Below are 144,179 nucleotides of genomic sequence, written 5' to 3'. Positions count from 1 at the left end.
ACTCCTATTCTTGCAAGCCATTCTTTTCAATTCTCGTTACAATTTCATTTTAGTTTATGAGTGAGTATCTTTTTACACTCAACATGAAATAGGAAGTACTTTTATGCTGTTAATATGTTTGTATGTGGGGATTTTTTTTCCTTGTAATATTGTATGTGGGTCTTAATCCCACTAAACCAATCTACCAACAACAACTATTAAACTCTTACTAAAAAAAATTATTAAACTCAAATTTTTTGTAAAAAAAAACTATTAAACTCAAATGTATAATAAACTCCATTAAATGATAAATTATTCAGAAGAATTTGAGTGTGATTTCATAATTAAATAACTTTTTTATCATATTTTTTATCGGTTGTTGAACTCTAAATTACTAAAAGGAAAAAGCTAAATCGTTCGACAATAAACCAGCAACGAAAACCCACGAAATGCAATTGTTAAAGCACATTTACCACTTTACCCTTATGAGCTGTTACTTATTACACCATGCCCCCTGAATTGTAAGCCATTTCTACTATTGATAGAAATTTGTTGAAAATTTTTCGCACGATAAAGCAAACCTCTTAGACCATGTCCAATGAGGCTATTGAAAGCAACATTCAACATATTGAACCATTGGAATGAGCTTGTTGAAGATGATGTGGAGGAAAGAGGTGATGAATGGTTTCAACATGTTGAAAGCTACAGGCAAAGGACGACGTGGCGCGTTTCGATTTGCTGAAACAGGCGCGTATGCCGACAATGGGAAGTGAAGCAGCAGGCGCGGAGAGAGAAGGTTGGTGAGAGGATAAGTGGTGACACTTGGTAGTTCGTGATTGGCTGTATGAAATAAATGATGGTGGGGTAGAGTGTTGAATAAAAAAACTATTGGAGAGGGTAAAAATTGAATGAGTGTTGAATTAAGAGAGAGAAAATGATGTGGAGTGTTGGGAATTGAAAAAATGGGTGTTGAGGGTTGTTGAATGGTTTTCACCATTGTAAATGGTCTTACTAAAATTCATTCATTCCCATAAAAACCAAGAAAAATGCTTTTTTGACATAAAAAACTTCACATTGACACAAGTAAAATACCTAAATGCCTCCAGCAGTAGTTAACTACCATTGAAAACCCAGTAGCAGTTAACTACCGCTGGCCCCAGCGGTAGTTAACTACCGCTGAAATCTTTTCTTTAGTTCACACTCACACTACACAGCACTTCTTCTTCTCCATCTTCGTTGCTTTTCTTCACTACCCAAATAAAAGTCTTATAGTGTTAGATAGAAATGAAACATATGTTTTCCATTTTCATATTCAAGAAGCCACTACTTTATGAAGATTTTGATGATTATTTGATTCATTCTTGAACCATAGTTTTTTAGTATTATAGTGTCTGAATGGTTTTAGTTGTGATTAAGCTAACCTGACTTTCAATTCCTATCAACTTGCATTTGATACTTGATTCCAAATCTGAAAAACTGGACAAGTTTTTTGTGGTTGATATTTATGTTTTGTTATGGAATTTGGATAGATAGAGGTTATTACTTCAATTGTTTTGAAGTTGAACAATTTGACGAATTTCCTCTCTTTGAATTGTCACAGATGCAGATTTCTCAATTTCTCAAAAATGTTTTTCATCTTTGTTTTGTTGAAAAACAATCATAAATTGATTACTCAAAAACTTATGTTATTTACTTGTCAAAACTTGGAGGATATAAATTGCTGCAACATACAAATGAAAAGAGGAACTCAAAACAAAAGTCCAATGTTTTTGTTATTTATGGATATGAAGGAAAAAAAACAAAAGCTTGGCCATGGAGAAAGAGGCAATTCTTCAACAGATTGATGAGGAAAAAAATTGGTGAAGCTGTATAATTGGTGAAACAAGAGTATTGTAGTGAAAATATGATGTATAATTGATGCCAACAGTAGGTAGTGTGAATTGAAGAAAAGCAACAAAGATGGAGAAGAAGAAAAGAAGACAGAGAAAGTGGAATGGCACTGGCAAACGTAGAGACATAAATTGAAGAAATGAACTCAGTGGTAGTTAACTACAGCTGGGTCCTCAACGGTAGTTAACTGCCGCCGGGTCTTCAACGGTAATTAACTACCATTAGAAGCATTTTAGTATTTTACTTGTGTCTTTAGGAAACTTTTGATGTCAGAAAAGCAACTTAGAAAAAAAACCTACCCAGCAACAAGCAGCCCCCACCGATTAATTTCCTTAATTAATAAGGGCCCAGCAATAGGTGAAGATTTTGTTTGGGACATGATTTCTATTGTTAGATTTTTTTTTCCACAAAAATTTCTATTATTAGATAAGATAGGTAACAATTGATATCTGAATGAAGAAAAAAAACATCAAGGACCATATTGTCAGTGTGTTGAATCTCCATTGCACATGCTTCATATCTCAATTTATTATTGGGTTAATTATGTTTCTAGTCCCTATAAAATAGCGACCTTGTAAGTTTAGTCCCTACTTAATTTTAATAGCATTTTTAGTCCCTAATTTTGTTTTTCTGCACTGAGTATTAGTCCCTACTCAATTCAAATTTGTTTAATTTATGCTTAAACTCTTAAATTTTTGAACAATTTTTTGCAGACATGTTTAGAACATTACTAAAAGTTCGTCCGCAAAAAATTATTCCAAAATTTGATTTCTACATCCAGATTTTATTACTTTTTATCTTTAACTTTTGTCGTTTTAAAAAATTCATATTTAATTCATATCATGTCAGAAAATTCTAAATTTTAATAAACGAACCTTTCATAGTGTTCTAATCTTGTCACAAAAAAATCGTTCAAAAATTTAAGAGTTTAAGGATAATTAATCAAACTTTGTTTTAGCAGGGACTAAAATTATAAGTAAATTTTTTTTTATAGGGACTAAAAATGCTATTAAAATTAAGTAGGGACTAAACTTACAAGGTCGCTATTTTATAGGGACTAGAAACATAATTAACCCTTTATTATTCGCAACGAGTACCACGAGGTATAATCCAATAATGCCATGTACTTGCCTTCCTGACATACATGTGATGGCATGGCATCATACTCAATTGTCCATGCTTTATCTTTATTGAATTGACAATGCAAGGGTCTTCATTTTTTTAAGGGTTAAATATGTTTTTGGTCCCTATAAAATTGCGACCTTCTAAGTTTAGTTCTTACTTAATTTTAATAGTTTTTTTAATCCCCACAAAAAAAATTTACTTATAATTTTAGTCTCTGCTAAAATAAATTTTGTTTAATTATCCTTAAACTCTTCAATTTTTTAACGATTCTTTTTATACAAGTTTAGAACACTATGAAAGGTTCATTTACTAAAATCTATAATTTTTTAACATGAAATAAATTAAATATGAATTTTTTAAAACGGCAAAAGTTTAAGATATAAGTAACAAAAATATGGACGTAGAAATCAAATTTTTGCGATATTTTTTTCGGAGGACCTTTTAATAACGTTCTTGACACGCCTGTAAAAAATTGTTGAAAAACTTAAGAGTTTAAGCATAAATTAAACAAATTTGGATTGAGTAAGGACTAATATTGATTGCAGAAATTTTTTGTAGGGACTAAAAATGCTATTAAAATTAAGTAAGGACTAAACTTACAAGGTCGCAATTTTGTAAGGACCAAAAACATAATTAACCCTTTTTTTAAAATTGCTTTTCTCACATAAGTTATTTTCTAAAAACACAAGGAAAATATTGAAATATCGTCGGTGGTAGTTAACTACCGTTCACACCAGTAAATACAGATAATACAGTCTACATTTAGTTTTCCAACCATTTTCGGCATGTTTTCACCAATTCCAGATGAATTTCAACCAATATAACACCAACCACCAAGCATTGAAAATCAATATTATATAATTTATCAATGATTCATTAAAGTTACCCAAATACGACAATACGTTAACGTTACACAAATGTTTGAAATTTGACAAAAGTGAAGCATTATGCAACACATTACACTAAATGACATCAAATCTCTCGTGAACATTCTACGCACCTGCAGTTGGAATGAACACAAAGATGTAACATGTTATTTTCAACCATCCTCCTAAACATAAATCCTACGTCATTATCGTCCTCAATAAGCTTAGGATAATCAACTGTTTTGCACATGTCTTCGTCTTTGTCCGCCTCAAGATCATAATGCAATTATTGTACAAATACATGAGATGTACTATAATCTTCACCACGAAACACAGTATTTATTCAGTTGTGTCTTCAAGTCATCCAAAGTGTCCGTCGGAGTTAAGAAAACCTTAATCGTCTTCTTGAAAGCAAAATATGTCACATGACCTTCAATTTTTGCATTTTAAGACATGTTTCATATAAGTTAAAAAAAAAAAAGAAGCAAATATCATAATAAAACAAAATGAACGACAAAGTACATTAATGTCGAAACTTAAACATATATTTATAATAAATGTGGAACATTAATAACTGAGTAAAGTGTGAGTGTCTTGTACACAACATAAAAGTCATATATATATATATATATATATATATATATATATATATATATATATATATATATATATATATATATATATATATATATATATATATAGGGCATATCACATGAAAATGGTAATCTTATGTGAGAATGATGAGAATACATATCAACCATTAGATTAAAATAAATGGTGTAGATTAAAAGCTTTTTTTTTTGAAGAAGCTAAAATGAAATATATTAACACAACAAAGGCCTTCCTAGCACAAGGTGTGCCAAGGAATAATAACCTCAAAGGCGATACAATGTAAAAAATTTACAAACAAGAGCCTGCACCTTAGTACATCCAGGAAATAGAAACAACAATTAGCCTATGCCTAGTACAGTAAACGGACTAAGCCACCAACCATGATAATTAAAGGAAAGAGTGACAAACTTCACCTTCAACCACTTGAAAGTTAAAAGCTTAATCATGTCCACCACTTGCATAATAGAGCTTTCCTTTGCATTAAAAATTCTATTGTTCCTTTCCTTCCAAATTTCCCACATTGTCGCAAACCAAATCACCTGAAGAATAGATTGCCTAGACTTAGAGGCACCGCATAACAAACTAAACTGATTAAAATTCCCTTTAACATCATTAGGCAAGACCGAAACTACACCTAACCATTGAAAAATTACATTCCAAACCGAACCAAAAAGATTACAATGTAAAAAAAGATGATTGGATGTTTCAATAAGACCACACCCACCAACACAAATTTGAGCATCAAAAGCTAAAACATGACGCCGATGGAGATTATCCTTTGTAGAAAGCCGATTACGAAACAACCGCCACACAAAAAGCGCCACCTTCAACGGAACATCCTTATGCCAAATGGGATGCGTTGGCAGCACATTATCAACTTGAACCTGGGCAATGAGAGTATTGTATGCACTTTGAAATGTGTAACAAGAAGAAGGATCCGCATTCCACTTCCACATATCCCTTTGAGAAACCTGTAAAGAAACATTGTGAAGTAAAAGCCTAAGCTCCCCTACCGACTCCTCCTCCCACGCAAACAGTCTACGCCTCCATCTCCATGCCTCACCCTCTTCTCCCCACCCTAAAGCTCTCATCGAAGCTACTGACTCCCCCTTTAATAATGACAATTCATACAACCTAATAAATCTATCACATAACGACAACTCTCCCACCCAAACATCCGACCAAAACAAAATATTAGTACCATCACCCAAAGACCGGCTAACATTATTAAGAAACCAACCCTCCGAACGCAATGCCGCTATATTCCGCCACCACGCGGAACACTCGCTCCCTCCTACTCTCAAATGACCATCCTCCAACCCATTCCGCGCCACCAACACCCTAAACCATAAACTATCCCTATCCACCAACACCCGCCAACACCACTTACCTAATAACGCTAAATTAAATTCTTTCAATCTCCTTACCCCCAAACCTCCAACCTCCTAAAAGCTTTATTTTAAATGACACATGTGCCTTTTCACATCTCATCCAATCTCTTGAAGTGTTCACCTCCTTTCTCGATGAGTTTCTAATCTCTGATTCTTCTCCAATCTACGGGATGCTCCTTCAATTATCTGACTTACAAAAAACATGATTGAGGTGGTTTCAAATATTAAATTCTCCATCAGACTCCATAGCTAATTGATCCACCATGTAGTTTCTCTATATTCTATAATTTCAAGTCACGGTTCTCTTCTCTCAAATTGCAATCAACACATTTTTTTTAAAGAAATCAACAAAATTGCTACGTGATTAAGGAAATCAACATAGATGCCCCTTTTATTTTTATTTCTTCAATGTTGATGGTGTGAAAGAAATTAAGTTTTTAAATTAATTAAACTCATTGAAATCGCCTTCAACGTTAATGGTGTGAAAGAAATTAGCGGTGGCTAGGTGATTGTATTTTCCTTAAAGATTATGGCAAGTGATTTTGCAGACTTTGTTCTTGTTTGGCGTTAACAAATTTTACAGATGTTTGTGGATTTGAGAAGGGAAGAAGATGAAGGGTTCAAGAGATTAGATGAGATGTGGAAAGGCACATGTGTCATTTAAAATAAAGCTTTTAATCTAGACCATCTATTTTAATCTAATGGTTGATATTTATTCTCATCATTCTCACATAAGATTATCATTCTCATGTGATATGCCCTATATATATATATATATATATATATATATATATATATATATATATATATATATATATATATAAAATTCATAAAAGGTTAGTTACATATTGACCACAAAAAATGCCGTTATATTATATATCCAAAAAAATACGTCGGTGTATGTCAACAAAAAAAGGATGAATACCGACAAAAAAGTGACATATTTCTAATGGAATTAAATTATCTTCATGTTCCGCAAGAACTTCAAATTATTCATTTTCTTTTTTAGGAGTGTCACGCAAAATTGGATTATCTCGGTTGGACTATTTTTTGGATAATGACGGTCTCTATTCTCTTTCATTTTTCATGAGTGTACGGAAGCGATCCTGTTGATCCAAAAATTCAAATTCCCATGATGCCGCCTCTTCGCTCTTGTGTATCTTCCACTCCGTAGATGATGGAGGTAGTGGGCAATCATCTTTCAAAAAAAGAAGAACAAAATGACTTGGGATTTAACTAAGACACATGATGTGCCTTTTTGGGTTAATCAGAAGCCTACCTCTAATTGGGAAAAAAGTCTCTGAAATTCCAATTTCAAGGCTAGTTATCTCCACCATAGGCCTATTGTAATAAGTTGCAACGATGAGACACATATCCGACAATGTCAACTATTTATCTGGATGTGCAAAACCACTACTATTTTCGGGAGGATGCAATACATTTAAGATATAGTTATAATGGTCCTCGCCTCCATATATCCGCATGTAGTGGTTCCTATGCTCTTTCATCTCTTGAATAAGTGATCCTTGCATCATAACATGACTTTCTTCCGTCAAACCCGTGGACTCAGCTATAGCTCTAAAACCACAATTTTCATCGCCTCTAACATCCACAATTTTCTCAATAAATGATCTCATGAATTTTGGCATGTAATAAATAGGACTCGATGGATCATAAGTAGTTGGAACCAATATAGGCTTTGGAATCCGAGTTGGCGTTGGAATTGAGTAACGTGGAGAAATGCCAATGAGAGCACCATTTCTTTTAGGTTGTGAAGACTTTTTTGGTGAAGATTAATTATCTGGAAATTGAGAATCAATAGTCTCCCAAGAAGATAGGATCTAACTAGTTGATGTTATTTTTGGTTTATATTTGAATTTTTTCTTGGCTCCTTTGGTTGGTACCTTTCTTGGAGGTGGTGACATCATTGTCGCCTCCGCAAACGCTAACTGACGCAAACCCTCTTTGATTTGTAGTTTCATTTGGTAAGGGACTCTTTGGAGACATTCTTGAATACCATTCCACTCCTCCGCGACAGGAAAAAATTCTTCTTTACCTTCTTCTTCACCTGTATATAACTTTTGTTGATGATGGTCTATCTCATCCAATCATATAGGCTAGTTGTGATGGGTTTTCATAGCAATGATGCATGCACAAGGTAGCCCATACGATGTCCTTTGAACACAACTACAAGTTTTCTTTTCCATGCACAAGGTTTTCCTAGCACGCTCTTGTTCCACGAAAATATTGTTCATGGCTTGTCTAGACATATTACCCCTCAACCCAGAGTACAAAATGACATCTTTGTATCATTTTTCCAAGACATTAACGCTCCTACCAAATGATGATTGTATCTCCCCTAACTAGATTACCAACATCTCGTCTATTTTTCCCAACAAGTACTCAAATCACACACACTAGTGGTCAAATATGTCTTCACTCTACCATGTGCCCCTTCAACTCTCTTGGTGGTCCTTCACCCAAGATATAATACAAGGTATGTCCATGCCCTCGCTATTTTTTCCTTAACGTGTCCAAAATGGTACTTTGAACATAGTCAAGAAACTATGGAAATATTTTACAAGCATCTCGGTATTGCATTACATTATTTGCATATGACTTTTGAGTAGGAGATTCAACCACTTTTTCTCATGCACTAAATATGGTATCAACTATCTCACTAGGCTTCACCTAATTGACAAGCTTCTCTTTCCCATCCACTTTGACAACCTTTGATTTCACTCTACAATCAGTGATGCATTTTGTTCTAACATTTTTCCCAACATGGAAATAACAAAGTATTGCACTACTTTCAGGGAGACAGTTGCTAAAACATTCATATAAGTTGTGTCCCTGTCAGTCACAACCACCTTAGGCATATCACTATTTGGTTTAAGAAGTTTAAGCAACATTTGTAAAGCCCAAGTAAATTTATCCTCCTTCTCCGCCATCATAAATGCAAAACCAACTGAACATGTCATATTGGTTGAGGTGACTCCAACTACCTCAAACAATGGCATCTTGTACAAGTTGGTTTTATACATGGAATCCATTATCAAAACAGTCGGGAAATGGTTAAACAACTTAACCGATTGTGGATGAGTCTAAAATATGTCTTGAATAGTATCACTGTCACGTTTTTCTCTTATGAAATAAACATATTTACTCTCTTCCAACTTTGAGATTAGATACTGCATCTCCGTCAAGTTTTCTCTTTGAGCCTTTTTGAATTTATGACGTTCATTGTAGACTTGATTTATATTTGTCATGGATTCTTTTCTTTTTTCCTTCAAATTTGTCAAAATATTTTTTGGTTTTACCGTACTCTAGGTCAAGTCACGTACAATTTTCTTATCGTCCTCCATTAATCTTCCCGCAAGAAGATGCCCTGCTAAATATGGCAACATCTCATGGTTGTGAACATCATTAAGATTAGCCAACTTCCAAGCGTTTTCTTCCTTAACAACATATGCGTGCAACTTGAACAAACACCCACATTTTCTTGATCTCGTTGCTTCATGCTTCAATTTTTTCTTTGGTACTTTGTGCTCGCCACTCCTTTTACAAACCAACTCCAACATTGGGTTCCTTATTGCACAAGATCTTTTTATGACAATTGTAAATTTTGTCCTATTTACTTGTCGACATACCCAACTGAGCAATTCATCTTTATCTTTCCATGTTTCTCGGCTTGAAAAGAAATGAGTTGCGTCCACTTCGTTGTCACGAAGATTAGACACACTGGAATTGACGCTTAAAGCCTTAACTTTCACGAGAGCATCAAATTTCACTAAAGCTTCAACCTAAAGTAAAAACATTAAAGTAAAAACTCTCATTAAAGTAAACACACTGGAATTGACGCTTAAAGCCTTAACTTTCACGGGAACATATAATTGCAAAAATATTTAATTAACATCTATCTAACATAAAGTAAAAACATTAAAAAAAAAAAACAAAATTTAGGTAGTAGCACTGCCTTCATAATTTTTTGAAAAAAATGCTAAGTCCCCAGCGATAGTTAATTGCTATGCTGCATGTCAGCAGAAAAAAAAATGGCAGAAATATGAATCAATGAAAACGAGTTTAAAGATCCAATACTTGATCGGGACGTCTAATGTGTGTAGAAACCTTCTAGCAATCCTTCTACTATGATTTGGAACCAAGATTTGGGGGGAAAAAATTTGAAATTGAGGATTTTTGTAAGGTGATGTAAGGTGATGAATGAATAGGAGGTAGAGTGGTGTGGGTTGTACTGGTTTTAAGGGGGAAAGGCGCAGTGGTAGTTAATTACCGCTTTACTACTGCTAGGGTTATTTAGGTAAATTCCATGTGTTTTTAATAAGTACCGGTTGTGAGAAAAACAATTTTTTTTTTATAACAATAATGGCAAAGCCCAAAAGAACGAAAGAAAAATTACAAGACTATGCTAACCCTTCTAGATACACAATATGCCATCAAATGAGATTATGAAGCTCTATGAGTAGTTTCCTAAGTTCTAACATCATACAAACTTTGATTGAAACTAAATTTAATTAGCCAATCAATTGATTTATTTCCATAACGTCATGTGAGATTAAAAACAATGTGCTATTGTAATTTTTAGAGATTTTCGATACGATGAACCAAAATAGGAGTGTTTTCATTTAGCTTACGACTATCTATAATCATATCATTTGGAAGCTTAGAGTCACTTCCACTATGAAATCTATATACCCTTGTCTTCTCTCCATTTGTATTCTCATATACATTTCCCATATTTTAACATGCACCCTTGTGCATAGAGATAGTAGTGAATCACTTGGTTTTTAAATTAAATTCTTTTAATTGAATCTAAGTATGAATTTAGGGTTATAACTCATCTTAAGGGAACGCCGCAATTAAAAATGGTTGACTTGCAGCAATATTAAAATAAACTTCCACCGATTCATCACAGGGGTATGTTCTACTTTCTTAAGTACAAAGAGACAAGTCATCGATGTGCGGATTAGGCAAGTGTACCAAATCGTTTACCAAGTAATAAAGTGATAAGTAAAGTATCGTATCCACATGGATTTTCGTTTCATCAAAACAATTCACGTTACTTATTTTTAGTTTGACAATAAAATAAAAGAGTTAAGGGTTAGAGATTTGCAATTTTTATCTGTTTGCAACATAGCAGTTTACCTGTTTTGGTTGCAGAAAAGTAAGCAGCGGTTAGGATTCTTCGAATCCCCTTATTTATATTGTTGGATATTAAATAACAATAATGTCACATTTATTTATCTTAGGTAGACTATAAAAGTGATGATGTCGTTGTGACGTTACTAACCTAATCGGCCGTCAAGCTGCACCTTCTGATCACATTTTGATCCTTACGTGTGGGGTCTATTGATAACATGCAAAATACATTGCCTAAATAATTTGTTTACCATTGATGTTTTGATGTGTTTCAGGAACCTAGGGTGTGAAAAGCAAAAATGAAGAAAAAGGAAAAGAAAGAAGAAAAAGAAAGAAGTAATGACAAGCATGACAATCCCAACAACCTTTGGCAATTTTTTTTTGCTCAATTAGACTATAAAATACATAGAGACACTCACTTGTGATATCTTTGAACAAACGCAATTCTTAGAACCTAGTTTTTCAGTTTTATTTTGTTATTTTTTTTTTTTACCTTTAGCTGCCGCAATTGACAATAGGACAATAGGGTTCTGAAGCATGTTTTCTTCTCAATTAAATTGCAAGTTTCTAGTTTTCTTTATCATTCGGTCGATTCCAATGTTATTTTCATTGCCGTGGCAATTCAATCCCAATCCTTATTAATCTATATTCCTGTTATGTATCGATTCCAATTGCTTACTAGGCTTTTGCGTTTTAATTCTGCTCAAAGAATCTGCACATGTGATTCTAATTGCTTGAATTTTCAATTGCCGTAGCTACTCATTTTTTAAAAGTTTTCATCTTCTCACAGGTTCGGTCCCTTCCATTTACTTTTTAATGAGTTCATCAATTATATATTTGGAGTATTATTTCAACATGTGTGAGTAGTTTAAATTGAGTCCAGTGTAACTGCGCGCCCTTTTTAATTGTAGCCAGAATTTGAATATTTGTTTTGAGAAATTCTGTTGCAATTGAAAAAATCTACCACGCAAGTAGAGACACCGAGATATCGTTTACGCATCGAAAAAGTGAAAACGACATCCGACTTAGAAAAATTCAGATTTTTAATTCAAAAGGTTTTTTTTTTAAGAAGCTAAATTAGCTCACCTAAATTGGCACAGAAGAGAATCGAACCTGAGACCTTGGGGAGGAGCACACTCTCGGATCCCAAGTCAATACCAGTCTGTATTTATACACTAAGAAAGTAGAGAGTTACGCGCCTAAAAATTCTGACAACGTATTGCGAAAGCAAACGAAGTCTCTTGTTCAATATTTTCTACAAAAGTTTTATTTCACTCGTTACTATTTAATTAGCGCAAAAATTACTTGAGTGACGAAGGTCGACTGAAATTGTCGTTTTGGTCTCTACACGTCAACTAATTAATTAAAATCTATTTTTATTTTCCGCGCAATAGCAAGTTATTTTGAATTTTGCCTTAGATAAACATAGAAACAACAAGAAGTGGTACTTGTCAAATTGGTCTTTGTGGATACAATATTTTTTATACTAAAACTGACATAGACGTATACTTGTGGCCTTGTCATCTATACTATATCAGTTAACTAGGTCTATCCCTCCAATGTTTAGTTGCATCTGTTGGTCACACGGTGATCCTTATGTGTGGGGTCATACCACCTCAAAGGCAATTGAAAGCATAGACTTAAATTGACTTTCCAAGATTTCCAAAGGCAATGAAGGCCAATGTTCCTGTAGGTCTATCCATCTATGAATCTTAAGACGCTCATAGCTCACTCTCTCTCGCTCTTAGTAGTTCTACAAACAGGAAACCTTATCCTCGTCTACCTTACCAAGGGTGTAAGAGAATGGTTCTTCTAGGCTACAACTTATTTCCTTCAAGCAGACACTTGTTTCCTTAATTATTAACTAGCTACCTCATAAATTCAGCAGATTTTAGTCAATATCAGTAATGTCACCTCTTAAGTACTTGCTACTAGGGTCAACTTGCTTTCGCTATCTTTTGATATTACTTCCTAAATAGATAGATATTAAAAGCAAGATATAAATATCAAGATATAAGCATCAGGATAGTAATATCAATATTAAGCTCTGTCACAACCTAACTATCTAATTATGGTTGTGCTACTACAGAAATAAACTAAATTCCTAATAAAACTTAATAGCGAACAGAAAATAAATAAAATATAAACGACATTAAATTAAATAAAAATCCAACAAAAATAAATGGAGGTTCATCTTAGAACTCTAACCTAAAGATTTAGGTATGTCATACCCCAAATTTTGACCACTTTGCTCTGTTTTTACCCATTTTTGTCTATATTTCAAAACGGCTTAATTTCTTTTTTTATTCGCTTTAACCGGTTAAAATTTCTTCAGTCGTTGTTTAGTAATTTAAAGTCTTTTTATCTTGCAAGTAAAATTTTGTTCGCGCTTTATCTAGTTGAAATCGCTTTATTTGTTTTTTAGATATTTTAAATTTTTACGCGTGCTTTTAAAGTCTTTTATTCATTTCTTTGATAAATAGACCTTTTAAGGTAAATTCCTTTTGTCCGTATGATTAAACTGTTTAAAAAGTTTTGTTCGTGTTTTAAAACCACCGCGAGTTTTAGTCGTCTCAGTCGAAGTTTCGACAGCTTTAAATTGTATTACATTTTTTTTATCACTTTTATATTATTTTACAATTCTATTTTATTTTATTTCATTTTTACCATTTATTCTTTTTGCTTTTAATGTCATTTTTATTTTGTTTTTATCAACAATTTGTTTTGTCTTAAGTCCACTTGTTACATTGGTAGTGGTTCAAAGAGCATCCCAAACATTTTCTTTCTCTCCAAGTTTCATTAAGGGTAGTTTAGTATTTAGTCCATTCATCCTTTTTAACCTAGTTAGTCACTATATATAGTATCATTCCAATCATTGGCAGGGGGCTGCACAGAATTTTTTTTAGGCACTGAATTTCACACAAACACAGCCCAATGTCGGCAGCTCCCAAATGAAAATCAAACCCCCTCTTCTTCTCATTTTTTATCAAGAACACTCAAAAATTCCAGCAACTTCCCTCGCATTTCCTTTCCTCAAATTCCAATATATCACTTAACAGTAACAATCGATCAAAACACACACAACCAACTCAACCAATTTCATCACCACCATTCAAATCACACATTCCACTTTTCAATCACAGCAAGAAACCCATTGTGCAGTATCATTATCACATGCTTCAACACATACCAAGTCATTGGCATAACACAAGACACAAATCGTTTACACAAACGTCAAATCCAAATCGTCCAACAACAAACAAAAATAACAATCGGCTCAAACGCTTCAAAGTATCAAAGCAAGTTTCAACCGAATTCAATTTGATAACAACAACGCAGCAAGCCAAGCTTACACACACTGGATCGAGCGAAGAAGGAGTAGAACGGAGAAGCCGAATCGAGAAGAAACGCGGAAGCAAGGCAGGAGGAATTGCACTTTGAACCTTCAAACACATTCGCGAAGCAGATCCAGAAAAGAAGTGAACCGGTCCGAATGAAAGTAAGTTCCAACACATCAAACCGAACCAGAATCACGCGAGGAGGAAAGGAGGGAACAAAAACGGAACCGGCACAACAGTAGCTAAAGTAAGTCGATCCAGAACAGAGGTAATAGCCTTCTTCCTTTCCTTTATTCTCTGTTTCTCTTCTTGATTTCTCTTTAGACTGTTGTCGTAGATCTAGGCCCTTTGATACAACGTTGTTAAAAAATAACTTCGGATCTGTGTAGAGGATAGGGAGACGAGTGTGTCGAAGTAAAGATTTTGAAAAAAAAGGCTCCGACGCGGCGGCTCTCCGGCCGACCACCGCGTCGGAGCAACTTCGACCACCGTCACTCTTCTTCTCCGTTCAACCTGTTTTTTTCAGAGAGAGGGAAGGGTTTAAATGTTAGAGAGATAATGGAGGGTTTAAATTGAAGGAAAAACCAGTAAGCTCCTTTTATATCACAACCCTAACTGAACTGGGTTTTTTGACCCATAACCCATGAGTGAACCAATCCAGATCCGGCCCTTTACCCAGCTGAGGGCCCAACAATTCTCTTGTTTGTTGCTTTGTTTACTGGTTTGTTGTTCGTACCCCATATTACTTACTGTGCCTCTGTCTCTTTACATATTAACCGATAGTTAGGCTAGCATGCATTTTAATTCTTTCTTTAAAAATAAATCTAGCAATTTTAGTTACACTTCACATACATTTTAATCCAAATTTTTTTCCATATCATACATTGTCTTATCGTATAAGCTTGTTCAAATTTTAGCTATGTCCTTCGTGCGTTTTAATTCAAATCTTTTCTTGTATTATGCATTGTTTTACTTTGTAGTTGGTGTAGATTTTAAGCCATGCTTCCATGCGTGTTTGTTCAAATCATTTTCTATATCATGCTTTATTTTACTATATAATTTTGCCTAATTTTTTTTCAATTATACTTTCATGCATCGTAAATCAAATTATCTTTTCATATCATGCATAGATTTGTTATATGGTTGGTTGTTTAAATTTTCATCATATGCATTATAGCCTATATAGGCTTCTAAACACAAAAATTATCTCATGCATTTTTAAACTCATTTTGTGGTTTTCTTTCATGCATCTTTTAAAATACCTTAAACTCCATGGCTTTTTCCATTTTGCTTTAATGTTTTAAAAAGCTTTATTTCATGCATTTTAAGTGTTTTTATTCCATAATACCCTTTGTTAATTTGGCTTTAATATTTCAATTTCTACTTCACGCTTTACTTTAATACTTTGACATCATGCTTTCTTTTGATAATTCATGCAATGCTTTTAAATTTCTTATCATGATTGCTTTAATTTTAGTATAATCTCATGCATTCTTTATCATTCTTGCAATTTATTTATTTTCCCATATCTTAGTGTGTATTTTAGGCGTTGATGTAATTTATCTTTGAGCTTTTATTTCTTGCTTTAGAATGCCCCTAGGATGGTATGTAATAGCTTAGTAATTGCACACACCGACACAAGCACGGACACTACACCATTTTATTCATGCTTGCTTTACTTTTCGCACCGTTACGCTAATTTACCGTTAGTTTAGTAAAACCTTTTTACCCCAAAAATCAAATAAGCAAAAGTCAAATTATTTTCTTAATAAACCTTGGATCCAAATCCAAGTGATTTTCCCTTTATTTTCTTAATCAAATTCCTAATTGAACCTTAACTAAACTTAGACTAAATTTCTCAAATAAAATGAAACAACCTCACTCTAATTTTATCCTTCTATACCTTGAGGTCTCGCAATCCTTCTCAAAAATCATTTTCAAAATAATTAAAATCAACCCAACCCACAAAAAATATATTTTTAAGAGTGAACTACGACGGTTTTGATCCCTTTTAAGGGTACGTAGGCAGAGGCTTTAATCCTTTCAAATCGATCAAATAAAAATAACAAAAACTCCCACTTCTTCTCCCTCCATTCTTTCACTTCAACTTTAAACAACAAATTTTCAAATAAAAAATAAAGTTAGAAAGAGGTTCTCACGGAGTACCGTGAACGACGCGGGTGCCTAACACCTTCCCGAATCGTAACCAACCCCCGGATCCAAAAAGGGTTTTTCAATCTCATTTTTCCCTTCCCAAGAATAAAATCGAGCAAGTCCGGTAGATTGAAGGTTCAAGTCCAATCAATGGCTTGACACCCGAAAATCTTGGTCTACAAAAATGGCGACTTCACTGGGGATCCTACGCGGGTTTAGCCCACCTTTCTTTCTTTATTGCTTTTGCTTTATCATTTGTATATACTTTGTAAATATTTTTACGTGAGTGGTGAGACAAAGTCCTATACCCGGACTTGAGTGAAACATAGGATATAGGACGGGGTAAAATCATAGTGACATACCAAGAGCATTCTTGGACCATGTTTACAAGTGATAACCCTACTCGGCGGAGGCCTCACGGAAGGTAGTAGTCTTGTTAACATGAGCATTCGTGTTGACGTTATTACTTTCAATGTGAGTGTCCGGTGAAGCCGTGGACCTTAGTAACCCTTAACCCCACTTGGCCTTTTTAGGACGTAGTGCGGAAACTGAACCAAGAGCATTCTTGACTTTAGTTGTCACGCGATACTACACTCAAACTAGACTTCCTTGTGGATGATATTGGACTAGGAGCATTCCTACGCACCGATAAATTTCATAAGGGTAGTTGTAATTTGGGAACTTGGTAGAACCCTTGTTACATGTGCAGTTGAAACCATAGTCCTTACCAAATGGCGTTACCTTCAGCTCCAACATTGTGAATCTAGCCCCCCATGTATTCAATGTTCTTAGCATCATCACGCATTCATGCATTCATCCATAAACATTTTTCCCATTCATAAAACTATCAAAGGATTTAGCCAAGTTTTTTGTAAACATCGAAGGAATGGACCTTTGTAAGAATGAATACCAAGCAATACAACTTCAATAATCTTACCGAAGCTTTTGCTTTTGTTAAGAACTTCTTCCTTGGGTTCGTTCTTACCTTTTGAAAAGGAAACCTATTGCAATATCTTTACAAATCTTCAAAATGAAACCATGTTCACCTGCAATGTTTACAATCTACCTTGATAAATCCTTCGATAACAAAAAAATTGTACATTTTTTGCATAAACATATCATGCATCATGTTGCATTCATAGTTTCTAATCCGTATCTCATACTTTATCTCTATGTACAAAAGGTTTATCCATCAGTAAAGTGGTCCGATGTCTTCATCCAAGTTCGGCTCGCATATGCAAACACTCGCGCAAACACAGAAGATTGATCAGCTTGAGCAAGAAGTCCACGAGCTTCGTGGAGAGGTAACAACACTTCGGACGGAGGTAGAGAAGTTAACTAGCCTAGTGTCTTCATTGATGGCAGCAAAGGATCCACCGCTTGTTCAGCAAAGGCCTCAGCCATTAAGTCAGCCAATGTGCATGAAACAGTTTCAGAATCAGGCTCCTCAGTCGTTTACTTCTCAGAATCAGGCTCCTCAGCCATTTACTACCCAGAATCAGGCTCCTCAGCAGCTTATTCTTCAAAATCAAGCTCGGAAAGCATCGCAGTTTGACCTGATTCCTGTGAAATATGTGGATTTGCTTCCTATATTGCTTAAGAAAAGACTTGTTCAAACCAGGCCACCTCCTCGGGTGCAGAATCCGCTGCCATCTTGGTATCGCCCTGACCTCAAATGTGATTTCCATCAAGGGGCACCTGGTCATGACACTGAGCAGTGTTACGCTTTGAAGGAAGAAGTTCAGAAGTTGATTGGAAATAACACCGACTTCTTCGAAGACCCGGATATAAAGGTGCTACTTCAGCAACAACATCTGGCTTCTCACTCTGTTGCCGCTATCAAGCCCATCAATGCTGTTCAAAATCCGGGTTATCAGCCCCAATTTCAACAAAGTCAACAACAGTATTTGATTTCTCACTCTGTTGCTGCTATTAAGCCCATCACCAATACTGTTCAAAATCCGGTTTATCATCCTCAGTTTCAGCAAAATCAACAACAGCCTCGACAACGGACTTCAAGGAAACAGATTGATCCTATTCCCATGACATATGCAGAGCTGCTTCCAAAGTTGCTTGAAAGGAATTTGGTCTATACCAAGGCACCTCTGCCAATGCCAGCAAAATTGTCAGCCCGTTACAGACCCGACCTCTTTTGTGCTTTCCATCAAGGGGCACCAGGTCATGATATTGAGCACTGTTGTGCATTGCAGAAGATAGTTCAGAAGTTGATCCAGAAAAATCTTATACATTTTGAAGAGCTTTGAATTTGAAGGTGCAAGTTAATCTGTTATCGGATCGTGGAACCTGATGTTGGTACATGGAATGTTTAGCTGCATTTGGGTCTTTGTTGATGTTTATTTCTACTACTCATCTGTTTAATTAATATGTTTGTTTGTTGCTTTATGTTTTTCAAAAAAAAAAAATCCTTTCGTCCCACCCGAGACGGAAGTGAACTTATTTAGGGCTTTTTGCTTTATGTATTTTCATCATTAATTAAAAGGTCGCTTTGATCCCGACTTTGTTTTTATTTTGTGCTTTTTCTGGAAAAATGGTAATACAAAAAACCAAAAAAATTCTTTTTCTTTAATCATTTCCACATACTTGCATAATCATAATGTTTATATCAATAATCAAATCATGCATTAATAAACCCGTTGAACACTTAAACCCTGTACTCTCTCTCAACTTTGAGTTCCATGTATCCGAGACTGAAGAGGAGTATGAAGAAGTTTCCAATGTGATTTCTCGCCTACTGGGGCATCTTGGCCATCGAAGCTATGAATATCAAGAAAGATTGTCCAGAAGAGGACTTTCATGTACAAAGACTGGCACGAGATGCTACCATCTACCTTGCAGGGATGTTATGCTTCAAGTGCACACTTCAACAGGGGCAACCCCCCCACCATCCCTCAATATACAATATAAAAGCAGTGCCCTACATGGAGGTCAAAGTTCTGTCAACGGGAATGCCAATGAAAGCTAAGCTGGATTGAATTTAAAAGTGTTATTGCAATGTGCCCTGTACAGTTATGTCAAAAGGATAAAGCAAGTATTTGACAAAGAAGGCTCGTCCCCGTGAAAGTCAAGAAAGTGGCTTTGTGCTAAAAATGTGTTACCTGATTCCAGGGGCAATGTATGCCTAATTACCAAGGATAGTGATGAACTTGTGTGTCCTATGAATGCCAGTGCAGTCAAGAAATACTTTGTTAAAATGAAAAGCTCGATAAGTCGCGAACTGGAAAAAGCGGCTTAGGCAAAAAAGAGCGTCTCGATGGATTGAAAACCTGAAAGGGCGGTCCATGCAAAAATTAGAGACATAAAAAAAAAGAAATCAAAAATCAGCTCGATAAGTCGCAAACATTAAAAAAGCGGCTTAGGCAAAAAAGAGCGTCTCGATGGACTGAAAACCCGAAAGGGCGGTCCATGCAAAAGTTATAGACATGAAAAAATGATGAAAATGTGTTTATCCTGATAGGTTGAAACCCGCAAGGGCGATCTATGCAAAAGTTAAGGATTATGACAAAGTAACTGCATCTGGTCGGACATGGCTCACTTGGGGCATTTCAGCCGTCAAAAGATTTCCGATTTATGGCAAAGTAACTGCACCAAATCAGTATGATTCATCTGGGGCATCTTAACTGTCAAAGGACTTCCGATATGAAGCATCTGCAGATCAAAGACTCGGAACAGTGAAATTCAAAGTTGTTAGAGATTATAGCGGTTATTGTGTTCAATGTACCTTTTCCAATATAATTACCATTTTCCAAACTTTTAAAATCTGTGGAGCCACGCCTTTGGCAGGTCACCACTCTTTTACGTCTAATTTGAGCTTGTGCCCATTTATTTGAAATTCTCAGTTATTCTGTTTGCATAATTTTCTTCTATTTTTGATGTGAATACTCAAAGCAAAAATTTAAAACATTTTTTAATTGTCTTTTGAAAAGCATAAACAACAGGCACATCTTCTTTGAATTTATGAGTAGTAGAAACATACATCAACATTCGTCTCAAGGACAGTTAAACTCTGCAAGGTAAGCATGACCAAAAGCTGTGAGATGACCTCTGTCAAAAAAAAAGGGAAAAAGAGAACAAAAAAAAAAGAAGAGAAAAGCTCGCTAAGTCGAAAACCTGAAAAGGCGGAGTAGGCAAAAATGAGCGTCCCGGTGGATTGAAAACCCGAAAGGGCGATCCAGGCAAAATTAGGGGCATACAAAAAAAAAAGTATATTCCCGATGGATTGAAAACCCGAAAGGGCGGTCCAGGCAAAAATTAGGGATTCAAAAAAAACAATACAAAAAATGAACAAAAAAAACAACAAAGACAGAGGCATCACAATTTCAAATGGGGTCAATGGAAGAATGCACTTTGTGCTAGCTTACAAATGGCGACTTCTGTCAGACTTTGATTGATGGGTTTTATCCCGAGAAATGGCAACTTCTGTCTGTGGTTTGAGAAATGGCGTCATCTGGCAGTGCTTTGATTGATAGTGACTGCTGCCTGTGGTTTGATCAATGACATCTTTTTCCTGTGGTTTGATTGATTGGTTCTTATCTCAAGGAAAGGCGACTTCTGTCAGGTTTCTGATTGGCGGGCTTTACCCCAAGGAAGGATTGCTTCACCATCAACTGAGACGTCATATTGGGTCATATTCCCATCAGCAGTTTTGTTTGTTGGGTTGTATCCCATCAGCAGTATAATTAATGTGTCATTACCCCCTTTTGCGGTATGATCAATGGGTTGTTATCCCTTCAAGCGGTTTGATTATGGGGCATTCTCTTTTCAGTAATTGGTTATTGGACCCTTCCCCCCTTTAGTAGGTGATTATGGGTCTTGACCCCATCAGTTGGCTTGAATATGGGCTTTACCCCATCAGTTTGGTTTGAATATAAGCTTTACCCCGTCAATGGTTAAGAATGCGGGCTTTACCCCATCAGTGGTTTGAAAGGCTTTACCCCGGCGGTGTTTTGATTCATCCCCAGTAATGTTATCCCCAATGAAGGGTGCTGAACGCTTGTAATGTGATGTCGGGCCACTTTCTTTGGACCTGCCCAATCTTGTCTCAACAGTCTCACCGTTATACTGTCAAATAAGCCTCATATGTATTCATTCATCCATGCATACATAGCACGCATACAAATATCATTCATGCATAGCTGCATTATTTTCCCGCGTCTTACTCAAATACACAAGATGTCAATCTCAAAGTGTCTAATCCATAAATGTCACCAATCAGTATGTGTTCAAGTGACAGGTCCCATCAAGTAATCACTTTACCGATACCAATCAGTATATTCGTCTTTACCACGGCAGTTGGTAATAGACAAGTTTTATCTTCTGTTCTTTCGTCTTTACCACGGGCAGTTGGTAATAGACAAGCTTTATCTTCTGTTTAATCGTCGTTACCACGAGCAGTTGGTAATAGACAAGTTTTATCTTCTGTATTTTCGTCGTTACCACGGGCAGTTGGTAATAGACAAGCTTTAATCACTATTTTCGTCTTTACCACGGCAGTTGGTAGTAGACAAGCTTTATCTTCCGCATTTTCATCATTTACCACGGGCTGTTGGTAATTGATAAGCTTTACTTTCCACCTCAAGCTTTACTTTTGTCTCAAGCTTTATGTTCAGTCTCAAGCTTTATCTCCCGTCTGAGCTTTATTTTCAGTCCAAGCTTTATCTTCCGCATTGTCATCGTTTACCACGGGCTGTTGGTAATTGATAAGCTTTACTTTCCATCTCAAGCTTTACTCTCCGTCATAAGCTTTATTTTCCGTCTTAAGCTTTATTTTCCGTCTCAAGCTTTACTTCCCGTCTTAAGCTTTATTTGCTGTCTGAGCTTTATCTTCCAAGCTTTACCGTCTGTTCAAGCTTTATATTCCGACAAGCTTTATCATCTGTATTTTCGTCTTTACCGCGTCAGTTGGTAATAGACAAGCTTTATCTTCTGTATCTCCGTCTTTACCACGGGCTCTTGGTAATAGACAAGCTTTACTTCCCGTCTCAAGCTTTATTTTCCGTCTTAAGCTTTATTGCCCGTTCCAAGCTTTATCTTCTGTATTTTCGTCTTTACCACAGCAGTTGGTAAAATTCAAGCTTTATTTTCCGTATGTTCGTCTTTATCATGGCAGTTGGTAATAGGCAGGCTTTATCTCCCCAGTGATACCTATCAGTTTGTTCCCCAGTCAGTTTATTTCCGTCGTCTTTGCATTCATACTCGCATCGCATGCATTCATATTATTGTATTCATCGCATTCTCAGCTTTTCAATTGGTCAAAATTCGGTGTACTTAGTATTTAAGTCTCTTCGACCCATCGATTTAAAAGTTCTCTTTCAAATCTTCGTGACGAAGAAACTTAAATAGGGGCATCTGTCATACCCCAAATTTTGACCACTTTGCTCTGTTTTTACCCATTTTTGTCTATATTTCAAAACGGCTTAATTTCTTTTTTTATTCGCTTTAACCGGTTAAAATTTCTTCAGTCGTTGTTTAGTAATTTAAAGTCTTTTTATCTTGCAAGTAAAATTTTGTTCGCGCTTTATCTAGTTGAAATCGCTTTATTTGTTTTTTAGATATTTTAAATTTTTACGCGTGCTTTTAAAGTCTTTTATTCATTTCTTTGATAAATAGACCTTTTAAGGTAAATTCCTTTTGTCCGTATGATTAAACTGTTTAAAAAGTTTTGTTCGTGTTTTAAAACCACCGCGAGTTTTAGTCGTCTCAGTCGAAGTTTCGACAGCTTTAAATTGTATTACATTTTTTTTATCACTTTTATATTATTTTACAATTCTATTTTATTTTATTTCATTTTTACCATTTATTCTTTTTGCTTTTAATGTCATTTTTATTTTGTTTTTATCAACAATTTGTTTTGTCTTAAGTCCACTTGTTACATTGGTAGTGGTTCAAAGAGCATCCCAAACATTTTCTTTCTCTCCAAGTTTCATTAAGGGTAGTTTAGTATTTAGTCCATTCATCCTTTTTAACCTAGTTAGTCACTATATATAGTATCATTCCAATCATTGGCAGGGGGCTGCACAGAATTTTTTTTAGGCACTGAATTTCACACAAACACAGCCCAATGTCGGCAGCTCCCAAATGAAAATCAAACCCCCTCTTCTTCTCATTTTTTATCAAGAACACTCAAAAATTCCAGCAACTTCCCTTGCATTTCCTTTCCTCAAATTCCAATATATCACTTAACAGTAACAATCGATCAAAACACACACAACCAACTCAACCAATTTCATCACCACCATTCAAATCACACATTCCACTTTTCAATCACAGCAAGAAACCCATTGTGCAGTATCATTATCACATGCTTCAACACATACCAAGTCATTGGCATAACACAAGACACAAATCGTTTACACAAACGTCAAATCCAAATCGTCCAACAACAAACAAAAATAACAATCGGCTCAAACGCTTCAAAGTATCAAAGCAAGTTTCAACCGAATTCAATTTGATAACAACAACGCAGCAAGCCAAGCTTACACACACTGGATCGAGCGAAGAAGGAGTAGAACGGAGAAGCCGAATCGAGAAGAAACGCGGAAGCAAGGCAGGAGGAATTGCACTTTGAACCTTCAAACACATTCGCGAAGCAGATCCAGAAAAGAAGTGAACCGGTCCGAATGAAAGTAAGTTCCAACACATCAAACCGAACCAGAATCACGCGAGGAGGAAAGGAGGGAACAAAAACGGAACCGGCACAACAGTAGCTAAAGTAAGTCGATCCAGAACAGAGGTAATAGCCTTCTTCCTTTCCTTTATTCTCTGTTTCTCTTCTTGATTTCTCTTTAGACTGTTGTCGTAGATCTAGGCCCTTTGATACAACGTTGTTAAAAAATAACTTCGGATCTGTGTAGAGGATAGGGAGACGAGTGTGTCGAAGTAAAGATTTTGAAAAAAAAGGCTCCGACGCGGCGGCTCTCCGGCCGACCACCGCGTCGGAGCAACTTCGACCACCGTCACTCTTCTTCTCCGTTCAACCTGTTTTTTTCAGAGAGAGGGAAGGGTTTAAATGTTAGAGAGATAATGGAGGGTTTAAATTGAAGGAAAAACCAGTAAGCTCCTTTTATATCACAACCCTAACTGAACTGGGTTTTTTGACCCATAACCCATGAGTGAACCAATCCAGATCCGGCCCTTTACCCAGCTGAGGGCCCAACAATTCTCTTGTTTGTTGCTTTGTTTACTGGTTTGTTGTTCGTACCCCATATTACTTACTGTGCCTCTGTCTCTTTACATATTAACCGATAGTTAGGCTAGCATGCATTTTAATTCTTTCTTTAAAAATAAATCTAGCAATTTTAGTTACACTTCACATACATTTTAATCCAAATTTTTTTCCATATCATACATTGTCTTATCGTATAAGCTTGTTCAAATTTTAGCTATGTCCTTCGTGCGTTTTAATTCAAATCTTTTCTTGTATTATGCATTGTTTTACTTTGTAGTTGGTGTAGATTTTAAGCCATGCTTCCATGCGTGTTTGTTCAAATCATTTTCTATATCATGCTTTATTTTACTATATAATTTTGCCTAATTTTTTTTCAATTATACTTTCATGCATCGTAAATCAAATTATCTTTTCATATCATGCATAGATTTGTTATATGGTTGGTTGTTTAAATTTTCATCATATGCATTATAGCCTATATAGGCTTCTAAACACAAAAATTATCTCATGCATTTTTAAACTCATTTTGTGGTTTTCTTTCATGCATCTTTTAAAATACCTTAAACTCCATGGCTTTTTCCATTTTGCTTTAATGTTTTAAAAAGCTTTATTTCATGCATTTTAAGTGTTTTTATTCCATAATACCCTTTGTTAATTTGGCTTTAATATTTCAATTTCTACTTCACGCTTTACTTTAATACTTTGACATCATGCTTTCTTTTGATAATTCATGCAATGCTTTTAAATTTCTTATCATGATTGCTTTAATTTTAGTATAATCTCATGCATTCTTTATCATTCTTGCAATTTATTTATTTTCCCATATCTTAGTGTGTATTTTAGGCGTTGATGTAATTTATCTTTGAGCTTTTATTTCTTGCTTTAGAATGCCCCTAGGATGGTATGTAATAGCTTAGTAATTGCACACACCGACACAAGCACGGACACTACACCATTTTATTCATGCTTGCTTTACTTTTCGCACCGTTACGCTAATTTACCGTTAGTTTAGTAAAACCTTTTTACCCCAAAAATCAAATAAGCAAAAGTCAAATTATTTTCTTAATAAACCTTGGATCCAAATCCAAGTGATTTTCCCTTTATTTTCTTAATCAAATTCCTAATTGAACCTTAACTAAACTTAGACTAAATTTCTCAAATAAAATGAAACAACCTCACTCTAATTTTATCCTTCTATACCTTGAGGTCTCGCAATCCTTCTCAAAAATCATTTTCAAAATAATTAAAATCAACCCAACCCACAAAAAATATATTTTTAAGAGTGAACTACGACGGTTTTGATCCCTTTTAAGGGTACGTAGGCAGAGGCTTTAATCCTTTCAAATCGATCAAATAAAAATAACAAAAACTCCCACTTCTTCTCCCTCCATTCTTTCACTTCAACTTTAAACAACAAATTTTCAAATAAAAAATAAAGTTAGAAAGAGGTTCTCACGGAGTACCGTGAACGACGCGGGTGCCTAACACCTTCCCGAATCGTAACCAACCCCCGGATCCAAAAAGGGTTTTTCAATCTCATTTTTCCCTTCCCAAGAATAAAATCGAGCAAGTCCGGTAGATTGAAGGTTCAAGTCCAATCAATGGCTTGACACCCGAAAATCTTGGTCTACAAGGTACACATGGTAACTAAAAAAAAATTACTAAAGATAAAAACATACCCTAAAAAAATAAGGAGAAGATAGAAACTCCTCTGAAGCTCTAGAATTGCCTTCCTCTTAAACTGCTCCAGTTCTGAACGAGAAATTCAGAATGAGGAAAGCTTGTATTTAAAGTGAGAGTTTCTACATGGGTTTGGACTAAAAATGCGGGCTTTACCCACAAAAAACAGGAAAAGACGCTTTTGCCCTGTGCATTTTAGATTGAATTGGGCGCATAACACATGCCCTAGACGCATGTGAGTGTAGAAAAAACCATGCCCTAGGCGCATGGTGTATGCCCTAAGCGCATGGTTCTGCTTCCCGGGCCCAGTTTATCCATTTTTCCGTCGTTTTAGGTGTTTCTTTCCAAATAACTTGCCTCGAGAACATAATTCCTCCCACGGTAAAGTCTTTTGAGACCTCTTGAATCTTCATTCTTGGTCTTCCCAAAGTCTTCACAAATCTTCGGATGTTATTGATTTGCATGATTTCTTCGTGAATTACTTCAAAAACCCGCTAAAATTGCTATGTTTATGAAAAACTAGAATTAAAGACTCAAATGTAGAAAACATTACAAAAGTCCCAAAATCATAGGCAATCGTTCTAATCTCCTCCTTTTTGCTGCTAAAACCTATTGAAAATGACTGGAAAACATGCTAATTATAACGTAAGTTGACATGTCATCAGTCATAAACTAATAATTAACCGAGTTAACTCAAACAAAGATGGAAGGGGAGATTCAATGATTCTTTAATTGTCGCTACACACATAATCTTGCATTAGGCAGGATAATTAAAATCCTGCAACCACCTTTAAATCTTCACTTTTATTTTCTCTTCAAATTAATTCCTTGAATTACCGAGTTGAAGGACAATCCTTGTAGGGACGATAAACTTATTATTTTGTTACTTGATACGATTTGGTGTACTTGCCTAAATTATACCATCAAGTACCATTTGATTGTAAGTGTTAATTTTGCATTAACCTAATTTCAATATCCTTGATTGAGGTTTATAAATATTCAACTCATTCACAATTAAACTTGTAAAATAACTTCTAAATAATTCATTTATATATATCGGTCTTGTTAACCGGTGCCCCCGGGGCACGGGTTAAGGAATCCAAAAAAGGAAAATTTGATTTAAAAGTAACACTTTTTTGACTTTTGAGAAATTGATTACACAATTTCCGATACAAAAGCTACTATATTTGCTTCCTTAACCAGTGCCCCGGGGGCACTAGTTAACATTTTCCTATATGTATATTCACATCATGTGTTCAAATTCTTAGATAGTGTGTTTGTTATCAATTGTTTTGGTTTGAGATAATTTAGTTTTGTGATTTGATTTGAGTATTGATTGTTGAATTTCTTATTCATAGTTGAATTGTTGTTATCACACATTGATTTAGTCTTATCATTTGAATCATTAGCATAAATCTAATAGTCATAAATATTATTCAAAGGTTTTCAAAACTACGCTTTCGCAAGCGCTTTATCCTAAAAGAAGCTGCCCCCCCCCCCCCCCCCCCCCCCCCCCCCACCCACACACACACACACCTCTTGCTTCCTTGTTTAAGTGTTATATAGACTAACAAGTGGCATCAAGAGCCGGGTCTATTCACTTACGGTTTAATCATCAAAAGAGTCTATATGTCTGACAAGGATCCTGGGGGGGGGGGGGGGGGGGGGGGGGGGTACAATAGAGCTTTTGTCCTTTATAGTGAAAATTATGACTATTGGAAAGAATGTATGAGCGTGCATATCCAATCGGTTTGAATGGATGTTTGGGATGTCATCATCAGTGGGCCATTTGAACAACAAATAAATGTTAACAGTGTCATGCAAAACAAGCTTGAACCCAATTGGATAGTCGATGATAAAAAGAATGTCCAATATGATTTGAAAGCGAGGAACATACTCATCTCTGCCCTAGGTGTGAATGAATATTACTTGGTTTCATATTGTAATACCTCTAAAGCAATGTGGGACGCTTTGGAAACCCTTTATGAGGGTACCGAGGACGTTAAACAATCGAAAATCAATACCCTCGTCCAACAATATAAGCTATTCCACATGAAGGATGGTGAAACCATCTCCTCCATGCAAATGAGATTCACTCACATTGTTAACAAATTATAAAACTTAGGAAATACCATCTCAAACCAAAATTGCACTAATAAGGTTTTAAGATGCATGACTAGAGAATGACAACCTAAGTTACCGCCATTAAAGAATCTCAAAACCTCAATACTCTTGGAATCACTAATTTGGGAAGCTTAAAGAGCATGAGCACAGAATCCTAAGATTGAATTGTGTTCACAGCCTCCTCGTCCAAGGCTATTTGAGTTTGTTGATTTTTGTGATTTTGTTTCTATCTCTCCTCTAATCAATCATTCTCTTTTATCAAAATAATTTATTTTAACTATTTATTTATCTACTAAATACACTAATGTCACTTATGGTGTTCGTGGGTGGGTTTGGGCTGGGTTTGGCCAAACCCAAGACCCGATCCATATAGGATACTCCGGTTTGGGTGAGGTAAAACGTCCACCCGTTATATTAATGAGTGGGTTTGGGGATATCCACTAGTTTCCAGTTTGGTTTGGGTTGGGTTGTGGGTTACCCAAATTATTTTTCTTTTTTTTTTGTTAATATTAAATGACTAAATGACGCGTCCTCGTATTTTTTCTCATAAAAATTACTCAACTTTTTATTTTCTTAAAAAAAAATTGTGTAACCTATTTCACTATATTTTAGCGTTATAAAATAATAAGTTATAATATTAAATAACAAATTTCATCATAAAATACTTGCAACAAATTAAAGTTGGATGACGTAAAATTATTTTAACATCAAAATAACTAAAAAGTGCAACATCATAATTTGTAACTATAACATGTATTGATTTTCAATATAGAGGATGTGTTGTGTCAATTTTTGAAATTAGACTTTGATTTTCAATATAGAGGATTTGTTGTGTCAATTTTTGAAATTAGACTTGATTTATAACCAATTTTTTTTTTTAAAGAAAGATTATAACCAAAACCTTTGTTATTCTCCTTCATCCCTATGAAAATAAAAATATGAACATTATTGGGTAAGTGGGTTTATTGGGTCTGGGTCTAGTTTTACCCAAAACCCATTATTTTTTTTATGGATTTATCATTTTTTAAAACCATATCCACCCAATCACCCAACCCAACCCACTTTTTTGGGTTTTTTTGGGGTGGATTTGACGGATTTTTTGGGTTGACCTAACCCATAAACACCCCTAAATGTCACCAATATCACCAAAATTTAATATCATCCAAGCATTTTTTTCTACCAATCATAGATAATAGAAAGGACTTCTTTATGTATTTTTCATTGGAATGGTCGCACAAACCAGGGAGCATCCACTGATATCCCAATTTGACCCTTTTGTAAAATCTATTAGAAAATGATGTGTTGTTATGCATTTCTCAAAAGATTTGATGTGTTGGTATGTCCATAAGGAGTAAGCACAACAGTAAGAGTTTGATCTTATAACATCAAATGATGGAGTTAACATCACTTGAAAAGTACAATTAGTTACGAAAAACTGACTTTTAATGTTTTTGTTTTTAAACAACTTGCTAATTTATGTTTTATAACAGTATAAATCCTTTTGGTAAAATTTGTAAAATGAGGTTTAAAACACTTTGATATATAATAATTTATTGAGTTAAATGTGTGTTTTTGTTCCTTATAAATATATCGACTTTTCGTTTTAGTCCCTCTAAAAAATTTCTTCAACTTTTAGTCCCCTAGAAGTTTTTCATTCTCACTTTTGATCTCTCCTTTAAAGTAAACTCATTTGTAGAATTCATATTTTTGAATAATATTTTACAAAAAAATTCATATTATAAGAATCTCTCCCAAAAAAAAATTAGAATTTTTTAACAAAACATGAATTAAATATGAATTTTTATATTTTTTGCAGTTAAAAATTCATATTTAATTTATGTTTTGTTAAAAAATTCTATTTTTTTTGGAAAGATTTTTACGATATTCTGCACAATTTCATTAAAAAAATACAATAATTAACTTGAAAATATGGACCAAAAGTAGTGATTGGAAATTTTATAGGGACTAAGAGGTGAAGGAAAATTTTAGAAAGAATAAAACGAAAAATAAATATATTTATAGGGACTAAAAACATATTTAAACCTAATTTCTTTAGAAAAAATCAATATTAGAATCACAAACTATGTTAAGTTGTTTCTTCAAAAAAAAAAAATACAATGTTAAGTTGTATCCAAAAATAAAATAAAATAACTATGTTAAGGTCAGTACTAGACTCGCAAATAGTACTTGTATAAACATTGGAGACTATACATCAATTGTTCATTTATAGTAATCCAAAATCCAAAGCTGAACTCTGACACCAAATTTCGTTGAAACATAGTTCTGCATGGAGTATGCAAAATCCTGCCTCTAGAAAATCAAAATATGAACATTTTCAACTATTATGTATATGGTGTACTGTATCGTTGACACATCAACATCAAATACGACACTTACATTTTTATTTGAGCAATATATTTAATTTTGATTTATTAAAAAAAAAAAATCAAATACGACACTTACACTTACATGACTGCACCGTAATAATTTGATAAAATATAAATATTGAAAATAATAAATGTGTCTGTGTCGGACACTAAATATATATTCAATTAATAGTGTAAATGTTGCATAGAGTACACGTTTAAATTGAAGGCTTGTTTGATAAAATTACATTGCGCTACATGTTGGAGCTTACTTGAAATCACAATGCTGCTTGTAGAATTTTGTAAAATTCATTATGATTTCAAATATGCACTAAGATTTGTGTATATTTTTAGCAAAATATTTTCCACTTTATCATTATTTGTTTTTCTAATTACGAATAGTTGAAAAATAATAATTAAATAGTATAAAAAATTTATAATAGAAGGAGTAGTATTTTTATTTTAGTTTTTTGAAAAAGGAAGGAGTTCTAATTAAACGTGTAATAAAAAGTGAAGAAAGCTAATCAATTCTAAAAAGTAGGAAAGCTTAGGTAGCATTCGAGATCAAGAACTGGAATATATCTAAGCCTAAAATTCAAAGAACGATACTATGGGCCAAACATTGTTTGTTGGCAATGCATTTGAAGTTTGCATATGGTTTTGATATAGGTAGGTTGGTTTTGATGGGTAAATGATTTTTTTTTTCTTAAATGGTGTTTTAAAATTAGTAGATACCGTAAAAATATTTATTTATGTTAAAATATATTAAATTTTAGTGCATATTTAATTATTAATGGAGATGGTTGTAATTCAAGCACATGGGGAGGGAGTATAAGCTTTATTTTTCAAGGGAGGAGAGTGTATGTTTTAACTTAAGAGAGGAGTGTAGTGTAATTCAAGCTTCTTTTAGGGGAGGAGAGTGCAATTTACTTTTTTTCTATAATAAGTATTGTTGTTGGTGTCATTAAAAAATAAGAATTTAGATTATATTTTTTTGTTATAAATTAAAAGCAAAAAACATTTATATTTTTACTTTTAATCAAAATCAAAATTTTATAAAAATCAACGTTCATAATTTTCAAACATTATCGCAATAAAAAGAGCGGAAAGAAGACACGTTTTGCTAGTCATGATAATAAAGATAGAGATAAAGATATCCATCCCTTAAGTAATAATATCAACACGCCATTATTAACGTGAGGCTTGCATACCTACCACTTAGAAAGATCATAAATAGGCATCAATCATGCTTCTGTATATAAAGATATGTCCATGCATCGACATAGGCATATTATAACCTAAAGGAATAAATGGCTGCCATCCGAGTCCTCTCTACCGATACAATAAAGGCACCAAATTCAACTGATGAAAAAATTGATCTTACTCCATGGGACCTCAAGGTTCTACTTGTTGAACCCACCCAAAAGGGTCTCCTTTATCACCATCCTCTAGAGTCAAACCAAATTCAACAGCTAAAACACTCTCTATCTTCTGCTCTTGCCTTTTCCCCACCACTTGCAGGCCGTCTAGAAATAACAGACCATAAAGACAACACCATGTCGTGTTCCGTCACGTGCAACAATGCCGGTGTACTCTTTGTCCATGCTGCAACTGAGAACACTTGTGTAGGTGACATAATTGGATGCACCTATATTCCTCCCGTTCTCGATTCATTTTTTCCATTGAACGGAATCAAAAACTACGAAGGCACGTCACAACCATTGTTTGCCGTGCAAGTGACAGAGTTAGTTGACGGCATCTTTATTGGTTTTACTTTTAATCATGTGGTTGTTGACGGAACTTCGGCATGGTATTTCATCAATTCGTGGGCTGAAATATCACGTGGTGGTTGTTGCAATCAAATATCCAAACGCTCAACATTTGAACGTTGGTTTCCGGATGGTATTCAACGTCCCATACGATTTCCCTTCACCGAGAAGCTACAAAAGAACAAATTTGATGGGTTGAGTTTTTCATCGTCTAATAACGAAAAACTCAACCCATCAGCGAGGTTATTTCATTTCACAAAGGAGAAAATCTCTCAATTGAAATTGAAAGTCAACCTAGAAACGGGTACGAACAAAATATCTTCCCTTCAAGCACTTTTTGCACACCTTTGGTGCTCCGTCATCCGTTCTGACCAATTAGACCCGCAAGAAAACACATATTTTATGGTCGGGATAGGAGCTAGACAAAGGTTTGTTCCACCATTGCCGGAAGATTATTTTGGAAATGCTGTTGTAGCTTCTATGGTTGTAATGAAAGTTGGGGAGTTGTTGGAAGAAGGCGGGCTTGGTAAATGTGCTTCGAAGATGCACCAAGCAATTTCTTTGCACTCAAATGAGAAGTTGAAGAATGACTATGAGAATTGGGTGAAAAATCCAATCATCTTTAGACTCGGTAATAGTAAAGTTGCCGATTATCATGTGTTGGCTAGTAGCAGTTCCCAGTGGTTTGATGTTTATGGAAATAATTTTGGATGGGGAAAACCTGTGGCAGTTCGCAGTGGAAATAAACAAAGTGGACTGTTTGCTGTATTTGCTGGAATAGAAGAAGGTAGTATGGACCTTCAAGTGTGTCTTCCTCACAAGATTTTGGAGGCAATGGGAAATGATCCTGTTTTCATGGAGTTTGTATCCAATTAACGTGGGTTTAAAATTTGTAAAATTGGTTTGGTACTATTTTAGTTCATATTGTTGAACTTGTGTGTTGTAATCCATAATAAATTAACGATGTTCAAGCCTTTTTTTTTTTTTTTTTGTTAAATTAAATCCATAATAAATTATCGATTTGTGTTTCTATATCTTCAAAATGTCTAATGTTCAATATGTGCCAAGATATACTTATTTTGACCTTTATCCCATCTTTTCATCTTTATCGTTGTGCTATTAGTTGCAACGTTAGAAGTTGTAGATTGATACTTGTTGTTGCTATTAGTTTAATGGCTTAATAGCCTCCTAACCCAAAATTGCGATATTGGTCCCCTAAGAAAAAAAAAACTATAAAACCGTCCCCTAAGTTTTGCAGATGTGGCAGTTTTGGCCTTAAGGCCAATTTTTACTCGGTTTACGCTGACGTGGCACCCTAAGTGAGGTGCCACGTGTTATTTATTTATTTTTTTGCCTTGGAGGGCCAAAACTGCTACAGTTGCAAAACTTATGGGCCGGTTTTGTAGTTTTTTTCTTAGGAGGCCAAAATCGGAACTTCGTGAAAGTTAGGGGACGAAAACTGCTATTAAGCCTAGTTTAATACTTGGTTTGGACCACTAACTTAGAATGATGGTTGGTTATGTTGGAACAAAATGTGTTTAACAATGAACCTCAAAGAGTTTTGATGATAACAAGGTATTAAAAAATTGTAAATTGGACTAGCTAATATTTGTTCAAGTGTACAGGACCATAGTTAAAGTTACATCATTAATTGGTTCTGAATGAGCAAATAAAAAGCAAATGGAAATGAAGCTTAGACGATTCTGAAGGCAATACGCTCCTGAAAGTGGAAAGCGCTCCTGAAGTCAAGCTGCTCCTGAAGAGAGTAAAACGCGCTCCTGAAGAAATAGTGCTCCTGAAGACAAGAGGTTCAGAAGCCACATTATCAGATGTTGCATCATCAGAAGCTGCATCATCAGAAGCTGCAGAAGCTGCATCATCAGAAGCTGCCTCATCAGAAGTCATTTCACCAGAAGCTGAAGATCAACTGGATTTGCAGAAGATTCAAAGATTGAAGAATTTACACTGCAAAAGCTGTCTATTGGACTCGAAAACACAGCAGAAAATTAGTGGAACTTTGCAACGGTCATTTCAAAGGTGTTTGAAGGCATGTGCTTGCAATTTGGACGAAAGCGTTGACATTGTACTATTGTACGAACTGTACAACCACCTTCTCCACTACTCTGTTTTGTGTCCACGCTACAAGACAAGAAAACAGCTTCAGAATACGGCTTCGCCTGCATAGATGTTCCTTTGGATAAGGAATGGATTTCAAATTTGTTCTTCATAGGACAACAACCAAATCAGGCAAAATATCATTGGTGAAAGATCAAGCTTCAACAACGACTCTTTGGTGTGCTGGCAATTTCACAACGTCTCTTTCACACCTCTATATAAAGGAGTGAAGACTTAGAGTTTTGGTAATGCAAGAACGCTGAACGAAAGACTCACAACATTTTTACAAGTGCCAAACCTCTGCTGAAATTGTTCTGCATTCACTTAGAATTTCTGTGTCTCAAAGTCATATCTTAGAAATTCTTAAGTCCTTTGAGTCTGTATCTGATTTATATTGTGAGCACCTCTGATTGTATATCAAGTGTTCAACCTTAAACAATTTTCTGTGTAATTTTGTTTAGTTAGGAAGTCTCTTGCAGTTGTGCTTGAGCAGGAAGTCTCTTGATTGTGTTCTTGAGCAAAGGAAGTCTCTAGCTTGTGTGCTTGAGCAAAGGAAGTCTCTTGCTTGTGTGCTTGAGCATTTGTAATCAGATATTACTCTTAGTGAAATCTCCTTGGAAGTGCAAGGGGGACTGGACTACTTCCTGATTGTGGAAGGAACCAGTATAATTGCTTTGTGTCGTTCTTCTTCCCTCTCTCTGTTTTATTCCGCTGCATTTAGATTCTGATCATCACTTCAGAAGCTGTCTCAATTAGCTTCTGATCAGTGTGTTCAGTTTTTTTTTTGGAGAAACGAAGAATTTTTTCAAAACACAATTCAACCCCCCTTCTTGTGTTTTTCTCACCTTCAATTGGTATCAGAGTCTTGGTCTGTTGTGTAACACTTAACCGTGCAACAGTCAAAGATCTAAGAAAAACATGTCTACTCCTTCTCCTACTGGTTCTGGTGATACTAGCTATAAAAATGTCTCACATGATTATAGTGATAGTAAGAAATCCAGTGTTGGAAAGATTCCAAAATTCAATGGAGATGCTGAAGAATTCTCTTGGTGGAAGACCAACTTTTACAGTTACATCATGAGCCTAGATGAAGAATTATGGGATATTCTGGAAGATGGTGTTGGTGATTTAGTCCTTGATGAAGAAGGAGCTGCTGTGGATAGAAAGAAACATACTCCAGAACTGAGGAAACTCTACAAGAAGCATCATATTATCAGAGGAGCCCTTGTCACTGCTATACCCAAAGCAGAGTACATGAAGATGAGTGACAAATCCACTGCTAAAGCTATGTTTGCTTCTCTCTGTTCAAACTATGAAGGGAGCAAGAAGGTCAAAGAAGCAAAGGCTCTCCTGCTTGTACATCAGTATGAGTTATTCAAGATGAAGGATGATGAAACTATTGAGGAGATGTACTCAAGGTTTCAAACCTTAGTTTCTGGGCTACAGATTCTAAAGAAGAGCTATGTTGCTTCTGATCATGTAAACAAGATACTCAGAAGCTTACCTGCCAGATGGAGACCAAAGGTGACTGCCATTGAGGAAGCTAAAGATTTAAACACTTTAAGTGTCGAAGATCTTGTTAGTTCTCTCAAAGTTCATGAGTTAAGTCTTAATGAACATGAGTCTACTAAGAAGAGTAAATCAATAGTTCTTTCATCCAAAGGCAAGTCATCAAAAGCTCTCAAAGTGGTTGAATCTGAAGAGGAAGAACAGTTAAGTTCAGATTCTGAACCAGATGCTGCTGAAATGGTCATGCTCTCAAACAGACTTCAATATCTGGCCAAGAAGAACAGAAAGTTTCTCGCCAGAAGGGGTAACTCCAGAAGCTCAAGAAAAGAAGATCAGAAGGGATGCTTCAACTGTAAGAAGCCGGGACACTTCATTGCTGAATGCCCTGATCTTCAAAGAGAAAAGTCAAAGGACAAGTCAAAGAGGTCTACATTCAAACCAAGCAAATTCAAGAAGCAGATTAAGCAGAGTTTAATGGCAACCTGGGATGATTTGGGTAGTGAATCTGGATCTGATAAAGAGGAAGCTGATGAAGAAGCAAAGGTAGCTGTTGGGTTGGTAGCAACAACAACTTCAGAAGCTGGATCAGATTCAGACTCAGAAGATGAAAACGAGGTATATTCCAAAATTCCCAGAGATGAACTTGTGGAGTCACTTAAAGAACTTCTTACACATTTTGAAGTAAGAACCAATGAGTTGAAGGATTTAAAAGAAAAATATGTTGATTTGGTACAACAGCAAAAATCAACTCTATTGGATCTGAAAGCTTCTGAACAAGGACTTAGGGGCTTTGACTTCATGTGTAAAACATATGAAGATCAGCTCAGGTTCTTATGTCAGAAGCTACAAGAAAAGTGTAATGAAAAACCTTTAAGTAACCATGAAATTGCTCTTGAAGATTTTATTATATCTGGCATTGACAGAAGAAGAGTAGCTTCTATGATTTATAGCATTTACAAGAACAATGGCAGAGGAATTGGTTTTCCAGAAGTGAAACTTGAGAAAACCAATCTAAAATCTTGTTGTGAATGCATCAAGGAAGGTCTGAAAACCTTCTTTGTACCAGAAGGGGCTGAGTTGGAAACTGTTGTTCAATCAGAACCTGAAGCTTCTAGTTCCAAGGCTAAGATTACTTCAAAGCCAAAGAACTCTAAGTCAAAGGCTATGATCAAATCTGATTCCAAGACTTCAAAGGTTAGGATCCTGAAAAGATCAGAACCTATTCCTCAGAGTCTGGTGAAACCAAAATCTGGGGTTCTGAAGTCTAAGTTTCAGAAGAAGACAGTTACTGCTTCTGAAGTACCAAAACCTAAGGTGATGGTTAATCAGAAGCAACCCAACTTACAGCACAAGGTACAAGAAGTGAAGAGTAAAGCCTTAAGTACTAACCTTCCAGGACCCATAGAACAATGGGTACCTAAATCTAAAAATGTCAATGATGCAGGTATGTCTAAGAGCAGTGCCAAAGCAAAGATCATGGTACCTAGACAGCGGTTGCTCAAGACACATGACAGGAGACAAGTCCATGTTTCTCAGCCTAACAATGAAAGAGGGAGGAAATGTGAAATTTGGAGGCAACCAGTCAGGCAAGATCATAGGTACAGGAACTATTGGTAATTCCTCTACCTCAATTAATAATGTATGGTTGGTAGATGGTCTTGAACATAACCTTTTGAGCATTAGTCAATTTTGTGATAATGGTTATGATGTGCTTTTTGAAAAACCCAACTGTACAGTAATCAACAAGGAAGACAAATCCATTGTGTTCAAAGGAAAGAGAGTTGACAATGTCTATAAAATCAATTTTTCTGAACTGGCTGATCAGAAGGTGATTTGCCTACTATCAGTGAATGATAAGAAATGGATGTGGCACAGAAGGTTGGGACATGCTAACTGGAGGTTAATCTCTAAGCTTAGTAAGTTACAACTTGTGAAAGGGCTACCAGACATTGACTATCATTCAGATGCACTCTGTGGTGCATGTCAGAGAGGGAAAATTGTGAAATCATCTTTTAAAACCAAAGACATTGTTTCAACCTCAAGACCTTTAGAATTACTCCATATTGATTTATTTGGACCAGTGAGTACTGCATCCTTATATGGAAGTAAATATGGATTAGTCATTGTTGATGATTACAGCAGATGGACTTGGGTGAAATTCCTGAAAAGTAAGGATTATGCATATGAGGTATTCAGTAACTTCTGCACACAAATTCAAACTGAAAAAGAGTCAAAATTTTTGAAAATCAGAAGTGATCATGGTGGAGAATTTGAAAATGAGCCATTTGAAGCTTTTTGTGAAAAACATGGAATCATCCATGAATTCTCTTCTCCTAGAACTCCACAACAAAATGGGGTTGTAGAGAGAAAGAATAGAACGTTACAAGAAATGGCCAGAACCATGATCCATGAAAACAATTTGGCTAAACATTTTTGGGCAGAAGCAGTGAATACAGCATGTTATGTTCAAAACAGGATCTATATTAGACCTATTTTGGAGAAAACTGCATATGAACTCTTTAAAGGAAGAAAACCAAATATCTCTTACTTTCATCAATTTGGATGTACATGTTACATTCTGAACAACAAGCTCTACCTAAAGAAATTTGATGCCAAGGCCCAAAGAGGAATCTTCTTAGGTTACTCTGAAAGGTCAAAGGCATACAGAGTGTATAATTCAGAGACACTCTGTGTTGAAGAATCTATGCACGTTAGATTTGATGACAAAGAGCTTGAAGATAAAACTTCAAAGCAAGGTGAAAGTTTTGCAGAGATACAGGTTCCTGAAGTTACTCCAGAACCTGATCAGATAGCTGAATCTGAAGATAGTCCAGAAGCTGAACCCACATCAGAAGCGCAAGATGAAGCTGCTTCTGATGAAGCACAAGATGGCTCACATCAAGCAGATCCTCCCAGAAACACATTCAAACACAAGTCTTCACATCCTGAGGAGCTAATCATTGGAAACAAAGATAGTCCAAGAAGAACAAGATCACATTTCAGACAAGTAGAGTCAATGATTGGATTAATCTCAATGATTGAACCTACAACAGTTGATGAAGCCCTCTCAGATGATGGATGGATCCTAGCTATGCAAGAAGAGTTGAATCAATTTCAAAGAAATGATGTGTGGGATCTGGTACCCAAACCTCAGCACAAGAACATTATTGGAACAAAATGGGTATTCAGAAACAAGCTGAATGAGCAAGGTGAAGTAACAAGAAACAAAGCCAGGCTTGTTGCACAAGGGTATAGTCAACAAGAAGGCATTGATTACACTGAAACATTTGCTCCAGTTGCAAGATTGCAAGCAATCAGGTTACTTCTTTCCTATGCAGTTAATCATGGCATAATATTATATCAGATGGATGTCAAGAGTGCATTTCTAAATGGTGTCATAGAAGAAGAAGTGTATGTCAAGCAACCTCCTGGATTTGAGGATATTAAATATCCTAACCATGTTTTTAAACTGAAGAAATCACTATATGGCTTGAAACAAGCTCCCAGAGCTTGGTATGATAGACTAAGTAATTTCTTAATCAAGAATGATTTTAAAAGAGGACAGGTTGATACAACACTCTTCAGAAGGACCCTTGGGAAACATATTTTTGTTGTGCAAATATATGTTGATGATATAATATTTGGTTCTACTAATGCATCTCTTTGCAAGGAATTCTCTAAGTTGATGCAGGATGAATTTGAAATGAGCATGATGGGAGAGCTGAAGTTCTTCCTTGGCATTCAAATCAATCAATGCAAAGATGGAGTCTATGTTCATCAATCAAAGTACACAAAAGAGCTTCTGAAGAAGTTCAAACTTGAAGATTGTAAAGTGATGAACACTCCAATGCACCCTACGTGCACCTTAAGCAAAGAAGATGAAGGAGCTAAAGTAGATCAGAATTTGTATAGAGGTATGATTGGTTCTTTGTTATACCTTACTGCATCTAGGCCAGATATTTTATTCAGTGTATGCTTGTGTGCAAGATTCCAATCAGATCCTAGAGAATCTCATATGACTGCTGTCAAGAGAATCTTCAGGTATTTGAAAGGAACAACTAATCTTGGACTCCTTTATAGGAAATCCTTAGATTATAAGCTAATTGGATTCTGTGATGCTGATTATGCTGGTGATAGGATTGAAAGAAAGTCAACCAGTGGCAATTGTCAATTTCTGGGTGATAATCTTATATCCTGGGCTAGAAAAAGACAAACAACTATTGCTATGTCTACAGCAGAAGCAGAATACATTACAGCTGCAAGTTGTTGTACACAACTACTTTGGATGAAACATCAGTTGGAAGACTATCAGATAATTGCTAACAGTATTCCCATTTATTGTGATAATACTGCTGCTATTTGTTTGTCTAAAAATCCAATTTTGCATTCAAGAGCTAAGCACATTGAAATCAAACACCATTTTATTAGAGATTATGTTCAAAAAGGAATTTTAGATATACAATTCATTGATACTGAAAATCAATGGGCTGATATATTTACTAAGCCTTTAACTGTTGAAAGATTTGATTTTATAAAGAAAAATTTGAACATGCACTACGTGTCTGATTAAAGGTTGCTTGCTCCTGAATAGGATTTTAGGTTCTGAAGTTAGTTCAGAAGCAGTAGTCCATCAGAAGCTCTTTATTGAGGTTCTGAGGAAAACTCGCTTCTGATAATGATGACGTCAGCATCTGAAGTCCAGAAGCTGGATTTATTGCTTTCGAATAGTTGAATTAGTGGAAACGTTGGGAGTTACTTTTTAAAAGTAACTTCTAGCCCACTAACTTGGTAGTTACTCTGTGAACTTCTTACGTGGCCTGTATGTGTTGGTGTATAACAAAAAGGGCAATGATGATTTAATAGCTTTGAAAGAACTTTTCACGCGCCCTCAATTTGTCATTAATGTTATGTTTGTTTGTCTCTTTTGAATTGCAAACGTTTTTACTCTTAAACACTTTTTCAATTCACACACTACTCACTCACAACAAACACATTTTGCTCTCAAACCTCTTGCGAAGTAAGCGCAAAAACCTTAGAACCCTATATTCTCTAAATCTTCTTCAATCATCATCAAAATGGCGTCATCAAGCTCAAAAGTTTCTGAATCTACCTCAAACATGCAAAGCGCACCAGAATCTGGGTCCGTCTACAAACAGAAGACTATGGATATTCCATGGAAATCCTTAACAGTTCAAGTAGAATCACCGGTGGACTTCGCTTCACTTAAGAAGTATAAAGTGAACATGGAAGGATTGATAGAAACTCAGAAGCTGTCTGAGTATTTCAAGATGCTAAATGGGCCAACATATGTGAACTTGGTCAAGGACTTTTGGTTAAAAGCTGAAGTGTACAATGAAAAGCCTGCAAAAGTTGTAAGCAAACAAGCTAGGTCAAAGAAAGGGAAAATGACCATGAATATGAATCCTACATCATTTGATAGCTTAGAAATAAGGTCTGAAGTGATGGGCATTCCTATAACCATCACTGAGGGTGTTATAGCTAAAGCTTGTAGAATGAATGCAGAAGGAAGGTTTCAAGAAATAGTCAAGAAGGAAGATGTCCTGCTGCAAAGCTACTACAACACTCTTCTGGGTGGAAACAAAGATGCTAAGCCATCTGAAATGGAGATTCACAACAGAATGTTTGTGAAATTCAGTAACGACTGCTTCTTTCAAAGAGCAGGTGGGTCTGATCAACCCAACAACCAACAGAAGCTAGCAATTTACTTCATGACCAATCTGGAAAAGATAAACTTCCCAAGATATGTAATGGATCATCTCTGCTGGGCTATAAATGAAGGCACTACTAAAGGAAGAAAACAAGTACCTTATGGAAGATTATTGTCTGAGATCTTTCATTAAGGAAGAGTGCTGAACTTCTTGAGAAATACAAGGAGTGCTTCTGATAAATGCTTTGAAGTATCTACTGCTGAAAGGACTATCAGTAGCAGGAGCCTATTCTCTATGAAGTTTATCAAGAAAGCTCCTGAAGATGAAAAGTGGTTGGAGATAACCACAGAAGAAACTGAGATTATCAGGAACTTTCCTTCAATCTTTGAGGAAAGTAATCCTGAAATCTTGGCTAAATCAGTAGCTGAGTATGTCTTGGAAGAAGATGCAAGCACTCAGGAGGAAGCTGTTCCTGCTAAAGTGAAGAAGGGTAAGAGTGCTACTGCATCAGAAGCAGCTACTGATAAGGGCAAGCAAAAGAAGGACGTTAAAAGAAAGAGGGGGAAAGCTGAAACAGTTTATCACAAGGAAAAACTGGATGAAGCCTTGGATGAAATAGAAAAGGAAGAAGTTGAGCCTAAGCTGAAAAGAAAGAAGGCTCCACTTGATATGAAAAGCTCTATGGTTCAAGTGACTCCAGTCATGAAGAGAATGGCGAAGGAGCATTCTGATGACTTCTTAGCTAATAGGCGAGAAGTGAAAGCCTTGAAAGAACTTGGAAGAGAAGAGGAAGGAGAAATGATGCTAATCGTGGATGAAGCTGATGCTGAAAATGTAGAGCAAGTTCAGAATCTTGGAACTTCAGAAGCAGTAGATAAATCTGCAATGTTATCTAAGGTACCTCAAGTTTCTCACACATCTTGTACCACATCCTCTATTCCTTCTGAAGACACTTCTCTTTTAGATCACCTAGAAAGTCATTATCTAGGTGAACTACCCCAATCTGGCTTTAACACAACCTCAGAGAAAGCCTCTGAGACAACTCCAGAAGCAGCTGCTTCTGATAAAGTTGTTTCAGAAGACCCCCCTCAACAAAATCCTTCACCAGAAAAAGCCTTTTCACCCCCTACAACTTCTTCACCCCCAACTGTTCCTGAACCATCTGTTCCTGAACAAGTCACTCCTCAAAAGACCGTTCCTGAACATATTGTTCCTGAACAACCAGTTGCTAAACCCATTCCTGAACCTGAACCTGAAACTGCCGCTCTTGAACACATTGTTCCTGAGCTAACCTCTGCTTCCATAACTCCTTCACCAGTACAAGTTATCAAGATCACTCATCATACTGGTGTATGTAATATGGACACAGACTCTGAGGATGATCAAAATGATCATGCCTCTGATATGGTAGTTGACCCCACTCCTGACCAACCATCAACTAGCCAATCCTTAACCACAAATGACCAATCATCATCAAACCTACCCATTATACACTTAGCCCCTCTAAAACCCTCTAAACAACCTTCACCTCCCACCATTTACCTGGATTCTCAAGTACTAAAAGATGTGTGGGAAGATATTGCTTCTGAAGTTCTCAGACTGATAGCGGGAAGAAATGACTTAGGTCATCAAGTTAGCTATCAGAAGCAATGGAGAAGGATAAAAGAAAGGGTCGTCAACCTGATTTCAGCTTTGCATGATTCTTGCATTGAGGCTCAAGAGCAAGCCAAGCAGAAGCTGGAAGATTGGTTGAATGGAATAGAAGAGAATACTGGAGATGTTGAAGTTCTTGGTACTTGGGTGAAGAATCCACTCAGTATCAGAGGCAAAGAACCTAATAAATTCCTGCCTAAGGAGCTGCATCTGATTATTCCTTCTGAGATCCTGGAGAAGATTGATGCACCTAACCTGGCTCTAGCTCAGGAGAACAAGGTGCTCAAAGAAGAAAATGACAGGCTTGAAACAGAGCTACTAGAGCAGAAGCTGAAGATATCAAAATTGGAAGCTGATATGCAAGAAGCCAAGATCAGAGAAGACAACTACAGAAAAGATATGGACAAGAAGTATGCTGATGTTCAAGAGCTTCTGAAGAAGATTTTAGAGAAATAAGCCAAACCCATAGTTGCACACTTTTAGCTTATTTTTTTTGTCTCTTTAGGCTTTTAACATTCTTTGATCATCTCTGCTTCTGACTTAGTTCTTTTCACTTCTGATATTATAAGCTTCTGAATTCTTCCTGCTTCTGAAAAACTTTAACTGTTTTCTTTGATAATAATACTTGCTATGCTTGTTTATTTAATCTTTGAAGATGGTTAATATGCTTTAAAATTAGTTGAATTATGCTCTGAACCTTTAATCTTATGTTTTTCTCATCTCTTCTTTTTGTTTATGTCTTTTTGCTAATGACAAAAGGGGGAGTATATGTGATAGTATTTAAAGGCTCTGAGCCCCATTAATAATATTTGAAAATTTTGAAAAAATTTCTATCTTTTTGTTTTACCTTTAAAAGGGTGTATCAAAAAGGGTGAAGTATCAAATTTCAAATAAAATTAATTGAACCATTCTTCTTATCTATAAGTCAATTCTTTCAAATTTTTAAGCTCTGATATTATTGTGCGAAAAATGAATTTAATTAACCTGGATAGAACTTAGGGGGAGCTTACAAACCTCACCTTAAAGACTATCAGACTCAGGGGGAGTTAGAGCTTACAAACCTCAGACTCTGAGCTTACAAACCTCAGAAACCCCAAAGTCAACTCGTTAATTAGATTAACAACAATTGACCAATTTTAAATACTATTGTTTGTCATCATCAAAAAGGGGGAGATTGTTGGAACAAAATGTGTTTAACAATGAACCTCAAAGAGTTTTGATGATAACAAGGTATTAAAAAATTGTAAATTGGACTAGCTAATATTTGTTCAAGTGTACAGGACCATAGTTAAAGTTACATCATTAATTGGTTCTGAATGAGCAAATAAAGAGCAAATGGAAATTAAGCTTAGACGATTCTGAAGGCAATACGCTCCTGAAAGTGGAAAGCGCTCCTGAAGTCAAGCTGCTCCTGAAGAGAGTAAAACGCGCTCCTGAAGAAATAGTGCTCCTGAAGACAAGAGGTCCAGAAGCCACATTATCAGAAGCTGCATCATCAGAAGCTGCATCATCAGAAGCTGCAGAAGCTGCATCATCCGAAGCTGCCTCATCAGAAGTCATTTCACCAGAAGCTGAAGATCAACTGGATTTGCAGAAGATTCAAAGATTGAAGAATCTACACTGCAAAAGCTGTCTATTGGACTCGAAAACACAGCAGAAAATTAGTGGAACTTTGCAACGGTCATTTCAAAGGTGTTTGAAGGCATGTGCTTGCAATTTGGACGAAAGCGTTGACATTGTACTATTGTACGAACTGTACAACCACCTTCTCCACTACTCTGTTTTGTGTCCACGCTACAAGACAAGAAAACAACTTCAGAATACGGCTTCGCCTGCATAGATGTTCCTTTGGATAAGGAATGGATTTCAAATTTGTTCTTCATAGGACAACAACCAAATCAGGCAAAATATCATTGGTGAAAGATCAAGCTTCAACAACGACTCTTTGGTGTGCTGGCAATTTCACAACGTCTCTTTCACACCTCTATATAAAGGAGTGAAGACTTAGAGTTTTGGTAATGCAAGAACGCTGAACGAAAGACTCACAACATTTTTACAAGTGTCAAACCTCTGCTGAAATTGTTCTGCATTCACTTAGAATTTCTGTGTCTCAAAGTCATATCTTAGAAATTCTTAAGTCCTTTGAGTCTGTATCTGATTTATATTTTAAGCACCTCTGATTGTATATCAAGTGTTCAACCTTAAACAATTTTCTGTGTAATTTTGTTTAGTTAGCAAGTCTCTTGCAGTTGTGCTTGAGCAGGAAGTCTCTTGATTGTGTTCTTGAGCAAAGGAAATCTCTAGCTTGTGTGCTTGAGCAAAGGAAGTCTCTTGCTTGTGTGCTTGAGCATTTGTAATCAGATATTACTCTTAGTGAAATCTCCTTGGAAGTGCAAGGGGGACTGGACTACTTCCGGATTGTGGAAGGAACCAGTATAATTGCTTTGTGTCGTTCTTCTTCTCTCTCTCTGTTTTATTCCGCTGCATTTAGATTCTGACCATCACTTCAGAAGCTGTCTCACTTAGCTTCTGATCAGTGTGTTCAGTTTTTAGGAGAAACGAAGAATTTTTTAAAAACACAATTCAACCCCCCTTCTTGTGTTTTTCTCACCTTCAGGTTAATGGTTTTATTCATTACTGTCCTTTTATACTTGAGATAGAGCCACAAAAGGTAGTTGAAGCACATGGTGAAAAAGAGGAACAAGCTGGAACTGATGTAGAAAATTTTGGAAGAAGCATAATGTACGATCTATAAAGCACGGATACAGACACGGATATCGGACACGACACGGACACTGACACGTCGACACTACTAATAATTTTAAAAAATCACATAATTTAGAGTAATTATATGTGTCCGTGTCGGACACGTGTCCGGACACGGGTACACGCCTAATCTGAGGAGTGTTCGTGTTTCATAGTATACAATAGTCTGGGTGTGAAAGTGTATCTAACTCTGATTATGTTGTTAACAATGATGAAGAAGAGAGTGATGACAGTTATTTTGTAGAAAGCTGTATTTGGAGAAGCTCCTGATATTGACTGGACCTCAATACTCCCAAATGAAAGTGTCAACATGTAAATTTGTTTGAAATTTGTATTGCACTGAGATTGCTTAATCTGCACTTCATTGCTGCATTTTCTGCACTTCACGTGCTCCAACTAAATCCCAAGACTCACAAGCATAGGATCCACACATAAGTAGTTACATTTTGGATTTTGTGAAGACTCGGTTATGAGCTTTTGTTTGAAGGAGAATACTAACGACTGCCTTTCAGGCACTCTTTAAGGATTTTTAGAAGTATATTTTTATGAAAATATGTGTATTTCTTTCGTTGGAATTTGTAACATTGGATTTTTTGAATGAATAATTTTTAAATTTAGGATCACTAAAGAGTGTCAGAGGGACTCGTTAGCAAAACCCTTGTTTTAAACGTAAAGACTCAAGTATCAGCTTTATTTCTTTATTCAACTTCAGAGTTTGTAAGAGAATGTTTGGCACCCACATTTGCCATACTAGTTCATCATGTGGGTGTCTCTAATTTAGTTGCTTGCTTTAAGGTATAGCATAGAGTTTGTAAGGGAAGAAAAGAGAGTGGATGGCATATTAATATGTGAAAAAGACATAGACGAAATTGATTATTAATTTAAGATACTGCTATTCATATAGGGACTTGAATATGAATTAACGAAGGGTTGAATTGGAAGAGAAAATTGGGATTTTATGGGTTCTTTTAGGGTTCAAAAAACATGAATAGTTGAATACTACAAAGAAGAAAAGCAACAAATGTTATAATTTTTTGTTTTTTTTTGAAGAAAAATGTTATAATATATATTTAATAACATTTGTTTTATACTCTCAAAAATAAAATAATATTTGTTTTATAATTTCCACACAATTAGTTTTACGATCGTCTCCCGTGTCGTAACTTCAATTTTCCTCTCGTATGAATTGCGCAAACTAGATATTAAAACGAAGCTAGCGATAAACCTCATCTAACCAAAAGTGATCCACCGATGTCGGAGAACACTTCCTCCCCGTTTTCCCTCTTAATGCCGTGGGTTTGGATGTTTTGTGAGTAAGAGTGTCGAGTTTCAATTTTTGTGAGTTATTTATGTATTAATTGTTGTGTGAGTTCATATGATATGAGTACAGAGCTACAAGAAAATTTACGATCAGATCATTTTAAAGTTGTAGCGTTTTTGAAAAAAAATGTTGCAATGTGAATTTTATTTGATATATCTTCTTTAGTCAAGTAGATCTACGAATTCAACCGATTATTTTCTTTTAAAATATTGCCGGGACAAAATGGTCACACCTTTAAGGGGTATATTAGTCATTTTTGGACCGTTGAACTGGGAAAATGAGTTGATCATTGGAATCAGCTCATCGAAATGGTCATAATGGACATATTGTTCGTGACGTTTAGATAGTGTATCAATTTATTATAATTTTTAGAAAATTGTCAAAATCAGTTTCCAATTTGTGATTTATTGACACTGTAACTATTTGCTTTTAAAATGTCTGAGTTGTTGTTTGGTGGAAAAAAATCTATGAGTTTATGTTTAGGTTGATTGAGCCAAAGATTCTACCAAACGGCGTAAACACGAGTTGTAGAGCTATACGTTGTAAGGAATGTAGAACTAAGGTATGGGCACATCTCGAAACACTACGGTTACTTAAATACCTGGATGGTTTGCGTGTTATTATGTGATATGTATGAATATGTTTTCCAAGTGAAAATTTATATGATATCAATGTGATTATGATTTGTGGAAATGAGGTCTTTTCAAGATTAAGAATAAATATTACTTTCATGCGATTTGAATGAATATATGAACTACATGTTGAAATGATGATAAATGCATGTTTTCATGTGATTTGACTAAATATATGAACCGCATGTGGATTATGATTTTAATTTCATATGATGGGTGATGACATGCTATCATTACATAACTTTTAGACTTATTCTGAAGTTTTTATCGAGTCTATGGCAATTGAAGACATACATGAGGTGTGAAAAGAAGGAAAATATGAAGAAAAAGAAATTATTGCATCGTGTCATGATTTTGGCATCGTGACACGATTTTATGTTCAGAGAAGATGAGAGTTTCTGCCTATAAAAGTGTGACACGGTTTTATAGGTATGGCACGATTATGAAGATAGCTCAAGAAGGTTTTTTAGGTTTATAGTTGAAATCGTGGCACGATTACTGAAAATCGTGACACAATTTTGGTCACAGAAAAATCCTATTTAAACTAAACCTGTTCCAAAAACAATGGTTCTGAATTTTAGATATCTGAAGCACGATTTTCATAGCAGAAGATTGAAGAGGTGGTCATTTCATCCAACTCATAGTCATTCTATATGTATGTTTTAATGCTTAGAATGATATGTTATTTGTAATTTCAGTTATGTGTAGTTAAATCATTAACGATTAGATCTGGAGACGAATCTGATGTAAACATGATGTAATATGATGTAAACCTTTAAAGTAATCCAAAACTGAAAGCTCATCTCTGACACCAAATTTCGTTGAAGCATAGTTATGCATAATATGCAAAATCTTGCTTCTAGAAAATCAAAATATGAACATTTTCAGCTACCTTAATTATATGGTGCGTAGACACGTGAACATCAAATACCACACTTACACGTACATGACGGCACCGTAATAATTTCATAAAATATAATAACTGTTCATTATAATAAATGTTTCTGTGTCGGATCGGTATCGAACACTAAACATAATTGTTATATAAGTTTCCCTAAAAAAAATACTCCCTCCGGTCACTATTATAAGCAAAACTTCACTTTTTAGATACATTGAATGATTAATGTATCTAGTATTTAATAAATACTAGATACATTAATCATTCAATGTATCTAAAAAGTGAAGTTTTGCTTATAATAGTGACCGGAGGGAGTAATTGTTACCAACAATATTTAAAGGGTCTTACTAATCAGTGCCTTCAGTACAATGGTTAAAGAGACTATAAATAAGAAATTTGTCTTGAAAATATAAATTTTGACTTTTGATTAAGTAATAATTACACAACTTTTTACAAAAAAAAATTACTTGTTTTAATTTTTTAACCAATGTCCTGAAAGCACCGTTTAGTATTCTCCGTATTTAAATGATCTTCTTGAAAAAAAAAACACAATATTTAAATGCTGCATTTAAAGTGAAGGCAAGTTCGATAAAATTACATTGTGCTACACGTTGGAGCTTATTCAAAATCTCAATGTTGCTGCTGGAATTTCGTCAAACTCGTTGTGATTCAGATATGCACTAAGATTTGTGTATATTTGTTCCAAAATATTTTCCACTTTATCATTATTTGTTTTCTAATTACGAATAGTTTAAACAAAATAATTAAATACTATAAAAAAATTATAATGGAAGGAGTAGTATTTTTATTTTAGTTTTTTGAAAAGGAAGGAGTTCTAATTAAATTAAACGTGTAATAAATGTGAGGAAAGCTAATCAATTCTAAAAGTAGGAAAGCTTAGGTAGCATTCAAGACCAAGAACTAGAATATATTTAAGCTTGAAATTCAAAGAACGATAGTATGGGTCAAACACAGTTTGTTGGCAATGCATTTGAAGTTTGCCTATGGTTTTGATGTAGGTAGGTTGGTTGACTAACAATGATTCCAATTAGATATTTCAAAAAAAAAAAATGATTCCAATTAGATTTTTATTTTATAGGCAAGAAGTTGAACTAACTATATTTAAATGTACACAATCCCACCAACTCACCCTTGATTAACCATTCTTTGAGTTACAAAATTTCATCTATAAAAGCCACACATATAACACATGAAGTAACATACTACAAAGCATATCAAAATCATTTGCAAATAGGATCAATCTGAAGTTCTTCTCATCAGCTTGATCAAATGATGGCTTCCATCAATTTGTCAACTATCATTTTTCCATTTATGTTTCTAGCTTTATTGTCAACAAATAGTAACACAAGGGTTGTCAGGGCACGCAATCTTCTAGAGTCAAACATACATCAGCCTCCAAAACTTGATTTTCCACCTCTACCAAAACCTTCTTTACATGAATTACCAAAGCCAGATTTTCCAAAGGTACCTGAATTATCAAAGCCTGATGTTCCTAAGATTAATGTTCCTGAGTTGCCAAAACCCGATTTACCAAATGTACCTGAAATGCCAAATCTAGAAATTCCTAAAGGGCCCGAATTACCAAAGCCTGAACTACCCAAGTTTAGCGTTCCTGAATTGCCAAAACCCGAGCTACCTAAAATCCCTGAATCACCTAAGCTAGAGCAGCCTAAGGTTCCTGAATTGCCAAAACCTGAAATTCCTAAAGTACCTGAAATGCCAAAGCATGAACTGCCTAAGTTTAATGTTCATGAATTGCCAAAACCCGAACTACCTAAAATCCCTGAATCACCTACACTAGAGCAGCCTAAGGTTCCTGAATTGCCAAAACCTGAAATTCCTAAAGTACCTGAAATGCCAAAGCCTGAACTACCTAAGTTTAACGTTCCTGAACTGCCGAAACCCGAGCTTCCTAAAGCCCCTGAATTCCCTAAGTCGGATGTTCCTAAGGTTACTGAACTTCCAAAACACGAGCTTCCTAAAGCCCCTGAGTTACCTGAACCAGGGCTATCTAAGGTTTCTGAATTGCCAAAACCTGAATTGCCTAAAATCCCTGAGTTACCTAAGCCACAATTGCCTAAAACTCCTGAATTGACAAAACCTGAGTTGCCTAAAGTTCCTGAATTACCTAAACCTGAGTTGCCTAGGATTCCCGAAATGCAAAAACCCAAACTCCCTAAAGTCCCTGAGTTACCTAAACTAGAGCAGCCTAAGGTATTGACAAAACCCGAGATTCCTAAAGTACCAGAGTTACCTAAGCTAGAATTGCCTAAGGTTCCTGAATTTCCAAAACCTGAGCTACCTAAAGTCCCAGAAACTTCAAAAGTCGTTCCAACCACCACGCCTTAAGTTGGAACTTGAAACCATATGCCTTTTATTTCCTTGTTTGTGTTGTCTTTGTTCATGATTTACTATTGTACGGTACCTAGCTCATTCTATTTGATGGGTGTAATACGATTTTAATTATTTTTCAATTTGTAATGTAAATGGTATAGGCTATAGGCCTAAAACCATTGGGGAGTGGTTATTGTTGTTTGGTCTGAAGCATATTAAATTTTAGTTTGAGCTTGTTGAAATTGATTGTGCTTTCGCATATCAATGCTCATATTCTTTATGTATAAGTATTATTGAATTTAATATGATTGCAATTTTTATGCTAAACTTTCTATGGGTTTTAAATTATAATTAGCTAATATGTTGTTCCCTTCGATCAATCGAACTTCCTTTTTATAAAACTTATTACGAAGTATATAATTTAGACTAAAATCACATCACAATTAGTGTGAGTAGAATGTCCAATCATCTACGTCAAATTCAGTTAAATTTGTCGTTTCTTATCCATTAAAATCATATTTTGCGAAAATTGTAATAGTGAAAATTCAAAAGACACCAAATTTAATTCTAAAGGTATCAAGAATTGCACCACACATGACAGTAAAACTTTATTCTTGGCCAATTCAATGAACCATCAAAGTAGGTGGCATTTAACATGGGTAAATGCCACCATCAAAGTATATATCATTGCTTAATAACACAAATCCAAATATAACTATGATCAAGAATGGAGCACTTGATACATATCTCTTTTTCTTGAATCCTGTTTGATCCTAAGGGTAAGTTCATTGGTGAAGAAAAGTTTTGAACCACAAAGCTGATCTTTTATGATATCTTTTTAGTCCATTCTTGAAATCCACATATATTATTCCAAAACGAACAGTGTATCCATTAGTCCACTCAAAATTGTCCAAAAATGACCATGCAAAGTAGCCCTTCACATTTACACCATTCCTATATATCAAATTCCAAAGTGTTAGGACTTGTATCACATGAGTTCAAATATACACATTCAGAAAAACCACTAATATATTTTTGAAAGTGTACATCTAAACATATAAAATTAATGATATTTCCCATTAAAATAGGAACAACACTACATGAACAATATTTTTTTTTTGAAGGATACATGAACAATATTTAACACTTATTTTAATCTTATTTTCCAAAAATATATTTGATCATAGTATATGTCAATATTGATATATTTTCCTTATGTGTTTGTTTTATAAAAGAACTTACCTTATGGCCCTTTGAATGTACAAAAGGTGTTGACCAATATAGTATATTCTCAATTTGTCATCAAGCGATTTTGTAGCATTACTAACCTCATCAACTCCTGCAAAATTTCAACAATTTGATTTCTTTTTAAAATATATCACTTGAGAAAGAAATATATAGTAGAAAAGTTTAAGCTTAAAGTTGATTTGGGAGATTATAGATCATAGATGAACACACCATTTTCAGTTATGTAAATAATTGGATCATTAAACTTCTCCTTGGTGTATTCTAATAAATCTTGAATCCCTGGAGGATAAATGTAGAGCCAATCTGAGGCACCCTGCAAATTATCCACTTCTCAGCTTCTTTTTTTAAATCAAAATTATAATGTTGATGAAAACCCCATTTCTTACTAGGTTTAATTGCATTTTTTGTCTAACTATTGAGATCGTACAATTTTGATCATTTATCCTTCTAAATATCAAAATTTGACCGGTTGAATCACCTAGTATCTCAATTATTTGTTAAAGTGATATTTCGTTCATTAACCATCTACTACTTCGTCTCTTTTTATAACCACCCTTTTACTCTTACAAGAAGGGTGTTTATAAAAAGGGACTGTGGGAGAAATTATTAAGGCTAGTGGGACCAATTTATAATTAATTTGCACAATTAAAGCATATGAGATCAAAATTGTACAAAATTGATATTTGAGGGACCAAAAGTACAATTATATCATCTTAAATTATCAATAATCATGAAACTTAAAAAAAAAAAAAAAATCAAGTGCTTAAGCATAACAAAGTGAATAAAACTTATAATCTCTAATTTCAAGTACCTTAGGACCAATAGGAACTCCATTCCTTATAGCTGATACAACAAAAGGAATGGATCAGAAGTCAACAAGTCTTCAAGGCAAATTCAAAAGAATAAGAACACAAAAAAGTGTAAAATAAAAATCTTCATTTAATTAGAATAACTTACGAGTATAATTAGTACAAGAGTCTGTCAACATAGTTTGATTTTCTCTTTGACAAGGAACATTTGCTGCATAATATGCAGTGTAATAATTCAACCCTATAAAATCATAGGACCCTTTAACCATCAAGTATTCTTTTGTTGAAAACTTTGGCAAACGTTTCCCAACTTTGTTAACCATCACAGCAGGATATGTGCCTGCGTACAACGGTTCCATGAACCTTGCATCACACAACATTACGAGTTTTAGAATCGATTGCATAGTTCTAAACTTCAGTCTATAACTGCAATTGCAACTGCGGCCGCTTTTTTCTGCTATACAAACACTTACCAATCATAGATAAAAGCAAGGGCTCGATATGCTGCTTCCATATCGGATTTTGAATGGGATAGTGGCACAAACCATGGAGCATTTAGTGATATCCCAATTTGACCCTTTTGTGAAATCTGTTACAAAATTTCATTGTCAAAATTTTGTAGTGATATCACTATTTCTATTTTGTATACATTTATCAAAAGAATTGATACGGTGATTTGATCGTGAGGTGGTAGATAGGCGATTAGAGTCTGACTTTGTAACTTTAAAGGACGAAGTGAAAATTGTCGGTGAAAAAATTGTGAAATGGTCATTAAAACCACTTTAATCAATAATTGTTTCCCGTTCTTCTATTCGATTTTATAAAAAAAGAAATCGAAATAATAACTAGGTTGAGACCTGGTACTTCTCCCGGTAGATTTTTACTGCTGTAGCATGAGCAAGAATCTGGTGGTGTGTAACTATGTAAGGCTCAGTGCTAGAATCACCAACAGTACAATTTGGTGATATCCATTTAGAACATCTTGCTGGTGGAAACTGGCCATTAGCATAACCTTGGAGACTATACATCAAAGGTTCATTTAAGGTAATCCAATGCTTAACCCTGTCACCAAATTCACTGAAGCATAGTTCTGCATAACATGCATAATCTTGCCTGTGGAAAATTGAAAATATGAACTTTTTTAGCTAGTAAGTACATAGAATAATGAACTGACGCAGACAACGACACCGAACACAACATTGAGACTGACACGTTGACACCGGTAATAGTTTGAGAAAATAGGATTATTGAATGTGATTACATGTATCGATGTCGTGTCCGTGCTAGATAGAGTATACATGTTTAAATTGACAATGAGTTTGGCAGAATCATGATGTGCTATCATTGTTTTGGCCAGGGCCGGCCCATAGCCCGTCGAGGCTGGGCTATGACACCGGGCCTCAATTTTTTTGGGGCCCAAAATATTTTTTTTATATATACAAGGCCATAAAAAACGAGTTATATATGTTCAGTGTTGCAGTAATAACAAAGGATGCGTGGTGGTCCAGCGGTTTTTTCTTTGTTTTGTAGCTTTCTTGACCTGTGTTCAAGGCCTGGCAGGCTCTTTTTTATAATAAATTTAGTCTTTATATATATATATATATATATATATATATATATATATATATATATATATATGGGATTTGCTAGAACACACCCACTAGTTTTTATGTGGGAGTGTTTTAGCAAGCTACACCTTAGGGTGTATTTAACTACTTTTTAGTTATAACTTGCTAAAACACACCTTCTAAAAAATAAGTGGGTGTATTCTAGCAAATGCCTATAGGAGTTGCTAATGTACACCCACTTATTTTTAAGAAGGTGTGTTTTAGCAACATTCACCTTAAGGTGTATTTAACAACTTTTTAGTTATATCTTTGCTAAAACACACCTTAATAAAAACTAGTGGGTGTATCCTAGCAAACCCCTATATATATATATATATATTTCCCATATAGGCCTGTCGGCTAATTTTATTTTCAACATTTAACCCAATCAAAACCCTTTGTTTTTTGTACCCCAATTTTTTTTAGACCATCAATTTTTTTGTGCTTTTTCTTTTGGGGCCAATATCGTAAATTATAACGGGGTCTCTAAATTGTTTAAGACGGCCCTGTGGCAAAAGTCACATTGTTGAATTTCAACAAAATCACGGTGTCACCATGATTTCTTCAAATTCAATGCAATTTCAAACATGATATAAAAGCTATGAAGCACGGACATGGACACCAGGCATGACACAGACACTGATACGCCTACACCACTAAATTTGAGAAAATCACATAATTTAATGTAATTATATGTGTCAATGTCGTGTTGGTGTCCGACACGATAGGACACGTCTAATCCGAGGAGTGTTCGTGCTTCATAATATAAGAGTCATAGATAAAGAAAAGGGTTCCATGCATTCAATAAAACAAGGGATTAGATTATTACACAATTTTGGGACTCAAGAAACCTCCATATTCATCTTCAAGAGCTTGTGGAAGATCCCAGTGAAATAAAGTTATGTAAGGCTGCAGTCCTGTAGGTATATTATATTATACAATTATGTTTGTCTCATTTGTTTCATTTGGGATATTGTGAATATGTTTGAAAGTAGAAGATAAACATGATTTCTTGTTACCATTTGATAGAAGTTCATTGATGAGATTGTTGTAGTATGTGATTCCCTCTTGGTTAACTCCTCCCTTAAAGTTTCCACCTACAAAACATTAAATAGTTAACATACTTAATCAGAAAATATAAAAACAATAGAATATATTAATTCTTAAAATTTTGTTTGATTCTAACTCAACCATACAAAACATGTTTATAAGGTGAAAAAATAATAAGTCTCTCATTTATAAATGCATTTTTAGGTCTGAACTAGACACGTCTCTCATTCTCTCATTAAATGTGAAATTATCAATACAATCAAGTGGTTCGAAAATAGATGATCTTTTGAATATGATATGATACTCTTTTAGTGTTGAAGTTGAACCTAACACAATTTTAGTGACTTTTAAGTTGATATGATATGATACACGAAGGCATTTTAATTAAGCTGGTATGTCATCTATAAGTACCCAACAATAATTTATACACTCACAATATAAAATTTAACACATATGTCTTTAGTCAAAAAAAAAAATGTCTATTCATATTTTACATATAAATATTTGTCCATATTTTACCCATATGTCCACATTGTCATTTTTTTATTTTTTGTTACATATATACAATGTTATTAAATTCACCCGTTAATTTCTATGCAGAATTTAATATTAATATAAATTAATTACAAACTAAACTCACAAAACTAGTATTACGCAAATTAGTGATCTATACGAAAAAAACTGTAAACATTGTAAATAGAAATATACTTTTATCCTTCAAAATAAAAAATAAATAAATATACTTTTAAGAAGGAAAAAGAAAAGAAATAAACATAATAAATAAAATAACCAAAGCTTAAACAGAAATTCAAAAAAAAAAAAAAAACCAAAGCTTAAACAGTTTCTCACTAGGTAATATTCTGGACCAAGAAATGGAAAATCTATAAACTTGAAATCCAATATCCTTCATCATGCCTACGTCTTCCTGTCAAATTTTTTATGGATGAACATTATTATCAATATCAATCAAATAGAAAACAAATCTTCCTTCAAAATAAAAAAATAGAAAATAAATATCAACATTATTTATTGATGTTGACTTAAATTGGAAGTAAGAAAATGAAATAACCTTGTAACGATGGTATGAATCAGTGGCAACATCACCATTACTGTGGTCTGCTATTCGATCTGAAGACCAAGAATTGAGATTTGGATTAGATTATGCAATCAAAATAATCTATACTCCAAGGTTGTTAATCAAAATTAAATTCTTTATTGAAATTTGGGTTAATTATGTTTTTGGTCCCTACAAAATTGCGACCTTGTAAGTTTAGTCCTTACATAATTTTAATAGCATTTTTAATCCCTACAAAAAATTTCTGCACTCAATATTAGTCCTTACTCAATCCAAATTTGTTTAATTTATGCTTAAACTCTTAAGTTTTTCAACAATTTTTTACAGGCGTGTTAAGAACGTTATTAAAAGGTCATCCGAAAAAAATATCGCAAAAATTTGATTTCTATGTCCATATTTTTGTTACTTATATCTTAAACTTTTGTCGTTTTAAAAAATTCATATTTAATTTATTTCATGTTAAAAAATTATAGATTTTAGTGTCATAGTGTTCTAAACTTGTATAAAAAGAATCGTTAAAAAATTTAAGAGTTTAAGGATAATTAAACAAAATTTATTTTAGCAGGGACTAAAATTATAAGTAAATTTTTTTTTTGTAGGGATTAAAAAAACTATTAAAATTAAGTAAGGACTAAACGTAGAAGGTCGCAATTTTATAGGGACCAAAAACATATTTAACCCTTGAAATTTTATAGGAATTGGTATCAATCTTGGAAAAATCACACAAAGATGAGACGAGCTCCATCTACTAACCAGGGTACTTATGAGTGAAGGTGTCCCATATGCTTGGACCTCTGCCACCTTCAAATGCAGCACCTTCATACTTCATACACAAACCAAAATAAAAAGTGTAAAAAAATCAATCTAAATAAATAAATTCAATTCCAATCTATGTAGCACCAAAACTTCATGTTAATATTGAGTGAAGGTGTGTCTCGTGTCGGCACTAACATGTCACTGAAATATGCTACATTCAATCATTTTTATTTATTTTTAATTATTATTTGTATCTATGTGCTTGTGATGTGTCAGGTGGTTTTGCATCATTGAAATTTAGATTTAGGTAGCAAGAGTCATTTAGTTAGGTAGTATATAAGGTAGATATTACTAATTTGTAATCAATACTCCCTCCGTCTCATCTTTGATAGTTTGAAAATATTCATCGAAACGAATCCAACAATATCTTATATGATATTATTTATCTTTGTATATTAGTAAAAAAATATGATCAAAGTAGGTTAGATAAATAATAAATAGTGCACATTGTCAAATAAAGTCATCTAATATGAGACGGAGTAATTCATTTGTTTCACTTTCTATTATCATTTCAAAACAAATATTTCAAGCTTCTCTCCTTTTCTCTGATATCATGATTCTTATTTCTTAATATGCATTAATGAAAACAACGGAATAAATAAAACCTGGTAAGCTGAAGAAGCTGTTCCAAAAACAAAACCTTCAGGGAAACTGCTTTGATTAAGAGAAATTGTTGACTCAAACAAAGCCATGCAAAAAGCCAGGAGAAGAAGGCCCTTAAACCACATTGTTACAATTTGAAACTATCTTCAGACTTATGCATCCATAAACAAGAAGATTAAATGCTTTTATATTTAGAACATTAAGAGATTGTGTTATAGTAATTGAAGAAGAGACTTGGTCATTAAGAACTTAAAAGACAAAGGAAAAAAAGCAAATAGAAAATGACAATTTTTCTTTTATATTATTTGGCATATTCCAACCATGGATGCCATCTTTTACTTGCGACGGCAATTTGATTCTAAGTTAGATGATACAAACGGTAGCATGTTGAAGTAATACAAATAAAATTCTGCTCTTCTCACAACACATTTTGCTCACTCTCAACTGAACTTCCCAAAATACCCCTGCTTGAGTTAACTCACGCAACTGTTAATTTCCAGCGTGAGTTAACTCAGGCAAGTGGTAATTCCAGTGTGAGTTAAGTTGTGCAGTGCATGTTAAGATGCACAGATTTTAACATGTGCACTTAACTAACGCAGGGGTATTTTCGGTATTTTAGTTGGGCGCGAGCAAAATGTGTTGGGAGAAGAACAGAATTCATACAAATAAATGCATGCGCCCCAAGCCTGCACAATGGGAGATAGGGGACAGGGTCTAGGCCATTTTAGATTACTACAAATTTAATACTAGACTAGATAATAGGAAAGAGAAATAATATTTTGACATACTTTACATGTCAAATTTTGACATTAATCTGGATGGGCAACTCAAATACATGGTTAACTACTCATTGAAGATAAATGAATATAGTAAGGTGTCACGACACAATTAAAATCTTTAACACTGTTAACCACAATTTTCAAAGATATTAATCATAATTCTCATGTGTTCGAATATACATTTATTTATTCATTTACCATCTAAATTGTATTTAAATATACACGATTTTCAAGTGTTCAAATATATATGATATTCATTAACCATAAATTTGGTTCGAATACACACTTGAAAATTATTGTTAATGATGTTCAAAATTATGGTTAATTGTATATATTTAGTTGATTAGTTGATGGTTAAAGAGTTATGACACCTTCATAATGTGGGGTCCAAATCGATGAGAAGTAATAGCGAGATGGCCTAGTGATTCCATGACTGAGAGAGACCACGGTTGCAATATAAAACCAGTGACTTGGGGGGAGGCCACTACTATTCCTCAAGAAATCCTAAGAAAGCGGAGAAAAATTGATTGTTTTACCGTAACGTTATGTAACCATGATTGTCTTTAACTTCTTATTTTGGCAAAAGAATACTTCTTATCTCATAATGGATCGTACCCTTAGTTGTTCTTCCTCTAGGTAAAATAATTATAAAAAAATGGTGTAAAATGAAATATATTCCAGCAGACGACCAAATCCAATATGAGATAGTTTGAACCCTATATTTTTAAGTGGATCAATCTCAACCATTGGATTAATATAAATGGAAGGCTTGGATTTGATGTCAAAGTAATACATACACATTCTTTATATATTCGAAAGAAATATGTTTGGTGAACACTTCATTGGATGTATACATCTTGAGCGACATTTTTTTTTTTTTTAAGATATTGATGTGATAGATGAAATATGTTGGTTATGTGATAGGAAAAAAGAGATAGAGATAAATAAGATATTGAATAAATATACAAAAATATATGTACAAATATCATTGTTGTATTAGAGATAGTTTTAGTTTAAAAATAGTGATCATTTTGCAAATGACATCCTACCACGTTTGTTCCACTATCAATGTGGTAAAATCTTTTAATCATTTGCTACTAAACAAATCTTCCGTTTAACTTCGAAATACATAACTTCTTACCTCTTGCAACCGGAGGTATCCTTCACGTGTACTCCACTCCACCCAACCGATATGGATTGTCTCAATAGAACATATATTTTATAATATTTTTTAATGTATTCTTTTACTTCTTGTCAAGACAAAATACATTCATCTTTAAAAAAAATTATTTGATGGATCTTGCTAAAAAATATCTTCGGGACATTCTTAAGAATTTCAAACTAAAAAAATTATGTGTGAAAAGACAAACACTTCAATTTTCAAAGAACTAAATACACACAATTTATAAAAAATTGCCATTTGAATTCATTAAAGAGTACAATAGGAACATATTTTTATTTCTCTTTTTAGTTTTGATTTTCGCATATTTTCAATATTCTTTCATTTGCTTTTGTGATTTCGTCGTCTTAGCATGCATAACTTTGTTTGTTTAATTTCTAATCTTTATGCGTGTTTTTTATTTTCTGTCTTAGTGTGATGTTTATTTGACTCGGATTAAAAGATCAGTTTCGATCAAGTGTTGATCCAATCAATGACTTTGACGTCATAAACGTTGTAGATTCGAAGACATAAGTGTTCCAAAGACTTGGATATAATCACATTAGTATACATATATACTCTGTTTTTTATGCTATTAATATGGATGTCGTAAGTTTTTTTTGCAAAATCATCTTTTTTTATTTTTAACAACTTTGAATTTGTATTATATCAATTTGAATGAGTATTATTTATTTTTATATAAGAAAATAAAAACAAAGACATGTGTGATGATTAGATTGACTATATAGAAACAAATTCAATGCCTAAAGATGGTTGAAATTTTCACAAATTGTTATAAAATAGTTGTATAAATATATTTTTCAAGATGATTACGCAGGTGTGTGATTCTTTCTTAGATTATTCTCTACACTCACATCCACAATAAACCTCCATCCACCACCATCCATCTTCATCTCCACATCCAACCCAATCACGACCGTACAGATCATCTCCTATCTCATTCATCATCTTCTCTTTCTTCGTATATAAGCCTTTTTCACTCTTTTCCTTTCATTTTTCACTTCCCCAAATCTGAATCAGTAGAAGCTCAATCTCAATCCATCAATGGCGTGTTAATTTCGATTCATACTCTTTAATCAACTTCCCGATCCTTCAATTCAATCTTCACAGGTATAATCACGATATTCAACAATCAATTTATTCAAAAAATTTTTTTTGAAAATTCTGTGTAGTTTTTTCAGATTTAAATTGTGAAAAAGTAGTTTTTTTTTTTGTAGTGGATTTGAGATTTGTTTTTTTTTAGTGTTACAGATCGATGGATCGATGTTGTGTTTTTTATTCGATTTGAGCTGAATTTTTGGATTTAAGGATTTGTTTATGTTTTGGTTTTGTTTGTAGATTTGAATTTTTTAGGTAAAATATATTTTTTTGTGTTTTTTTTTACAAGGTTTTTGGTTTTGTTATTGGATCTTTTAGATTTGAATATATGGGTGATGATTGTAAATTATCGATGATTGGAAATTACGTTATGGTATTATTGGATCTTATTTGACGGTTATTTATTTAGTTCATCAATGATGGTTTATGTTTTTATAAGGTTTTGTTATGTTTATCTTGCTGATCAATGTAACTTTTTTAGATGTTATATTAACCCGTTTTAAATATAGTATGATATCATGATTTATGGATACTGGCTTATTTTTGTCTATCTAAATATATATATTTTTTAATTTAATTCATCGTCATTGTAAAGATTTTTTGTATTGTAAATCAAGTCACGTATAATATTAATTGTAATTTTGTTCAAAATGTACTAAAAAGAGTTTTGAATTTGGTTGGTCAGTGATGGTTTATGTTTTCGTGATTTCGAGGTTAGTTAAGTTCATGTTACTCGATGGGTTAAGAAATTGTATGATTATGATTATGGTTATGTTAGTAAGGTCATTATTATGATTGGATTGGATTTGGATTCTCTGATGTTTGAATTAAACATGAGAGGGTTATGTTAATCATCTCACTATTAAAATGTATTGGGTTTAACGATTTCAAAATATGTAAGTGTGGTCCAATAAATTTTAATGGTGAGATGATCAACAAGACCCCGTGTTTGATTCAAACATAAGAGGATCCAAATCCATTATGATTTTGATGATCCGTCAAAACTAGATTATATTGGTTAAGGTGTATTGTGTTTTTCCTGAAGTTTATTTTAGTTTGTTATATTAGGTCATTATGTTGAATTTAGTGGTGTTTCCTTCTTAATTATTAAGAGTTGACGACATAGATCAATTAACGTGGAGGATGGAATGAAATTTTATAGATAGCAGCATGTAAATGGCCCCCGATTTTCTGGCAGTCATCTAATCCGAATCAGTGGATACAAATCGGACTGCTGACATTGACATCAGTGATTGCTAGCTGTGAAGGAAGTTCATTTTCCACGGACATAGACATAGACATTGTCATATCATATGCTTGTTATAAAAATGATTTGATGTTATGTCCACCAAAGAAATGCTTTTCATTAGTTAGAGAATCTGCCGTTATTTATGAAGAGGTTATGCTTTATATTTAAATTTGAATTTACGAATGCAGAAACCTAGTCTATTTTTTCAAAGATGTGGAAATTTAAGCCATTCGCGCATAAAGAGCAAAATGGTCTCGAAGGTCGTTCTATAGACGTTGGTAATCTCAAGCTACATGTCCACAAGCTCATTGCTGAAGGAGGGTTCTCATGTGTCTACTTGGCTCGTGATGCTGTACATATGTCGAAACAGTATGCTTTGAAGCACATTATATGCAACGATGAAGAATCACTTGGATTGGTGAAGAAAGAGATATCTGTCATGAAGTTGTTGATTGGACATCCCAATGTTGTCACACTTCATGCTAATGCCATCTATGATATGGGTAGGACAAAAGAGGCTTTCCTTGTAATGGAATTTTGTGAGAAGTCTCTGGTTAGTGTGCTGGAGAGCCGTGGTGCTGGTTATTTTGAAGAGAAGCAGGTTCTTTTAATCTTCAGGGATGTGTGTAATGCAGTCTTCGCCATGCACTGCCAGTCCCCGCCTATTGCTCACCGGTAACTATACTAGTGATTTTTCTTTAAATATGTTTATTTGAATTGTACCGTTTGATATGCCTGATGTTACTTTATTTTTGCGTAACGTTGTTCAGAAGTTTGATAAATCTAGCACGAGTTTGTAAGGTGCTTTTAGAATATTAATAAATCACTTTTCGTTTTGTTTCTCAGAGACTTGAAAGCAGAAAATCTTCTGTTGGGTTCAGATGGTTTATGGAAGTTGTGTGATTTTGGAAGCATTTCCACAAATCACAAACGTTTTGAGAAGCCAGAAGAAATGGGAATTGAGGAAGATAATATCAGAAAGTACACAACCCCTGCCTACAGACCCCCCGAGGTATGTTGAGATTTGTTTTTTCTATATAAATTAAGGTGAGCACCAAGGCTGTGTTGGAAAGCTCTAGCCCGTGCGAAGTTATTCGAGTGCTTAGGTTCAATCTCATTGGCGTAGAGCTGGTGGAAAGCCATAAACTCGAATACTATGTGCATCTGAATGCCAGGACAATGCCTCGTATGTCCTGGCTACCATCTTGGGTTCCCATTTTTTGTGCCCATTAAAAAAATAAATTGTAGTCATGTCTGATACAATTACAAATGAATGAATGGTCACAAATTTTTGTTTTGTGTGCATTTAGATGTGGGATTTGTTCCTGAAAGAAGTCATTAACGAGAAAGTGGACATATGGGTAAGTCGTCGTATACGCCTAAAACATCTCTTTATTGCAACTACTTTTGTGGAATCATTTTCTGCTAACTGACAAATCATATTACTGCTTGAATATGTTAGGCACTTGGGTGTCTTCTTTTTCGCATATGCTACTTCAAAAGTGCATTTGATGGGGAATCAAAGCTTCAAGTCTTAAATGGAAACTACCGCATTCCTGATCTACCTAAATTCAATTCAACCCTCACAGACTTGATCAGAGACATGCTTCAAGCTCGACCAGATGACAGACCAGATATCACGCAGGCAAGCGCTTTGCTTGATTGGCCATTCATCTCCATCAATTTAGGTTGGTCATAGATCATCCATCCATAGCATTCCTAGGCTCTAGAATTAGAGCAATCAATCACTGATATTGGGTATTCTTCCATGGTGGCAGGTTTGGTTTCGTGTTAATGAGCAGCTACCCATTGATTTACAAAAGTCATTACCTGACAGGCCTCCTGAATCGCCTGCTTCCAACAATCATGAAGGTGAGGCATGTCTTGAATAACATGCTAAGTCTATTTTCATGTTTTATGAATGCTTACATCATTGAATTTTACCCTTGAAGTGAATTAGGGCAAAGAAAAAAAACTCTTTGGTAGAATATAGGAATTGTATATTTTATTTTAACCTAATATCAGACAGAAAGATTAATTTGTAGCTAAATTTTTGTAGGTGCTTCAATGTCCACAAACAAATCAAGTCCAATGCCTCGCAGAAATCCACCTCCTCCTCCATCGCTTGCAGAACCCAAAACTACCCCTCAGCCATCTCTTGCTTCTAGGGGAGGGGAAAGTGGGGGGCAGCTTGGTGCTTTCTGGTCCACTCTGCATGCAAAGGATTCACATGTCCCTGAGGAAAAGGGCAAGCCTGTATATGATGAAGAACGACCTAGCCACCACAAAGTTCGTCCGGACAATGATCAGTTACCGAAAAATGTTAGTACCAACAAAGTGGCTAACACACAAACTCAGACTGTAAAAAGCAGTACACATGGGAAGTTACACAAACCTGAAGCTGCATCTTCCAAGGACTTTGAAATAAATTTTTTCCCGGATAAAGGTCATGCAAATGAGAAGCAAATGTCAAATCTGGAGAAGAAAAATAATAATTTTCAAGACCAGTCTTTTAACACTTTTGTTGCAGAGTTTGATACCGCTAAGCTAAACTCCGGGCATGGTAACAAATCCACAAGGGAAGAAGCATTAGAGTCTGAGGTGGAGAAACTCAGAGAGCAGCTGAAGGAAGCTAACTTAGAGAAATCTGAAATCACTGCCAAGTATGAAAAGCTTACTGCTATCTGCCGTTCACAAAGGCAAGAATTGCAGGATCTCAAGCAAACACGTGCAGCAAAAACTCCATCTCCAAGTAGAGAGGGTTTCAGAACCTCTCCTGGAGTTGCATCATCTGCATCTTTGGTAATGAGCATTTTATAGTTTTTTCCTCCCAAATAATTTGTATTTGCATGAATTATTTTGTTTACGTTGTGTTTGTGACACATGGTTATATCTATGTCATCCTAATTGTGATTTCTTTGTAACTTCAGCAGGATAGAAGTGAATGGAAAACTCCTAGTTCAGAACCAAAGTCATCATGGCAACCTTTCTCGGAGGAAACTGAACCGTTTAAATCCCTTTCAGCAGATAATGCTTCAAAATCTGTTAGGTCAAGAAATGGTCAGCAGAACAAGCCAGCTATTCAACCAGCTGCTGATTTTGATTCTTGGGGTTTTGGCGCAGATACATTTAGTGCTGCCCGTGCTGGTACCGGTAGCCCACAGATGCCAAGACCTGGTGAAGGGAGTAAAGCTCATGTTTTCGGTGAGGCAAAGGGTTTTGAGAGCAAATCAACTTCTCAACCTGCTGGATGGGCTGGTTTTTAACTATGGTAAAAGCTTCAAGGGATCTATCTGTTATACTATGTTTGCACCTCGATGATTTTATTCATCTCACATAAAAAAGTAAAAAATGTGTGGAAACTTGACATATGTTACTATGTTTATTTTCATGTGTTCAATTGTTTTCTTTTTCTTCTGAGTCATACTATGAAATGGTACATGTTTTCCTGGACTGAAGTTTATTTTGGTTTACCATATTTGTTTACATTTTGTATGATTGTTGCATTGTTTTTTTTAATAGGCAAACATTAGTTAAGTGGTTACGGTAGTTTTTAGGATGCAACCGGACTCCTGTTTTAAGCTTCTTCAATGATCCTTAACACACCGATCGAGCTATTTCGTGTTGGATTTCTCGTTAATTTCATTTGAGGATTTCTATTTACAACTCCTTTTAACATAAAATAGAGGAATGACAGCAAAACCCATTACCAACCTTTGATTTGACAGATTTCTTCTGCTTTAACTGGGTTTGGGTATGTGTTTGTTTTTCTTGATTTCAAAACATGGATACGAGACAGGTAATAAATATATACATACCCACCCGAACCCATATTCAAACCCATTTTGAATGTTGAAAATTATTTTATATGCACTTTATTGCTCCTTTTATATATATATAAAAAAAAAGGAACTCAAACCCTAAATCATTTTACTTACGCAATTAAAGTGTATATGTCAAAAGACACTCACTCGAGTTCTCTCTCTTCTCCTTCACCATAGCCATCAATCTTCATTATCTCACACTGTCGGTCAATGAAATGTTAAAGTGAACATATTGCTGGAAAGATAATGCTAGGTGTCACAAAGCAAAGTGATCACGAATTATTCACGACAGTGTAGGTTATTGGATTGCCACAACTCTTGTATTTTCACCGGCCCATGTGTATTCCAGTAAGCCCCCAATCTAATGGTTACCAATACTTCGGGATAATTTCGATGTATATTCTCTCGCTATAAATAGTAGTACTGTTGTTGGAAATGTTAAAGTGTGTGTATTGCTGGATAATGTATTACATCATTTTTCTCAAGGCTGAATTTACTGCGGGGAGAGTGATAAGCGGGTACAATTTCTCATTCCTATTGAGTATAGATAGAGTAACAAATAAGTATATGAGAGTCGGGGATGAGAATGAGGAAGGTGAAACCCGTCTCTATCCCGTCTCATTGCCATGCCAATATGCACCTGTTCAACACAACTCGGTTTTGTACCAAATAATTCAACCACACCTCTCTAAGTAGTTTTAGATTGTATAATTTTGAAGTGCAAAAGTTCTGGGAGAAAATCTAATCACTTACATTAGTGACGAAAATACGAAAATTCTTGACAATAAACAAGTTTTTAATCTCTTGGCTTCCTAAGCTTGTTGAAGAAAACACACTCTGATCTTTATTTTATTTTCATGTCTTTTTCATTGAAGAAGTTGCTAGGCTTTTAAGCCATTAAGGTTGATTTCTTTTCAATCCTTGTGTAAACTTTAATTTGAATTTGGATATATAATTTATATTTGATTAGGATTTGTTTAGATGCAATGTATTTTATATCGTTTCGGAATCCATTGAGCTAATTGAGGATGTGATTTCTCTATATGTTCTAATTGATTATACATGAATAAAGAGTTGACGTTCAATGAGTTTGGTAGAGATAGAATTTGAGAGAAGGATTCATTCTCTTTGACTCTTGTGAACTTATTGTGTTTTCAGTTAGTTTGTTGCACTCAAAATTTCATTTATATTCAAAGAGGTGTGTTATTTGAAGAACTATTTATATGACAACTTTAAAGACAATAATAAATTTATAAAGAAAAGTAAATATTAATACGAAAACCAAAGCAATCGAGAGAAAGTAAAAACATAATGGGAGTATGAGAGATAACGTTGTTACAAAAGTTGTCATAAAATAGTTGTACAAATATGAGTTCTCTATTCAAATCATCCATCGCCGTGAATATGTTGAACTAGGCTTGAACGTCATAAATAAAGTCAAGGTTTAGGCTTGACCTGATGTAGACTTATTTGTAAGTTGGTATTATGTAATTTGAACCAATCTCCGAACTCTTTCCTTCATGTCTAGTGAGCAAGATTTCTCAAAAATTAGGTAGCCGAATGTGGATTTTTTTTTTTAGGGATTGTATTTGGAGGTTGTATATTAAATTTCATAAAACAAAACAAATAAAATATTAGCTTAAACTACATTAGAATTTAAAATCGTGGAATTTTCTTCTTAAAAAAAAAATCGTGGAATTTTCTTCACTAAAAGTACAATCTTATTAACTTTAGTAGTACAACCGATTTAAACAAGCTCAAACTGAAAGTATGTAATCTTATTAAGGTTCAAACTAAACCATAACAACCACTCTCATATGGCTGTAGTCTATATCATATAATACTGAATTGAAAATATGCATAAATCATATTACACCCATCATACAACATGATGAGCTAGGCACTATATATAGTTAGAATTTCAGAAAGATATACTATAGTATAGTTGGAATTGTTTGCTATGCTAATATGATGATTTTGATATGGCTTGTAGAACTACATTGTTATATGTGAGGCTTTTATAGATGAAATTGTGTGACTGAAATTTAATTACAACTATTTTTTTGGTTAACCATCCTATATATGCATTGAAAGCCTATGTTCTCAAACAAAAAGCAATCTTAAAGTCAGTGGCGTAACTAGCAGAACTGTATAGGAGAGTGCAAAAACAAATTCGTTACAAAAACTTTAGATGAACTCCGAGTGGTCATCAGGGTCAAGGGAGACCTCAAGCTCAACAAGCATTTACATAGCTACTTACGATCACCCACCAAAATTACGATCATCCATCAAAAGATGTCATCACATCAGCAACAATAATTGAATCCAAAATTTTTTTTGCGCATGAGTCAACTTTTAACATCCTATATTATCTATTAAATTTAATAATTCCTATATTGAATTTAACATAATTTAACGGAGTTTAATATAGTTTAGACATAAGTTTTTTAACGGAGTTTAATATAGTTTAGACAGAAGTTTTTTTTTTATGCGGTGGCCAGGGTTTGAACTCTGGACTTTGCATATATTGTGCATTGTCCATACCAACTGAGATAAACTCACGAGGATAGTTTAAACTGAATTTTAATGAAAAATAAAACTGGGAAACAGATAAAAAATTAAAACTAAAATGTATGATTATATTTAAATAGAAGAAAAAATTTGTATTTATCTGTGTCCCAAAATGTAAGCCAAAAAGACAATCTTTTATCCTATTTAGTCTTTTTTTTTAAACCATCTTTTCGATGAAAAACTTTAGCTTATTCTCATGAAATTAAATGCAATGAAAATTGTCTTTACATTGTCCCATGAAACTTATTTCAAAGAAAACACAAAAAACTATACTCTATATTCTTATGTTTTAGTTTTCTTAATAAGTGTGATTTGATTTTTTTTTCTTACAATTTGAGATTTTAGATTTTTAAAATTTTACATAAATAATCTATATCAATTAAAATCACATTGACGGTCAAAATCAAATTTAAACGCCATAAATTCGAACAAAGGCTAAGAAAAGATTTTATGTTGCCTTGTTAACAAGCAATGTTTGATACAGAGTCTGGGGCGGATGCATGTAGGAGCAATGTGGGACTATAGCTCCACATGCTTCCCCCCCCCCCCCCCCCCCCCCCCCCCCCCTTTTTTTTTAAATACACCATTCGGTCACTATTATAAGCAAAAGTTTACACTTTAGGTTCATTCAACAATTAATGATATATATGGTCTTTGTTGTAGGTCACATACATCATTCAATGAATGAATCTAAAATGCAAACTTTTGCTTATAATAGTGACCGGAGGGTATATTAAACAAAAGACAACTGTGTGTCTCACTCTCACTCTCTTTCATTTTCTATTCCAATTTCCTTCCTGTACCGTAATAAAACACGCCCCTTTCTCTCTTAAATTGCAATCTCTCTCAATCTCAGCTCTCCATCTCTCTCAATTTCAAATTTCTCTTACTTCTCAACTCTCACCTCTCACTCTAAGGTAAGCAATTTCCCCCCTCATTCTCCAATTGATTGTTTTAGGTTTTTAAAATTGGGGTTTTAAAATTGTTAGGGTTTCCTTAGTAGTGACATCAATCATTTACTAAGAATGTTTTATATTGATTTTGAGTAGGAATTCGACTAATTAATTGTTAGGGATTCATGTTATTACCTTTAGAAATGAATTCGTTTTGTATGCAATGTTAATTTCTTCGCAGGGTGGGGCGTATCAAACAAACAACAACTACGTATTTGCGTATGAAATCTATCTTTGGACTTTCTATTTCTAATTAATAAGTGGCTGGGTTAATTTCTAATTAATAAGTGGCTGGGTTAATTTAAGCATATCATCACCATCTATCCATGTTTGTATTATCAATTGGTTGTTATAATGTATCCTGATATATATGTGTCGGAATGTAGATATATAATGTATCCTGATATATATGTATTTTGTACTCCCTCCGTTTCAAAATGAGTGTCGCTTTAGCTAAAAAAATTTGTTTCAAAATGAATGTCGCTTTACATTTCCAATGCAACTTTAATTTTTTTCTTCCAACTTTACCCTCTCAAACTTTTCCCTCACACAATTTTCAATGCAACTTTAAGTTTGTCTTTTTCTAATAAAGTAAGGACAGTTTAGTAAAAGCATTATATCCAATGATTATTTCATTCCATTTCTTAATCTGTGTGCCAAAGCCTAAAGCGACACTCATTTTGAAACGGAGGGAGTATTTGTTTATTATGTGATTTAATGACTAATGATATTCTTGTTACTTACTTGTAACAATGATTGTGTGTTTTATAGGATGAAGAAATTTTTTCCCGTGCTTTCTAGAGACAAAGCTAGTTCTTCGACTAGTCAAGAACCATCAAATAGTCGACATCCAAGTGAACCACAAAATGAAGTTACACCTAACTCGGCCAATGAGGGTATTCAAGTTGTTGATTACAATTTGTTGGAAACGGATCCAGGACTTAGGTCTCCAATTTCAAGCTATCATCCTAACATCCAAGATGAGGTACGTAAAGCTTACCTTAAAAAAGGTCGTTATAAACCTAGCAATTTCGTTTACCCTTGGTCTGATCATGGTAGACAAAGACGTAGATTTTGTAAGAATTGGTTTAATTTGTATGATTGGATTGAGTATAGTGAATCTAAGGACCTAGCGTTTCAACAAAAAAATAATGTTAATTCTTATTTTTTTTATGGTTTGCATTATTGTTTTTTAGAAATTTTAGCTCCACGTATAATGAAAGTCTGGATCCGCCCCTGAGAGTCAATGTGATCTTAATTTTTGATAATGCTAGTTAGTGGTACCAGTAGATTGAGGAAGAGTTTCTGAATTTATCATTAACAAATTAACTTGGGAAATATTATCTACTTACTTCTGGATATATGGCCACGTGTTGCGTGTGGTTAAATAAATAAAAAATCTATGGTTAATATATGTTTATCCCCCTGTAATATTAGCGATTTCCGGTTTATTTCCCTGTAAAAAATTTTGTTTAGATTTCAACCCTATAATTTAAAGATTTTTTGATTTTGGACCTTCATGAAGGTACTTTCTCCCCTTGTAATTTGAGAAAATTCTGGTTTACCTCCTGTCATATCATTGATTTTGTACAGTCAAAATTCATGAAGGTTCAAAACCAAAAATCTTCAAATTACAGGGTTGAAATTTAAACAATTTTTTTTACAGGAGGTAAACTAGAAATCGTTAATATTATAGGGGGTAACATATATTAACCCAAAATTCTAAGTTGTGTACTTTAGTTTTTTTTTTGAAAGAAAGTTGTGTACTTTAGTTGGATGGAGTCTTAATCAAATTTAATTTTTAGTTGTGGAAAATCATGCAGGATTGATGACAACATGTTTTTAGAAACTTGTTTTTTTATGAAAGATGTCTTTAAAATTTTTTTTTTTTTTTTTGAAGTTTAAGATGTCTTTATAACTTACTACTCCCTCCGTTTCAAAATACATGTCCACTTTTTGTAATGTGCACTATTCACTTGACATACTTTGACCATACTTTTTAACCAATGTATAAATTCGAATATTAGCATGTAAGATGTTGTTTGATTTGTTTCGACAAATATTTTCAAAATATTAAATTTTTATAATTTTTTACTTTAGATAATTAAAGATATTAACGGTCAAAATTGTGCATTGGCATATGTGAAGTGGTTGACTTGGACATGTATTTTGAAACGGAGGGAGTAGTTGTCAATGAAAGGGAGTAATAATTTGACAAGTACTATCGTATGTAGTTTCTCGAAAATCACTGCATCTTGTATGATATTTAGATTTTGTGCTTCGAATCAACCACCAAATTATTATTTATTTATATTGAATGGCTATCAAATTATTTATTTCATGTTTAGAGGGCAAGACTTCTCAAAAGTTATGAAGTTGAATTTGGAAATTGTATATTGAATTCTATAAAACAAAATAAAATATCCTCTCAAACAACATTAGAATTTGAAAATCTTGGATGTTTCTCACTAAAATACAATATGATTAAATTCAACAACATTTATACATGAAGGATATGACCAACAATAAGAAGTAGTACAATCGATTTAATTAAGCTCAAACTAAATATAATATGTAATCTTAATAAGGTTCAAGCTAAACCATAACTGTGATCTACAACATATAATACTGAATTAAAAATATGTATAAATCATATCACGTCCATCATAAAAGATGAACTTTAGACACAATATAATATCGAAAACTATATATGACTTTAGAAAATGCAATGAAAGGAATTAGTTCCAACTGAAGGAGTATTGGTTGGAACATCTTTAGGAGTTTCAGGGTAACTTGGGTTTTGGCAGTTCAGGGACATTAACTTTAGGTAGTTCAGGCTTTACCAATTCAGGTACCTTAGGTAACTCTAGCTTTGGTAATTCAGGTACCTTTGGTATTTCTGGTTTGGACAACTCAGAGACTTTTGGTTGCTCAGGTTTTGGTAATTCAGGTACCTTAGGTAGTTCGGGTTTTGGTAACTCAGGTACCTTAGGGATATCTGGTTTGGGCAACTCAGAGACTTTAGGTAGTTCATGTTTTGGCAATTCAGGGACTTTAGGTGGCTCGGGTTTTGGAAATTCAGGGGCATTAAATTTAGGTAAGTCGGACTTTGGCAATTCGGGTATCTTTGGAATTTCTGGCATAGACAATTCGGGGACTTTAGGTAGCTCAGGTTTGGGCAATTCAGGGAACTTAGGCAACTCGGGAACTTTAGGCAACTCAGGAACTTTGGGAAACTCGAGTTTTGGCAATTCAGGAACATTAAACTTAGGTAGCTCGGGCTTTGGAAGTTCAGGTACCTTAGGTAATTCTGGCTTTGGCAATTCAGGAATCTTAGGAAGCTCAGGCTTTGGTATAGGTGGAAAATCAAGTTTTGGAACCTCAGGTATGTTCGACTCTAGAAGATTGCGTGCCCCGACAACCATTGTAATACTCTTGGCGGATAGTATAGCTAGAATCATTAATGGAAAAATAATTTTTGGCAAATTGATGTAAGCCATGAGAAAAGCTTCAGGAAGATATATTATAGTGGAGCTTTTTTGCAATACTAATGATTTTGATATGCTTTTGTTGTGTGTTTTGCATTGTATGTGTTGTGTCATGTATGTAGCTTTTATAGATGAAATATTGCAACTAAAAAATGTGTAAGCAAGGGTGAGTTGGTGAGATTGTGTACTTGTAAGTATTGTTAGTTCAACTTCTTACCTATACATTGTCCAGCAAAACAAAATTTAATTAGAACTTTATTCTTGTCAAAAAAATAAAATAAATAGAACGTTATTGTTGGTTAACAAACCTATATCTGCATTGAAATTTGAAAGCATGTGTTCTAATGGAACCATGGAAGCGTATCCAGCACAATTTTTATGAGAGGATATGAAGAAAAAAAAATGAATATATTAAACTTTACCTTTTTTTCACGATTAAAGTTAATTAATAAGTAAAAAAATTCACAATAATTTTTTACTTAAATAAATGTAAATTAAAGCAACCATAGATAGCTATGTATTCACTAAAGTTGAATTCAGTGACATTTTAATGAGTCAAAAATATCGGTAATTGGCTCTATATTAGATAGATACTATATATATGGTTTTTTAACAAGCCAAAATGAAATATATTAGGATCAAAAGAAATCTCTTATCAGCACAAGGTGTGTCAAGAAGGACATCAAAAGATACTATATATTAAAATTTGTTCAAAATCAATGAGATATGTTTACGTCATTAAATTTGAATCTTGAAACTTAGTGCCGCTGAACATTGCCCCTATAATCTTTGAAAAATAAATTCATGTTCTATTTTATGAAAATACACATGCACATATTTTTTTTGAAAGAGAAAGTACACATGCACATGACATATTTTTTTTTTTTTGAGGAATCATGCACATGACATGCGTTCAATTCAAGTGAAAAAATAATAAATTTTTATCTACTTTCAAACATCAAGTGATTTGTGTTCACTATATCGTGTAAAAAATTGTTATACAAAATTTCAAAACAAATCATAATTTAGACTCAATTTTTGTCATGTTTATTCTTTACCCTTTTCTGGAATACATAAACAAAGATACAATTTACATGAATTTTTCTTGATTATTATTCAAATGAGAACTCTAGTTAGTTGAATCTGATGAAGAGAAAATTGTATTCTCTAGAGGACTCTTGCAAACTAAGCAGAGCAGATTCAAATGTTTAGAGTTGTGATAAAGTTCATCTTAGGGTTCTGATCCTCAACAAGTATTCAGTCAACCTGACTGCATACATATTCACATCAGACCTGAAGATATTCCTGTCCTGAGGCTCCAGTAAGTTTTTACAAAGAACCAGTGAAGAGGAACTTTGGTTAATATTGTGGATGAACAAGTACCACTTGATGAATTAAGAGGAACATTCTTCTCTTTTTGTTGTTTTTTACTTTACCTTGAAGATAATAAAATGTGATGAATAATTTAATCTAAAGGTTGAAAATAGTAGTCTAAGTATTTGGTGGTTCAAACTAAAATGACCATTTTTTTTACTTTTCGTGAACTTATTGTGTTTATTAGTTAGTTTGCGGTGCTAAAAATTTTACTTATATTCAAAGAGTTGTGGTAACTAGTGCCTCTAAGACATTGTTAAGGAAACAAAAAAATTTACATTTTTATATTTAAAAAAGTTATTTTGTAGCTACTATATGATGCTTTTGCATTTTTTTTTTTGTCTAGTAGCCTAGTGGCTAGAGCTCACACAATTAAATGTGGAGAAATGGGGTGTTCGGGGTTCGAACCCTGGCCCCTGTATAAATTATGCAATGTCGCTACCAACTGAGTTATGCTCACGGGGACTGATGCTTTTGCATTCTAGTTTTTGTTTTAAAAGAAAGTCTAACATAAATCTAACATTTGGCTAGACCGGAAACCCCTATCGATTGGCATGCCTATTCCCACCCTTGGATGTGATGTCCTCATTTAGATTTTTTTTGTTAATCATAGAACGTGAGTCAATGCGGATCATGCCAAAATCTTTGGTCTTTGTAGGATATTAGTATTATGTGATTTGAACCAACCACCTAATTATTCCTTTCATTTCTAGAGAGCAAGATTTCTAAAAAATTAGGAACTCAAAATTTGGAGGTTGTATATTAAATTTTATAAAACAAAATAAAATACCAGCTTAAACAACAATTTTATTTAAGTCAACAACACATATACATGAAGGATATGACCATCAATAAGTAGTAGTACAATTGATTTAAACAAGCTCAAACTAAAAGCAATATGTAATCTTAATAAGGTTCAATTTCGAAGCATATGTTTGGTGTTACCATTAGTCTGCCAAAATCACGATGGGTAACCTTGATTCCTACTATCCACCATCATACCAAACAAACACTAAACCATAACAATCATTCCCCTATGGTTTTATAGTCTACGACATATAGTACTGAATTAAAAATATGTATAAATCATATCACACCCTACGTTTGAATTGAGACAATGCAATGAAATTAGGATTAGTTCCAACTTATGGACGATTACCTAAAATAGGTCCAGGTATAGTAACAGCGACGGGATCAGGTTGAATAACAACTTCGTATTTAGGTAGTTGATTAATTTGAGGGGTTCCAGGCACTCCTGGGATTTCAATTAGCTCATGCTTTAAATATTTAGATACCTTAAGCAACTCTTGTTTTGGCAGTTGAGGTACCTTTGGTATTACTGGCACAAACAACTCAGGTACTTTACGAAACTCCGATTTTGACAATCCAGAAATCTTAAGAAGTTCATGCTTTGCTAGAGGTGGAAAATCAAGTTTTGGAAGCTGAGGTATGTTTGACTCTAAAAGATTGCGTGCCCCAGAAACCATTGTGTTAGGTTTTCCTGACAATATAACTACAATCATGAATGGAAAAGTGATTCTTGACAAAGAAATGCAAGCCATGGTTTAATCAAGATGATGAGAAAAATTTCAGGAAGATATATTATAGTAGTTGGAGTTGTTTGCTTTGCTAATATGATGATTTTGATATGCCTTGTAGTGTGTTATGCATGTGTTATATGTGAGGCTTTTATAGATGAAATTGTGTTATAAAATTTAATTACAATTATTTTTATAGATGTGTTATAAAATTTAATTACAATTATTTTTTTGTTTAACCATCCTATATATGCATTGAAAGCCTATGTTCTCAAACAGAAAGCAATCTCAAAGTCAGTGGCGTAACTAGCAGAACTGTAGGAGAGTGCAAAATCTATAATCTATAACATACTTTTCTTTTAAAAAAAAAAAAAAAATCTATAACATACTAGTGTATTTTTATTTTTTTCGAAGTTGCCTGGATTAAGTTAATGATATTACTGTCCGTGTTATACGTATAATATTCATAAAAAACTCACATATCTCAGAAATTTCCCTAATATAATTAGATCTCAAAAATAATGAAGACCAAAAAACCAAAAGTGAAGACCAAAAAAAAAAAGATCTAAAAAATAATAAAAGAAAAAAGATTACTCATATTATAACTCGAAATTTAATAAATAAAATCAACTTCAACGTAAATATGAAATAAATAAATCCTAGTTATGTAAGTTGAAATAATAATCAAGAATATTTGTTTAGAATGAAAAGAATGGGCAAATGTAAGAAAAAAATGATTTTCTTATATATAAAATTGAATAAAATAAATAACTTAATTTTAGTCAATTATTTAAAAATAAATTATAACAATTTATCATTTAAAAAATGAGTTATCTACTAAAACAAAATCGTTACAAAAACTTTAAATGAACTTCGGGTGGTGATCAAGGTCAAGGGAGACCTCAAGCTCAAAGAGCATTTACATAGCTATTTACGATCACCCACCAAAATTACGATCATCCATCAAAAGATGTCATCACATCGGCAACAATAATTGAACCCAAGAAAGATTTTGCGCATGAGTCAACTTTTACCAACTAAGTCAACCTTCATTGATAATTATCTATTAAATTTAATAAATCCTATACTGAGTTTAACATAATTTAACTGAGTTTAATATAGTTTAGATAGAAGTTTTTTTTTTTATGCTGTGACCGAGATTTGAACCCCGGACCTTGCATATATTGTGCATTGTCCATACCAACTGAGCTAAATTCACGAGGACAGTTTAAACTGAAGTTTAATGAAAAATAAAACTGGGAAACAAATGAAAAATTAAAACTAAAATGTATGATTATATTTAAATAGAAGAAAAAATTTGTATATATCTTCGTCCCAAAATGTAAACAAAAAAAAAAAACTCACTTTCTTTGTCCCAAAATATAAGCAAAAAAGACAAACTTTTATCCTATTTAATTTTTTTTTTAAACCATCATTTCGAAGAAAAACTTTAGCTTATTCTCATGAAATTAAATGAAAATTACATTCAATTTTCTCCATAATCAATAACCAATAAAAATTGTTTTTACATTGTCCCATGAAACTTATTTCAAAGAAAACACAAAAAACTATACTCTAAATTCTTATGTTTTAGTTTTCTTACTAAGTGTGATTTGATTTTATTTCCTTACAATTTGAGATTTTAGATTTTTATAAAATTTTACATAAATAATCTATATAAATTAAAATCACAATTTAACAGTCAAAATCAACTTTAAACGCCATAAATTCGAACAAAGGCTAAGATAAGATTTTATGTTGCCTTGTTAACTAGCAATGTTTGATACAGAGTCAATGTGCTCTTAATTTTTTATAATGCTAGCTAGTGGTACCAGTAGAAACTTTCAATTTCTGAATATCATTAACAAACTTGGGAAATATTAACAAACTTGGGATCGATATCAATCAATAATTTGATAAGTACAATCAAATGTAGTTTCTCGAAAATCATTTCATCTTGTAAGATATTGGGATTTTGTGCTTCGAATCAACTACTCCCTCTGTTTCAAAATACATGTCAAAGTCAACCATTTTACATATGTTAATGTACAATTTTGACTGTTAATATCTTTAATTATCTAAAGTAAAAAATTATAAAAATTTAATATTTTGAAAATATTTGTCGAGACAAATCAAACAACATCTTACATGCTAATATTTGTATTTATACATTAGTTAAAAAGTATGGTCAGAGTAAGTCAAGTGAATAGTGCACATTGCAAAAATTGGACATGTATTTTGAAACAGAGGGAGTACCATATTACTATTATTTATTTATATTGAATGGTTATCAAATTATTTATTTCATGTTTAGGGCAAGACTTCTCAAAAGTTATGAAGTTGAATTTGGAAATTGTATATTAAATTCTATAAAACAAAATAAAATATCCTCTCATACAACATTAGAATTTGAAAATCCTGGAGGTTTCTCACTAAAATACAATATGATTAAATTCAACAACATTTATACATGAAGCATATGACCAACAATAAGGTTCAAGCTAAACCATAACAACCACTCCCATATGGCTATTATGTATAACATATAATACTGAATTAAAAATATGTATAAATCATATAACGCCCATCATAAAAGATGAGCTTTAGACACAATATAATATAAAACTATATATGACTTTAGAAAATGCAATGAAAGGAATTAGTTCCAACTTAAGGAGTATTGGTTGGAACATCTTTAGGAGTTTCAGGGAATTTAGGTAACTCGGGTTTTGGCAGTTCAGGGACATTAACTTTAGGTAGTTTAGGCTTTGTCAATTCAGGTATCTGAGGTAACTCTAGCTTTGGCAATTCAGGCATCTTTGGAATTTCTGGCATAGACAATTCGGGGACTTTAGGTAGCTCAGGTTTGGGCAATTCAGGGAACTTAGGCAACTCGGGAACTTTAGGCAACTCAGGAACTTTGGGAAACTCGGGTTTTGGCAATTCAGGAACATTAAACTTAGGTAGCTCAGGCTTTGGAAGTTCAGGTACCTTAGGTAATTCTGGCTTTGGCAATTCAGGTACCTTAGGCAATTCTGGCTTAGGTAATTCAGGAATCTTAGGAAGCTCAGGCTTTGGTATAGGTGGAAAATCAAGTTTTGGAACCTCAGGTATGTTCGACTCTAGAAGATTGCGTGCCCCGACAACCATTGTAATACTCTTGGCGGATAGTATAGCTAGAATCATTAATGGAAAAATAATTTTTGGCAAATTGATGTAAGCCATGAGAAAAGCTTCAGGAAGATATATTATAGTGGAGCTTTTTTGCAATACTAATGATTTTGATATGCTTCTGTTGTGTGTTTTGTATGTGTTGTATGTAGCTTTTATAGATGAAATATTGCAACTAAAAAATTGTGGAAGTAAGGGTAAGTTGGTGAGATTGTGTACTTGTAAGTATTGTTAGTTCAACTTCTTACCTATACATTATCCAGCAATACAAAATTTAATTAGAACTTTATTCTTGTCAAAATAAAATAAAAAAATAGAACGTTATTCTTGGTTAACTAACCTATATCTGCATTGAAATTTGGAAGGCTGTGTTCTAAAAGAGAAAGTAATCTCAAAGCCAATTGAACTATGGAAGCGTAACCAGCACAATTTTTAGGAGAGGATATGAATAAAAAAAACGAATATATTAAACTCAACTTTTGTTTTAGGGTTTTTTATGGTGAAGTAACTTTTGTTTTAGGGTATTAATAAGTTAAAAAATCTCACAATAATTTTTACTTAAATAAATGTACATTGAAGTAACAGCGGAGCAAATAAAATCCAACAATAGTTATTCAGAAAAATTGAATTCGATGATGTTTTAAGGAGTCAAATTTACCAGTAATTGATTCTATTGGATACTGTATATTAAAAAATTTCAAAATCAATGAGATATTTTAACGTCATTAAATTAATTTTCCATAAGCTAATTTTTGTCGTAAAATTATCAAATTTTTGAAGATATTTTACATCAAATTATATCGGGTGAATAGTTATTTGAATCTTGAAACTTAGTGTCCCTGAACATTGCTCCTATAATCTTTGAAAAATAAATCCGTATCAAATTAATCCTTTAGTTTTAAAATGACACTTAATTTTATGAAAGTATACATACACATGACATGTTCAATTCATGTGAAAAGATAATAAATTTTTATCTACATTAACACATCAAGTGATTTGTGTTCTCTATGGTATCTATTAAAATATGTCTATATTCATTGCATATTTAACTTGTAAATATTCATTAACAATTCATTAACATCATGTGTTCAACAAATCTGTCTTTTTATGCATAATCCGATGGACACCCACATGCATGCTCTCCGGTGGATATTGTGATATATTCAGGGCACAAAACACTACGGTCTACATCTCTATCCCTCATCTACTACTTCATTAATATCATTTACAAATGCAGATTGGGGTGGATGTCCAGTTACTAAACGCTCCACTTCCGGTTATTGTGTGTTTCTTGGAGACAATCTCCTCTCCTGGTCGTCTAAACGACAACCCACGCTATCTCACTCTAGTGCTGAAGCAGAATACCGTGGCGTTGCCAATGTGGTCTCAGAATCCTGTTGGTTAAGAAATCTTTTGCTCGAGCTACACTACCCTATTCATAAGGCTACCTTGGTCTATTGTGATAACGCCAGTGCTATCTATCTCTTGGGTAATCCGGTTCAACATCAATGAACGAAACACATTGAGATGAATATTTATTTCGTTCATGAAAAAGTTGCTCGGGGTCAAGTTCGAGTGCTCCACGTACCCTCGAAACATCAAATTGCGGATATTTTTACCAAGGGACTTCCCCTTATACTTTTTCAAGACTTCAGAGACAGTCTCAACGTCCGCCCACCTCCCGCTTAGACTGCAGGGGAGTATTAGAATATGTCTATATTCATTGTATATTTGAATTGTAAATATTCATTAGCATTTCATTAGCCATGAATTATATTCATTAGCAATTATGTAGTTACCAAAATAGGATTAACAATAGTTGTATATTATTCAGAAATTATATCAATGAAAAGCAGGGAATTACATTCTTACAATATCGTGTAAAAAAAATTGTTATACAAAATTTCAAAACAAATCATAATTCAGACTTAATTTTTGTCTTCTTTATTCTTTACAGTTTTATGGATTAGATAAATAAAGATACAATTTACATGACGTTTTTCTTGATTATTATTCAAAAAGGATAAGTGGTACAATAAAAAGGATGTGCAATCTATGAAGCACGGACACAAACACAAACACCGGACACGACACGGACGCTGACACCGCTAATAATTTGAGAAAATCACATAATTCAGTGTAATGTGTCGGTGTCCTGTCGTGTCCGACACCAGGACAAGCCTAATCCAAAGAGTGTCCGTGCTTCATAATGCTCAATTAAACAACATCATTTATTATAATCTAAGACTATCAATAAAGGATTCATCAAGGTTCCTATTGAAAAACCTATTAAAATACTCAGCATGTGTCATGTTCTTGTATACTTGCTGGTTTCCTTCACCAATTAACTTCTTGGCAGGTGCAATGTCCATAGAAGGGCTTGGATAACAGAATGTTACTATTGTCAATCTTTCCTTCATCTTGTTTACAACATCTCTGTGCTTTGGTGCTTTGTATATTCCATTGGTCATCACCTGCATAATGGAAGAACATGCATCATCAAACTCATCATTTTCTAAATCAAAATATGGTGGAAATTCTTTTAGTGTATGTTTGGATAAACATTTTTTTAAAGAACCTGCTTTTATAAAATTGCATTGGTTAAATATTTTGTTTCAATTGAAGTAACTTTGGTCAAGCCAAGACAATGCTTGATTCTTCTACCGCAAGAAACCCTATAATCACGTTTAAGTTGATTAAATGTTTTTATTCTGAAAGCAAGGTTACTTGGAGTAAATTTTTCGATTCAACACAGGGTTTTCAACTGGCAGCGCTCGCTACAAGAAAAATTTGCATTACCGGCGGCCGAAAGCCCTCGGAAATACAAAAAAAAAAACTTCCGGTAATGTCAATGCATAGCAGAGTTTGGACATAGTGTTATTGTTCCACGATACACAATTTAGTGCAAAGTGCTGTCAAATTGCATTTATAGTGCTTAGCGTAGCGAAATTTGAACATCCACGATGGACAACATTGACTTGACTTCAAAAAACCTCGCTAATCAGTTTAAGTATGTGTTTGGCCTGGCTTTTGGTTTAATGCAGCCTTGCGGTGAAACAGAAGCTAGGAAATCTAGCTTCACATAGAGAAGGAAAGAAACCATTTGAGGCTTTTGCTGTTGTTTTTGCGTTTTATGCTGAATTTTTTTTCCTGAATTTGCGTTTTATGTTGATTTTAAAAAAAAGATTCCTGAATTTTTTTCAAATTTTTTAGAATTTTTTTATTTTTGAAAATTAATTTTACAATTTTTTAGATTTTTTTATTTCTAAATTAATATAAATGGATTTATATTATTTTTAAAAATTAAATTTCAGATACTTAGGTGTTGGTGGTACACGGTAAGATATGATGAACTTGCTTGATCTAACGGTCTTCTTTTTTAGGGATTTAAAATTAATAAAATTAGACCAACTAAGTAAACGGAAGAGGACTTACAGGACCAAATTGACACATTTGATAGTTAAGGGACTGAAGTGAGAAGAAAAAAATAAGTTAAGGGACCTGGGGATGTATTAAGCCAAAAAACATTTAATAAAACTTTCATTACGTTTCCTCCATTTATAATTGTTTTATTAATTTATGTGAAATGGCTTAATATGATAATATTTGTAACAAATACTCCAATGAACTTATATATAAAAGAAGAAGAAAATGATGTTTGGTACGATGTTTTTAAAAAATGAAACTTAATAAGACGGTTCAACCACTCGAATTGTAAATTGATATTATGTTCAGGTTGGTTGTTTGAACAAATCAAATATGGTTTTATATTGATTTATATTGATTTGAACGATTTAAAATAATTGAATCGTGATATAGATGTTTATGACGGTTTGATGTGAGGCTTTATTATTAAAATATAGTTGATTTGGTAGTAAACAATGTAAACCAATTTTATATTGTTTAATGTTAGCATTTTAAAATATCTCTAACTCGTAAAATAAGTTTCCGTAAAAATATATTCTTTACTCAACAAAAAGATTAAATTAAAGAAATTCAATTACTTTTTAATTAATGTTAAATAAATACATGAATCAAATATCAATGGGTTATAAATAACACAAGTGGTTGGCGTAAAATGTATGTAAGTCTTGTAAATCAAATCTTGAGGTAAATAATAAAAAGTTTATTTATCAAATGGTTCAACTTATTAAATGTAAAGAAAAAAGTTGTATGAACAAAATCAAATATTTTTGGTAAAAAAGAAAAACTAACTAATGTTTTCTATTGGTGTGCATTTGATTATTGCTTCCTCCCTCATTTCTTCAGAATATTTTTCTAGTGTTTCCCTGATAATAATATATTGCAAAAGAAGACCGTTACAAACATGCATAACACGAAGAATGTAATAAAAGTTTTCACCCTATAAAACATGATAGCTTCTTATGAGAAGGATAGTTATAGAGATAAAACAGGTAAATTAATTCTTAGCACTGAAATGCTGTAACCCTATATAAATCTTAGCTCTGGACATCACACACAACACATATAGTGGTAATAATTTCTAGATATATAATTGATTTTACGTAAATACATGTGTCAGTGTCGGACACCGAACGCACTTTCAATTTGTAGTAGCAGTGCTATATAGGTCACCACCACTTGAGGACTTTGATATCATTGAAAAATTCCCAAATACTCCAATAGGCCAAAGAAAACTTAGTGGAGACTGGCTATCTCTGATGTCCTGATGCATATTTACAACATTGCACTCCAAACACTTGTATGTCATATATACACTTTTCAATGCGGCCGATTTCAATACGAAACTTCTTAGAATTTGGGTGGATCTAACTCAACCTTACAAATTCGACTTGTTAGGTGAAGGATGTCTTCCACTTATAACTCATTTTCAAACCATATCTCATCTAATGTGAGATTCTTAACACACAACCCTCTTGCTCAGGACTGGACATTTGTAGCGTAACATTTCCCTAATAATATAATGCAAAAGAACCATAAAAACATAATAAAAAGATTGTAATTGAAGTGTTGAAATTATCTTGCTTTAAACAAAGATGAAATCTTGTTATGAGAAGGATAGTTATAGAGAGAACAGAGGCAGAATATTTCATTCAAATGGTGTCATGCCGTTAGACGTCACACCCAGGGGCGGTTTCACCGCCCGGCGACCCCGGGCGGTCGCCCGGGCTCGATCGATAATTTTTGCACATTAGACCCAACCAAAAAGTCCATCAACACACTTACAAAAAGAAAAATTTGGGCTTTGGTCAAAAAAAAAAAAAAAAAAAATTTGGGCAAATCTGAAAATTCTCACACGCAAATAGGCTCGGAAAAGACATTTACCTCTTAATTTTATTTACCACACTATTGACGAGTTCATCTCTCTTATTTTAACGGGTTAATTGTTCAAATTGACCATGTAATATACATTATGTCTGAAAAATGACCCTGTAATATAGTATTTCGATTTATGACTCTTTATATATTATTTCACATGTGAATTTGCGACAAATTTTTTGCCCAGGCTCCATAAATTTCCTGGCTCCGCCACTGGTCACACCAGACACCGACAATGACACTGGTGATAATTTGAGGAAATAGAAGCAATTGAATGTAAACACACGTGTCGGTGTCCGACAATGGCACGTCTTAGACACGAGACGCGACTTCAATCTAAAGTGTAGGTTTGAGGCTTGGGACAAAGAAAACTTAAAGGAGACGAGACTACCTTGTATTCTGATGCATATTTACATCACGGTTCTCCATCACATTAAATAGATATTTGGATATATGGTTCAATTAAGTTCTTATTCGATATGTACAGAATGAGAGTATAAGTCTACAAGTTTTGTTAAGGTCAAAAAGAAAATGGGGTAATCTTTGCCTAAGGTCCTGCAATGTAATGCTTATTTTGATTTAATCATATTCAGACACCCTTTGCTCAATGTGTTGGTCAGTTCAGCAATTCAATTATACAATACCTGAATTCAGGAGGATTTTGAGGCCATAGATTACGTATGGATGGATAAGGAGTGTGTACGAAAACCATAGATTTGTTTGATAGGTTTTGTCGAGCAATCCCACCCCTATTCACATGTCCTATTTCAATTGACAAAAATGATAAAACTATTAAGCCGAACGTAATGATCAAAGTTCTAACTTCTACTCTTCAACTTATGTGTGAGTTTCCGTTGACTATTAATATTTTGTCTATAAAACAAAAACTTGGTTATTATTGAACAAGATATAGTATATACTACCCTCGTATATCTAGTAAAGGTTACAATTTCTTAATGGAAGAGATGTCTGCTAAATAACCAAATCATACGAGGGTTTGAGTTTATAAAAAACAACTTCAACAATATCAATAATGGAGGAGATATTATATAAAAAAAAGCTTAATAGGCTGACATGACAGACTTAATACGTTTTTTTGTAAGCCTTAACCTGATCTATTTAATTAAACAGATTTTATAAAAAGCTTGAGTCTAATCTTCTAATTAAATGAGTTGGGTCTGGCTAGACTTTAAATAGGCTAGGTCGTTGACTAGTAAGGTTACAATTTTCTAAATTTGAAAGTCAAAACATTTGTACATTTATTTACATAGTATCAGTAGAAACCCGTTAAGCATTAAATATCCATATTATTAAATGACGACTGAGGGGTATTCAAATCCAACATTTGAAGAACTTATTCTATGTATCCACACACATGACACAGCCACTTAACCAAATAATAAAAGCAACCTCCTAATTAAACTTAATTATTAACAGGCGACGTATACAAACAAGACCAAGAAACAAGAAACACAGCATATAAAAATCAGCCAAATTTTGAAAAATCAAATGTCAAATAACAAGGACAAACATATTAAAAAGAAAACTATAGTCTAGTCTATTATAGTCACATCATCATATAGAATCACCATCATTCAAACTCATATTAATCTGTTTCATTTCTCATTTTTCTTCTATGGCTTTGCCTATATTGTTCTTGTTCTTCTTGGTTACTTTGCCAACAACAATTTGCCAACAACATCAACATAACAAATATGATGAATGTATCAAACCATACACATGTGGTGAAGTATCCGGCATATACTATCCATTTTGGGGACAAAACAAACCAAGTTATTGTGGTAGCAACAATGAATTCAACCTTAAATGTGATTCTCATCAAAACACAACCATTCAAATTGGTTCACAGAATTTCCATGTCTTACGTATTGATCAATTGGGTTACACCATGTCAATGTTTCGAAAAGGCCTTGTTTATGATCATTGTTCTTCTAGTTTAACCAACGCTTCTTTAAACTTGAGTCATTTTCATTACATGCCTAATGTGAGGAACATCACTATCTTATATAACTGTCCTAATGATATCAAGTTTCCAAATGGCGTGAATGTGAGCTCATTTTCGTGCAAGGAAGATGAGAGCAAGCGTGCATTATATATGGATTCTGCAACTGCAGAGAGTATAAATTGTGAAGGAGTTCGTATTGAAGTTCAGGTAACACAGAAAGCTAAGCTAGGTAGTGGAATTGAAGGGTTGAACAAAGCTTTGAGTGGTGGATTTGATGTGAGATATGTGTTTGATACTCAAGCATGCTTAAAATGCATTTTAAGTAATGGAACTTGTGGGGGAAATGATAAGAATAGATTTTCATGTTATTGTCCTGATGGAACTGAAGGTTTAGATTGTTCACATCTCCACGGTATGTCTTCTTTTCCTTTTTAAGGTTATCTTTGGATAAACGGTATAATTAAGCGCTTGTAGCATAAACGCTTGTCGTATAAGTTATAAGTTATCTTCATAAGCTATTATGGAGAACTTATGAAAATAAGCTAAAAAAAACTTATAGACATGTCATAAACTGTTTGCATAGACTATCTCAAACATTATGTTGATGCTATGTTTAATAAACTGTTTTCCTGCTATGTTATGAGTGTGAACGTTGTGTATTTTTTTGACTTTGACCATTTTGCTTTGCTTATAGACTAGTATGTCCGCACGGGTAATGTAATCTTTGATTTACAATTATAACATGGGTGCATCGACAATCATACCTCAACGTTCGTAATGCACGTATTAAAAAATAAACTCAACCAGATGATTATACTTGCCAACACAACGTGGTTCAAGTAATTTCAGATATTGGTATCGACTAATGCAAAAAATACACGATTAAGATGGAATGACGAAATTTGTGAAATAGACGCAGATTCCAAATATTATAATACAATTCTACAATGAGACAATATCTCTACCAACAAAGGATGAGACCAACCTCAACATTTTTTTTTAATTAGAACTACACGAACAATTGGGAATTAAAAATAAAAAATACACAAAAACAGGTCATCTATCCTAGAAAGAGCAACCAGAACATTATGAAGATGTGGTAGCTATAATACATAAGAAACTAACACATCACCAACAATCAAGCTGCTCCAACTCAAACACAAAGGGTGCTAAACTTAAACATTTCTCCTCACACTTGCCATCAAGATATCTTACATTAGCACGTACCGAACAATTCCAAGCCAAAATTTCTTCGAACTTGACGAAAGATTTACTCCAGGGTACCGTTGAAGACATGTTGCAACAACAAAACAATAAGCATTTAGAAAAAGATGGCAGTGTATAAAAAACAAATTGATTAAACACAGAGCAAAAAAAAATCTCACCAATACTTCACATTTCTTTCCATCTACAATCAATTTGGTTACATAAAGAACCCAATGATATTCTTCACCTAGAACCGAAACCTCACCAAAAAATTCAACGACAAAGTAAACGAAACAAAGCAGGTACTAACAACGGAGTGACAAATAAGGCAATCAAAAAAAGACAAACTTCCTAAGAAAGAGGAGGCGTTATTCATGATGAAAATAAAATCATAATGTTATTATTAGATCAAACTACTAAAAACATTAAAATCGATTTAATCATTGTTCCAACCAAAACAACGTGTAATGGCCCAAGATAACACCAACAATGGTAAAACCAACAACACAAGTATAACCAAATAAAACATTCCTAATTCCAAACAAAAGAGCACACCAACAAAGCTCAGGTCCATTTTCAATATTTTTTGGGTAAATGTATAGCAAAAAAAAAACATAAACGTTACAAAGTAAAATCAAAAGCCATGAAAAATCAAAAAGCCAAGCTTCAATAGACAACAGTGGGTTGATTAAAAACCAACGATACAGCTATACCAATATAAGCACCAGTCCAAACAACCACAATACATAAATAGAAATATAGAAATCTCAAAAACAATACAGAAGAGTGGAGATGAAAGTGCACTTTTATCAAAATGATCAGGGGAGTCGGTCAAAACAATTGGTAAATCAATTGAACTTCTTTCTTTTAAATATTTGGAATCATGAAGAGTGTTTTCTCCCAGGGATGAAGACATTATCAGTCAATAAATGCAAGAAACTACTTATTAAGGATTGGATTAGCTATAAGCAAGATGAACAAAAAAGAATGCAAAAATTGAAACTTAAATAGATCCAAAGACAATAATGGATGGGTGAGATAAAATTGACGCAAAGTTAGAAAAAGTATTGGTAAAATAAGAAACCCCATAAAAAACAAAATACATTAGATAAAAAGTCCAAGACACTGGTTAAATTGGTTGAATACAAACAACACTAATTAATGAACTAACATACCTGACATATTTATTTATCTAAGTCAACAAAGCCAAGTACCAAAAGCAAATAACCCACATGGTTGATAGATAGAAATAGTTATCCATGTATTTATTCATTTTATTCATTCATTTGTTTTACCTGCACATGCACAAAATTCACAAAATAACATAAGTCCAATATATTTATCTATACCTTTACTCACACGTTATACATGAACATAACAGACATGCAAATAGCAACACCAAGGACAACATTAAATGAAAAGAAATGAAACTTTCAATGAATGAATAGACCACAAATACAATAGACAGTAACAAAGACTGTAATGAAAGGTGATAAATCAAATCAATGGAGAATAATGGATAAAAATAAGTAGAAATATGGACAACATCTTGTGAAATCATTCTCATGTTGATACTTAAATTTTTTAAGAAAAATCAAAGCTGAAAAATAAAGGAGTTTAAACACCTTTAAATTGAAGAAAAATTACTACCAAAAATGCTTGCAAATTTTATCTAAAAAATTAAATTAAACATTGATCCATATAAACAAATAACTACCAGTCTCTCTATCTCCCTTTTTTTATTTAATATATTTTTGCCTTTGCTTAAAAAAAACAATTTAAACTGGACACGTCAAGAAAAACAAAAATTATTTTTTGGTAGATTGAACAAATAAACATAATGTCTTGAACATTGAATTGTAACAGTGAAAATAGTTAAAAGTATAACCATTGAGAAGACCGGATATCAATGACCTTTTTAAGAAAACATGTTTGTGTGAAAAGTAAAAAGCCAAACAGTTTCAAAATTCAACTTGAATACTAAAAACAGTAATGAGACTGATCAATTGAAAAAAAACTTCCCCTAAATTTAGTAACTATCATCATTGCAAAGGACAAATCAATTGTCATATGTTAACAATACTGTTGAAAAGGATGGGAGAGGCAACGTGCATATATCCCCAACAAACAATCAGTGCATGCAAACCACCAAATATATAGAAACGACAAAAGAACTATCTAAAATAAGGAAACTAACATGAAGGAATTCCACAAGATGCAATTAGGTAATCAAACAAACACGAAATACACCTTAAAGCACAAACCAGTCCTCATAACTTGACAACCTTAACATTTTTGGCAGCCTTCCCGAAGGAAGTCTCAGCAGCCTCGTCAACTGTAAATAAACAGGGCGACCCACAAACAACTGTATATAAACAGACAACTTCAATACCTCTGAAAATCATCACTTTGGCAAACCGCATAACCAAAACAGGGAGACCCTCCTCAGCCTTTGCCATAATAAGATGTTTCAAATGATCAACGTAATCACCAAAAAGAGCAATCTCACATTTCCCACTTGCAAGAAAATCAACTCAAACAATCAACCAATGGCCAAACTATAAAAATTGATGTCCAAGCAGTACCTCAAAATTAACACAACACAATAAAAACTAACTTGTGATCAGTAATCTGAAGCAAAATCATCTTCGTAACTTTGCCATCTCTAATATACTCCCTGTCATCAGATATCCCAGTCATCAATCCAATTACATCTAAACAACCGCAATGAGTGGGGAAAAAGAAAGGTCATACCAAATGCAAAAAAATGAAAGTCAGGAAAGGAGATAAAAAAAACGAATCAAAGAAGAGGATACACACCAATTAGAAAATCGCTGTCCATAGTTTGCCTAACAATCTCATCAATCTTGGTCAGATTTAACCCATACAATGGCAGAAAAGGCCCCTCACACACATTTACTTTGATCTTCATTTGGAAAAACAACTTATAAGCCTGAGGGGTTGTCCTGTAGGAATTGCTGTTGGGAGCAACTGAAAAATAGGACACCTTATACACCTGACCTTCAACCAACTTCTTCTGGAAAAGGTACAACAATTGCTTCCTGACAATGGCGTGAATCTGGACACCCTTCATATATGAACAGGCAAAAGGGCTTCAAAACAAAATCAATAAACATGAAACAAATCAACCAAATAATAATAAAAGACAAACAAAGAGCAATACAAACCTTCTCATCAACAAACACCATCTCAATAGAATTGATATGTTCCAGATGAAGAAAAGCAGGAACCTCCCACAAAAGAAGTACGAACAACACGAAGCCTGAATATCCAAGACTCACTTCAAGGAACAAAATCAGACAACGAATCAAAGCTGCTATCAGACCCAACACCGTTCAACTTTGCAGAAGACATGTTAAAATAAAAATTGTACCAGAGTAGATCGGAAATCAGAAAAAGAGAAGAAAGATATGAGTAGTGAGAAACAAAATGAAATCCAAGACTATTTATAGAGAAATAAGACAAAAGCAGACAAAAGGGATTTGAAAAAGAGGGGGAAAGATAAAATCTCCTTTGATGTGATAGGACATGCAATTGAATTTGCTTAAATTAATTGAAGGAGTTGAAGTTATTCAACCAAAGCCCACGTGAATCTCCAATTCATCCTCTATTCCATGATAATAAACGTTCTCCTCTCTGTCAAAGAGATAACACAATAGAAAGGTAAACGGCTGTCCAATCGATTCCCTTAAAATTCAAAAAGGGTCATTTAAGCGCGAAAATTCCACCAAATTTGTTACAAAAGTCAAACCACTAGCAGATGAGATCAACAGTGGACGATTTTTTCCCCTCTTGATAAGAGTATGGATTATTTTAAAATATTTTTCTTGAAATAAATTACTAGAATATTCTCAACACCATCGACAGTCAATTGATAAATAAATAAAATACAACGTAGAAACCCCATTTAATCTACCTACCTCAGATCATGTATATAAAATATCGAGCTTGAGTATTGTGAACTCAAAATGTAATAAGAAGATGATTTCCTACCAAAGATGGTTAGTTAAGTTCTTCTGTGTAGACTAATCATTTGCTAAGTTGTAGAAACAACATGGTTAAATTCTTTAAAAAACGAAAAAACATGGTTAACAAAAACCATTTGATCTTATTAGAAAAAGTGACCAAAGTTCAATGATTGAATTAATAAGTCGCATATATAGACTATAGTTCATCATTAGAAACATATCTGGAAGCTAGCATAGCAACAAGATTTTCATTTTTTTTTTCTTTGACATGAGCAACAGTATTTTCATTTAGGAACCATAAACAACACTATTTCGTAGATCATAACAAGTTGAAAATTGGAAAATGAGCAAAATGCTAGTTCTAAATAGGGTGATATAGTGCGTGACAAGAAACAGGGTTTGACACCAGCCCCAACATAACACAATCATTAAGCTAACTTTTGTCATTCAAATAGAAAGAAAGACCAAACAAAACACTAATCAAGTTATTATTCATACAGACTACACATAATTGAAATAGCATACCCTTGCATAACATGAAATAAGCAATCAAGAATCATGCTCAGGCTGGTTGGATCGTGTCGGAACGGATTCTGGTGTATCAGCTTGCTCTGTCTCAATCCCCTCAGTCGGACTTTGTTTTATTGTAACAGCTTTGGTTTCTTCTTTAGACAAAAATCCACATATTCATTGTAACTTCGCTTCAAAATAGAAAATACGAAGTAGGATTGAAAGATGCTCGAACCATTGACAAACAGTGTTTTCTCAATAGGCATGACACAATCAGTATTGAGTGCTTTACGTAAAGGTTCGCATCTCATGCTCTTCACCACCTCCATCGCATCCTTCAAAAGAAAATCATTCAACCAAAACTCACTTTCCAACTCCATATTTTTCACTAAAGTTGTTTTTCCCTTCACTAAATCTAAGAATACATATTTGAAACAGCCGGTAAGGGCCAAGTCAAAAAACAGATAGAAACCACCACCAAAGCGACTCTTCAAGTAATCAATCAAGTGGTCTAAAAAATCGGACTTCGACATCCACAGGAGCTGTTTGTTCTCCTTCGAAGAAATATAAACTAAGAAGCTGAAAATAAAAAATAATATCAGCCAAAATTTATTATGTAATTTTGATTAATGTCAATGTCAATATTTCAAATATTTCTATGGTACCTGGACCAATTTGGTTGTTGCTCAAATTCTTTGATCCTTTCAACAATATCCTTTTGCAATAACACAAATTGATATCCAATTGATGGATACACTGGAAAAATTAGGTTAAGCCTGAATGAAGGGCAAACTCGATTTGGTTCTAGTGTATCATTACTGTTAAAAAAAAAAAATAAGACATAACAATCGCAACTACTACAACATTGTTATGATTCTACATATCGGAAACCAAATAAAATAATAATATATCCAAATTCATTATACAATAAGAATAAATATAAAAATTGTAATTATAATTTAAAATAGAACTGACCTAATAAGTTGAGCTTGAATCCTGACGTTGACACATGATTTTGGAAGAATCACGTAGCCGTTTCCCTCCTTAAATAATTCAGAACACACAAATTCCACCCGATTGGGAGTATCAGCGCCACAATTCTTAAAATAAGACCAAGTTTCATCAGAGGGTTGATCTCCAGAGGGTTGATCTCCAGATTTAGTCGCTTTAGTCGCTGCTACAATGAACAATGAAGTAAAACCACGAATAATAGGAAAACTGATTTTTAAATCTGTTCCTTTCCGTGAAGTATTGGCAACCATATTAAGTGTCCCAAAGTTGAGTTTCAGAGAACGACGTGCTTTGTTTTTTAGAATCATATATGACTGATCGTGGTATAAGGGCCAAGAATCAATCTTCTTATCTTTCGGATCCTTCTTTTTAAGATCGTAAGTGAAATTATTATTCAGAAAGCGTCTAAGCCCATCTTTATCTAGCATCTTGCAAGATCAGTGTGTGAGTGAAAGACAATACGAATTTAACAGAGAGGGGGAAGAGATAACAGAGGAGAAGAACTATGATGAAGAGAAGGGTGTGAAACGGCGCACAAAATAGGGTTTGGGAGAGTAGTAAAATCAATCTTCTTATATATAAAAGTGTGAATACTTTTGCACTAATTTTAACCTAAAACCTATGCTGCCTTTTACTGTATTACCCCTAAGTTTTCCTCTTCTTCTTGTTAATACAAAATCTCCTAATTTCAACTTTCATAGCTCTTTAGTCCCTACAAATTGCATAATGTTTAGGGCGCCATCTCAGGTACGAGACTGCCATGGGTCATGTACCATACATGACCACTTTTTTGTTTTTTTTACTGCAAGACCAATTATAGCCATTGGATTAGTTTGAAAGGCAATAGATGGTCGAGATTTCAAGCTCTCTTACCTGCTAAAATGTATGCAATTGAATTTGAAATTAAATGTAGTAAAGGGTGTTTTGGAAATTCTCTTCAAAATCTATAAATGTTTTTTAGGACCGTTTTTATGGTTGCCAAGATTAATTTTTAATTTTTTTTTCTTCGTTTATTTTAGTTTGGGTTAAATATGTTTTTGATCCTTATAAAATTAGGACATTTTAAGTTTAGTTATTACTTAATTTTATTAATTCGTTAGTCCCTAAAAAAAGATTTTGCACTCAATATTAGTTCCTACTCAATTCAAATTTGCTTAATTTATGTTTAAACTCTTAAGTTTTGAACAATTTTTTGGCGGACGTGTTACGAACATTACTTAGAGTTCATCCATGAAAAATTATCGCAAAATTTGATTTTTATTTTCAGATTTTGTTACTTTTATCTTTAACTTTTCACGTTTTAAAAATTCATATTTAATTCATTTCGTGTTAAAAAGTTCTAAATTTTAGTAATTGAACCTTTCATAGTGTTCTAAACTTGTCTCAAAAAAATCGTTCAAAAATTTAAGAGTTTGAGGATAATCAAACAAAAATTGTCTTATCAAGGACTAAAATTATAAATAACTTTATTTTGTATGGACTAAAAAGACTATTAAAATTAAGGGGTTAATTAAGTTTTTTTTTTATTTTGGTCAAGTAGCCTAGGGGCTAGAGCTCGCACAAGTAGCCTAGTGGCTAGAGCTCGCACAATTTAATTGTGGAGAAGTGGAGTGTCCGGGGTTCGAACCCCGGCCCATGCATGTAGAATGCAATATCCCTACCAACTGAGCTAAGCTCACGGAGTTAATTAAGTTTTTAATCCCTATAAATATTCACAGTTTTGTTTTTACTCCCTACAAAATAAAATCACACTTTTTATTCTCTGTGACATTTTCCTTAAGTATTTTAGGGACCAAAAATGTTGATGGAAATTTTTTATGGGGACTAAAAAGGCTGATGGAAAATTTTTCTAGGGACTAAAAACAAAATTTTGAATATTTATAGAGACCATTTACTTAATTAACCCTAAAATTAAGTGATGACTAAACTTAGAAGTTCCAAATTTCATATGGACCAAAAACATGTTTAATCCTTTTAGTTTTAATACTAATTTTTTAAAATGCAATTAAACTTAGATTATTTTAGTTTGGGTTAATACCGCTTTTGGTCCCTGTAATATTAGCAAATTCCGGTTTTAGTCCCCGTAAAAAAAAAATAGATTCCATCCCTATCATTTGAGATTCTTCCACTTTTAGTCCCTCACTTAAACTTGTCATCAGAATCTACTGACGTGTCTAGCTGATTGTGTAATTATTTTTTGTTTTTATTTTTTTTAGAAGTAATCAGATGCCACGTAGATTAAGTTGTTTGTTTTATTTAATAATTAAATAAAAACAAATTAAAATTACAATTAAAAAAACATAAAAATCAAATGTCCTTGTTTTTCCAACTTCTTCTTCCATCGTTCATCTTCTTCTTTACATGGTCCATGTTCTTCTTCTTCCTATTCATCATAAACCCAAGCAACAAGAACAAATATATGCAGGAAGCTTCATGTTTATATAAAATAAAATAAAAACATATTCACAAATCCACAAAATTTCAAGAACAACAACAAAAAAAAATTCAAGAACAACAACAAAAACAAGAACAACAACAACAACACAAGGTTCAACAAGAAATCCACAAATTCACATAATCACAAAATATTAACAAGAAATTCACAAATTCGAAAAGCTTCTACTCATGCCATATCTGACTCACACAAACCCAAAAAACTTCAGCACAAATTTACATTTCAATTTCATCTCTAATCTTTTATGGATCTAGATCCCCAAATTGATATTCATGAATTGTAATTAAAATAAGTTGTGAGTCATTAACTTAAACACAAAACCAAAACGATCTACAAAACCAAACCTCGAAATTATGGATGATTCAACTCAGATTCTTCTTCCTTCATCCTTTCTCTCTTTAAAAACAAAGCTTTCTCTTTCTCTCTCTAAACAACACTCCTATTCATGTTTATGTTTATGTGTGTGGTTCAAATTTTAAGAAACTCATAAATTCGAAATTGAAAGATGAGATTTTTATAAGCCCCGAAATTCAATTGTGTTCTTTTGATAAAAGGACCAAGAATGAAAAATAATAAAAAAATGGGTTTCAATTTGAGATATATTGGGTCAGATTCAATTTGGAGAAAGAAGATGAAGCTTCAAGAAGAAAGTTAATGGGGGAAAGGAAGCTGATGATGGGTCGAGATTTTTAGGGCGCTGGGTCAAGCACTCAAGCTGGAGAAGGAGAATTGGGAAAGGAAAGGGAAAGATGAACATGAAGAACATGGGAAGGATGAAAATGAAGTTTTTATTTTAATTAATTTTAGTTTCTTATTTTAATTTAATTTATTTTATATCAATTCTAAAATTTATTTTCAATTAATTAAATAAATGTAAATCAAAATAAATACCACATGGAAATAAATTTAATGATAAAAGTAAAAAATTACACAGTCAGCGTGCCACATGTGCAGATTCTGCTGACAGGGTTAAACGACAGACTAAAAGTGGAGGAATCTGAAACTACAGGGACAAAATTTAATTTCCTTTTACATGGACTAAAACCGGAATTCGCTCATATTAAAGGGACCAAAAAAGGTATTAACCCTTTTAGTTTTAATACTAATTTTTTAAAATACAATTAAACTTAGAATTAAATGTCGTAAATGATGTTTTGGAAGTTTTTTGTTGGTTACAATGTTTAAAACATTAAATCACTGTCAAAAAATTTCTTTTTATTATAATCATTTGAACTTCATTTTGACTCTTCTTAATTCGTATAATACGTTAATATATTTTAAAAAAGGTTATATGATGTTAATTTATAAGTTGTTTTTTGAACAAACAAAAATGGTGTATATGTTAACGACTAGCAGATAACCCCGCACAAGGCGTGCTAAAAGGGAAACCACTCAACAGTATTTACAAAGAAAAAGTGCTAGCCAAAACAGAGCAAAGCAAAGCACCAAAAAAACAACAACCAAACAAAATTACAGGTGGACGCCCATATAAAGGAGCGGTTGTTTCAACCAGTCATGATAGCCATACATAAAAGTTGTCTGTTTTGACTTTAACCAGGAAAAGGATGTAAATTTGATCTTCTCGATGAGAGTAGAAGGTGTCGAAGCCATGTTTATGAACACACGGTCATTCCGTTCCCTCCAAATAACCCATACAAAGGTAAACCAAATAAGTTGTTAAATTGACATGAATAAAAATTTGTATTATACTAACTTTATGAGATTGATAGTAAAAGAATTTTTGTGTTTGACTACAAAACTAGTAAAAGATTCGTGCTTTCGTACGGGTCACCTAACATTGCGATAATTATATAAAAAATAATTAGATTGTTAATATTGCATAATGTTTATATATATTAAATTTGATTTATAAGTATTAATGTAATGTTTATATTAAATATTTTCTCTTATATATACAAAAAAAAAATTAAATAGTTGAGTCACACCAATCATAGATTTTATTTGCTTATATATGCGAAAACAAATTTTGATGTGGATATATGAGTAAGTTGCTTACTGGAATATAAACGAAGTAGAAACTGAAGTTTTAGAAATCGAAATCTTCGGTATAAGTCAAGTTGACAAACTATCTCATTAGTAAAGCTAGTCAACATGGAATGACATTACTTTGACGATCAAAACGGACACAACCGTCTAACGGTATCAAATATAATAAATCCGACCCTTTAATATGACCTTAATTGAACAAGAACGAAGTATGAACTAGAATTTCAGCAATCAGAACCTTCAGTATAAGTCAATCTCACAAATTATCTCATTAGAAACCTAGTCAATATGGAAGGACATTCCTCCGACAATCAAAACGGACACAACCGATTAACAATGTCAAATATAATCAATTTGACTATTGAATATGACCTTAATTGAACAAGAACGAAGTAGGAACTAAAGTTTTGGCAATTAGAATCTTCGGTATAAGCCAATATGAAAAACTATCCCGTTGGAAACCTAGTCAACATGTAAGGACATTATTCCGTCAGAGTAATATGCTTCCAAGTTGACTAGGTTTCTAATGGGATAATTTATCAGATTGACTTATACCAAAGATTTTGATTGCCGAAATTTCAGTTCATACTTCGTTCTTATTCCAATAAGGTCATATTCAACGGTCGGATTGATTATATATGATATCGTTAGTCGGTTGTGTCTGTTTTGGTAATCAGGGTAATGTCCTTCCATGTTGACTAGGTTTCTAATGTGATAGTTTTCAGATTGACTTACACTGAAGATTTCAATTGCCAAAATTTTAGTTCATACTTCGTTCTTGTTCAATTATGGTCATATTCAATGGTCGGATTGATTATATTTGATATTGTTAGTTGATTGCGTCCATTTTGATCGCAAGAGGAATGTCCTTTCATATTGACTAGGTTTTTAATGTGATAATTTGTGAGATTGACTTATATTGAAGGTTCCGATTGTTGAAATTCTAGTTTATACTTCGTTCTTGTTCAATTAAGGTCATATTCAACGGTCGGATTTATTATATTTGACACCGTTAGTCGGTTGTGTCCGTTTTGATCGTCGGAGTAATGTCATTCCATGTTAACTAACTTTTCTAATGGGATAGTTTATCAGCTTGACTTATACCTAAGATTCCGATTTTAAAAACTTTAGTTCCGGCTTCGTTTATATTCCAATAAGCAACTTACTCATATATCTACATAAAAATTTGTTTTCGCATATATAAGCAAATAAAATCCGTAATTGGTGTGACTCCACTATTTAAGAAATTTTTGTATATATAAGAGAAAAATATTTAATATAAACATTACATTAATACTTATAATTTTTATTTAATATCTATAAACATTCTACGATATAAACAATCTAATTATTTTTTATATAATTATCTCATAGATGACCCGTGCGAAAGCACTCATTTCTTACTAGTTTTGTAGTCAACCGCAAAAAATCTATTACTATCAATTTCATAAAGTTAGTATAATACAAATTTTTATTCATGTCAATTTAATATCTTATAAATTAACATCATATAACTTCTTCTTTTTTAAATATATTAACGTATTATATGGTTAATAAGAGTCAAAATGGTTTAAATGATTATAATAAAAATATTTTTTTTGACAATGGTTTAATGTTTTAAACATTATAACGAACAAAAGAATTCCAAAAATTACACTGGGAAAAAATGGTCTTGGAAAACATTTCTAAATTTTTAAAAGAATTCCCAAAACATCATCTACGACATTTAATTTCAAGTTCAATTGCATTTTAAAAATTTCTAATGAAACTAAAATAAGCGAAGAAAAAAAAATTACAAAAATTATACTGGGCAAAAAAAAAAAAAAAAACGGTCCTAAAAAACATTTATAGATTTTGAAGAGAATTTCCAAAACACCCTATATTACATTTAATTTCAAATTCAATTGCATACATTTAGTAGGTAAAGAGAGCTTGAAATCTCAACCATCTATTGCCTTTCAAACTAATCCAATGGCTATAATTGGTTTTGCAATAAAAAAAAACAATAAAGTGGTCATGTATGGTACATGACCCATGGCAGTCTCGTACCGGAGACAGAGCCTAATGTTTAGTGCACATAGTATGTTTGGTGGAATTCTATCATTTTCTGTTTTTTTTTTTTTTTGGTGATTTGAATGATTTTATAAATGTTTCAGGTAAGTTATTTAATTTTTTTATATATATAAAAAATTAAGGTGAAATGATGTTCTTATCGTTCACACGGTTTAAGATCGAGAAAACTTTTGAGCTTAAATTCGAACTCATAACTTTCAACATCAAGACTTGTCTCTCGTTTTACATTGGACCAAATCATTGGAGTTGGTAAGTAATTTAGGATGATGAGAGTTAACCAATAATTCATTTATAACCATTCTTAATAAAGATAATAAAATTAATTTGTCAAAAAAACATGGCTTAATACATCCCCAGGTCCCTTAACTTATTTTTTCTTCTCACTTCAGTCCCTTAACTATTAAATGTGTCAATTTGGTCATGTACGTCCTCTTCCGTTTACTTAGTTGGTCCAATTTTATTAATTTTAAATCCCTAAAAATGAAGACCGTTGGATCAAGCAAGTTCATCATATCTTACCGTGTACCACCAACACCCAAGTATCTGAAATTTAATTTTTAAAAATAATATAGATCCATTTATATTAATTTAAAAATAAAAAAATGTAAAAAATTGTAAAATTAATTTTCAAAAAAAAATTCTAAAAAATTTGAAAAAAATTCAGGAATCTTTTTTTTTAAAATCAGGAATGTTTTTTTTTTTTTAATCAGGAATGTTTTTTTTTTAAAAATACAACATTAAACATCATTTTCGATTCAATCACAAATCGTCTTCAAATCCACTTCCAAAGTTACACATAATCCGAATTTGTCCATAAACGTAACAGATCAAGCGATATCAAGCCAAGAACAACACATAACCTAGCTGTTTCAGTTCGAAAACATCACAAACGGATCTGATTTCGAAAGGAAAAGGATGAAGGAGTTCAAAGACGCATCTGATTCTCAAGGTGGCACATCCCTAGCCAAACACAATTCAGGGATTTAAAGGGGTGTGGGGGGAAGTGAGTTTAGAAGCAAACAAACAAGGCGAAAAATGTCTTAAAGTAAAATTAACAGCTTGGAGAGGATTGGATCTTGTCTGCTTCATTATCAGGAATCTGAAATCCAAACTCTTCATCAGGAGCCATACAAATCTCTATAGCATCTAAACTATCCACTCCATGGTCATCCAAGAATGAGCAGTTGGGGTAACCTGACAAAAGCAAAGAACAGGATTGTTTATGTGAGCTTATACATAAAACAGAAATTTGGAAAATAAGTGAAAATAAGTGATAAGTGAAGACACAGGGGATTGAAGTGAAAACCTTGGAAGGATCATCAACATTGTCAATCAGGGATCCTTCTAATTTTGGTCATTGACTGTTTTAAGTTCGGATTTTGAGAGTGCACATTTTTTTATAGAGATCGAGTTATAAATCCGATTTATCCGGTTTAGTCATGCAGTTCACCAATGACCCATTGGTTGAACCATCGACTTCGTGACCTAGTGACCCTACCGAGTCGACAACCGATCTTGTTTTTAAAACTATGTATCTAACACATTATAATCTATTCTATATATAAAGAAAACTACCCGTTTCAACACTTTTGGGATGGATTTTTCTTTCCAAAAATACCCTTAATTTTCAATACAAATAACACATGTAACAAATAGATAATAATAAATTTAAATATTAAAATAAAAGTGTAACAAACACAAATGTCCACTTTTTTTCTTTTTTTCTTTTTTGGTATAAAAGAGGGCCTAAGCCCGAAGAAAAAACAAAACTAAGAAGCTATACGAACACTCCTAGGCATGCAAGCCCCATAAAAGTCATCAAAAAGTAAGCTACGGAGATCATTAGGAGGAGACTCCACCATAGAACACCTATAAGAATCTAAAGACAAACTGTAACAAACACAAATGTCCACTTTTTTTCTTTATCATTTAAAAAGTGTAACAAACTATATGAGTGCATTTATACTTACTTTTTCTTTATCACAATTATACCCTTAAGCAACAATTTTTTCTATAATAAAGATTGTTGTTGGTGTCATTAAAAAAATAAGAATTTATATTATATTTTTTTTATATTATTGGTTTCATTGAATTTTTTCTATAATAAAGAGTGTTGTTAGTGTCATTAAAAAAATAAGAATTTATATTATATTTTTTTATATTATTGGTTTCATTGAAATAGATAATCATGGTTAGTTTGATTTGTTATAATTAAAATTTCTAAAAAAACACCGTTCATAATTTTCAAACGTTAGTGTATTAAAAAAGAGCGAAAAAACGGGCACGTGAGTGTCCGTCTTTTCGCTAGTAATAATAATATAATATAGGAGTATTTTATGGGTAGTATTTATAAAATTTGGTAAAAAAATTAATGAAATAAAAATAAAAATAAAAATAAAATATATCTAACACATAATAATAATATAATATAGGAGTATATTTTATGGTTACTAGCGAAAAGACGGATGTGCCCGTCTTTCCGCTCTTTTTATTGCGCCAATGTTTGAAAATTATGAACAATATTTTTTTTATAAAATTTTGATTTTGATTAAAACTAAATATAAATAGTTTTTGCTTTCAAGTTATAAAAAACCAAACTAACGGTGATTATCTACTTCAATGACATCAATATAACAAAAAAAAATTAATCTAGAATATTTTTAAAATAACACAATTCAATGGTATAAATGGGATAATAAAAAAGTAAGAATAAATATACTCATCTAGTTTGTTACACTTTTTAAATGATAAAGGAAAAAATCAAACATAAATATATTCATATCGTGTTTGTTACATTTTTTTTAATATTTAAATTTATTCTTATCTATTTGTTACATGTGTTGAAATTTGAGCCAATGAATTGAACTGAACGAGCCGAAACGAGTTGTTCGTGAACTTTAAACGAGTTGAACTCCAGTTAAAAAAGATTCGTTTCGAACTCGAGTCGAGTTTCGAGCTGAATCAATTCTTATCGAGTCGAGTCGAACTCAGATAGGTTTGATTCGACTCGACTGATTTCCAGCCCATATATATATACACACACTAAAATTAAAAATATTATAAAAATTACATGGAGAGGTTTATTAAAAATAAATTAAAAAGTTAAGAAAAAATCTAAGTATAATTTTTTTGTCGTTTAGTATATAATTTTTTTTGAAGGATAGTTAAGTAAACGTAAAAAAAAGAGTAGTTAAGTATAAAATATTATTTTTTTACAAAATTCAGGATATAATATAATTTATCTTATAATATGTAAAAAGAGTTTTATATTTTATTTGAATAATATAAAAACTAAAGAAGTCTAGAAAGAGTCCGTCAAAAAAAAAGTCTAGAAAGAGTTTTATATATTTATTGTTTTTTTTTAGATAACTTTATATATTTATTGTTTTTTTAATATCTTTATATATTAAAAACAATGTTTTATATATTTATTGTTAAAAATTAAGAAAGGATAGAATAGAATGTAGGGTTAATTATGTTTCTAGTCCCTATAAAATAGCGACCTTATAAGTTTAGTCCTTACTTAATTTTAATAGCATTTTTAGTCCCTAATTTTGTTTTTTTGCACTGAGTATTAGTCCCTACTCAATTCAAATTTGTTTAATTTATGCTTAAACTCTTAAATTTTTGAACAATTTTTTGCAGACATGTTTAGAACATTACTAAAAGTTCCTCTGCAAAAAATTATCGCAAAATTTGATTTCTACATCCAGATTTTATTACTTTTTATCTTTAACTTTTGTCATTTTAAAAAATTCATATTTAATTCATTTCATGTCAGAAAATTCTAAATTTTAGTAAACGAACCTTTCATAGTGTTCTAATCTTGTCTCAAAAAAATCGTTCAAAAATTTAAGAGTTTAAGGATAATTAATCAAACTTTGTTTTAGCAGGGACTAAAATTATAAGTAAATTTTTTTTATAGGGACTAAAAATGCTATTAAAATTAAGTAAGGACTAAACTTACAAGGTCGCTATTTTATAGGGACTAGAAACATAATTAACCCTAGAATGTATATATGCGAGAGGACAAAACGACGTCGCGTTCTTCACTTCTATCCATACCCATTTTCCAGTTTGTCTTTCATCCCTCAAAACGACCAAACCCTGTCGTTTTGTATTCGCTGCTCTTCCCCTCAAATCAATTTTGTTTCTGTTGTCCTCATGCCCCAAATCGATTTCAGATTTTGTTGACCTAACGCCCAAATTAATTTCATTTTCTATTGTATTCACACCCAAATCGATTTGCCTCCAAACCCTTTGATTTCGTCGTTCACGCCCAAAATCATGATAGAAACGAAAACCTAGCTTTGAGAGTCGCTTGCATGCTTTGAGTTTGAGAAGTTGACGAAGAAACTAAATCTTGACTTTGATTTTGCGGATAAGGCACAAATCATCTGCGACGGTTGCCTCAATTTATTCTCACGGTATGAAATCAATTGATTACTTAAATTTTACATCTATTCTCTTAAATTTCTGAGTAGTTCTTTCCAAAATTTTATGTGATATAAGGTATCCGGAGTTGTTCATGGCCCTGTCAGTGGAGACAGATCTGGTTGTGCAAGGATAATTGGTAAGTGGTGTTTAATTTGCTGTTTGGAGGAGTTGTTTATTCTGCTCTTATAATGTTCTGTTTGCCTTAGTTTTTGGAGGGGAGTTTTGGATTAAGAATTCTGGTGTGATGATTTTGTGTGAGTTTTTAGTGAGTTTTCATGTTGTTATTGGTGAGTTTTATGTTTTCTGGTGTACTGTTGATGTGGTTTAGGTTGAAGACGGTCTTGTTCCTCATGAAATCTTAGGAGCATTTCCGTGTATTTTTTGTTACAAAGTATTGCTTATAAATAAGATTAGTTGTTTCAAACAAAAAAGAAAGTATCAGGGAGACGGCAACAACTCAAGTTTTCCTCTAATTCTAATGGTTGAAGCAACGACAATTTTCTAAAAGAATTTAAGGGTTGGAGTCTTCCTAACAAGTTTAAAAAATACGCTAACAAAAGTTGGTGTGTATTATAATTATGTTAGCATGTAAGTGAATCCTCAATCATTCACATTATTTGTTTGTCAAGTGATTTTAATAAAATATTTTTGCTATAGAATACTTGCGTTTGTAATTTATATAATTATATGTGTTCTTTTCACCACCTTATATGTTAGTCTTGGTATAATTTATATTCGAAAAGGGTGCAGAGAGATAGTCAAAGAGACTTGAATGATCATTTTATCAAACTCATTAGAGACAAACATAAATTGAGTAGTTATGTAAGTTTGTAACCTATTTTGACTTAGGCAATTGAAGGGAATTGGGAGGAAAATGCATGGGTAACTTGTTGTACCCTTTTTAATTTTTACTCTATTTTTTGAATAAAGTCTTTATGGTATGTTTTAAGTGTTTTTAAAATAGACGGATGATGAATATATTAATTATTTCACCTTGCACTCATACAATGTTATTTACCCTTTTATTTGATGATTTTTAATTTTCAAAAACTGTTATTTTTTACAAATAAGAAGCTACGGTCGAATTTTTAACCAAGTTCAATATTTTTTCTTACAATTTGGCATATGTGCAGGGACTACGTTAATGACGTTATAGTTGGGGGAATTAATGAAGGGGGTCTAGTTGCAGCGACCATTTTTATGCTTCAGCTGAGTTTAGTCCACTTGTGTATGTGATAGCGTAACAGCAGCATGACCATTTAGGTGCAGGTTTGAGGGCAGTTAAGATGCGCCGAAAGTGCAAGTAGAGTTCTCTGCATCTTGAAGTCGAGGTCGTAGAAGCAGTGTTTGTATGTGGCATACGTGTAGTTGGTAAAATAAGGATAGACCAACATGAGTATAATTTGCATACTCATCCTTGTATCTGAGTTGTATTTTGTAACAAATATATAATATGGTACACATTACTTTAATGTTTTATTGTATTTGAATTATAAGTGATATTCATTATAGCTAGCTCTATTTTCTTTTTGACTATTTTGAGTCTGTTTTGTCATTATAAATTTTATAGACTCTAAATTGTGAAATATGCTTGACGGGAGAGCTACTGTGATGATATTTTATTATAAGATTACCTTTTGCTACACTTCAGAAATGTGGTTTATAAGCTATGGGTACGTTTATTCGTGTACTCATACTTTCAGTTTTAGGCCAGAATTAAAAAACGTCGCCTTTAGTACACCAGAAAAACGTCCCCTTTTCCAAGACTTTAAGGGACGATTATTGAAAGTGTCGCCAAAAGCGCGAGAAAAGCGTCCCCTTAGACTATAGGCAACGCTCGTATAGAAGACGCCTGAAAAACGCCCCCTATTGTCTTTGGCAACGATTTTCATAGTTCTGGCAACGTTTTTCAAGTGTTGTTAGAGGCAATAAATGGTGTAGTGGTGGGGTCGTTGTACTCGGTTACTCTCCAATGTTTATCTTCATCAGGATCATGCAAATCAAGTTGGTGAATGTGTAATATAGTATAGAGGGGACCAAACTTAGCGGCCTCATCGTACTGGTCTGGCGAGATTAAAAACCATTCTTTGGATGGATTTGATGATGTCTTGGCCTCATAATAAAGATTTGTATGATTATTAATGTCATACACCACGAAGTCATAGTGTAAATAGGCTTCTGTACCGCGATTTAGCCACCTGACTTCATGATGTTTCTTCAAATACTTATCCTTCAAGTAACGAAATGCATGTGTCTCGCCATCTCGGCCTATTTTATCAGTTTCTTGTTCTGTGTAAACCATTTTTTTGTGATGTTTCTACAACAACAAAAAAAAATTAAAATTTTAACAAAAAAAAATGTAAATAATAAGGAAACTACTTACGCTATGTTTTGAACTCCAAGGTTGACAGATATAACCATCTGAAGTTTTCCTATCATCCTCCTTGAATGAGTAAGATGCTTCCACCTGCGCCACATGATGAAATTCAGAGAACTTGGTATTCAGATCACTTTTATACTCATCGCAAGGTTGATTTCCACTAATCTTCTTTGCAGTTGTTCTATAATATGTTCCAATTTCTTCTACAACGGCCATATATATCAAGTGTAAACATTGAAATTCCATAATGCGAGCAAGATATTGTTCAAAAGCTGTATCAGATTCTGGCTCATCATGCTCAGGCTGGTTGGATCCTGTCGGAACGGATTCTGGTGTATCAGCTTGCTCTGTCTCAATCCCCTCAGTCGGACTCTGTTTTATTGTAACAACTTTGGTTTATTCTTCTGACAAAAAATCCACATATTCATTGTAACTTCGCTTCAAAATAGAAAATACGAAGTAGGATTGAAATATGCTCGAACCATTGACAAACAGTGTTTTCTCAATAGGCATGACACAATCAGTATTGAGTGCTTTACGTAAAGGTTCGCATCTCATGCTCTTCACCACCTCCATCGCATCCTTCAAAAGAAAATCATTCAACCAAAACTCACTTTCCAACTCCATATTTTTCACTAAAGCTGTTTTTCCCTTCACTAAATCTAAGAATACATATTTGAAACAGCCGGTAAGGGCCATGTCAAAAAACAGATAGAAACCACCACCAAAGCGACTCTTCAAGTAATCAATCAAGTGGTCTAAAAAATCGGACTTCGACATCCACAGGAGCTGTTTGTTCTCCTTCGAAGAAATATAAACTAAGAAGCCAAAAATATTATTAGTTTAGTCCACTTGTGTATGTGATAGCGTAACAGCAGCATGACTATTTAGGTGCAAGTTTGAGGGCAGTTAAGATGCGCCGAAAGTGCAAGTACATTTCTCTGCATCTTGAAGTCGAGGTCGTAGAAGCAGTGTTTGTATGTGGCATACGTGTAGTTGGTAAAATAAGGATAAACCAACATGAGTATAATTTGCATACTCATCCTTGTATCTGAGTTGTATTTTGTAACAAATATATAATATGGTACACATTACTTTAATGTTTTATTGTATTTGAATTATAAGTGATATTCATTATAGCTAGCTCTATTTTCTTTTTGACTATTTTGAGTCTGTTTTGTCATTATAAATTATATAGACTCTAAATTGTGAAATATGCTTGACGGGAGAGCTACTGTGATGACATTTTATTATAAGATTACGTTTTGCTACACTTCAGAAATGTGGTTTATAAGCCATGGGTACGTTTATTCGTGTACTCATACTTTCAGTTTTAGGCCACAATTAAAAAACGTCGCCTTTAGTACACCAGAAAAACGTCCCCTTTTCCAAGACTTTAAGGGACGATTATTAAAAGTGTCGCCAAAAGCACGAGAAAAGCGTCCCCTTAGACTATAGGCAACGCTCGTATAGAAGACGCCTGAAAAACGTCCCCTATTGTCTTTGGCAACGATTTTCATAGTTCTGGCAACGTTTTTCAAGTGTTGTTAGAGGCAATAAATGGTGTAGTGGTGGGGTCGTTGTACTCGATTACTCTCCAATGTTTATCTTCATCAGGATCACGCAAATCAAGTTGGTGAATGTGTAATATAGTATAGAGGGGACCAAACTTAGCGGCCTCATCGTACTGGTCTGGCGAGATTAAAAACCATTCTTTGGATGGATTTGATGATGTCTTGGCCTCATAATAAAGATTTGTATGATTATTAATGTCATACACCACGAAGTCATAGTGTAAATAGGCTTCTGTACCGCGATTTAGCCACCTGACTTCATGATGTTTCTTCAAATACTTATCCTTCAAGTAACGAAATGCATGTGTCTCGCCATCTCGGCCTATTTTATCAGTTTCTTGTTTTGTGTAAACCATTTTTTTGTGATGTTTCTACAACAACAAAAAAAATTAAAATTTTAACAAAAAAAAATGTAAATAATAAGGAAACTACTTACGCTATGTTTTGAACACCAAGGTTGACAGATATAACCATCTGCAGTTTTCCTATCATCCTCCCTGAATGAGTAAGATGCTTCCACCTGCGCCACATGATGAAATTCAGAGAACTTGGTATTCAGATCACTTTTATACTCATCGCAAGGTTGATTTCCACTAATCTTCTTTGCAGCTGTTCTATAATATGTTCCAATTTCTTCTACAACGACCATATATATCAAGTGTAAACATTGAAATTCCATAATGCGAGCAAGATATTGTTCAAAAGCTGGATTAGATTCTGGCTCATCATGCTCAGGCTGGTTGGATCCTGTCGGAACGGATTCTGGTGTATCAGCTTGCTCTGTCTCAATCCCCTCAGTCGGACTCTGTTTTATTGTAACAACTTTGGTTTATTCTTCTGACAAAAAATCCACATATTCATTGTAACTTCGCTTCAAAATAGAAAATACGAAGTAGGATTGAAATATGCTCGAACCATTGACAAACAGTGTTTTCTCAATAGGCATGACACAATCAGTATTGAGTGCTTTACGTAAAGGTTCGCATCTCATGCTCTTCACCACCTCCATCGCATCCTTCAAAAGAAAATCATTCAACCGAAACTCACTTTCCAACTCCATATTTTTCACTAAAGCTGTTTTTCCCTTCACTAAATCTAAGAATACATATTTGAAACAGCCGGTAAGGGCCATGTCAAAAAACAGATAGAAACCACCACCAAAGCGATTCTTCAAGTAATCAATCAAGTGGTCTAAAAAATCGGACTTCGACATCCACAGGAGCTGTTTGTTCTCCTTCGAAGAAATATAAACTAAGAAGCCGAAAATATTATTAGTTTAGTCCACTTGTGTATGTGATAGCGTAACAGCATCATGACTATTTAGGTGCAAGTTTGAGGGCAGTTAAGATGCGCCGAAAGTGCAAGTACATTTCTCTGCATCTTGAAGTCGAGGTCGTAGAAGGAGTGTTTGTATGTGGCATACGTGTAGTTGGTAAAATAAGGATAAACCAACATGAGTATAATTTGCATACTCATCCTTGTATCTGAGTTGTATTTTGTAACAAATATATAATATGGTACACATTACGTTAATGTTTTATTGTATTTGAATTATAAGTGATATTCATTATAGCTAGCTCTATTTTCTTTTTGACTATTTTGAGTCTGTTTTGTCATTATAAATTATATAGACTCTAAATTGTGAAATATGCTTGACGGGAGAGCTACTGTGATGACATTTTATTATAAGATTACCTTTTGCTACACTTCAGAAATGTGGTTTATAAGCCATGGGTACGTTTATTCGTGTACTCATACTTTCAGTTTTAGGCCACAATTAAAAAACGTCACCTTTAGTACACCAGAAAAACGTCCCCTTTTCCAAGACTTTAAGGGACGATTATTAAAAGTGTCGCCAAAAGCACGAGAAAAGCGTCCCCTTAGACTATAGGCAACGCTCGTATAGAAGACGCCTGAAAAACGTCCCCTATTGTCTTTGGCAACGATTTTCATAGTTCTGGCAACGTTTTTCAAGTGTTGTTAGAGGCAATAAATGGTGTAGTGGTGGGGTCGTTGTACTCGATTACTCTCCAATGTTTATCTTCATCAGGATCACGCAAATCAAGTTGGTGAATGTGTAATATAGTATAGAGGGGACCAAACTTAGCGGCCTCATCGTACTGGTCTGGCGAGATTAAAAACCATTCTTTGGATGGATTTGATGATGTCTTGGCCTCATAATAAAGATTTGTATGATTATTAATGTCATACACCACGAAGTCATAGTGTAAATAGGCTTCTGTACCGCGATTTAGCCACCTGACTTCATGATGTTTCTTCAAATACTTATCCTTCAAGTAACGAAATGCATGTGTCTCGCCATCTCGGCCTATTTTATCAGTTTCTTGTTTTGTGTAAACCATTTTTTTGTGATGTTTCTACAACAACAAAAAAAATTAAAATTTTAACAAAAAAAAATGTAAATAATAAGGAAACTACTTACGCTATGTTTTGAACACCAAGGTTGACAGATATAACCATCTGCAGTTTTCCTATCATCCTCCCTGAATGAGTAAGATGCTTCCACCTGCGCCACATGATGAAATTCAGAGAACTTGGTATTCAGATCACTTTTATACTCATCGCAAGGTTGATTTCCACTAATCTTCTTTGCAGCTGTTCTATAATATGTTCCAATTTCTTCTACAACGACCATATATATCAAGTGTAAACATTGAAATTCCATAATGCGAGCAAGATATTGTTCAAAAGCTGGATTAGATTCTGGCTCATCATGCTCAGGCTGGTTGGATCCTGTCGGAACGGATTCTGGTGTATCAGCTTGCTCTGTCTCAATCCCCTCAGTCGGACTCTGTTTTATTGTAACAACTTTGGTTTATTCTTCTGACAAAAAATCCACATATTCATTGTAACTTCGCTTCAAAATAGAAAATACGAAGTAGGATTGAAATATGCTCGAACCATTGACAAACAGTGTTTTCTCAATAGGCATGACACAATCAGTATTGAGTGCTTTACGTAAAGGTTCGCATCTCATGCTCTTCACCACCTCCATCGCATCCTTCAAAAGAAAATCATTCAACCGAAACTCACTTTCCAACTCCATATTTTTCACTAAAGCTGTTTTTCCCTTCACTAAATCTAAGAATACATATTTGAAACAGCCGGTAAGGGCCATGTCAAAAAACAGATAGAAACCACCACCAAAGCGATTCTTCAAGTAATCAATCAAGTGGTCTAAAAAATCGGACTTCGACATCCACAGGAGCTGTTTGTTCTCCTTCGAAGAAATATAAACTAAGAAGCCGAAAATATTATTAGTTTAGTCCACTTGTGTATGTGATAGCGTAACAGCAGCATGACTATTTAGGTGCAAGTTTGAGGGCAGTTAAGATGCGCCGAAAGTGCAAGTACATTTCTCTGCATCTTGAAGTCGAGGTCGTAGAAGGAGTGTTTGTATGTGGCATACGTGTAGTTGGTAAAATAAGGATAAACCAACATGAGTATAATTTGCATACTCATCCTTGTATCTGAGTTGTATTTTGTAACAAATATATAATATGGTACACATTACTTTAATGTTTTATTGTATTTGAATTATAAGTGATATTCATTATAGCTAGCTCTATTTTCTTTTTGACTATTTTGAGTCTGTTTTGTCATTATAAATTATATAGACTCTAAATTGTGAAATATGCTTGACGGGAGAGCTACTGTGATGACATTTTATTATAAGATTACCTTTTGCTACACTTCAGAAATGTGGTTTATAAGCCATGGGTACGTTTATTCGTGTACTCATACTTTCAGTTTTAGGCCACAATTAAAAAACGTCGCCTTTAGTACACCAGAAAAACGTCCCCTTTTCCAAGACTTTAAGGGACGATTATTAAAAGTGTCGCCAAAAGCACGAGAAAAGCGTCCCCTTAGACTATAGGCAACGCTCGTATAGAAGACGCCTGAAAAACGTCCCCTATTGTCTTTGGCAACGATTTTCATAGTTCTGGCAACGTTTTTCAAGTGTTGTTAGAGGCAATAAATGGTGTAGTGGTGGGGTCGTTGTACTCGATTACTCTCCAATGTTTATCTTCATCAGGATCACGCAAATCAAGTTGGTGAATGTGTAATATAGTATAGAGGGGACCAAACTTAGCGGCCTCATCGTACTGGTCTGGCGAGATTAAAAACCATTCTTTGGATGGATTTGTATGATTATTAATGTCATACACCACGAAGTCATAGTGTAAATAGGCTTCTGTACCGCGATTTAGCCACCTGACTTCATGATGTTTCTTCAAATACTTATACTTCAAGTAACGAAATGCATGTGTCTCGCCATCTCGGCCTATTTTATCAGTTTCTTGTTTTGTGTAAACCATTTTTTTGTGATGTTTCTACAACAACAAAAAAAATTAAAATTTTAACAAAAAAAAATGTAAATAATAAGGAAACTACTTACGCTATGTTTTGAACACCAAGGTTGACAGATATAACCATCTGAAGTTTTCCTATCATCTTCCCTGAATGAGTAAGATGCTTCCACCTGCGCCACATGATGAAATTCAGAGAACTTGGTATTCAAATCACTTTTATACTCATCGCAAGGTTGATTTCCACTAATCTTCTTTGCAGCTGTTCTATAATATGTTCCAATTTCTTCTACAACGGCCATATATATCAAGTGTAAACATTGGAATTCCATAATGCGAGCAAGATATTGTTCAAAAGCTGGATCAGATTCTGGCTCATCATGCTCAGGCTGGTTGGATCCTGTCGGAACGGATTCTGGTGTATCAGCTTGCTCTGTCTCAATCCCCTCAGTCGGACTCTGTTTTATTGTAACAACTTTGGTTTATTCTTCTGACAAAAAATCCACATATTCATTGTAACTTCGCTTCAAAATAGAAAATACGAAGTAGGATTGAAATATGCTCGAACCATTGACAAACAGTGTTTTCTCAATAGGCATGACACAATCAGTATTGAGTGCTTTACGTAAAGGTTCGCATCTCATGCTCTTCACCACCTCCATCGCATCCTTCAAAAGAAAATCATTCAACCGAAACTCACTTTCCAACTCCATATTTTTCACTAAAGCTGTTTTTCCCTTCACTAAATCTAAGATTACATATTTGAAACAGCCGGTAAGGGCCATGTCAAAAAACAGATAGAACCACCACCAAAGCGATTCTTCAAGTAATCAATCAAGTGGTCTAAAAAATCGGACTTCGACATCCACAGGAGCTGTTTGTTCTCCTTCGAAGAAATATAAACTAAGAAGCCGAAAATATTATTAGTTTAGTCCACTTGTGTATGTGATAGCGTAACAGCAGCATGACCATTTAGGTGCAAGTTTGAGGGCAGTTAAGATGCGCCGAAAGTGCAAGTACATTTCTCTGCATCTTGAAGTCGAGGTCGTAGAAGCAGTGTTTGTATGTGGCATACGTGTAGTTGGTAAAATAAGGATAAACCAACATGAGTATAATTTGCATACTCATCCTTGTATCTGAGTTGTATTTTGAAACAAATATATAATATGGTACACATTACTTTAATGTTTTATTGTATTTGAATTATAAGTGATATTCATTATAACTAGCTCTATTTTCTTTTTGACTATTTTGAGTCTGTTTTGTCATTATAAATTATATAGACTCTAAACTGTGAAATATGCTTGACGGGAGAGCTACTGTGATGACATTTTATTATAAGATTACCTTTTGCTACACTTCAGAAATGTGGTTTATAAGCCATGGGTACGTTTATTTGTGTACTCATACTTTCAGTTTTAGGCCACAATTAAAAAACGTCGCCTTTAGTACACCAGAAAAACGTCCCCTTTTCCAAGACTTTAAGGGACGATTATTGAAAGTGTCGCCAAAAGCACGAGAAAAGCGTCCCCTTAGACTATAGGCAACGCTCGTATAGAAGACGCCTGAAAAACGTCCCCTATTGTCTTTGGCAACGATTTTCATAGTTCTGGCAACGTTTTTCAAGTGTTGTTAGAGGCAATAAATGGTGTAGTGGTGGGGTCGTTGTACTCGATTACTCTCCAATGTTTATCTTCATCAGGATCACGCAAATCAAGTTGGTGAATGTGTAATATAGTATAGAGGGGACCAAACTTAGCGGCCTCATCGTACTGGTCTAACGAGATTAAAAACCATTCTTTGGATGGATTTGATGATGTCTTGGCCTCATAATAAAGATTTGTATGATTATTAATGTCATACACCACGAAGTCATAGTGTAAATAGGCTTTTGTACCGCGATTTAGCCACCTGACTTCATGATGTTTCTTCAAATACTTATCCTTCAAGTAACGAAATGAATGTGTCTCGCCATCTCGGCCTATTTTATCAGTTTCTTGTTTTGTGTAAACCATTTTTTTGTGATGTTTCTACAACAACAAAAAAAAATTAAAATTTTAACAAAAAAAAATGTAAATAATAAGGAAACTACTTACGCTATGTTTTGAACTCCAAGGTTGACAGATATAACCATCTGAAGTTTTCCTATCATCCTCCCTGAATGAGTAAGATGCTTCCACCTGCGCCACATGATGAAATTCAGAGAACTTGGTATTCAGATCACTTTTATACTCATCGCAAGGTTGATTTCAACTAATCTTCTTTGCAGCTGTTCTATAATATGTTCCAACTTCTTCTACAACGGCCATATATATCAAGTGTAAACATTGAAATTCCATAATGCGAGCAAGATATTGTTCAAAAGCTGGATCAGATTCTGGCTCATCATGCTCAGGCTGGTTGGATCATGTCGGAACGGATTTTGGTGTATCAGCTTGCTCTGTCTCAATCCCCTCAGTCGGACTCTGTTTTATAGTAACAGCTTTGGTTTATTCTTCAGACAAAAAATCCACATATTCATTGTAACTTCGCTTCAAAATAGAAAATACGAAGTAGGATTGAAAGATGCTCGAACCATTGACAAACAGTGTTTTCTCAATAGGCATGACACAATCAGTATTGAGTGCTTTACGTAAAGGTTCGCATCTCATGCTCTTCACCACCTCCATCGCATCCTTCAAAAGAAAATCATTCAACCGAAACTCACTTTCCAGCTCCATATTTTTCACTAAAGCTGTTTTTCCCTTCACTAAATCTAAGAATACATATTTGAAACAGCCGGTAAGGGCCAAGTTAAAAAACAGATAGAAACCACCACCAAAGCGACTCTTCAAATAATCAATCAAGTGGTCTAAAAAATCAGACTTCGATATCCACAGGAGCTATTTGTTCTCCTTCGAAGAAATATAAACTAAGAAGCCGAAAATATTATTAGTTTAGTCCACTTGTGTATGTGATAGCGTAACAGCAGCATGACCATTTAGGTGCAGGTTTGAGGGCAGTTAAGATGCGCCGAAAATGCAAGTACATTTCTCTGCATCTTGAAGTCGAGGTCGTAGAAGCAGTGTTTGTATGTGGCACACGTGTAGTTGGTAAAATAAGGATAGACCAACATGAGTATAATTTGCATACTCATCCTTGCATCTGAGTTGTATTTTGTAACAAATATATAATATGGTACACATTAATTTAATGTTTTATTGTATTTGAATTATAAGTGATATTCATTATAGCTAGCTCTATTTTCTTTTTGACTATTTTGAGTCTGTTTTGTCATTATAAATTTTATAGATTCTAAATTGTGAAATATGCTTGACGAGAGAGCTACTGTGATGACATTTTATTATAAGATTACCTTTTGCTACACTTCAGAAATGTGGTTTATAAGCTATGGGTACGTTTATTCGTGTACTCATACTTTCAGTTTTAGGCCACAATTAAAAAACGTCGCCTTTAGTACACCAGAAAAACGTCCTCTTTTCCAAGACTTTAAGGGACGATTATTGAAAGTGTCGCCAAAAGCGCGAGAAAAGCATCCCCTTAGACTATAGGCAACGCTCGTATAGAAGACGCCTGAAAAACGTCCCCTATTGTCTTTGGCAACGATTTTCATAGTTCTGGCAACGTTTTTCAAGTGTTGTTAGAGGCAATAAATGGTGTAGTGGTGGGGTCGTTGTACTCGATTACTCTCCAATGTTTATCTTCATCAGGATCACGCAAATCAAGTTGGTGAATGTGTAATATAGTATAGAGGGGACCAAACTTAGCGGCCTCATCGTACTGGTCTGACGAGATTAAAAACCATTCTTTGGATGGATTTGATGATGTCTTGGCCTCATAATAAAGATTTGTATGATTATTAATGTCATACACCACGAAGTCATAGTGTAAATAGGCTTTTGTACCGCGATTTAGCCACCTGACTTCATGATGTTTCTTCAAATACTTATCCTTCAAGTAACGAAATGAATGTGTCTCGCCATCTCGGCCTATTTTATCAGTTTCTTGTTTTGTGTAAACCATTTTTTTGTGATGTTTCTACAACAACAAAAAAAAATTAAAATTTTAACAAAAAAAAAATGTAAATAATAAGGAAACTACTTACGCTATGTTTTGAACTCCAAGGTTGACAGATATAACCATCTGAAGTTTTCCTATCATCCTCCCTGAATGAGTAAGATGCTTCCACTTGCGCCACATGATGAAATTCAGAGAACTTGGTATTCAGATCACTTTTATACTCATCGCAAGGTTGATTTCAACTAATCTTCTTTGCAGCTGTTCTATAATATGTTCCAACTTCTTCTACAACGGCCATATATATCAAGTGTAAACATTGAAATTCCATAATGCGAGCAAGATATTGTTCAAAAGCTGGATCAGATTCTGGCTCATCATGCTCAGGCTGGTTGGATCATGTCGGAACGGATTTTGGTGTATCAGCTTGCTCTGTCTCAATCCCCTCAGTCGGACTCTGTTTTATAGTAACAGCTTTGGTTTATTCTTCAGACAAAAAATCCACATATTCATTGTAACTTCGCTTCAAAATAGAAAATACGAAGTAGGATTGAAAGATGCTCGAACCATTGACAAACAGTGTTTTCTCAATAGGCATGACACAATCAGTATTGAGTGCTTTACGTAAAGGTTCGCATCTCATGCTCTTCACCACCTCCATCGCATCCTTCAAAAGAAAATCATTCAACCGAAACTCACTTTCCAGCTCCATATTTTTCACTAAAGCTGTTTTTCCCTTCACTAAATCTAAGAATACATATTTGAAACAGCCGGTAAGGGCCAAGTTAAAAAACAGATAGAAACCACCACCAAAGCGACTCTTCAAATAATCAATCAAGTGGTCTAAAAAATCAGACTTCGATATCCACAGGAGCTATTTGTTCTCCTTCGAAGAAATATAAACTAAGAAGCCGAAAATATTATTAGTTTAGTCCACTTGTGTATGTGATAGCGTAACAGCAGCATGACCATTTAGGTGCAGGTTTGAGGGCAGTTAAGATGCGCCGAAAATGCAAGTACATTTCTCTGCATCTTGAAGTCGAGGTCGTAGAAGCAGTGTTTGTATGTGGCACACGTGTAGTTGGTAAAATAAGGATAGACCAACATGAGTATAATTTGCATACTCATCCTTGCATCTGAGTTGTATTTTGTAACAAATATATAATATGGTACACATTAATTTAATGTTTTATTGTATTTGAATTATAAGTGATATTCATTATAGCTAGCTCTATTTTCTTTTTGACTATTTTGAGTCTGTTTTGTCATTATAAATTTTATAGATTCTAAATTGTGAAATATGCTTGACGAGAGAGCTACTGTGATGACATTTTATTATAAGATTACCTTTTGCTACACTTCAGAAATGTGGTTTATAAGCTATGGGTACGTTTATTCGTGTACTCATACTTTCAGTTTTAGGCCACAATTAAAAAACGTCGCCTTTAGTACACCAGAAAAACGTCCTCTTTTCCAAGACTTTAAGGGACGATTATTGAAAGTGTCGCCAAAAGCGCGAGAAAAGCATCCCCTTAGACTATAGGCAACGCTCGTATAGAAGACGCCTGAAAAACGTCCCCTATTGTCTTTGGCAACGATTTTCATAGTTCTGGCAACGTTTTTCAAGTGTTGTTAGAGGCAATAAATGGTGTAGTGGTGGGGTCGTTGTACTCGATTACTCTCCAATGTTTATCTTCATCAGGATCACGCAAATCAAGTTGGTGAATGTGTAATATAGTATAGAGGGGACCAAACTTAGCGGCCTCATCGTACTGGTCTGACGAGATTAAAAACCATTCTTTGGATGGATTTGATGATGTCTTGGCCTCATAATAAAGATTTGTATGATTATTAATGTCATACACCACGAAGTCATAGTGTAAATAGGCTTTTGTACCGCGATTTAGCCACCTGACTTCATGATGTTTCTTCAAATACTTATCCTTCAAGTAACGAAATGAATGTGTCTCGCCATCTCGGCCTATTTTATCAGTTTCTTGTTTTGTGTAAACCATTTTTTTGTGATGTTTCTACAACAACAAAAAAAAATTAAAATTTTAACAAAAAAAAAATGTAAATAATAAGGAAACTACTTACGCTATGTTTTGAACTCCAAGGTTGACAGATATAACCATCTGAAGTTTTCCTATCATCCTCCCTGAATGAGTAAGATGCTTCCACTTGCGCCACATGATGAAATTCAGAGAACTTGGTATTCAGATCACTTTTATACTCATCGCAAGGTTGATTTCAACTAATCTTCTTTGCAGCTGTTCTATAATATGTTCCAACTTCTTCTACAACGGCCATATATATCAAGTGTAAACATTGAAATTCCATAATGCGAGCAAGATATTGTTCAAAAGCTGGATCAGATTCTGGCTCATCATGCTCAGGCTGGTTGGATCATGTCGGAACGGATTTTGGTGTATCAGCTTGCTCTGTCTCAATCCCCTCAGTCGGACTCTGTTTTATAGTAACAGCTTTGGTTTATTCTTCAGACAAAAAATCCACATATTCATTGTAACTTCGCTTCAAAATAGAAAATACGAAGTAGGATTGAAAGATGCTCGAACCATTGACAAACAGTGTTTTCTCAATAGGCATGACACAATCAGTATTGAGTGCTTTACGTAAAGGTTCGCATCTCATGCTCTTCACCACCTCCATCGCATCCTTCAAAAGAAAATCATTCAACCGAAACTCACTTTCCAGCTCCATATTTTTCACTAAAGCTGTTTTTCCCTTCACTAAATCTAAGAATACATATTTGAAACAGCCGGTAAGGGCCAAGTTAAAAAACAGATAGAAACCACCACCAAAGCGACTCTTCAAATAATCAATCAAGTGGTCTAAAAAATCGGACTTCGATATCCACAGGAGCTATTTGTTCTCCTTCGAATAAATATAAACTAAGAAGCCGAAAATATTATTAGTTTAGTCCACTTGTGTATGTGATAGCGTAACAGCAGCATGACCATTTAGGTGCAGGTTTGAGGGCAGTTAAGATGCGCCGAAAATGCAAGTACATTTCTCTGCATCTTGAAGTCGAGGTCGTAGAAGCAGTGTTTGTATGTGGCACACGTGTAGTTGGTAAAATAAGGATAGACCAACATGAGTATAATTTGCATACTCATCCTTGCATCTGAGTTGTATTTTGTAACAAATATATAATATGGTACACATTAATTTAATGTTTTATTGTATTTGAATTATAAGTGATATTCATTATAGCTAGCTCTATTTTCTTTTTGACTATTTTGAGTCTGTTTTGTCATTATAAATTTTATAGATTCTAAATTGTGAAATATGCTTGACGAGAGAGCTACTGTGATGACATTTTATTATAAGATTACCTTTTGCTACACTTCAGAAATGTGGTTTATAAGCTATGGGTACGTTTATTCGTGTACTCATACTTTCAGTTTTAGGCCATAATTAAAAAACGTCGCCTTTAGTACACCAGAAAAACGTCCTCTTTTCCAAGACTTTAAGGGACGATTATTGAAAGTGTCGCCAAAAGCGCGAGAAAAGCATCCCCTTAGACTATAGGCAACGCTCGTATAGAAGACGCCTGAAAAACGTCCCCTATTGTCTTTGGCAACGATTTTCATAGTTCTGGCAACGTTTTTCAAGTGTTGTTAGAGGCAATAAATGGTGTAGTGGTGGGGTCGTTGTACTCGATTACTCTCCAATGTTTATCTTCATCAGGATCACGCAAATCAAGTTGGTGAATGTGTAATATAGTATAGAGGGGACCAAACTTAGCGGCCTCATCGTACTGGTCTGACGAGATTAAAAACCATTCTTTGGATGGATTTGATGATGTCTTGGCCTCATAATAAAGATTTGTATGATTATTAATGTCATACACCACGAAGTCATAGTGTAAATAGGCTTTTGTAACGCGATTTAGCCACCTGACTTCATGATGTTTCTTCAAATACTTATCCTTCAAGTAACGAAATGAATGTGTCTCGCCATCTCGGCCTATTTTATCAGATTCTTGTTTTGTGTAAACCATTTTTTTGTGATGTTTCTACAACAACAAAAAAAAAAAAAAATTTTAACAAAAAAAAAATGTAAATAATAAGGAAACTACTTACGCTATGTTTTGAACTCCAAGGTTGACAGATATAACCATCTGAAGTTTTCCTATCATCCTCCCTGAATGAGTAAGATGCTTCCACCTGCGCCACATGATGAAATTCAGAGAACTTGGTATTCAGATCACTTTTATACTCATCGCAAGGTTGATTTCAACTAATCTTCTTTGCAGCTGTTCTATAATATGTTCCAACTTCTTCTACAACGGCCATATATATCAAGTGTAAACATTGAAATTCCATAATGCGAGCAAGATATTGTTCAAAAGCTGGATCAGATTCTGGCTCATCATGCTCAGGCTGGTTGGATCATGTCGGAACGGATTTTGGTGTATCAGCTTGCTCTGTCTCAATCCCCTCAGTCGGACTCTGTTTTATAGTAACAGCTTTGGTTTATTCTTCAGACAAAAAATCCACATATTCATTGTAACTTCGCTTCAAAATAGAAAATACGAAGTAGGATTGAAAGATGCTCGAACCATTGACAAACAGTGTTTTCTCAATAGGCATGACACAATCAGTATTGAGTGCTTTACGTAAAGGTTCGCATCTCATGCTCTTCACCACCTCCATCGCATCCTTCAAAAGAAAATCATTCAACCGAAACTCACTTTCCAGCTCCATATTTTTCACTAAAGCTGTTTTTCCCTTCACTAAATCTAAGAATACATATTTGAAACAACCGGTAAGGGCCAAGTTAAAAAACAGATAGAAACCACCACCAAAGCGACTCTTCAAATAATCAATCAAGTGGTCTAAAAAATCGGACTTCGATATCCACAGGAGCTATTTGTTCTCCTTCGAAGAAATATAAACTAAGAAGCAGAAAATATTATTAGTTTAGTCCACTTGTGTATGTGATAGCGTAACAGCAGCATGACCATTTAGGTGCAGGTTTGAGGGCAGTTAAGATGCGCCGAAAATGCAAGTACATTTCTCTGCATCTTGAAGTCGAGGTCGTAGAAGCAGTGTTTGTATGTGGCACACGTGTAGTTGGTAAAATAAGGATAGACCAACATGAGTATAATTTGCATACTCATCCTTGCATCTGAGTTGTATTTTGTAACAAATATATAATATGGTACACATTAATTTAATGTTTTATTGTATTTGAATTATAAGTGATATTCATTATAGCTAGCTCTATTTTCTTTTTGACTATTTTGAGTCTGTTTTGTCATTATAAATTTTATAGATTCTAAATTGTGAAATATGCTTGACGAGAGAGCTACTGTGATGACATTTTATTATAAGATTACCTTTTGCTACACTTCAGAAATGTGGTTTATAAGCTATGGGTACGTTTATTCGTGTACTCATACTTTCAGTTTTAGGCCACAATTAAAAAACGTCGCCTTTAGTACACCAGAAAAACGTCCTCTTTTCCTAGACTTTAAGGGACGATTATTGAAAGTGTCGCCAAAAGCGCGAGAAAAGCATCCCCTTAGACTATAGGCAACGCTCGTATAGAAGACGCCTGAAAAACGTCCCCTATTGTCTTTGGCAACGATTTTCATAGTTCTGGCAACGTTTTTCAAGTGTTGTTAGAGGCAATAAATGGTGTAGTGGTGGGGTCGTTGTACTCGATTACTCTCCAATGTTTATCTTCATCAGGATCACGCAAATCAAGTTGGTGAATGTGTAATATAGTATAGAGGGGACCAAACTTAGCGGCCTCATCGTACTGGTCTGACGAGATTAAAAACCATTCTTTGGATGGATTTGATGATGTCTTGGCCTCATAATAAAGATTTGTATGATTATTAATGTCATACACCACGAAGTCATAGTGTAAATAGGCTTTTGTACCGCGATTTAGCCACCTGACTTCATGATGTTTCTTCAAATACTTATCCTTCAAGTAACGAAATGAATGTGTCTCGCCATCTCGGCCTATTTTATCAGTTTCTTGTTTTGTGTAAACCATTTTTTTGTGATGTTTCTACAACAACAAAAAAAAATTAAAATTTTAACAAAAAAAAATGTAAATAATAAGGAAACTACTTACGCTATGTTTTGAACTCCAAGGTTGACAGATATAACCATCTGAAGTTTTCCTATCATCCTCCCTGAATGAGTAAGATGCTTCCACCTGCGCCACATGATGAAATTCAGAGAACTTTGTATTCAGATCACTTTTATACTCATCGCAAGGTTGATTTCAACTAATCTTCTTTGCAGCTGTTCTATAATATGTTCCAACTTCTTCTACAACGGCCATATATATCAAGTGTAAACATTGAAATTCCATAATGCGAGCAAGATATTGTTCAAAAGCTGGATCAGATTCTGGCTCATCATGCTCAGGCTGGTTGGATCATGTCGGAACGGATTTTGGTGTATCAGCTTGCTCTGTCTCAATCCCCTCAGTCGGACTCTGTTTTATAGTAACAGCTTTGGTTTATTCTTCAGACAAAAAATCCACATATTCATTGTAACTTCGCTTCAAAATAGAAAATACGAAGTAGGATTGAAAGATGCTCGAACCATTGACAAACAGTGTTTTCTCAATAGGCATGACACAATCAGTATTGAGTGCTTTACGTAAAGGTTCGCATCTCATGCTCTTCACCACCTCCATCGCATCCTTCAAAAGAAAATCATTCAACCGAAACTCACTTTCCAGCTCCATATTTTTCACTAAAGCTGTTTTTCCCTTCACTAAATCTAAGAATACATATTTGAAACAGCCGGTAAGGGCCAAGTTAAAAAACAGATAGAAACCACCACCAAAGCGACTCTTCAAATAATCAATCAAGTGGTCTAAAAAATCGGACTTCGATATCCACAGGAGCTATTTATTCTCCTTCGAAGAAATATAAACTAAGAAGCCGAAAATATTATTAGTTTAGTCCACTTGTGTATGTGATAGCGTAACAGCAGCATGACCATTTAGGTGCAGGTTTGAGGGCAGTTAAGATGCGCCGAAAATGCAAGTACATTTCTCTGCATCTTGAAGTCGAGGTCGTAGAAGCAGTGTTTGTATGTGGCACACGTGTAGTTGGTAAAATAAGGATAGACCAACATGAGTATAATTTGCATACTCATCCTTGCATCTGAGTTGTATTTTGTAACAAATATATAATATGGTACACATTAATTTAATGTTTTATTGTATTTGAATTATAAGTGATATTCATTATAGCTAGCTCTATTTTCTTTTTGACTATTTTGAGTCTGTTTTGTCATTATAAATTTTATAGATTCTAAATTGTGAAATATGCTTGACGAGAGAGCTACTGTGATGACATTTTATTATAAGATTACCTTTTGCTACACTTCAGAAATGTGGTTTATAAGCTATGGGTACGTTTATTCGTGTACTCATACTTTCAGTTTTAGGCCACAATTAAAAAACGTCGCCTTTAGTACACCAGAAAAACGTCCTCTTTTCCAAGACTTTAAGGGACGATTATTGAAAGTGTCGCCAAAAGCGCGAGAAAAGCATCCCCTTAGACTATAGGCAACGCTCGTATAGAAGACGCCTGAAAAACGTCCCCTATTGTCTTTGGCAACGATTTTCATAGTTCTGGCAACGTTTTTCAAGTGTTGTTAGAGGCAATAAATGGTGTAGTGGTGGGGTCGTTGTACTCGATTACTCTCCAATGTTTATCTTCATCAGGATCACGCAAATCAAGTTGGTGAATGTGTAATATAGTATAGAGGGGACCAAACTTAGCGGCCTCATCGTACTGGTCTGACGAGATTAAAAACCATTCTTTGGATGGATTTGATGATGTCTTGGCCTCATAATAAAGATTTGTATGATTATTAATGTCATACACCACGAAGTCATAGTGTAAATAGGCTTTTGTACCGCGATTTAGCCACCTGACTTCATGATGTTTCTTCAAATACTTATCCTTCAAGTAACGAAATGAATGTGTCTCGCCATCTCGGCCTATTTTATCAGTTTCTTGTTTTGTGTAAACCATTTTTTTGTGATGTTTCTACAACAACAAAAAAAAATTAAAATTTTAACATAAAAAAATGTAAATAATAAGGAAACTACTTACGCTATGTTTTGAACTCCAAGGTTGACAGATATAACCATCTGAAGTTTTCCTATCATCCTCCCTGAATGAGTAAGATGCTTCCACCTGCGCCACATGATGAAATTCAGAGAACTTGGTATTCAGATCACTTTTATACTCATCGCAAGGTTGATTTCAACTAATCTTCTTTGCAGCTGTTCTATAATATGTTCCAACTTCTTCTACAACGGCCATATATATCAAGTGTAAACATTGAAATTCCATAATGCGAGCAAGATATTGTTCAAAAGCTGGATCAGATTCTGGCTCATCATGCTCAGGCTGGTTGGATCATGTCGGAACGGATTTTGGTGTATCAGCTTGCTCTGTCTCAATCCCCTCAGTCGGACTCTGTTTTATAGTAACAGCTTTGGTTTATTCTTCAGACAAAAAATCCACATATTCATTGTAACTTCGCTTCAAAATAGAAAATACGAAGTAGGATTGAAAGATGCTCGAACCATTGACAAACAGTGTTTTCTCAATAGGCATGACACAATCAGTATTGAGTGCTTTACGTAAAGGTTCGCATCTCATGCTCTTCACCACCTCCATCGCATCCTTCAAAAGAAAATCATTCAACCGAAACTCACTTTCCAGCTCCATATTTTTCACTAAAGCTGTTTTTCCCTTCACTAAATCTAAGAATACATATTTGAAACAGCCGGTAAGGGCCAAGTTAAAAAACAGATAGAAACCACCACCAAAGCGACTCTTCAAATAATCAATCAAGTGGTCTAAAAAATCGGACTTCGATATCCACAGGAGCTATTTATTCTCCTTCGAAGAAATATAAACTAAGAAGCCGAAAATATTATTAGTTTAGTCCACTTGTGTATGTGATAGCGTAACAGCAGCATGACCATTTAGGTGCAGGTTTGAGGGCAGTTAAGATGCGCCGAAAATGCAAGTACATTTCTCTGCATCTTGAAGTCGAGGTCGTAGAAGCAGTGTTTGTATGTGGCACACGTGTAGTTGGTAAAATAAGGATAGACCAACATGAGTATAATTTGCATACTCATCCTTGCATCTGAGTTGTATTTTGTAACAAATATATAATATGGTACACATTAATTTAATGTTTTATTGTATTTGAATTATAAGTGATATTCATTATAGCTAGCTCTATTTTCTTTTTGACTATTTTGAGTCTGTTTTGTCATTATAAATTTTATAGATTCTAAATTGTGAAATATGCTTGACGAGAGAGCTACTGTGATGACATTTTATTATAAGATTACCTTTTGCTACACTTCAGAAATGTGGTTTATAAGCTATGGGTACGTTTATTCGTGTACTCATACTTTCAGTTTTAGGCCACAATTAAAAAACGTCGCCTTTAGTACACCAGAAAAACGTCCTCTTTTCCAAGACTTTAAGGGACGATTATTGAAAGTGTCGCCAAAAGCGCGAGAAAAGCATCCCCTTAGACTATAGGCAACGCTCGTATAGAAGACGCCTGAAAAACGTCCCCTATTGTCTTTGGCAACGATTTTCATAGTTCTGGCAACGTTTTTCAAGTGTTGTTAGAGGCAATAAATGGTGTAGTGGTGGGGTCGTTGTACTCGATTACTCTCCAATGTTTATCTTCATCAGGATCACGCAAATCAAGTTGGTGAATGTGTAATATAGTATAGAGGGGACCAAACTTAGCGGCCTCATCGTACTGGTCTGACGAGATTAAAAACCATTCTTTGGATGGATTTGATGATGTCTTGGCCTCATAATAAAGATTTGTATGATTATTAATGTCATACACCACGAAGTCATAGTGTAAATAGGCTTTTGTACCGCGATTTAGCCACCTGACTTCATGATGTTTCTTCAAATACTTATCCTTCAAGTAACGAAATGCATGTGTCTCGCCATCTCGGCCTATTTTATCAGTTTCTTGTTTTGTGTAAACCATTTTTTTGTGATGTTTCTACAACAACAAAAAAAAATTAAAATTTTAACAAAAAAAAATGTAAATAATAAGGAAACTACTTACGCTATGTTTTGAACTCCAAGGTTGACAGATATAACCATCTGAAGTTTTCCTATCATCCTCCCTGAATGAGTAAGATGCTTCCACCTGCGCCACATGATGAAATTCAGAGAACTTGGTATTCAGATCACTTTTATACTCATCGCAAGGTTGATTTCAACTAATCTTCTTTGCAGCTGTTCTATAATATGTTCCAACTTCTTCTACAACGGCCATATATATCAAGTGTAAACATTGAAATTCCATAATGCGAGCAAGATATTGTTCAAAAGCTGGATCAGATTCTGGCTCATCATGCTCAGGCTGGTTGGATCCTGTCGGAACGGATTCTGGTGTATCGGCTTGCTCTGTCTCAATCCCCTCAGTCGGACTCTGTTTTATTGTAACAGCTTTGGTTTATTCTTCAGACAAAAAATCCACATATTCATTGTAACTTCGCTTCAAAATAGAAAATACGAAGTAGGATTGAAAGATGCTCGAACCATTGACAAACAGTGTTTTCTCAATAGGCATGACACAATCAGTATTGAGTGCTTTACGTAAAGGTTCGCATCTCATGCTCTTCACCACCTCCATCGCATCCTTCAAAAGAAAATCATTCAACCGAAACTCACTTTCCAACTCCATATTTTTCACTAAAGCTGTTTTTCCCTTCACTAAATCTAAGAATACATATTTGAAACAGCCGGTAAGGGCCAAGTCAAAAAACAGATAGAAACCACCACCAAAGCGACTCTTCAAGTAATCAATCAAGTGGTCTAAAAAATCGGACTTTGACATCCACAGGAGCTGTTTGTTCTCCTTCGAAGAAATATAAACTAAGAAGCCGGAAATATTATTAGTTTAGTCCACTAGTGTATGTGATAGCGTAACAGCAGCATGACCATTTAGGTGCAGGTTTGAGGGCAGTTAAGATGCGCCGAAAGTGCAAGTACATTTCTCTGCATCTTGAAGTCGAGGTCGTAGAAGCAGTGTTTGTATGTGGCACACGTGTAGTTGGTAAAATAAGGATAGACCAACATGAGTATAATTTGCATACTCATCCTTGTATCTGAGTTGTATTTTGTAACAAATATATAATATGGTACACAGTACTTTAATGTTTTATTGTATTTGAATTATAAGTGATATTCATTATAGCTAGCTCTATTTTCTTTTTGACTATTTTGAGTCTGTTTTGTCATTATAAATTTTATAGATTCTAAATTGTGAAATATGCTTGACGAGAGAGCTACTGTGATGACATTTTATTATAAGATTACCTTTTGCTACACTTCAGAAATGTGGTTTATAAGCTATGGGTACGTTTATTCGTGTACTCATACTTTCAGTTTTAGGCCACAACTAAAAAACGTCGCCTTTAGTACACCAGAAAAACGTCCCCTTTTCCAAGACTTTAAGGGACGATTATTGAAAGTGTCGCCAAAAGCGCGAGAAAAGCATCCCCTTAGACTATAGGCAACACTCGTATAGAAGACGCCTGAAAAACGTCCCCTATTGTCTTTGGCAACGATTTTCATAGTTCTGGCAACGTTTTTCAAGTGTTGTTAGAGGCAATAAATGGTGTAGTGGTGGGGTCGTTGTACTCGATTACTCTCCAATGTTTATCTTCATCAGGATCACGCAAATCATGTTGGTGAATGTGTAATATAGTATGGAGGGGACCAAACTTAGCGGCCTCATCGTACTGGTCTGGCGAGATTAAAAACCATTCTTTGGATGGATTTGATGATGTCTTGGCCTCATAATAAAGATTTGTATGATTATTAATGTCATACACCACGAAGTCGTAGTGTAAATAGGCTTCTGTACCGCGATTTAGCCACCTGACTTCATGATGTTTCTTCAAATAATTATCCTTCAAGTAACGAAATGCATGTGTCTCGCCATCTCGGCCTATTTTATCTGTTTCTTGTTTTGTGTAAACCATTTTTTTGTGATGTTTCTACAACAACAAAAAAAAAAAATTAAAATTTTAACAAAAAAAAATGTAAATAATAAGGAAACTACTTACGTTATGTTTTGAACTCCAAGGTTGACAGATATAACCATCTGAAGTTTTCCTATCATCCTCCCTGAATGAGTAAGATGCTTCCACCTGCGCCACATGATGAAATTCAGAGAACTTGGTATTCAGATCACTTTTATACTCATCGCAAGGTTGATTTCCACTAATCTTCTTTGCAGCTGTTCTATAATATGTTCCAACTTCTTCTACAACGGCCATATATATCAAGTGTAAACATTGAAATTCCATAATGCGAGCAAGATATTGTTCAAAAGCTGGATCAGATTCTGGCTCATCATGCTCAGGCTGGTTGGATCCTGTCGGAACGGATTCTGGTGTATCGGCTTGCTCTGTCTCAATCCCCTCAGTCGGACTCTGTTTTATTGTAACAGCTTTGGTTTATTCTTCAGACACAAAATCCACATATTCATTGTAACTTCGCTTCAAAATAGAAAATACGAAGTAGGATTGAAAGATGCTCGAACCATTGACAAACAGTGTTTTCTCAATAGGCATGACACAATCAGTATTGAGTGCTTTACGTAAAGGTTCGCATCTCATGCTCTTCACCACCTCCATCGCATCCTTCAAAAGAAAATCATTCAACCGAAACTCACTTTCCAACTCCATATTTTTCACTAAAGCTGTTTTTCCCTTCACTAAATCTAAGAATACATATTTGAAACAGCCGGTAAGGGCCAAGTCAAAAAACAGATAGAAACCACCACCAAAGCGACTCTTCAAGTAATCAATCAAGTGGTCTAAAAAATCGGACTTTGACATCCACAGGAGCTGTTTGTTCTCCTTCGAAGAAATATAAACTAAGAAGCCGGAAATATTATTAGTTTAGTCCACTAGTGTATGTGATAGCGTAACAGCAGCATGACCATTTAGGTGCAGGTTTGAGGGCAGTTAAGATGCGCCGAAAGTGCAAGTACATTTCTCTGCATCTTGAAGTCGAGGTCGTAGAAGCAGTGTTTGTATGTGGCACACGTGTAGTTGGTAAAATAAGGATAGACCAACATGAGTATAATTTGCATACTCATCCTTGTATCTGAGTTGTATTTTGTAACAAATATATAATATGGTACACAGTACTTTAATGTTTTATTGTATTTGAATTATAAGTGATATTCATTATAGCTAGCTCTATTTTCTTTTTGACTATTTTGAGTCTGTTTTGTCATTATAAATTTTATAGATTCTAAATTGTGAAATATGCTTGACGAGAGAGCTACTGTGATGACATTTTATTATAAGATTACCTTTTGCTACACTTCAGAAATGTGGTTTATAAGCTATGGGTACGTTTATTCGTGTACTCATACTTTCAGTTTTAGGCCACAACTAAAAAACGTCGCCTTTAGTACACCAGAAAAACGTCCCCTTTTCCAAGACTTTAAGGGACGATTATTGAAAGTGTCGCCAAAAGCGCGAGAAAAGCATCCCCTTAGACTATAGGCAACACTCGTATAGAAGACGCCTGAAAAACGTCCCCTATTGTCTTTGGCAACGATTTTCATAGTTCTGGCAACGTTTTTCAAGTGTTGTTAGAGGCAATAAATGGTGTAGTGGTGGGGTCGTTGTACTCGATTACTCTCCAATGTTTATCTTCATCAGGATCACGCAAATCATGTTGGTGAATGTGTAATATAGTATGGAGGGGACCAAACTTAGCGGCCTCATCGTACTGGTCTGGCGAGATTAAAAACCATTCTTTGGATGGATTTGATGATGTCTTGGCCTCATAATAAAGATTTGTATGATTATTAATGTCATACACCACGAAGTCGTAGTGTAAATAGGCTTCTGTACCGCGATTTAGCCACCTGACTTCATGATGTTTCTTCAAATAATTATCCTTCAAGTAACGAAATGCATGTGTCTCGCCATCTCGGCCTATTTTATCTGTTTCTTGTTTTGTGTAAACCATTTTTTTGTGATGTTTCTACAACAACAAAAAAAAAAAATTAAAATTTTAACAAAAAAAAATGTAAATAATAAGGAAACTACTTACGTTATGTTTTGAACTCCAAGGTTGACAGATATAACCATCTGAAGTTTTCCTATCATCCTCCCTGAATGAGTAAGATGCTTCCACCTGCGCCACATGATGAAATTCAGAGAACTTGGTATTCAGATCACTTTTATACTCATCGCAAGGTTGATTTCCACTAATCTTCTTTGCAGCTGTTCTATAATATGTTCCAACTTCTTCTACAACGGCCATATATATCAAGTGTAAACATTGAAATTCCATAATGCGAGCAAGATATTGTTCAAAAGCTGGATCAGATTCTGGCTCATCATGCTCAGGCTGGTTGGATCCTGTCGGAACGGATTCTGGTGTATCGGCTTGCTCTGTCTCAATCCCCTCAGTCGGACTCTGTTTTATTGTAACAGCTTTGGTTTATTCTTCAGACACAAAATCCACATATTCATTGTAACTTCGCTTCAAAATAGAAAATACGAAGTAGGATTGAAAGATGCTCGAACCATTGACAAACAGTGTTTTCTCAATAGGCATGACACAATCAGTATTGAGTGCTTTACGTAAAGGTTCGCATCTCATGCTCTTCACCACCTCCATCGCATCCTTCAAAAGAAAATCATTCAACCGAAACTCACTTTCCAACTCCATATTTTTCACTAAAGTTGTTTTTCCCTTCACTAAATCTAAGAATACATATTTGAAACAGCCGGTAAGGGCCAAGTCAAAAAACAGATAGAAACCACCACCAAAGCGACTCTTCAAGTAATCAATCAAGTGGTCTAAAAAATCGGACTTCGACATCCACAGGAGCTGTTTGTTCTCCTTCGAAGAAATATAAACTAAGAAGCCGGAAATATTATTAGTTTAGTCCACTTGTGTATGTGATAGCGTAACAGCAGCATGACCATTTAGGTGCAGGTTTGAGGGCAGTTAAGATGCGCCGAAAGTGCAAGTACATTTCTCTGCATCTTGAAGTCGAGGTCGTAGAAGCAGTGTTTGTATGTGGCACACGTGTAGTTGGTAAAATAAGGATAGACCAACATGAGTATAATTTGCATACTCATCCTTGTATCTGAGTTGTATTTTGTAACAAATATATAATATGGTACACATTACTTTAATGTTTTATTGTATTTGAATTATAAGTGATATTCATTATAGCTAGCTCTATTTTCTTTTTGACTATTTTGAGTCTGTTTTGTCATTATAAATTTTATAGATTCTAAATTGTGAAATATGCTTGACGAGAGAGCTAATGTGATGACATTTTATTATAAGATTACCTTTTGCTACACTTCAGAAATGTGGTTTATAAGCTATGGGTACGTTTATTCGTGTACTCATACTTTCAGTTTTAGGCCACAATTAAAAAACGTCGCCTTTAGTACACCAGAAAAACGTCCCCTTTTCCAAGACTTTAAGGGACGATTATTGAAAGTGTCGCCAAAAGCGCGAGAAAAGCATCCCCTTAGACTATAGGCAACGCTCGTATAGAAGACGCCTGAAAAACGTCCCCTATTGTCTTTGGCAACGATTTTCATAGTTCTGGCAACGTTTTTCAAGTGTTGTTAGAGGCAATAAATGGTGTAGTGGTGGGGTCGTTGTACTCGATTACTCTCCAATGTTTATCTTCATCAGGATCACGCAAATCATGTTGGTGAATGTGTAATATAGTATGGAGGGGACCAAACTTAGCGGCCTCATCGTACTGGTCTGGCGAGATTAAAAACCATTCTTTGGATGGATTTGATGATGTCTTGGCCTCATAATAAAGATTTGTATGATTATTAATGTCATACACCACGAAGTCGTAGTGTAAATAGGCTTCTGTACCGCGATTTAGCCACCTGACTTCATGATGTTTCTTCAAATAATTATCCTTCAAGTAACGAAATGCATGTGTCTCGCCATCTCGGCCTATTTTATCTGTTTCTTGTTTTGTGTAAACCATTTTTTTGTGATGTTTCTACAACAACAAAAAAAAAAAATTAAAATTTTAACAAAAAAAAATGTAAATAATAAGGAAACTACTTACGTTATGTTTTGAACTCCAAGGTTGACAGATATAACCATCTGAAGTTTTCCTATCATCCTCCCTGAATGAGTAAGATGCTTCCACCTGCGCCACATGATGAAATTCAGAGAACTTGGTATTCAGATCACTTTTATACTCATCGCAAGGTTGATTTCCACTAATCTTCTTTGCAGCTGTTCTATAATATGTTCCAACTTCTTCTACAACGGCCATATATATCAAGTGTAAACATTGAAATTCCATAATGCGAGCAAGATATTGTTCAAAAGCTGGATCAGATTCTGGCTCATCATGCTCAGGCTGGTTGGATCCTGTCGGAACGGATTCTGGTGTATCGGCTTGCTCTGTCTCAATCCCCTCAGTCGGACTCTGTTTTATTGTAACAGCTTTGGTTTATTCTTCAGACACAAAATCCACATATTCATTGTAACTTCGCTTCAAAATAGAAAATACGAAGTAGGATTGAAAGATGCTCGAACCATTGACAAACAGTGTTTTCTCAATAGGCATGACACAATCAGTATTGAGTGCTTTACGTAAAGGTTCGCATCTCATGCTCTTCACCACCTCCATCGCATCCTTCAAAAGAAAATCATTCAACCGAAACTCACTTTCCAACTCCATATTTTTCACTAAAGCTGTTTTTCCCTTCACTAAATCTAAGAATACATATTTGAAACAGCCGGTAAGGGCCAAGTCAAAAAACAGATAGAAACCACCACCAAAGCGACTCTTCAAGTAATCAATCAAGTGGTCTAAAAAATCGGACTTCGACATCCACAGGAGCTGTTTGTTCTCCTTCGAAGAAATATAAACTAAGAAGCCGGAAATATTATTAGTTTAGTCCACTTGTGTATGTGATAGCGTAACAGCAGCATGACCATTTAGGTGCAGGTTTGAGGGCAGTTAAGATGCGCCGAAAGTGCAAGTACATTTCTCTGCATCTTGAAGTCGAGGTCGTAGAAGCAGTGTTTGTATGTGGCACACGTGTAGTTGGTAAAATAAGGATAGACCAACATGAGTATAATTTGCATACTCATCCTTGTATCTGAGTTGTATTTTGTAACAAATATATAATATGGTACACATTACTTTAATGTTTTATTGTATTTGAATTATAAGTGATATTCATTATAGCTAGCTCTATTTTCTTTTTGACTATTTTGAGTCTGTTTTGTCATTATAAATTTTATAGATTCTAAATTGTGAAATATGCTTGACGAGAGAGCTACTGTGATGACATTTTATTATAAGATTACCTTTTGCTACACTTCAGAAATGTGGTTTATAAGCTATGGGTACGTTTATTCGTGTACTCATACTTTCAGTTTTAGGCCACAATTAAAAAACGTCGCCTTTAGTACACCAGAAAAACGTCCCCTTTTCCAAGACTTTAAGGGACGATTATTGAAAGTGTCGCCAAAAGCGCGAGAAAAGCATCCCCTTAGACTATAGGCAACGCTCGTATAGAAGACGCTTGAAAAACGTCCCCTATTGTCTTTGGCAACGATTTTCATAGTTCTGGCAACGTTTTTCAAGTGTTGTTAGAGGCAATAAATGGTGTAGTGGTGGGGTCGTTGTACTCGATTACTCTCCAATGTTTATCTTCATCAGGATCACGCAAATCAAGTTGGTGAATGTGTAATATAGTATGGAGGGGACCAAACTTAGCGGCCTCATCGTACTGGTCTGGCGAGATTAAAAACCATTCTTTGGATGGATTTGATGATGTCTTGGCCTCATAATAAAGATTTGTATGATTATTAATGTCATACACCACGAAGTCGTAGTGTAAATAGGCTTCTGTACCGCGATTTAGCCACCTGACTTCATGATGTTTCTTCAAATAATTATCCTTCGAGTAACGAAATGCATGTGTCTCGCCATCTCGGCCTATTTTATCTGTTTCTTGTTTTGTGTAAACCATTTTTTTGTGATGTTTCTACAACAACAAAAAAAAATTAAAATTTTAACAAAAAAAAATGTAAATAATAAGGAAACTACTTACGTTATGTTTTGAACTCCAAGGTTGACAGATATAACCATCTGAAGTTTTCCTATCATCCTCCCTGAATGAGTAAGATGCTTCCACCTGCGCCACATGATGAAATTCAGAGAACTTGGTATTCAGATCACTTTTATACTCATCGCAAGGTTGATTTCCACTAATCTTCTTTGCAGCTGTTCTATAATATGTTCCAACTTCTTCTACAACGGCCATATATATCAAGTGTAAACATTGAAATTCCATAATGCGAGCAAGATATTGTTCAAAAGCTGGATCAGATTCTGGCTCATCATGCTCAGGCTGGTTGGATCCTGTCGGAACGGATTCTGGTGTATCGGCTTGCTCTGTCTCAATCCCCTCAGTCGGACTCTGTTTTATTGTAACAACTTTGGTTTATTCTTCAGACAAAAAATCCACATATTCATTGTAACTTCGCTTCAAAATAGAAAATACGAAGTAGGATTGAAAGATGCTCGAACCATTGACAAACAGTGTTTTCTCAATAGGCATGACACAATCAGTATTGAGTGCTTTACGTAAAGGTTCGCATCTCATGCTCTTCACCACCTCCATCGCATCCTTCAAAAGAAAATCATTCAACCGAAACTCACTTTCCAACTCCATATTTTTCACTAAAGCTGTTTTTCCCTTCACTAAATCTAAGAATACATATTTGAAACAGCCGGTAAGGGCCAAGTCAAAAAACAGATAGAAACCACCACCAAAGCGACTCTTCAAGTAATCAATCAAGTGGTCTAAAAAATCGGACTTCGACATCCACAGGAGCTGTTTGTTCTCCTTTGAAGAAATATAAACTAAGAAGCCGGAAATATTATTAGTTTAGTCCACTTGTGTATGTGATAGCGTAACAGCAGCATGACCATTTAGGTGCAGGTTTGAGGGCAGTTAAGATGCGCCGAAAGTGCAAGTACATTTCTCTGCATCTTGAAGTCGAGGTCGTAGAAGCAGTGTTTGTATGTGGCACACGTGTAGTTGGTAAAATAAGGATAGACCAACATGAGTATAATTTGCATACTCATCCTTGTATCTGAGTTGTATTTTGTAACAAATATATAATATGGTACACATTACTTTAATGTTTTATTGTATTTGAATTATAAGTGATATTCATTATAGCTAGCTCTATTTTCTTTTTGACTATTTTGAGTCTGTTTTGTCATTATAAATTTTATAGATTCTAAATTGTGAAATATGCTTGACGAGAGAGCTACTGTGATGACATTTTATTATAAGATTACCTTTTGCTACACTTCAGAAATGTGGTTTATAAGCTATGGGTACGTTTATTCGTGTACTCATACTTTAAGTTTTAGGCCACAATTAAAAAACGTCGCCTTTAGTACACCAGAAAAACGTCCCCTTTTCCAAGACTTTAAGGGACGATTATTGAAAGTGTCGCCAAAAGCGCGAGAAAAGCATCCCCTTAGACTATAGGCAACGCTCGTATAGAAGACGCTTGAAAAACGTCCCCTATTGTCTTTGGCAACGATTTTCATAGTTCTGGCAACGTTTTTCAAGTGTTGTTAGAGGCAATAAATGGTGTAGTGGTGGGGTCGTTGTACTCGATTACTCTCCAATGTTTATCTTCATCAGGATCACGCAAATCAAGTTGGTGAATGTGTAATATAGTATGGAGGGGACCAAACTTAGCGGCCTCATCGTACTGGTCTGGCGAGATTAAAAACCATTCTTTGGATGGATTTGATGATGTCTTGGCCTCATAATAAAGATTTGTATGATTATTAATGTCATACACCACGAAGTCATAGTGTAAATAGGCTTCTGTACCGCGATTTAGCCACTTGACTTCATGATGTTTCTTCAAATAATTATCCTTCAAGTAACGAAATGCATGTGTCTCGCCATCTCGGCCTATTTTATCTGTTTCTTGTTTTGTGTAAACCATTTTTTTGTGATGTTTCTACAACAACAAAAAAAAATTAAAATTTTAACAAAAAAAAATGTAAATAATAAGGAAACTACTTACGTTATGTTTTGAACTCCAAGGTTGACAGATATAACCATCTGAAGTTTTCCTATCATCCTCCCTGAATGAGTAAGATGCTTCCACCTGCGCCACATGATGAAATTCAGAGAACTTGGTATTCAGATCACTTTTATACTCATCACAAGGTTGATTTCCACTAATCTTCTTTGCAGCTGTTCTATAATATGTTCCAACTTCTTCTACAACGGCCATATATATCAAGTGTAAACATTGAAATTCCATAATGCGAGCAAGATATTGTTCAAAAGCTGGATCAGATTCTGGCTCATCATGCTCAGGCTGGTTGGATCCTGTCGGAACGGATTCTGGTGTATCGGCTTGCTCTGTCTCAATCCCCTCAGTCGGACTCTGTTTTATTGTAACAGCTTTGGTTTATTCTTCAGACACAAAATCCACATATTCATTGTAACTTCGCTTCAAAATAGAAAATACGAAGTAGGATTGAAAGATGCTCGAACCATTGACAAACAGTGTTTTCTCAATAGGCATGACACAATCATTATTGAGTGCTTTACGTAAAGGTTCGCATCTCATGCTCTTCACCACCTCCATCGCATCCTTCAAAAGAAAATCATTCAACCGAAACTCACTTTCCAACTCCATATTTTTCACTAAAGCTGTTTTTCCCTTCACTAAATCTAAGAATACAAATTTGAAACAGCCGGTAAGGGCCAAGTCACAAAACAGATAGAAACCACCACCAAAGCGACTCTTCAAGTAATCAATCAAGTGGTCTAAAAAATCGGACTTCGACATCCACAGGAGCTGTTTGTTCTCCTTCGAAGAAATATAAACTAAGAAGCCGAAAATATAATTAGTTTAGTCCACTTGTGTATGTGATAGCGTAACACCAGCATGACCATTTAGGTGCAGGTTTGAGGGCAGTTAAGATGCGCCGAAAGTGCAAGTACATTTCTCTGCATCTTGAAGTCGAGGTCGTAGAAGCAGTGTTTGTATGTGGCACACGTGTAGTTGGTAAAATAAGGATAGACCAACATGAGTATAATTTGCATACTCATCCTTGTATCTGAGTTGTATTTTGTAACAAATATATAATATGGTACACATTACTTTAATGTTTTATTGTATTTGAATTATAAGTGATATTCATTATAGCTAGCTCTATTTTCTTTTTGACTATTTTGAGTCTGTTTTGTCATTATAAATTTTATAGACTCTAAATTGTGAAATATGCTTGACGGGAGAGCTACTGTGATGACATTTTATTATAAGATTACCTTTTGCTACACTTCAGAAATGTGGTTTATAAGCTATGGGTACGTTTATTCGTGTACTCATACTTTCAGTTTTAGGCCACAATTAAAAAACGTCGCCTTTAGTACACCAGAAAAACGTCCCCTTTTCCAAGACTTTAAGGGATGATTATTGAAAGTGTCGCCAAAAGCGCGAGAAAAGCGTCCCCTTAGACTATAGGCAACGCTCGTATAGAAGACGCTTGAAAAACGTCCCCTATTGTCTTTGGAAACGATTTTCATAGTTCTGGCAACGTTTTTCAAGTGTTGTTAGAGGCAATAAATGGTGTAGTGGTGGGGTCGTTGTACTCGATTACTCTCCAATGTTTATCTTCATCAGGATCACGCAAATCAAGTTGGTGAATGTGTAATATAGTATAGAGGGGACCAAACTTAGCGGCCTCATCGTACTGGTCTGGCGAGATTAAAAACCATTCTTTGGATGGATTTGATGATGTCTTGGCCTCATAATAAAGATTTGTCTGATTATTAATGTCATACACCACGAAGTCGTAGTGTAAATAGGCTTCTGTACCGCGATTTAGCCACCTGACTTCATGATGTTTCTTCAAATACTTATCCTTCAAGTAACGAAATGCATATGTCTTGCCATCTCGGCCTATTTTATCAGTTTCTTGTTTTGTGTAAACCATTTTTTTGTGATGTTTCTACAACAACAAAAAAAAAATTAAAATTTTAACAAAAAAAAATGTAAATAATAAGGAAACTACTTACGCTATGTTTTGAACTCCAAGGTTGATAGATATAACCATCTGAAGTTTTCCTATCATCCTCCCTGAATGAGTAAGATGCTTCCACCTGCGCCACATGATGAAATTCAGAGAACTTGGTATTCAGATCACTTTTATACTCATCGCAAGGTTGATTTGCACTAATCTTCTTTGCAGCTGTTCTATAATATGTTCCAACTTCTTCTACAACGGCCATATATATCTAGTGTAAACATTGAAATTCCATAATGCGAGCAAGATATTGTTCAAAAGCTGGATCAGATTCTGGCTCATCATGCTCAGGCTGGTTGGATCCTGTCGGAACGGATTCTGGTGTATCAGCTTGCTCTGTCTCAATCCCCTCAGTCGGACTCTGTTTTATTGTAACAGCTTTGGTTTATTCTTCAGACAAAAAATCCACATATTCATTGTAACTTCGCTTCAAAATAGAAAATACGAAGTAGGATTGAAAGATGCTCGAACCATTGACAAACAGTGTTTTCTCAATAGGCATGACATAATCAGTATTGAGTGCTTTACGTAAAGGTTCGCATCTCATGCTCTTCACCACCTCCATCGCATCCTTCAAAAGAAAATCATTCAACCGAAACTCACTTTCCAACTCCATATTTTTCACTAAAGCTGTTTTTTCCTTCACTAAATCTAAGAATACATATTTGAAACAGCCGGTAAGGGCCAAGTCAAAAAACAGATAGAAACCACCACCAAAGCGACTCTTCAAGTAATCAATCAAGTGGTCTAAAAAATCGGACTTCGACATCCACAGGAGCTGTTTGTTCTCCTTCGAAGAAATATAAACTAAGAAGCCAAAAATATAATTAGTTTAGTCCACTTGTGTATGTGATAGCGTAACACCAGCATGACCATTTAGGTGCAGGTTTGAGGGCAGTTAAGATGCGCCGAAAGTGCAAGTACATTTCTCTGCATCTTGAAGTCGAGGTCGTAGAAGCAGTGTTTGTATGTGGCACACGTGTAGTTGGTAAAATAAGGATAGACCAACATGAGTATAATTTGCATACTCATCCTTGTATCTGAGTTGTATTTTGTAACAAATATATAATATGGTACACATTACTTTAATGTTTTATTGTATTTGAATTATAAGTGATATTCATTATAGCTAGCTCTATTTTCTTTTTGACTATTTTGAGTCTGTTTTGTCATTATAAATTTTATAGACTCTAAATTGTGAAATATGCTTCACGGGAGAGCTACTGTGATGACATTTTATTATAAGATTACCTTTTGCTACACTTCAGAAATGTGGTTTATAAGCTATGGGTACGTTTATTCGTGTACTCATACTTTCAGTTTTAGGCCACAATTAAAAAACGTCGCCTTTAGTCCACCAGAAAAACGTCCCCTTTTCCAAGACTTTAAGGGATGATTATTGAAAGTGTCGCCAAAAGCGCGAGAAAAGCGTCCCCTTAGACTATAGGCAACGCTCGTTTAGAAGACGCCTGAAAAACGTCCCCTATTGTCTTTGGCAACGATTTTCATAGTTCTGGCAACGTTTTTCAAGTGTTGTTAGAGGCAATAAATGGTGTAGTGGTGGGGTCGTTGTACTCGGTTACTCTCCAATGTTTATCTTCATCAGGATCACGCAAATCAAGTTGGTGAATGTGTAATATAGTTGTTTTATCTTGGTTTTCGGGTGTCAAACATTGATTATGTTTGAACCTTTTAAACCGGTGATATCTTATTTTTTCTTGGGAAGGGAAAAAAGTAAGCAAAACCCTTGAGAATCGAGGTCCGGGAGTTGTTTTCGCTACGGGAAGGTGTTAGGCACCCATAACGACTATAGTAACCTATAGGAACCGTCTTTAATTTCTACGCGCGCGCTTTATTTTTAAATGCTATTTGAAAATGTTATTTACACCTAAAATTTGCTAAGTGAAGAATTGGAGGGAGAAGAATGTTTTTGGATTTTTATTTTAGTTGAATTGAAGGAATTTTGTTCCTTGCCTACGTGCCCGTTTAAGGGATCAAATCCACCGTAGTTCTCTTTCAAAAAAATGTTTTTGTTTTTGTTGGTTGATTTTAAGTTTGAAAATGGATTTTGAAGAATAGAAAGAGGCCTCAAGGGCATGAGATTAGGAAATAGTGAGGTTGGATTAGTGAATTGCAAAAGAAGTCAAAGTTTGATTATTTTCATTGAAATTTGATTAAGAAAATGGAAAAGAAAATACAATGGGATGTTGGATCCCAAGGTTTATTTGGAAAAGCTTTGAGTGAAGTTGTTCACATTTGTTTGGAAAATTGGTTTTTTCTAAGTATAAGTCCTAGGCATTCATCTAAGCATACAATCCTAAACATACATCTAAACATGCATATTCTAGCTATAGTGATGTGTGTGCATGTGTCGGTGCTTGTGTCGGTGTACATTTTTAGAGTCCATTGTCCTTTACATCATACCCTAAATACATTCTATGGCCTCTTTGCCAAGAAAATTAAGAGCATGAAAGTAAAATATTACAAGAATTCCTAAATCTTTACATTCTAATTTTGCATGAAATTGAAACTTGAAGTGCAAGAAAAGATAAGGGATGAAAATATGAGATGGAAGGTGAAATGCTCATGATGTATGCAACAAAATAGAGGAAATTGTTAGTAGTATGGGGAATAAAGAGATGGAGGTATAGGTAAGCAAGATAGCACTAATAAAGTGACAAAACTTAACAAAATAAGTAGCACAATATGCCTAAAAGTTCACCACAATGACAAGGCAAACATAGGACTCATAATCCTCATATCATGACTACTTTACAAAGCATTTTAGTTCAGTTCCAAATACAAGAATTATGAGGAGAAGTCAAGCCAAGCCTTGTAGCACATTTTAGGCATATTGTACACTTTATTTTCACAAGAATACTATCGTTACTTGCAAAACAAGGAATTGACAAATCCCATTCACAAACAGCAAACACAAAGATGCAAGTTAGTGACAGGCACATCACAAAATCACCCAATAAGCATATGTATCAATTGGACAAAAAGTCATATCAAAATGTGGCAAAAATTTGCAAGAATTTAACAAGAAAGATATCTAAAACACAAGCTACCTCATGTACATTTTTTTTACCAATTTTAACATGTAAAATGTTCACAAAGCATCAAGAGACATATTAAAATCACATAGGCCTTTTTAGGAATTTTTCATGGAAAATTTTAGACAAGCAGGGGTGAAAATAGCAAAAAAACAGCAAGAACGTGCAGAAAGGGGAGGGGCGCATAGCAAACCAGTGAAATGGGCCTAAGGACGGGTTAAGGTTCAACCCATGGGTTGAACCGGTTCGAAGGCATATATGTAGCCTGAACCGGTCCAAACTTATCATTTTAACCCTCCCTTTCTCTCTCTTACATTCTGCAGACTCTCCCTCTCTCTCTCTAGGTCTGGACGAGGAAGATGATCGGAGTGGTTCTCCGGTGTGGTGGCTGCCGGTGGCGCCGCCGCACCGGAAAACAAAACTTGCTCCTCTTTTAAAAATTTTTATACCAAACTAAACCTCTTCTCTTCCTCAGTTCGAATTCGCAAGCAATTTTTAGAGACAGTCACGCATATGAGCTAGATCTACAATCTAAGTGTGGCGAAAATTCAAAGAGGGGAAAAAGTGAGAGGAGTACCAAAACGTTTACGTCTTTGAGAACGTTGTTACGTGACTACTTCGTTTGGCTTCGTATTGTCTCCTTTGTCTCTTGATTCTCTGGAAATTGCTTTAACCCTAACTGCTTCAGTTCTTCGCAGATTCAAGGTTGTTTCCTTGCTAATCTTCAGTTTGAGGCTTGGTACGAAACCCTAGGGTTTTGGATCGGCTCGAATTGGAGTTTGATTCTGTTTTGTCGAGCACTTTGTTTCGATCTTGATGGAACTGGTTCGATCTTGATGAATCTGCTTCCGTTGAACTTGATTCGATCTAGATACTGGTTTTCTTGATCCTTTTCTTCTTCTCTTCCATTCTCCTCTTGTGATCGCATACGTGCTCGAATTGCAAGAGGAAGGTTCGATGATGATGATCCTCGCAGAGAATCACTGAGAACCTTCGTGATTTCAATTGAATTTGGTTAGAATTTGTCGAATTTTGAATCTGATTTGATGAAATGATTGCTGAAATGAATCTGTTATGGTTGAATTGATGAGAATTGGTATGAAATTGAGAGGATTTGGAGGATTTTGTGGTAGTTGTGGTTCGGTTAGGGTTGTTAGATGATGAAGTTCTTCATGAACTTCATCATGTTCTTGATGAAAATGTGACTTTGATCCACTTTTTGAGAGAGAGAAAGAAAGGGTTGTGTTTGCGTGATTTTTCTGTGATGTGGCAGTGAATGAATGGCTCTGCAATGATTGGAGCCTTTTATAGGCTGCCAAGTGTAGCTTCTGGACCAATAGAATATTGCCACGTGGCACTGGACCTTGTAACAAACTCTTGGACAAATGGACCAATAAGGAACTGACACTTGTACAGACCTAATGACTTGGACAAAAAAAAAGGACTAAAATGCAAATACTAGAAACTTTAGGACTAAAAATAAAATAAAATGAATTAAAATTGGTAATTGGAAAATAACGTAAAGTGGAACGTCTAAAATTGACAAAACGGACTAAAACGAACCAATGGCCTAAATGAGGTACTTTAAAGTACCTCTCTGCCGAAATTTCGTGTGAAATGACCAAAATGCCCCTAGGGCTAAAAACGACTAAAAACGACTCAGATGCAAATTTAAAATGG

At 34.3% G+C, this 144,179-nt stretch overlaps 6 protein-coding genes, 1 long non-coding RNA gene and 2 pseudogenes across 10 annotated transcripts; 6 read left to right on the top strand and 3 right to left on the bottom strand.

The window, feature by feature from the left end:
- Positions 1-14,047: 14,047 nt before the first annotated feature.
- On the top strand, positions 14,048-19,039 carry LOC146936310 (uncharacterized). The gene has a single exon (XM_085751237.1). The coding sequence runs from the start codon at positions 17,721-17,723 to the stop codon at positions 18,774-18,776; it is 1,056 nt and encodes a 351-aa protein (XP_085607363.1). The 5' UTR covers positions 14,048-17,720; the 3' UTR covers positions 18,777-19,039.
- Positions 19,040-32,173: 13,134 nt separating this feature from the next.
- On the top strand, positions 32,174-33,600 carry LOC146936309 (uncharacterized; annotated as a pseudogene). Its single transcript, XR_015030547.1, has one exon. The product of XR_015030547.1 is annotated as an uncharacterized LOC146936309 (transcript).
- Positions 33,601-50,367: 16,767 nt separating this feature from the next.
- Positions 50,368-51,881, top strand: LOC146936308 (uncharacterized). The gene has a single exon (XM_085751235.1). It carries the CDS (start codon positions 50,490-50,492, stop codon positions 51,567-51,569), a length of 1,080 nt encoding a protein of 359 aa, XP_085607361.1. The 5' UTR covers positions 50,368-50,489; the 3' UTR covers positions 51,570-51,881.
- A 268-nt stretch (positions 51,882-52,149) lies between these two features.
- On the bottom strand, positions 52,150-59,025 carry LOC146936307 (beta-glucosidase 12-like). Its single transcript, XM_085751236.1, has 13 exons — positions 58,765-59,025; positions 58,097-58,166; positions 57,338-57,396; positions 57,118-57,193; positions 56,238-56,315; positions 56,048-56,135; positions 54,469-54,724; positions 54,085-54,200; positions 53,760-53,974; positions 53,614-53,645; positions 53,013-53,115; positions 52,797-52,893; positions 52,150-52,508 (listed from the first exon to the last, which is right to left on the bottom strand). Exons 1-13 carry the CDS (start codon positions 58,885-58,887, stop codon positions 52,340-52,342), a joined length of 1,482 nt encoding a protein of 493 aa, XP_085607362.1. The 5' UTR covers positions 58,888-59,025; the 3' UTR covers positions 52,150-52,339.
- A 2,688-nt stretch (positions 59,026-61,713) lies between these two features.
- Positions 61,714-66,554, top strand: LOC146936306 (Protein kinase superfamily protein). 2 transcript variants are annotated; one of them, XM_085751233.1, is made up of 8 exons: positions 61,714-61,831; positions 63,257-63,743; positions 63,915-64,080; positions 64,379-64,429; positions 64,531-64,713; positions 64,847-64,940; positions 65,128-65,870; positions 66,002-66,554. In XM_085751233.1, exons 2-8 carry the CDS (start codon positions 63,280-63,282, stop codon positions 66,332-66,334), a joined length of 2,034 nt encoding a protein of 677 aa, XP_085607359.1. In that variant the 5' UTR covers positions 61,714-61,831; positions 63,257-63,279; the 3' UTR covers positions 66,335-66,554. The 2 variants fall into 2 exon arrangements, with proteins under 2 accessions (XP_085607359.1, XP_085607358.1); XM_085751232.1 differs by having other exon boundaries at positions 65,999-66,554.
- A 3,482-nt stretch (positions 66,555-70,036) lies between these two features.
- Positions 70,037-71,494, top strand: LOC146936305 (uncharacterized). The gene is made up of 2 exons (XR_015033148.1): positions 70,037-70,380; positions 71,188-71,494. It is a non-coding gene; the product is annotated as an uncharacterized LOC146936305 (long non-coding RNA).
- Positions 71,495-72,877: 1,383 nt separating this feature from the next.
- Positions 72,878-76,988, bottom strand: LOC146936304 (uncharacterized; annotated as a pseudogene).
- A 2,253-nt stretch (positions 76,989-79,241) lies between these two features.
- PELPK2 (hydroxyproline-rich glycoprotein family protein) lies at positions 79,242-80,127 on the bottom strand. The gene has a single exon (XM_085751230.1). It carries the CDS (start codon positions 80,039-80,041, stop codon positions 79,487-79,489), a length of 555 nt encoding a protein of 184 aa, XP_085607356.1. The 5' UTR covers positions 80,042-80,127; the 3' UTR covers positions 79,242-79,486.
- Positions 80,128-86,263: 6,136 nt separating this feature from the next.
- On the top strand, positions 86,264-106,417 carry LOC146936302 (LEAF RUST 10 DISEASE-RESISTANCE LOCUS RECEPTOR-LIKE PROTEIN KINASE-like 1.4). Of its 2 annotated transcripts, none has more exons than XM_085751229.1 (3): positions 86,264-87,669; positions 105,021-105,081; positions 106,079-106,417. In XM_085751229.1, the coding sequence occupies exons 1-3, from the start codon at positions 86,928-86,930 to the stop codon at positions 106,179-106,181; spliced, it is 906 nt and encodes a 301-aa protein (XP_085607355.1). In that variant the 5' UTR covers positions 86,264-86,927; the 3' UTR covers positions 106,182-106,417. The 2 variants fall into 2 exon arrangements, 1 of the variants encoding a protein (XP_085607355.1); XR_015030546.1 differs by lacking the exon at positions 86,264-87,669 and adding an exon at positions 104,523-104,935.
- The last annotated feature ends 37,762 nt before the right edge of the window (positions 106,418-144,179 follow it).

The sequence above is a fragment of the Medicago sativa genome, chromosome 3 (assembly GCF_051527215.1).
Source record: "Medicago sativa cultivar Bolivia chromosome 3, Bolivia_mono, whole genome shotgun sequence".
Classification (NCBI taxonomy): Eukaryota; Viridiplantae; Streptophyta; class Magnoliopsida; order Fabales; family Fabaceae; genus Medicago; species Medicago sativa.
Note: the sequence above shows the minus strand (reverse complement) of the source record. Positions and strands in the feature narration are given on the sequence as shown.

Coding starts and splice junctions, on each gene's coding strand:
- LOC146936310 (XM_085751237.1), top strand. CDS start 17,721: ATGTCTTCATCCAAGTTCGGCTCGCATATGCAAACACTCGCGCAAACA.
- LOC146936308 (XM_085751235.1), top strand. CDS start 50,490: ATGATGGCTTCCATCAATTTGTCAACTATCATTTTTCCATTTATGTTT.
- LOC146936302 (XM_085751229.1), top strand. CDS start 86,928: ATGGCTTTGCCTATATTGTTCTTGTTCTTCTTGGTTACTTTGCCAACA. Junction 87,670..105,020: donor AGATTGTTCACATCTCCACG/GTATGTCTTCTT, acceptor ATGTGATATAAG/GTATCCGGAGTTGTTCATGG. Junction 105,082..106,078: donor TGGTTGTGCAAGGATAATTG/GTAAGTGGTGTT, acceptor GCATATGTGCAG/GGACTACGTTAATGACGTTA.
- LOC146936306 (XM_085751232.1), top strand. CDS start 63,280: ATGTGGAAATTTAAGCCATTCGCGCATAAAGAGCAAAATGGTCTCGAA. Junction 64,430..64,530: donor ACGAGAAAGTGGACATATGG/GTAAGTCGTCGT, acceptor TGAATATGTTAG/GCACTTGGGTGTCTTCTTTT. Junction 64,714..64,846: donor ACAGACCAGATATCACGCAG/GCAAGCGCTTTG, acceptor CCATGGTGGCAG/GTTTGGTTTCGTGTTAATGA.
- LOC146936307 (XM_085751236.1), bottom strand. CDS start 58,887: ATGTGGTTTAAGGGCCTTCTTCTCCTGGCTTTTTGCATGGCTTTGTTT. Junction 57,397..58,096: donor CTTCACTCATAAGTACCCTG/GTTAGTAGATGG, acceptor CTTGGTCTTCAG/ATCGAATAGCAGACCACAGT. Junction 54,725..56,047: donor TTCTTGAGTCCCAAAATTGT/GTAATAATCTAA, acceptor AATTTTCCACAG/GCAAGATTATGCATGTTATG.
- PELPK2 (XM_085751230.1), bottom strand. CDS start 80,041: ATGGCTTACATCAATTTGCCAAAAATTATTTTTCCATTAATGATTCTA.